Source organism: Barbus barbus (assembly GCF_936440315.1).
Source record: "Barbus barbus genome assembly, chromosome: 46".
NCBI classification, from domain to species: domain Eukaryota; kingdom Metazoa; phylum Chordata; class Actinopteri; order Cypriniformes; family Cyprinidae; genus Barbus; species Barbus barbus.
The window spans coordinates 24,648,089-24,787,814 of record NC_136724.1 but is presented as its reverse complement, the minus strand read 5'-3'; the positions used below and the strand labels follow the sequence as shown (position 1 = coordinate 24,787,814).

Below are 139,726 nucleotides of genomic sequence, written 5' to 3'. Positions count from 1 at the left end.
CATTACTCCAGTCTTCAGTGTCACATGATCTTCAGAAATCATAATAATATACTGATTTACTGATCAACAAACATTTCTCATTATTATCAATGTTGAACACAGTTGTGCTGCACAATATTTTGTGGAACCCATGAAAGATTTTATTTTTCAGGATTCACAGATGAAGAGAAAGTTCAAAGCATTTATTTGAAATAGAAAACTTTTATAACATTAGAAATGATTTTACTGGCACTTTTGATCAATTTAATGCATCCTTGATTAATAAAAGTGTTTATTTCTTTGAAAAGATATATCTGACGGACCCCGAGCTTCTGGTCATTAGTGTTGGTTGATATAACGAGCGGTAAGTGTGCTGCTGTGAGATCAGGGAAGAAACGAGGAAATAGTTTGATGGAGGCTTTTATTGTCCAGAATCAGCATAAAACACTGCTCCATTACAACAGAAGAGTGATGAGCCGACTGTGAGCGAGAGACACAGACTGACAGAGAGAGAGAGAGAGAGATTCATAGCCTCTACTAATGCACATTGAGAAACGAGCCATCACATTTAGGAAACACCTAAACATCAGATGTGATTTCAGTGGATTACTGACAGGCTGTAATCTGTGTCTCTAAGCGCTCGTGTCGTGTGTCCAGTGTAACACGGAGTGTATAGTGTGTGTGTGTGTGTGTGTGTGTGTGTTCACGTGTGGAGAGCAGACGTGTGTTTCTGATCAGAGGATGATTGAGATGAGCAGAAACAGCTCTGATAGTTCAGATTACAGCAGCTTCTTTCATTTGCTCTGATTCATTCACTGTAAACGTCCATTACCATCATGCACGCTGCATTAGTGTAGAGTCCTGATAGTCTGAATACAAACACACAGACGCACGGCATTCTGGGTACTGATGGGGTCACACACACACACACTCATTATTCTCTGTGAGAGCAGATGAGCTCAGCTGCACACACGTCTCTGGAGGAAAGCGGAGGTCTGGAGTTCACAGCAGGCTGTTTTATCCTCAATTATTCAGACGGGACGACACAAACCTGACCAAAAACACAGAGACACGAACAGAAGTCGCTCCTCTTTACCTCATTCTGCTCACACTCATGACCCAATCACTCGCTGAATATATTCAGATCATAAGAACTGCGCTTTCACTAATCTGTGCCAAAAAAAAGCATTAATAATAGCATTAATAGTCTAGCATTAATAATAATAATGACATCAATAAAGCTTGAAAATCAGAAACAAAACACTCTGTTGATGAAGGTTTATTGAAACATCAGCATGACCAAAACTTTTAAAAGTTAAACATTTTTTAAAGGATTTATTTCTAATTTCGGTAACACTTTTATACATTTATAAATTAGTGCTGGACAATGATGAATCACATCCAAAATAAAAACATTTTGTATACATAATATGTGTGTGTGTACAGTGTATATTTGTATGTATTTTGTATGTATATATAAATACACACACATGCATATATATAAGAAAAATGTTGTTTATATATTAAATGCATTTATATATAATATATATTATATGAATATATATACATTTAAATACATGTAAATATTTTCAAAATATATACTGTATGTGTGTGTCTTTATATATACAAATAATAAATATACACAGTACACACACATTTATTTTCTAAACAAAAACTTTTATTTTGGATGCGATTAATCCCTAATAATCGTTGCACAGCACTGATACAAATATATAAAAAATATAATAAAATCTGAAAAACTAAAATGAATACAAATATAAATCTTAATTGTTTTAAATCAATTTTATTTGTTTTAAATCATGTTTTATTCTTTGCTTTTATTGTTGTTTTTACATGCCTGGAGGACATCTCGGCATGGATGAAAGAACATCACCTACAGCTCAACCTGATAAAGACAGAGCTTCTTGTCTTCCCTGCCACTCCGACTCTACAGCATGACTTCACGATTCAGTTCGGCTCATCAATGATTACCCCATCAACTTCGGTCAGAAATCTTGGTGTAATCTTTGATGACCAGCTGACCTTCAAAGAGCCCATTGCAAAGACTGCTCGATCCTGCAGGTTTGCGCTACACAACATCAGAAAGATCAGGCCCTTTCTGACAGAGCATGCTGCGCAACTTCTTGTCCAGGCCCTTGTTGTTTCTAGGCTGGACTACTGCAATGCTCTTCTGGCTGGTCTGCCATCAAACACAATCAAACCTCTACAAATGATTCAGAATGCAGCGGCACGACTGATCTTCAACGAGCCCAAAAGAGCGCATGTTACACCTCTCTTCATCTCCTTGCACTGGCTACCAGTGGCAGCTCGCATCCAGTTCAAGACACTGATGCTTGCGTACAGAACTACCACAGGCTCAGCACCCTCCTACTTCCACTCACTATTACGAACCTACATCCCCTCCAGAAGTCTGAGATCTGCTAGTGAGCGACGCCTTGTGGTACCATCACAGAGAGGCTCAAAATCCCTCTCCAGAACATTCTCGTTCACCATTCCTGGCTGGTGGAATAATCTTCCCACCCCTATCCGGAACGCCGGATCCCTGGCAATCTTCAAGCAACAACTGAAAACTCATCTCTTTCGGCAGTACTTGACTTCATCCTAAACTCAAAAAAAAACAAAAACCTTTCCCTCTATCTTTCTCTCCCTCCCTTACTAGCTTGTACTTATTTGAACAATGACTGAGACTTGGTGTTACAGCACTTCCTCTGTCTGACTGCCTCTTCAAGATTAATCGCTTCTTGTATTCCCCAATTGTAAGTCTCTTTGGATAAAAGCATCTGCCAAATTACTAAATGTAAATGTAAATGATTTTATTTCTTCTGCATATATTGTGACCATTTTATGATTATTTATAAAAAAAAAATATGTAAAGCACTTTGAATTTCCATGTGTATGAAATGTGCTAAATAAATAAACATGCCTTGACTAATTTCTCATGTTTACAGTATTAATATTATTCAGCTCTGTGCATCACAATCTGTGTTGTTTGCACACAAGCAAATAGGAAAACAACAAAAAAGATATATCATTTGGTCCAGATGCATGATTGATGATTTTGACTGGATTCAGTATTTAATGATAATGAAACCAGAAAACTTCAAAGTATACCGGAGTGTTATTTTAGTAACACTTAGATACTGTTATAGTTTTGTAATCTTGTTTTGTGTTTTTGTGTTTAGTAGGTTTTTTTAAATTACACGTATGTCTATATAATTTCATTCATTTTTATTTCAGTTTTAGATATTTTAGTTCATCAAATTAAACTAAATTAAAATGAAAAGTGTTGCTTTGGTTAATGTTTATTTTATTTCAAGTAACACAACTGTTTTTAATTTTAGTTTTAGGTTTTTAACTATTACAGCCCTGTTACACGGGAGTCTCAAGATCAAATTCTCGAATATATTTATTAATTATGAGTTTAACTGACGTCAAAATGTGTGTCATAAATGTGTGCAGTTTCACAGTGATGATCGGAAACAAGAGTTTGTGTGTGTTTGACAGTAATGACTGTCGTTCTGCCCACAGAGACGCTTGATTACAAACGATCTGACACAGAGTAATCAGCAAACCACAGCGAGGAACCGCTAAACAACCCACACACTTCACCAACACTAACCTTCTCCTGGTGATATCTGTCAGACCCATGTCATTATACAAATTTGTGTCCTCATATGTCACAAAACACACACACACACACACACACACACACACACACACACACACACACACACACATGTTGGGTTTCCATGTTTTATGGGGACATCCCATAGGCGCAATGGTTTTTATACTGTACAATCTGTATGTGCTATTGCCCTACACCAACCCTACACCTAAACTTAGCCCTCACAGGAAACATGCTGCATTTTTAGATTTTCAAAAAACTTTATGCTGTATGATTTATAAGCTTGTTTCCTCATGGGGACCAAAAAATGTCCCCACAAGATTCAGATTTACTGGTATTACTATCCTTGTGGGGACATTTGGTCCCCAGGACGTGATGAATACCAGGTGCACACACATACACACACACACACACTCACACACACACACACACCACACACACACACCACACACAACACTCATGTTTGTTTTTGTGAAAAGTGGGTTCATCCCATAGGCGTAATGGTTTTTATACTGAACAAACTGTGTGTGCTATTGCCCTACACCAACCCTACACCTAAACTTAGCCCTCACAGGAGACTGCATTTCTACTTTCCCCCAAAAAACCTCACTCTGTATGATTTATAAGTGTTTTGAAAAGTGGGGACATGAGGCAATGTCCTGAAAAGTCACCTTCACCTTGAAATACCTGTCATACCCGTGTCATTATACACATTTATGTCCTCTTTGGCACAAAAATCCACACACACACACACACACACACACACAAAGACACACACACACACACACACACAGAATCACAAACACATACACACGCACACACACACGTCTGCCCTTGCGTAATGTAGTTGTGTAGAGTTTATGTTTAGCTTTACTCTCAGTGTCATTTAAAGAGCTTCTCCTCGTGTTCTCTTTTATGGAACCGACGAGACGAGAGGCGAGCGGATCCATTTGCAAGGCTTTTATTCAGGGACGTGGTCACAAAACAAGCAAGGTTCATGCAATGGCAAACAGGAACAACACAGGCAAGACAAAGAGTAATCCTAGGGCAAGCGTGGGTATAATCCAGGTACACGAGCAATAGTCCAAGAGAGGTGCAAACAGAGTCCGAACGGCAAGGCAAAGGGTTAATCCAGGAAACACGGGCAAGGCAAGACTATGACAACTAAGTGGGCTCCGTAGAGTAGCTATCGCTAGGAGAGTGATATACGCTATACAATACTCGGCGATCTGACTGAGGGAGTCCATGGTTTAGGTAAGGCGTGTGATGGGAATCAGCTGTGTGATTAGTGCAATCAGCTGTGTGTGTGTCGTCAGTGCAATGGATGATGGGAATTGTAGTCCGGGGGTGATGTGCAACAGTTAGTGTAGTACAAGAGTCAATGTGGTGAGCGAGTGACCTCTGATGGTGAGTGAACGGAAGTTCATAGACCGAATTTGTGACATTCAGTGTGTTATTAATGAGAGTCTCCTCACTGAGTGTGATGTGTGATGACAGGACACACACACACACACACACACACTTCATGGCTCTGACTGTAATTGAACACTCACAACCGAAGCGCTAAACACCAGCGTGAGACCATGAGAGCAATCAGACACAACCGAAACAAAGCTCAACATCACAGAGTCCTGATAATTCCTGCAAATTCCTACATAATTTGTTACAAATTAGGTAGGAACAGTAATAGATTAATTTATGACAAGAGTGCACCTCAAAAATCTATTTTTTGTTGCTTTTTTCCCTCTCATGCTTTAGAAATCATCAGAAATTATATATCAAATGAAATCTTAAAACCTCAGAATTCATCCTGTGAAAACCATTTTGAAAAATTGGACATTGCATTACCATGGAAATAGTATTTCAAAATCATATTACAAAATGTATTTGTTCATGAATTATAGCAAGTTAGAGCACTTTCACATCTGGGAGTGACGGGGTTAACTAAAGCTTGTCAGACCTAGCAACAGTAACCGAGGGGGGCGGAGCTTAGAGGAGAGTCAGTTCAGCTGTATTCAGTCTGACATCAATCAAGTTCACTGTGGCTTTACAGTGTTTCTTGATTGCTAAAACACTATAACCAGGCTTTTGAACTAACATTTCAAAACCATAACGCCATTTTTCAAAAAGCACACCCATTTCCCTGAACTATAAACACTATCCCCTGCTTTAACACATGAGTCAGACTTGGTGAACTGTTCCTGCAAAACTCTACACACAAATCCCTACATTTCTCAGCGCTTACACCATGTGCCCATTTAGAAACACTAGCATTCAATATTGTTCACTCAAGTCTGCACAGTTTGAGCTCAATTAGCACACAATTACCCAAGAGGAAACACTAGGAGTCTAAACTGATCACACACCAGTCAGAACCTTCGATGGAGATGAAAGGGCCAAAGTCAGCTCTCAGTGTTTCTCAGAGGCTTTGGAGCATTTCTCAGATCAGAAATGAACTTCTCTAAACTACTTGTTCGACCTCCACATCATCGAGTCACTTGAGCACATTATAAAACGTTTCTCATTCTTTTGAAGAAGTTGTGATTGCTCTGGTACATTCATGCAACTGATTATGTTCATTTCTCTGTGGTTTCTTATATTATCATTTACTATTATCATGTTGCTCAAAATGTATTATAGTTCTGTGTGCTATAGTCTTATCACTCAAAACATCTGGTCATTAGTTTATTGTACAAGTCATTACAGTAAATGCAAAATGGTTGATCTAGTTGTCATAAACTTTCAAGCATATTTTCTGCACATTTTATAAATTTGCCATGAATTGTAATTTTTACCTTTCTAATTTGTATTTTCGCCTTTGTGCACATATTTATTTTTCTTTTCTATTTCACAATGATGTTGTAATGTGTGTGTTTTTTGTTTTTTATATATATTTGTTATTCTTTGGTCAGACCACTAGTAAAAGTGTAACTGTGAATCATATCCAGTCTTTTTCAATCAATATCCCACATACAGTAATGTGTACATTTATACTTTTGAAAGGAAATATGACATACAGTACATAAGCATCTCAGTACAGTAACTGTCATCCACACTGTTCCCATAGTTTACATCAGGTAACACTAACAGAGAGCAGTGTTATACTGACAACATCACCAAGTATCTTGCTTGTGAACAATGACACAAGGACATCAGGCATGCGAGAGGATTTCACCCCCGCTGCCCGGCCAGGGTCAATATAGCCCGTGATGCTGAAGAGGTTCTTTGGCCTGTTCCAGACCAAAGACGGGATACTGGGGCAGAAAAAATATTTTTGTTGTTGTTTGCATAATTTCAAGAAATGTGTTTAAGCAATGGAGAAAAACTGTAATATTATGTGCTGAATCAGTTTAATCAGGAACAGACATAAATTCATAAGCACTGACTGTAGACTCTGAAATCACAAACCTGTCCTATAAACACTCACTCCTGCTGGAGGAAGCTCAGATTCCTGTATAATTTATGCAATAAAGGCATCCAGAAGCTTCCATTGATCAGCATAATGGAGCTCTGGATGGCCTGCAATATAACAGGAGATCAATACTGATTATCTTTGCAGAGCTCGTGTTCTTGGCGCCGGAGTGGAAACCCAAAGAAAACAAGAAGTCATGAGGTGACAGACGGACAGTGAGAGACGAGTGATTCTGTTGTAATCGCTCAAGCGTTCGAGGCCTTTAATCCACAGCAGATCAGCAGATTAACGCAGACAGACAGAGAGGTTCAGATCAGGACACACAGATGTTTACACCGCAGCTGTCTGCGCATGTCTTCTGAACCAGCTAACAGGGAACCTCCACTAATGTTTGCTAAACGTTATATAAAGGTTAAGACAGAACGTTCTCAAAGTAATGTTTATGGAACGTTCTTATGTTAGTAATAGTTGATGTAACGTTGAGAGAAAAAGTTCTGAGATCAGCATTCTCGGAATTCTCAGGAACATTCTAGGAAACGTGTTTGTAACGTTTAAATAACATTATAATCACAACGAGAAAACTGAATATTAAAAACAAACATTCAAATACTGCTATATTCTGGGTGAAAAAGATATTAGAACGTTCTAAGAAACATTTTTGTAAACGTAAAAGTTCTAATCACAACAAGAAAACCTGACATTAAAAATAAACATTCTAATAACGTTATATTTTGCGTGAAAACAAAGTTAGTTGAAGCTGTAAGAAAGCATGGACATTTCAACGTTTCAGAAACAATGTTTCCACAACGTTTTGATAACCTAGACTGGTTAATCCAGGGACTTACTATCAGAAGGCGACGCGACTGAGATTTCTGTAGAATTCGTGATCTATATTTGGATGCAAACACAAGCAGTGCATGACTTTAGGCAGAATAAACCCATACACTCACCAGATTGAGGTCCATCCAGGAGTCCGTCATGATCACGGTCAGCCGGATCAGATTCAGAGTTTCAGAGGCCACAGAAAACAGAAACATTATTTAAAGTGTGTGTGTGTGTGTGTGTGATATATATGTATATGTGTGTGTGTGTGTGTGAGAGAGAGTAAGTGTGTGTGTGTGTGTGTGTGTGTATCTGTGTTAACGTGTGTGTGTGTGTGTGTGTGTGTGTATCTGTCTTAACGTGTGTGTGTGTGTGTGTGTGTGTGTGTGTGTGTGTGTGTGTGAGAGAGAGTGAGTGTGTGTGTGTGTGTCTGTGTTAACGTGTGTGTGTGTGTGTGTGTGTGTGTGTGTGTGTGTGTGTGTGAGAGAGAGAGAGAGAGAGTGAGTGTGTGTGTGTGTGTGTGTGTGAGAGAGAGAGAGAGTGAGTGTGTGTGTGTGTGTGTGTGTGTGTGTGCGTGTGAGCTCCGGGCTGGAATACTGTGCGCGTTCTGGAGGCCATCTGTGGCGTCGGGAGCGCGCACAACATTCCTGTCTAGAAGGAATCTGTCATTCAATATTCTCATGCATTCAGTTACAGATATAAATAACCATAAACACGCGCAGTCTGCAGAAGAGAGAGAAACCCAATCTCCTGAAGATACAGTAGAGAATAAAACAAGTAAACCCATGCACTACCGCGTTACTGAATGAGCTTTACAGCAGTGCGCGTGCAGAAGAGAACTGTCTGAATGAAGTAAACGATCAGAAACACACACAACAGCAAACACACTGCTGTGAAGATGCGATATTATTATTATCTCTCTCACCTCTGCTTTATGCACTTTGAGTCGTTGAGCTCCGCAGCGCGTCCTGATGCACTAATCCACAATAGATGAGGATGAGGATGAAGATGAAGACCGGACCCGTGATGAAGATGTTCAGCAGCAGCTCTGGAGCTCCGAACGCAAACGTGACCACACCCGCTTATGCTAATGAGCATGGCCACAGCGCGTCGTGATTGGCTCACACTGCTGTCAGTCAGACTGATAATAACATCTGCTCTTCTGTCCTGATTAAGAGATCAAGCTGATGAAGAAACGATTAATATCACTGATGATTACACTATAAAAATAATTCGAAGTTGTAAATAAAGCACTGATTGTTTACAAGATTATTAAAGAAAATCATAATTCAGTCTTTCTATTAAAAAACAAAACAAAGACACGTTTAATTCAGTCTGGTATTTGATAATTATTTGTGAAATATTCTAGAGATTTCTTAGTAAAATGTTTTAAAGTAAATCCTTCACCATTTTTTTTTTCAGTGTAGAAATAATTACAATAAAATCGTTATAAATCTCTTGGAACAAACACCTACACACATATTATGCACTGTAAATATTAATGTATTTATTTGACATCACAAAACAAAGATTATTAGAGTACGTTTTACAAGAAAATACAATTTTAGCTTGCCATTTCAAAATGTTATTTTGTAATTATTTGTGACGTTTACTAGTCATTTCTGAGTGCATTTTTTTCGAGTGTATAAAATAATACACTAAAATTAATTGCGTTATTGAAATGACTGTTTCAGTCTTTCTGTTTCAAAATGTAACATTTAATTCAATGTGTTACTTGCTGTTTCTTTGTAAGTATTTGTGAGATTGAGAGAGAATTGTTTCTATAAACATCTATACTATGCATATTTCAGTGTAGAATTAATTAGATTAAAATCATAAATCTGTTGGACTCAAACATTCACACATTGTACTTTGTAAAACAATATTTTTAAATAAGATATTTACAGTAAGTTTAATCTTATCAGTGTGTTTCTTGCAGTTATTATGCAATTATTTGTGAAATTTACTAGCAATTTCTGAGTGAAAACAGCCATTTTGTCAGAGTATATTATGTAATATATGGAGTGTGTTGAGGTGTTTTGATGCTCTTCATCTAATCTGAGCAGACAGTGGAATCACTTCTCTCAGTCAGATCAATACATTCATGATGGGAAGCAGAGTCTGACTCTGATGCAACTCCTCTGAAAACCTTCCGCCTAAAGCCTTTAATTCCCGTCTGAGGCATCAGTGGATCTGACAGCGTGACGTCTGAGAGATGGCAAAGGTTTCCTCAGAGACTCATAAGATGCTTGAAGCACTCCCTCATTTATTAACACAGCACTTCTGCTGCTGCCATCACATACAGCAGGGGCCCTCAGCTCCGGCCCTTGAGGGCCACTGGCCTGCAGAGTTTAACTCCAACCTTGATCTGACTCTGCAGGCAAGCAGACCTCGTTACTCGTCACCTCATTACTGTAAGATATAAAATCATGACTGTGAGATATAAGCTTGTATTTGCCAGATATAAACTCATAATTGCAAGATATAAGCTCATTACTGTGAGATATAAAATAATAACTTTAAGATACAGTATAAAGTCAGAATTCTGAGTTTATGTCTCACACATGTGAATTTTATATAAAAAATTAATATTTCTGTTAATATCTCTGAATAAACGGCAAACTGTCTGAATTGTGAGATTAAAAAAACACAATCACCTTTTATTTTTTTATTTTTAATTCTGTGTAGGAAATGGGCCTCCATATGTGTGACATATGAGAGAAACAACACAACATGAGTCCAGATGGCATCATCTCACATCAGTCAGCGTTTGGCACAAATGAATTATTCAGCCTTCATTCATCTGTCTGATCAATCATCCATTCCAGACACAAACGCATTTACACAGGATCTGGTGCAGCTCAGACTCAATGCTAATCTGTTTCATAAAGCATGTAATCATATTCTCCAGCACAAATCAATAAAAATCACCTGCAGAAGTGGAGCGATGGCGCCCTCTAGCAGACAGAGACACACAGTACAGACAGGTGACAGTGTTTCAACGAGATCTTTCCTTTTCACACAGTTTCTGGAAGCTGACACCCAAACACACACCAAATCTGCAAAACCATTCATTAATTCTCAGCCTCAGCTTCAATTTCATAAAACACTTTTTGCAAAACAGTTCTCTATGTAACACACAGGAATTAATATTATGGCAAAGGTGTTAGAAATGTTTGCTTTTGACATGTGTTTGTGATATTTTGAATGCAAGAGATGTGAGGCGTTTTATATTTTGTGTGCAATTCTTGGATTTTTGTGTGAAGTTTGGAAAAAAAGAGACAAAGTTTTGAAAATGTGTGCAAGCAGCTGAAACAAACTGTGATATGACATGCATCTAATGCAACAACATTCAAACTAATACCTTTTCATTAAAGTTTCTCAAAGCAGTATAAGAGGATGATAATGACGTCATAAACAGAAAAGAAGTAGTTTCATTATCTAACACGCTGCATTAAACAGCGAGTTTTATTATGATTGTGCTGATGTAGAATATGAATTTATGAATTCTTCATATCACTTTGAAAGTCTCTGTGAATCCACAGCAAACACGTCACATTCTCCAGAGATCAGAATCATATGAATATTAGGCAAAATTAGGAAATATGTCAAAAAGATTTTTGCCCAGGCATATTTCAAATCAGTTATTATTGATTAAAAAGTAATATAAACAAATATAAATAATCAATATAAATACAATTTAATACAAATATTAAATATTAATGTAAATATAAATATTTTGCATTAAAAAAATAAGTTGTTTTTTTCTTTTAGAACCATGCATTGTTGCATTTTTGCATTGTGATATAATTTCATGACAATTAAACCAGGGTTACTACAGTTAAAACAAACTAAACCACCAAAACAACAACAACTATATAATAAACCTTTCTTTTCTTTCAGCTAGTTGCCAGCATTTGTCAAAAAAGCAAAATAAATTAAAACTAATAAATACGATTTATAAAAACTATATACACATAAAAAACAAAAACTAATAAAAACGAAAAAGAAAAAAAATTTACTAAAACTTTAACTAAAATTATAGTGAAAAAAGAAAAAATCTAATTCAAAACATGAACAAAAACTACAACAGTACATCAATGGATACTAAAATAACACTGCATTAAGCACATATTGTTTAAACTGTATTTAGCATTTCTACCTCGAGAGAGTATTTGCAGCGAATTTCATATTAAAAGGACAATTTTAATGTTTTTAGGATATGATTTTCAGCATTAAAGTCATTATTATTATTATTATTATTATTTATTATTTTTTTTTTACCTTAATGGTCCTATATAAAGCTTAGTTTCCTTTATGCAAATAAAATCTCATCTTTTTATAAATTAAATATTGAAATATGTGCTCATCAGTCTCTGGCTGTGTTTATAGCAGCAGCAGGCATTATTAAAGCCTGTGTGTTTCTGTGACCTCACTCATACATACCCATGATGCACTGCTCGTTCCAGATGTTACATTAAACACTAGATGCATAAAAGAACGCTGAGAATCTGTATTTTGCTGAACACAAGCTGCAGTGCATGCTGGGAGATTGAGGGTGTGTTTGGCAGGGTTATATAAACAGCATTGACTGTTACATAAAGCAGTTCAGATGTTTGAGAGCTATTTAAAACCATCTTTTCTCCAGAATCGAGGTGTTAACCCTTCGAAGGACAAATGTGTGTGTGTGTGTGTGTGTGTGTGTATGTGTGTGTGTGTGTGTGTGTGAAGAAGGTCACAGCTAGTAAATAAATCGATGTGAGATCTGTGGATGCTGACGGTGTTTCTGTGTTTTATTGCAGCAGACAGACTCAGACGAGATGATGAGATATTCATCATAATGTGTCTGCTTTTATCAGTAAACAAACACAGTGTAGCCATCAAACTCTCTTCATATTTTCCAGCACTTTCTGAAAGGTGGCAATTATTTCTCGGCCCTCCTGACATTATTCATTTCAACAGAGCAAAACAAACATCCCTCAGACTTACACAGAGAGACACATTAGCAGCACCCTAGAAACCACCCAAACCAGTCTAGACCAGTACATATAAAACCAGGACCCACTACAGGGCTTATTAAGGGGATGCAAGATTATTTAAATACATTACTAATATTATAATTACAATTCATAGTCCTAAATACATGTCACTTAAATATTTTATATATAAGAAAGAATATATTCATATTAATATATAACAAATAAAAATAAATAATTAAATGATTTCTATTAATAAATTAAGTACATTTAACTTATATGTTAAAATATGATTATTAATATAATTAATATTAATATTCCTTTTAATATGTTAGTTAAACGCTAAAACATATTAATATTTATATTCTTATTAATATATTAAATATATTTAATGTAAAAGCAAAATTAGTATTCATAATTATTATTACTATTGTTAATAATGTATTAAATAAACAAAACAAATTATTAGTATTAATATAATTAATATTATTATTCATATTAATAAATTGAATGTATGTAAATTAAATGCTTTAACAAATCTAAATGATACAGGAATGAAATCAAGCATCAGTAAACTGAAATCATATTTCTTTTTCCACCCTTGATCAGTGTTATTATGCATTACAATATTGCATTACTCCATGAAAAGTAACTAATTGTGTTTCTTTTTTGTGGAAAGTAATGCATTGTTACTTTTGGGCTACTTTTTGCCACCTGAGCTGGGCTTGCTTATTGTTTTTTAATAACAAAAAACACAAAAGTTCTATTTTTGGCAACCGTAAGGGCACTTTCACACCAAAAGGAAAACTGGCATTACTTCTTTTAAAAAGTAACTCATGTTCTTGCCAAAAAAACATGTAAGGGCCAAATGTAAAAGTTGCATTACATACAACTATATTAGATTAAAACGTGCATTTTTTTAAATCAACTTCACTTATATTCAATGCATAATTATATATCTACAAAATTATATACCTATATATCTACATTATAATGCAAAATTTAAATGTTAAAAATGAATAAATAAATAAATAATGCATGATATACAATTGGATAAAAAAAAGCGCATTTTTAAATTTGATATAGCCTATATAAATGAAGATATGCTTTAATGGCATGCTTTTCTTATGTGTGGTGTAAGGCATCAAAGGTTTGGACAGCTCTGCTTTTGACCAACAAAACATTCCAAAATCCATCAAATCCACTGATAATACTTACTAATGTTCTGGTGTTCTCCCTCCAAAATGATGTCACTTCCTGCAGGATGATGTCACTGAGGAAGTGGCTTTACAGAAGACTGGCATGGAAAGGATTTAAAACATAACATTTTTAAAAGGAAACCACCTGGAATATTTCGGTCAGTTTTTCACTGCGAACACAAATCAGCATCCTCTCCGAGAACGAGTGTTAGAAGGGTCATTCCACGAAATCCCTAAGAAATAATCAAACATAGATTTAATATAACAACCAATAAATGTGAAATTGAAAAACATAACGGTGCTATGTATTCTTTCATCAATATTACATAAAAAAAAGTCAATTAAATATTATTTTAAATAATTTAAATAGCATTTATGCTAATAAGGGTATGGTTTTTGGCCTGTCCCTCACTATGAATTTTCTTTTTCAGCAGGACTTTTAATTTGAACAATGAAGGCAAAATTATATAAAAATCACATTTGCATATTGTTTAAAATATAGTCTCATTGTTAAGCAATGTTTTTGGCACAAGTATGCATTTTTTATATCAAATATAAATCTTTTTACTGGTGTCCCCTGATTTCACGTCAGTCCTGTTACGCTCATCAAAATCATGCAGTGTCAATACTGTTACCATATTTTACATTTCATATAATCAATATCTACAGGTAAAATCCTTTCAAAGTGTACAACATGTGCTTTTGTGAACTTGACTAATAGCTAGAAATTAGGAGATCAGTTTGAAATGACCCAGTATTTCAGGACAGACCGTTGTATATCTGTACAGAGTCTGGTTAAAGTGGTTTGAGACGGTGCTCGCTGCTGTTTTCATGTTTATTAATTAATCAGCAGAATCCCATGGTTCGATTAAAGGCAAATGGAGATGAAGCATTAGAAGAGTTTACCGTTTCATTTCAACACTGTGACAAAGACAAACTCCAACATGATCACACTGCGTTCCATTCAACTCAGAAAGATGGGATTTTCATTCAATAGAAGTCAGACTTCCATTCAAAACCACACAAACATATTTCATAACTATAAACAGTCATAGTGTTTCCTTAGTTTTAGTGCATGTTCACCTGACGGGATTCAGAACATACGAACACCTAATCAGTTATTAAAAACCATCCACTGAACTCTACAAGCAGATTTCAAAAGGAATATTCATCCACCTTTCAAACTGTTATAATCGCTGTGATGCAAAAACTCAAGCGGGATAAAAAATATATCAAAAGTAATTGACTTTTTATCTCACAATTATGACTTTATCACAATTCTTTATATCTTGCAATATCTTCATTTCCCAATTCAGAGATAAAAGTCATTATTATGAGACAAACTCCAAATTTAGAGCAAAGTCAGAATTGCTAGATATTGCTAAAAAAAAACTATTAATTAGACTTGAAACATTATCTTCTGTCTCTCATGCAGTGGAGCAGCTTTATGGACGAAGATAACCCATTTAATCCCACCGTAAAGAAAGTTTTCATTTATAAAGCTCTAAAAATGTGACCGACTGGTGTTTTAGTGCATCTTCTGCAAATATGGAACAAATAAAGGGTCTCAATTAAATATGTGCAGTTTCACATGACCAGATCATGAGAAGATGATGACTGCAAAACTAAACAAAAGGCTAGTAAAGTGTGTTAACATGAAGATATGACAAAGATTTTTGGTACACATTATCTTTAAGGTGTCTAGTCTTAATATTTGAATTCTCAGATATTACATTTTGTTGAGTGTTGTCAGAACAAGTAAACATGTTGATGGTCACAATAGTGCACTGAAGTATACTCATATATTATTCAGCTGCAGCTATTAGTGAAGGTTGCACTAAAGTGTTGCAATGATAAAGATACAGTGAACATTGCACTAAATTCAAAGTTCAAATGTTACAAAATAAGTTACAATATTGATGTTGTAATACTGGTCGAACTAATATAGCAATTTGTTACATTAAAGTAACAATTTTAAAATACGTTGATGGTTGTCCTTTATCTCAGTATTCCTCTCAGTGTTGTATAAGGGGTTTAAGCATTATAGTAATGTGATGAAACAGTTTAAAAGAGTTGGGATGAGATATATAACAATATTGATGACTGCAGAAACATGATAATTTAGTATCTCAGTGGTCCCAATTGTGACCAACCATAAAACACAATGTTTCAAAACATTTTCAAAAAATAATTATTGATTATTGCAAAGGGTTACTAATGACACATCATTTGGATATTTTCATGTCTGGGAAAATGTGGGATTAAACAGGTCTTTCTCTCTGCTTTAAAGAGAAACTGTTGATTAATCGTTAATTAATCAACCCAAAACTCATCTGAGAAACTACACCTCAGCGTCTCATAATAGTTAGAATATATTGTAATGGACATTACATTTCAGACAGTACTGAACCACGTGAACCACTGTGCTAGCTAACGTCAGGATCAACTCATGGTTCGTTTCAGTTCATTTAAGTCAAACAAACAAACTATAAAGTAAGTAAAAACTGACAGCACACACGTGTAAGTTAACATCTCTGAGGCAAAATGCAAACAAAAACATTTCCCACACAAGCAGGGAACATTTCAAATGAGATATTGCTATCAAGTCAATTTCTAAAAATAACCGATAATTTGGTGGTTGAAAAAGTGCAAGTAGACGACAGTATAAAACATGCTGCTCAGACAGCCAAACTTCACCGATAAACCAAAACAGCCACAAATAATCTACTACTGGAAGTATAAAGTTGCTTTATAATCTAGTGGAGCATAACAGTGCTATCATGCTGAAAGTCTCTTCGTTCCCATCAGGGTTTGCTTGTAATTCCTTGAGGAAACAGTATTAAAGACAGAGAACCTTTGGATCTAACACACTGACAGTGTTTCAGTCAACGTCTCGATTAGGGATGCACGATATTATCGGAATGTTACCGGAATCGGCCGATAAAGGCAAAAAAATTAAACATCGACCGATTTGAAAAAATACCTGTCAAAATAATTTGAGCAGTAACAATTTTAATGTTTTAAAGAAGTCTTACTTTTTAAAATAACTGCTTTCCATTTGAATATATTTTAAAATGTAATTTATTCTGTGATTTCAAAGCTGAATTTTCAGCCTCAGTCACATGATCCTTCAGAAGTCATTCTAATATTCTGATTTGCTGCTCAAAAAACTTTATTACTATAATTATGTTGAAAAGAGCAGAGTAGAATTTTTTCAGGTTTCTTTGATGAATAAAAAGTTCAGAAGAACAGCATTTACCTGAAATAGAAATCATTATAGATTATAAATATTATAAATGATTATAAACATTATACATATCTGTATCATCACTTTTGATCAATTTAATGCATCCTTGCAAAATAAAAGTATTAATTTCTATAATTTATTCCTACCCCCCCCCCCCCCCCCCCCCAAGCTTTTTACAAGCTTTTGAATGTTATAGTGTATAATGTTACAAAAGCTTTTTATTTCAGATAAATGCTGATCTTTGGATCTTTCTATTCATCAAAGAATCCTGAAAAAAATTTACTCAACTCTTTTAAATATTGATAATAATAATAATAAATCAGCATCAGCATATTATTATGATTTCTGAAGATCATGTGACACTGAAGACTGGAGTAATGATGCTGAAAATACAGCTGCACATCACAGAAATAAATTACATTTTAAAATATATTAAAATACAAAGCAGTTATTTTAAATAGTAAAAATTGGTGAGTTAGGCTTGGTGAGTAAAAGACTTTACAAACATTACAGTGTAGTGTAGTGTACTTGTAATAAAATGAAAGTAAAATACACAAATATCTTTAAGATACTTGTGTTTCTGAATAAATAAAGCAATTTTGATGGCATAAAATCACGAGTCAGAAGCTATAGCTTACATGAATGAAAATCACAAACATGACACTTATAAATGAAATTATTTAATATAAACAGATTTATTCATTAATATGTAATATATTTTTTCAAATGGATTGTGAAAACTTAAATACAAGGAGCTCTCAAATATATTTTTATTTATTTCATTCAGCTCTTTAGACCATCGATTAATGTTAAATCCACAAATAAAATATTAAGGTTTCAACTGCATCTGAGAAAAAGAGAGAGAAAACAGCAGAGATTGATTTCATTACAGATATTTTCAAGGCTTTCAATGTACTCTCATAAAAAAATAAAAATAATTAAAAATAATTTGTTTATAATTTCCACACAGGAAAGACTTGGTGTTTCAAAACAAAGGGAAATATATATCGTATCAGGCAAAATGATTTGAAAATATCGGCATATCTGAAAAAACCTAATATTGTGCATCCCTAGTCTTGAGTGCTTTCTAAAGACCATCAGCCAGTTAAACTTCTACACTCTCCATTTCCACATCCTCTAAAGTGGTATCCGATTGGGAAACCATTATGAGTTTTTGTTTCTTTGAATACTGTCTGGTACACTCCTGCTGATGTGTCTGACCACAAAGCTCCCTTTCCTTTTCCAAAACCTCAACAGAGCTCTCTCGACTGAACATGGCATTGTCTGTGGACTCAAAGGATTCACCGCCAAGGCCTTCAAGTTTGGTGTAGCCTCCACTGCTGAGGCCTTCCAGCCGAGGACAGCTGAGACGTCTCGATCGCACCAAAGCAGGGGTGGATAGACAGATATCCAGATCCACAGACCTGGAGTAGTCAGACAGAGCGCTCAAGGACAGGTGAGATCCGGTGGCCTTGCGACTCGGAGAACCAGACGGCAACAGCTGAACTTGGGAACCCTGCAGAGAAACGCGAGGAGCTCCTTGCAAACTCCCACTGCTCCGATAAACCTCCACCGAATCCGGCGCAAGCTCGGGATGAGGTTCCACTTTGGCCTTCGTGATGGTCCGAGACGCTTCCAAATCCTCCAAACGCCTGCAAATGGCCTCGGCGTCCAGGAACTCTCGTTTGGCCTCTCCGGTTTTATCCGAACCCCTTCTTTCCGAAGCTCCTCTATGGTTGAGCTTCATCATTGGCAAAGTGAAAGCATTGACTGAAGTGGACACGATGCTCCTGGTTTCCCATTGCTTGCTAAATCGGTTCTGATCTTGATAGATGCTGTAGACTGTGTCCGCAAAGCTCTGTCTTTCCAAAGACGAGACTCGTGGGATGGTGGTAGACGGTCGTCGGGATGGGATCATGCTACCTTGAGACGATCCCTTATGAGGGGAACCGTATGATTTGGTGTCTTTCGATTGGCAGTAGTTCACAAAACCATTAAGCGGCGCGGATTCCTTGCTCCGCAAACTATGAATGTCAATCACCGTTGAGTAGATGTCTCTAAGGTTAATGACTTTGGTCTTTTTGTCTCTGTTTTCGTGAAGTACTGCATTGGCACAAATGAATAGGAAGATCCCAATGCCCATGATTAAAGGTCCGTACACTTTCAGTTTGTCCGAATATAAGTATTTGTTGATAAATGCAGAAAATGCTCCCAGTTTAGGCGGATCCTGCTCAGCAGTCCCATTGGAGCCATTATAGCTCCTGAAGTCTTTATCTAGGAGATCCCAATGCGGTTTGACGGTCACATTGACTAATTCTCGGCTGTCGTAAGTCCTCTGTGCTTTCATCATCAGTCCTGGGTAAAGCGGACTCTCTTTGGGCCAGTAGCCCAATACGGCCATGGACACTCCAACCAGAAGCACCAGAATCCCAATGGCAGCGATCAGTCCAGATACGGAGCACAATTTTAGCTTTCCTTTCACCACGACCACTTCGTTTTTCCTCTTTTTCTTCGCTTTCCTCTTGCGCTTGTTTTCAGCATGGTTCTTCGCACGAAGAGAGTCCTGTCTCCTGGCAGATATCCGCAGCAGACCCCCTGTGGCGATCATGATGGCGCTCAATTAATCATCCTGGAGAAGATAGAAAGAACATGAGAACATTAGTGTGGGCTGGGAACGCCATGAGATCTAGACATTTACATTTAGACGACGCTTTTATCCAATGCAACTTACAAACGAGAAGCAACGATAATAAGTGCTCGTTTAGCCAAACGCAGTAACATAGCAATACTTTTTTAAAATAATAAATAAAAAGAAAACAAGTAGATAGAATAGAAAAGAATAGCGGACATTAGTATTAATAATAATAATGAAACCATTAATAATTAAGCAGCGCATACAGATGTACTCACAAAATCTAACATATAGATTTAAAGGGATAGTTCACCTTCAGTTGGTCCCTATTACTTGCATAGTGTTTGAGGAAACCACAATACACTACCATTCAAAACATAGGTTTATAATGTGACAAAGATTTATATTTCAACTAAACACTGTTCTTGTGAACTTTCTATTCATCTGTGAATCCTGAAAAATAAAATGTATCAGTTTCCACAAAAATATTGTGCAGCACAACTGTGTTCAACATTGATAATAATCAGAAATGTTTGTTGAGCAGTAAATCAGTATATTATTATGATTTCTGAAGATCATGTGACACTAAAGACTGGAGTAATGATGCTGAAAATACAGCTGCAGATCACAGGAATACATTACAGTTTAACACATATTCACATAGAAAACAGCTGTTTGAAACTGTAATAATATTTTCACAATATTACTGTTTTTACTGTATTTTTGATCAAATAAATGTACCCTTGATGAACAGAAGATACATCTGGGCTGTTACCAGAACCATCCCACTGCTGATGTGAATACACACACACACACACACACACACGTATATGAATATATATGTATCTACCAGTATCACCATTTCCAATGAATGCCTCTCTCTCTCTCTCTCACACACACACACACACACGCACGCACACGCGCACACGCACACGCACACACACACACACACACACACGCCAGCATGTGTTGTGCTTCTATTAGTTCTTCATGAGATGGATGTAATGTCGATGAAAGCTCTAGAATCTGGAAGGCTGAGCATGAGAATATGAACCCAGGCAAAGCGGCGCTGGTTCTCAGGCATGTTCACTGGACTCTTGAGTGGGAGCGAGATGCTGCTCTCTGTGAACAGCATATGGATGGTGTGGGTTAATGCAGCACAAACACACGGCAGTGATCAGCCATCACGAAGAACAGAAGCCGTGTGAGACAGACACAGATGACATGATTCACACCAGACTCCAAACAGAAAGATGAAAAGCATCTGTTTGTTGATCTGACATAAAACATGATGAAACTGCAGGAACGTGTGTGACTGAATTTAAGGCTAGCAGGAAGAAAATAATCTTGTTTGCTTAGTACATATAGGATTACTAGGGTTGAGAGGCTGGAAAAATGCAAGGTTATGAGATGTGAGCTGAACTTCTTTTAACTTGATCGCTGCATTATTTGGAATGCTGTTTCACACGTGATATAACACAAAAGATGGTCAAACCATGTCCATTAAATGCATATTTACACAGAAAAACAATGGAAAGCAGTGCAGAACTACTACTGTATGTCTGATATCCCATGTTTGCATGATGCTGCTGCTGTTTTCTTTTATAGTTAATAATCATCTATTAATGCTGTTATTCTGTCATTTTGATTAACAATTGTCTTGATTATTTGAGTCGACTTCAAAAACTCAGTGTTTATATTTTTCTTATTTTTGCATATGTTTGGCTCAGTTTTTGTACAGTATTTGCCTTCATATTTCATGCACTTCTATGTTGAACTTTATGTGTGCTGCACTTGGAATAGAACTTACTTTAATCAATGTTGCTTGAATCATGGTATAGTTAGGTTTTTAAGATGAATAATTAAACACTAAAATAGATATCTTCGATCATCAAACGTTCTAAAAGAGAGATTTTATTCTTTGCCATATCACCCAGCCCTAAGAATTACTGCTGAAAATCTGAAAGACTTTTTGAAGTCGATCCAATAACAATGAATTAAAGCTTTAAAATCAAATGGGATCAAATAAATGAAGCTGTGCTTCTCTTAGTGGGATCTGAGCAGGTTTGATGAACCATGCCATCTTTGAATATACATGAATGAGATTTGAGAGCTGTGAACGTTTCATTAAATAAGAAACAATGTCGTTCTAAATAAACTCCCAAAGATTCAGATGCATTACAGTCTTTCTCAAGGGTCTGAACCACTAAACCACATCAACCAAACACAGCCTTATTAGAGTTAGAAACTATTCCGTTCAGTGGAACACAGATATATGCTGTTTATTTCATCCTCTAAATCAAAACAGACAGACCATATTTTGCAGTGGCCTTTGTGAACCTGTCTGCTTTTCTGCAGTGGAGTCTAATAATTTATGGCACCAATTAAATCTTTATGTTGTCTTCCAAAAGGGACTTCCAGAGGGAAAATACATATTTGAGTTTCCAGCACCAGGGTTCATTAGTTCTGAATCATCAGGGGAGAAAAGAAGACAAAAGTGAATTAGTTTCTGGCTGGATCTCGAGTGTCCATTTCTCTTGATGTGTAATGCGCCGCTGTGCTCATTAAGTGTGTTTGGAGTCTCTCGTCATGTTAGATGGACATTGATTTAACATGAATCAGCAGATACGACCTCTGATGATCAGTGATAACGACTCTCCAGGGCTTCATATATAGCGTGTCTGTCATGAATCAACTCACTTTCATACAGATATGATTGTAGAAAACGTGTGATTTAACTCTGAATGTAGAGACGATGGATCTCTTGAACATCGGGTGAATGACGGTGCAGTTTTATTGTCCTTGATTCAATCACAACACAGAAAAAGTATGAGAAAAATCTTTCTTTTCCCTGCTGTCAGCTGATAAGCATGTCCATTATGAGTGTTCGTGGACCTGCCCTATATTTACTCACTAGTGCACTACAGAGGATCACATGCTCTGTTTAAATAACTGCTGCTCAACCTGTGAAAATGCACTGCTTGTGTTAAAGGAATAGTTCAGCCAAAAATTAAAAATTGCTCACCCTCAGCTCATCTGAGATCAGGATGAGTTTGTTTCTTCATCAGGTTTGTAGAAATGTGTCTCTGCATCAGTGTCTCAGCAATGGATGCTCTGCAGTGAATGGGTGCCGTCAGAATGAGAGTCCAAACAGCTGATAAAAACATCACAATAATCCACACCACTCCAGTCCATCAGTTAACATCTGGAGATGATAAAAGCTGAAACACATCCATCATTAAGATGTTTTTAACACAAATGCGAGTCCATAATCCATAATAACTCTTCCTCCAGTGAAAAAGTGTTCTGGTCTGAATCAGGAGAGAAATCTGCACAGATCAAGCTAAAACAGCCCAAAACAGCTCTGAACAAATATGTGGCTGGATTTTGATGTGAGAGACAACAGGAGATGCACTTCTTCACTGGAGGAAGAGTTATTATGGATTATGGACATTAAAAATGTCTTAATAATGGATTTGTTTGATCTTTTGTGTTCTCCAGATGTTAACTGATGGACTGGAGTGGTGTGGATTATTGTGATTCTGACGGCACCCATTCACTGTTGCTGAGACACTGATGCAAAGACACATTTCTACAAACCTGATGAAGAAACAAACTCATCCTGATCTCAGATGGTCTGAGGGTAAGCATAGTTTCATTTTTGGCTGAACTATTCCTTCAAACCTACAGTTCAAACCAGCAAGTAGTGCTAAAAACCTCTTACAAAGGTGCGCTTGCAAATTGGTTTAAAAAGTCCCTGACATGCAGCTGTTCTTTTAAATGTGCTTGAACTTCATCACTAATGTCACGTCTCATTCTGCTTCACTACCAACAAACAGCTCTTTCATTTCTAACAATACAATCCACAGATGCTGCTACGGTGTTATAAAACACACTGCTTAGAAAAAACACAGCTCCCATATTTCTGCATTGGCTCTGCTTCTATATTTCCAACCACAAAGATTTACAGATTTGACCAATTCCTGTGAGCGTTTGGCAACGGAGGACTCCACGTTTAATGAAATAAAGCTGAAACCAGTCCAGACCAGCAGATGATCAGGAGTTCAAAGGTGTGCTCGGATCCATTCACATCAAAGCAAACAGCAGAGAATCTGAGCGAACAGAGAAACGCACGGCGGGATCCACAGACTTCAGAGACACACATATCAATTGACATCTCAAACACGGCCGAGAAGGATTTATGGATCACAATGACCTTTATGTTCATTTCTGGAGGGCAGTGGGTGACAATAAACACGTCATGAGGACAAAACACCGAATGACAGAGACTGCCAGAATGAATTTGGCTGTAAAACTAGCTGCAGTAAAAAGAAATATGATTTCCCGGCATCTCCATCCATCATCAGTGCAGAGAAACATAAAGGTAATGGAGCCAAAAATGATGGCCATTATTGTCTGATTCCACTGGCAAACGCAGGGCGCGAGAGTCAACAGATAATATTCCTCAAACAAATAAACAATATTCACCAAGCATATGCTGCTGACATTCATTCGTGGGCGGAAAATGAATGATATGCTGTTCGCACGGGCAAAAAATCCATCTGACGGATGAGCTGCTGGCAAAACTGCCTTCCACTGATCTGAATCCAGCTTCTCCTTCTCCAGATTCGGTTTATCCAGCGTGTGAGACTTGCTAGAAACAACACATCCATTATTGAACTCACTATTATAGACAGGTTTAATTAAAACCAGTTCAATAGGTGGAACAGTTGGGTTCTTCAAAACAAACTAATTCCAGAGGACAAAAAGCTCAAGACAATTAAGAAGGTTTCACCTATTGATCGATCAATCCCTCACAGCCTCGTTCTCATTTGCTTCAAATTAAATACTACGGATGGAACGATTTCCGGTTTGATGATAAATCAGGATAAAATTCCCCACGGTTAGTATTATCGTTTCATATTTGTATTATCATTAAAACTATTTGATAACAACTGAGGATAAATAAAGACTATCCAGCATAAAGCAGAGTTTTCAGTAACAGTCTCACACAGAGTAGTGTAGTTTTGTGTCAAAACATGGCGGAAAGGTTTTAAAATAGTGCTGAGAGAATTATTTAATTTAATATAGGAATGAATTAATTATATGAATGAACCTCTGAAGATTCGGACTGTCCTCAGAAAAGATTTGACAGCATTTTATTTTCATCTTCGCTCCATGTAATACCTAATAAAGCAGTGTTTTAATAAGGTGTTTCTGCTGCTCCATCAGCGCCACCTGCTGGCAGAGACTGGATTTACACAGACTTACATCCTCATTCAGTCTCTGTGCAGTTTCTGTCTGGACTCAAGTTCATTTGTTCGCCCTGCTGTAAATTTTGGCCGGTTGATGAAAAACAAGCTTATGTGGATTCTACACATTTAAACAATTCAGAGCAGATAAAAGATCATTTATTAATCATTTATCATTTTGACTTAACCCTTTTCTTTATTTAAAGGCTGAAATGTGAGGTTTACCATTTTATGAAACCTTTTAAAAGTTTTATTTGCACATTTTGTATGTAATTGGATAAAATGTTTTCAGTCATGTTTTAAAATCCAGATATCATTGGTAGTGTTATTGTTTTAGTGTTTGCACTGCAAAAAATGAGTTTCTTACTTAGTATTTTTGTCTTGTTTTCTATTATAAATATCTAAACATTCTTGAATCAAGTCATTTTACTTGTAAATGCATCTTAATATATTAAGTCTTGTTTTTTTGAAAACATTATCAATATTTTGTAAGCTTTTGCTTAAAACAAGCAAAAATATCTGCCAATGAGATAAAAAAAATAATAAACTTTTTAGCTGTTCTTGCCCCATTGGCAGATATTTTTGCTCGTTTTAAGCAAATATTAACAAAATTGGGATATTTTGTTGGATTTTGTATCATTTTACTTGTTAAATAAATGCATCCTGATTCAAGAATTAGATATTTATACTAGAAAACAAGACAAAAATATTAAGGAAGAAAATCATTTTTGCAGTGTATGCAAACAGCAGTCATTTTATTTGTTGTTGATTATAAATATAAAACTTGGTGAAACTATTTTTGTGTCAGTAGTTTTTAAACATTTCCAGCACATTCTGTGATAATTCTGATAACTGATAATTTAGATCACTATAATCATGCTATGAAATGTACTGACCCTGACTACAGTCAATATGATCTGGTCTCTAACAGGAAGTCTGGTCTCTAATGCAAGATCTGGATTCTAATACGGAATCTGCTTTAATGTGAGTCCAGTTGCTCAAAAGTGATAAAAACATAGGTTTTCTTTAGTAAAGGGTTTTTTCAACCATCTGCAGGTCTCTAATGTAAGTCAAAAACCACTAAGATGGTAGTTTTATGCATGCAATTTAATGCATGTCAATGAGTTGAGTTATTCCAGTTGTGAGAGATTGGTCAGCTTGAACAGATTCTCATGCGCTTTGCTGCATGCATTAATGAGCTCTGACATAAACAACATCTCATGAATTACTGCATTAATTATTGCACTGGCTCTAAACAAGATCTTGCACGACTAAGCACACTTTAACGCAGTGATGCAACAAACTCTGCAGAAAACACTATGTTCTCATCCAGCTGTCTGACTAATTATTCTCGTTCTCTGTACAGGACACTAGAAGATCTTCCAGGTTTTGTAAAACTCTACCTGGTGAAATGAATTGCTTCCCATTTACAGCTTTTGTATTTTAGAGAGATGCATGAGTTCTCAGCATCATGGTCCTGGAAGATCTCTAAAAGCGAGGTTTTAACACAACCTAACCTAACATGCATTGATCAGATCTGACCTGAGAGGCTTCTTCTAAACCTGAAACATGGCCAGGTTCACCTCAGTGTCAGTCTCCAGTCCTTCAGATCAATACAGGTCAATAATGAATAACCCAGCTACTCTTCTTCCATGGCTTCAAACAGGTCAGGTGTTATTCAATAATGAGGAGATTTACAGTCACTCTGTCTCAATTATAAACCCTAATGCTCATATTTGACAGTTCACATGAATTCAGACGTTTCTAATCTCACTACAGACATCAGGAGCATGAAAAGGGCGAATTTCAATAGAGTTTTTACATCAAATGTGCAGTGACTGTTAATAGAAATGGTGACTGTGAAAATGAGCTGCTCAGATGGAGAACACTGAATCTCTCTTTTGACGAAACAATTAAACAAAACAACGAATAAAGGTCATTTAAAACAACCTGCCTCTCCAAATAAACGTAAAACCGGAAAATCTGTGAGGTTTACGCGTGGAAAATAACGTGCGTAACAGACATTCGGTTCATTTAACGCTAACACAAATCACCGGAGACTAACAGGCATGCATGCATTCATATATCCATCGATTTATATACATATATATCCATCGATAAATCATATAATCCACTCCATCTACACAGTGAAGGCACGTCTGAGCAGAAAACGATCGCTTACCGTGAAATACGACTAACAGATTCGTATTCAGGCAACGAAACGCAAACTTTCTCTCGTCACAAGAGCGCATTTTGCGCGTTAAGTTCGTTATTCCCGGTATTTCCGGTCAGGAATCTTTCCGCGCTCCTCTCAAGCGTTTAATCGCGCGCCGGTTTCCCGTTCCAGAGTTCTGTTCCGCGCGCGTCGCGTCGCGTCGCTCCGGTTCGGGATCCGCCGTTACTGCGGCTGATGTTACGCCGCTTCTCCGGTGTTGTTGCTATGATACCGCAGACCGAATCCGGTGCAAGTGCTGCAGGATTTGAATAATTGCTTTCTAAAGTGTTTAACCCGCTGAGCGACGGCGCGCGTTTACCTGCGTTCACTGGACGCGTCGCGACTCTTCTGCTCAAATATAGGCAAGAAAACATATTCATGCGCATTCGGAACATATTCATAAGCAGAGGAACGGCATGCACTAGTCAATAAGTGCCATGATGCAACAATACTGGCGACGGTACAAATATAGCCTACTCGAAGAATATTACTAAACATTATTTCTCTGAACGATCCAGCTTTTCAAATTCGGTCAAAACGTTAGTTATGCGGACATTATGGAGATATTTCAGTACTGTATAGTCCCTAGTAAAAACAGTAAGATATTTAAATGCATTTATTTCATACTAAATATACTTTAAATCTATTAACATATTTACTGACATATCGCTCGAGACTTACTGATATAAATATTATAATTCAACTTTATTTGGAGTAGCTACTACTTGTGCACAATGGACACTTCTTAATATTAAGCCTAAAATGCGTTTTAATGTCTATTGATGAGGATTGTGTGATCTTGGAATAATATCGTCTTTAAATGTCACTTTAGCACAATCACATATATCTTTAGTGTGACTTCAGCACTACTTTAGTCGTTCTTAGCAGACTTATGAAGTATACCAGTACAACTGCAGGGTATTTTTTATTAAATACACAATATTCTATACTTAGCATAAAATACATGTATTTCAAATACATTTGAGTATATTTGTTTTTCACTAGGGGTGGCACCATGGTAATTTCATACATACAAAATACATATTGTACTCATATTTCCTGGCATTGACATGTTCCTGCTGCTTCAGAGAATACCACGGTAAACACCGAACAATGTTCAAAGCATCATTATAGAGTGATATTTCTTGTTATTCTCTTCCTGCACTTGAGGAAGAATAAATGACCTGCCAAAACAAATATTATAGTGCATGATAAAAATGACAGAACAATCGATCAACTCATTAAACTCGAGTGGTGATTGTGTGTAAGCATCTGCTGAAGAGAAGCGAAGGGTTAATCAATGCATTATAAGATCAATATGATTCCAGAGGCCAGAGATCAACCCTAAGATCAATAATCATCTTAACCGACTGAAACCAGCCAATGCTGATTAGGAAAAGCTACGAATTAAGAAACAATGTGACAAGCATTCGAGACTAAATCCAGAAACCAGCAGTCTTCAGTCCGTTTCTGTAGTTATAGACAGCAATGCATTACAAATAATGTGAGTTGCATAATCAGATGACATTTTCAAGTAACTAAAGTGACATTACTTTAAGATTGACAAGAAAATATGTAATATATAATATCAAATACCTCTGTTTTGACGTTTATTCACTGATAGCTGAGGTGCAGAGACCGAGGCTCTTCCTTCAGACTGAGGCTTATTCATTTCACTTCTGATGTGAAAGAGCAGTTTACAGTCGCCAGAAACACAACTTATGGGTTTTTCTGATTAAAAATAAATAAGCAAGCCCAGTCCAGGAGACCAAAAGTAACTAAAGTAATGCAATAGCTACTTTTTTATGAAGTAATGCAATATTGTAATCAAAAGTAACTTTCCCCAACACAGGTTACTAGTGCGTTACGTTACTTTTGTGTTACTTTTTAAATGTGGCCAGGGCTTGCTTGTTTGATTTTAATATAAAAAGTTATATTTTTGGCAAAGGTAAAAGTCCTTTCACACCAAAAGCCTCAGGCTGAAGGAAAAGTAAATTGACGTCTGTACAGAAGAACACAGAAGAAGAAAGTTCAGCACTCTTCGGCGAAAAAAAAGGAACAACAACAAATGTTAGTTTATCTTGAGTCATTTTTGTTTATTAATATGATTGAACTGGATCATCAAAGGTCACTGCTTAATATAAATACATGAAGGATATTTGTAATATTTAACATTTATTTACTGCATGTTTGTGTCACATTCTGTGTTGCATTTCCCAGTTTTTATTTATTTTGAGGAATACTGAATCTGTTATTTGTGAGTGAGATGAATGAATACATGTTCACATTTATTCTAGAACTAAAGTAACATGATTTCTCTCAACATGCGGACAGGAGAGCTTTCAATCAATAAACGGGAAAAAAGGTAACTGGCGTTACTTATTTGAAAAAGTAACTATTTTCTTGTAAATTAAAAAGTAATGCTTTACTTTACTGGTTACTTTAAAAAAGTAATCTGATTACGTAACTCACGTTACATGTAACGCGTTCCCCCAACACTGCTGGTTACAGGTGAGTGTGATTGTAATATCTGTAACTTATTTCACTATTAAAGACCTGCACTTGTAAACAGCAGCACGTTTAATTGTTAACACTCCACTTTATCCGCAATAATCGCACCCAAAGTGCTTCCTGCAGACGCTGAGCTCAGGATAAAGATGAAACGCTGCAAACAAACACGGTTCAGGCCGCTGAGATCCTGAGACGCTCATTAAGACAATCCTCCACTGCCTTTGAAGATCCTACATCTGGCCTCAAGACACAATCAAGTGCTGGAGAGGAGCAGTGTTTAGGCCGAGTGCGTTTAACAAGCCCTTCTGATTCCCACAGATCTGCATCAAACTCTCCCAGAATCCTCCAGAGTTCAGACGCCTCGTGACCCCAGAGGTTATTCTCAGCACATGGCCTTCGTTTAACCGCTCGCATGGAAAACAGAGGAATCTTTACAACATTCTGCAAGCTCTGAAGGCATCAGACCAGGGCTAGTTGTCACAGGCTCCAGTACTGCTTTTGTACTATGATTTGTGACCCTGGAGCACAACACCAGTCATAGGGGTCTTTTTTATTTTTTTTTAGATTTATGCATCATCTGAAAGCTGAATAAATAATCTTTCCATTGATGTATGGTTTGTTATGATTGGACAATATTTGTCTGAGATACAACTATTAGAAAATCTGGAATCTGAGGGAGCAACAAAATCTAAATATTGAGAAAATCTCCTTTAAAGTTGTTCAAATGAAGTTCTTAGCAATGCATATTACTAATCAGAAATGAAGTTTTGATATATTTACGGTAGGAAATGTACTAAATATCTAAACATGATCTTAATATCCTAATGATTTTTGTCATAAAAGAGAAATGTATAATTTTGACTTGGTTATTGCTACAGATATACCTGTGTTACTCATGACTGCTTTTGTGCTGCAGGGACACATTTATCTAATTCAAAAAGGTCTAAAAATCAGGATAATATTGTGAATTATGTCTCCAATTTCATCATAATTGTCCACACAATAAAACCAGACTGACATATATTACGATGACTGACTATAGAACTGAAGTGGTTGAATTTTCACACACATAACTTTAACCAAAAAACACTTTAAGCCAAAACTCATGAGTTAATTTGACAAATCTAAACAAATGAATAATAATAGTAATAGTGTAATGTTCACACATGTAAACATCACGTTAATGTATTTTCTATGGAAGTCATTATGAATATCAGCTATATTAAAGAAATAATTCACCTAAAATGCTATTCTGGCATCATATTGTTCCAAACATGCATGACTTGGTTCTTCTGTGAAACACAAAATAACATATTTTGGAGAGTGTGTCAAATGTTTTCAACCCTTTAATGAAAGTCAGTGACAACACTGGCCCCCAGTGACTTTGATTCTATGCAGTAAAACAGATCATTTTGTCTTGTTGTGTGTTGAACAGCATGACGTGAGTAAATGATGACAGAATGATTATTTCTGGATGTCTGTGTGTTACAGTAAATCCATTCTGAGTTTCCCACAGACAGTAAATGAAATGAAATGTGCATTATAATACAGTGCAGCTCTGGTTACACTGACTGAAAGCATTGAACCACAAACCAACCCAGTGTTTTCCTCAGATCTACTCACATCTGCATCTGTCGTCCAGCGGTTAATCATGAAGGACGAACACTTGAGGACACTGTCAAGCACAAAATGTCATTAGACTGCACCAAAACCTGTAAGAAGTAATGTATGTGTGATTTAGCTGCTGCACGAGTTATCAATGATATGCAGCTGTATCTGTTGATAAATTGTTTTGTCTGAGTTTCACACTAACCCTAATGATTCATTCATATTTCCAGACGCAAACAGCTCCATTATTCCCTCTTACTCAGCATCTGCTGCTTTTAAAGTGACCTCGGGTGTTTCCAATCACTGCGACCAGAAAACAAACATCAGTCACGCTGTTAACGATTACACAACATCATTAATGCCAACAGCCTTAAAGCTCATGCAGTAATCAAACACATTTTCTTTAAAACACACTGTTTAAAGAACAGTTCGGCCAAAAATGAAAATGTGTTGGAAATATATTGTGTATTGTTTATCTGAGATCAGGATGAGTTTGTTTCTTCATCAGGTTTGTAGAAATGTGTCTCTGCATCAGTGTCTCAGCAATGGATGCTCTGCAGTGAATGGGTGCCGTCAGAATGAGAGTCCAAACAGCTGATAAAAACATCACAATAATCCACACCACTCCAGTCCATCAGTTATCATCTGGAGAAGACTAAAGCTGGAACACAATCAGCATTAAGATGTTTTTAACTAAAATACATAGAGTCCATAATAACGCTTCCTCCAGTGAAAAAGTGTTCTGGTCTGAATCAGGAGAGAAATCTGCACAGATCAAGCAGCGTTTACAAGACAAAACAGTCAATTATTTTTATTTTTTTTCAGATTTTGTGTTCTCCAGATGTTAACTGATGGACTGGAGTGGTGTGGATTATTGTGATGTTTTTATCAGCTGTTTGGACTCATTCTGACGGCACCCATTCACTGTTGCTGAGACACTGATGCAGAGACACATTTCTCAGAATCTGAAACTCATCTACATCTCAGATGGTAATTTTTTGGTCAACTACTCCTTTATCAGCTTCACACAACATAAATGTAATAAGTTAAGGTTAACATGATTGATTTCCCCATGACTGCTCATCCAGATGGTTGAGGAACATCTGAAGGTCATGAAGCTGCAGGAACATCAAGACACTCACACAGAACAACATTTAATCATATTCAGATAAACATGCTATCAGGCTGCTTCAGGTTGAGATTCTCCTGCTTTGTTCTGGTTGAGATTAACTCTATTAATAAACGCAGATAAATCAATGTGTTCCCTCACTAATGCTGCTGCTGTCCTACAGAAAGGCAGGAGAGACGTGTATTTGCTGTGAAGAAAGACAGACAACATTTCTTGTGTCCTGATGCTTCACAGTGAATAAAATCAAGTGTTGCTCAAGAACATCCACCTATAATTTAATATAAACCCGACACATCAAATATGAACCATGAAGCTTGTAGCTGCATTTCTGTTGTGTTCAACTCAAATATGATTTAAGTCAGTAGCATCAGAGACGACAGCGTTCGGAGGAGATTTGCACGGTTTATTAGGGAGACTGAATGAAATCTGTTGTACAAAGTGTGAGTGAGTTTAAGAAAGAGGGTTTAGAAATATGTACAAAGCATCTGATCAATAAATCAATCATCATATCTGGATGAACGGACTGAACTAATACAGCAATGCAATGAAACGTCTTCATTCTGCGCTGCGAAACTGAAGGAACAACAACTAAACCGCACACAAGATGGATGTACATTCCTGATGTTTGGCTAAATTAAATAAACATGAGACGGATTCGGCATTGAAATCACACCAGTGTCAAAATTCATAGCAAATATATATATCGTTTGCTTTGTGCATTATAGCAAGTCTTTAAATAATGATCAGAAAATCCCCTGATTCAGATCACATTCTCACAGAGCCATTCACACTAATAAAGTAGATTTCATTAAACATAAACAGGGATTGGTCTAATTCTGGGGCTCTGCACGATACATCACAAAAATAAACACTCTTCAATTTAAAACAAATCCTTTTGGCATTTCAAATCCATCATTTACAATATATTATAATTATCCTTCCCTGTGCAAATGTACGGTGATTTTGCACAATAAATAAAAGGTGATTCAGCAGGTTCAGCAAAATCATACAGAACTGTACAAAACAGAATAAAATTAGAGGAAGTAACAGAACGGGCACAAATCTCTGAGTATTACTGAAGAGTTCAGACACAAATGATCATCCTCTCATCATTTACTCAAACACAAATGACTTTCTTTCAAAAGAACGTGTTCTTTTTCACAGAATAGCTCCAAAATGACACAAACAGCAGTTCTCTGAACTCATATGAATAGTGTAAAGTCATTATTGACTGATAATCGTCCTCCCCTCGGAAACAGACTACTAAAACTCAGTGTCACTGATATCAGCAGAACTTGAGTTGATTTAGTGCTGGGCAACGATTAATCACGATTATACGATACAGAGCTGTTTGTGTCATTCACTTCCATTACACTGAAAACAGCAGCTTGTGGTTTTGTGAAAGTCACAGGGGTTTGGTCACGTAAAGAGCGAATAAATGATGACAGAACGTTCATTAGTGGATGAACTGTTCATTTAGAGTCTCTCACACACACACACACACACACACACACACAGACAGACAGACAGACACACACACACACACACACAGACAGACAGACAGACACACACACACACACACACACACACACAGACAGACAGACAGACAGACACACACACACACACACACACACAGACAGACAGACAGACAGACACACACACACACACACACACACACACACAGACAGACAGACAGACAGACAGACACACACACACACACACACACACAGACACAAGAAAATCCTGTAGTTGCTGTTCGCCTGTTTGTGTTTGAGTTTAAGTAGCACCGTGACTGAGAGAAACCCCTGATAGACGCCGGCGACTGCGTTTGATTGTCGCGTGGTTGAGCTTGAGAAGGAAAGGGAGAGGGTTTAAAGGCAAGCAGGAACCTGACGGAGACTAGGCCGGAGGGTGATTAGCGCTAACGGAGGCGTTCGGGGCACAAAGGTGTAGGAATGCATCGATACAGTAGATTCATCTGTGCTTCATGTGTCTCCGGCCGGCGGCTGCTTCTTATCCTCGGCGTGTTTGAACATCAGGATGGAGTTGTAGATCTTGAGGGCCGGGCCGAGCTTCACGCTCATTATCTTAACGATGTCTCGCTGCGTCAACAGAAGAAAGGCCTTCCCATCGACTTGCTGGTGAGGGAACCGGTGGAAGACATTACAGAGTCAGTGTTAAACCATCATATACAGCCGCTCTAATGAACACTAACGACACTATGAAATCATAATGTGATCTTAAATATGACTAAATGAACTTAAACTGTATTTACAGTCTCTCTTCCTTGAAAACAGACTGATGCTTGCAGAATATTCTCTGAAAATGTACTCTTCAGTTTATAAAAATTCATACTTGTACTGATCAAGGATGCATTAAACTGATCAAAAGCACCAGTAAAGACATTTGTCTAAAAGATTTCTATTTCAAATAAATGATGTTCTTTTAGACTTTCTATTCATCTGTGAATCCTGAAAAATAAACTATCATGGTTTCCACAAAAATATTGTGCAGCACAACTGTGTTCAACATTGATAATAATCAGAAATGCTTCATATTATTATGATTTCTGAGGATCATGTGACACTGAAGACTGGAGTAATGATGCTGGAAATACAGCTGCAGATCACAGAAATAAATTACAGTTTAAAGGGGACCTATTATGCAAAAATCACTTTTATAAGGTGTTTGAACACAGTTGTGTGGCTGCAGTGTGTGAAAACAACCAGCCTATAATGTTAAAAATCCACCAACTCATTTTTTTAATAAAACCAATAAATCATGAACAGTCTCTCCAAACGAGCTGTTTCAGATTGTCCCTCTGTTCACGTCACCGAGGGGAAAAAGTCCCGCTCATTAGTGACGCTCTCTGCTCTATTAGCATAAACACAGCCCTGAGTGAGAAGCTGCGGTCCATTCCTGGAGATATATACAGAGTCAGCACCAAAGAGGCTTTACAAGTGTTGTGTTTTAGGATGCACTGATGAACACAGGAGTCTGCATAATCTCCCCTCATCTGAGCCGAGGACACTGTGGTTACAGTTCATTTTCAAAGAAAATATTACAGGAAAACAATCGGTAAAGTCCCCTAAATGTTTAGGAATCAATACCAACGCTTCGTGTGTGAATGTCAGCTCCAGACAAAGTAAGTATCACGTGTTTGTTTTCCAAATGGCCTTTCTGAAAGAGCTGCTTGGCACTCTGTAAGGCTCATTGCTAAAGCTATCATTGTCTCTTGTGTGTTTGCTATCAGAATGATCGTGAATATGAATGTGGTTGTTAAAAGCTGCGTATGAAAGCAATGTGAGTCGATCGCTTGAAGGTGTCGAGCTCATAATCACGAGTGGGACTTATAAAGTTTGTGATAGCATGAGACCAGCTATGTTGTTATTTTTATCCTGCCGTGCTTATTTTTTAATAAGAAAGATAAAATAATGACAAAGATTTTTTATCTTCGCCCACTTTGGCCTAAATATCTGCCATGCATCTTTGTCTTTCTAGTTTGGCTGTAATGCTCAGACAACTTGTAAAACCAAAATAGTAAAACCAACATGACAAAGAATCGTGATATGATATTTTTCCCATATCGCCCAGCCCTAGTTTGAATGAAAGCTTCTGTGGCTGTAAGTGGAGAAAGAATCACATTTGAAACTCATTGAATTTCTCCTCAACTCCACACGTACCTCCTCGCTGAACTGCTTGGCCTGTTCCTCACAGCCGGGTAAAGAATGGATGAAATCAGCCACCTGAGAGACAAACAAACACACAGTTTCATCTTCACTCTAGTTTTACAGCAGTGGTGCCCACCCTGTTCCTGGAGATCTACCTTCCTGCAGAGTTCAGCTCCAACCCTGATCAAACACATCTGAACCAACTAATCAGGATCTGAAGGAGCACCTGATAATTACAGACAGCCGTGTTTGATCAGGGTTGGAGCTGAACTCTGCAGGAAGGTAGATCTCCAGGAACAGGGTGGGCACCACTGTTTTAGAGGTCCTCAACAGGATAGAATCAAGGTTACATGCGTTACTTAGCAACGGTAAACAGCTGCAGTTACATTACACATCACTTTATTCTAATTATTAATACATGTAACTATTGTGAACACTACTGTATCATCATATTGATGTACTGGATAATTATAAATCAAAACTATTTTACCATGGTTAAACAGGTCTGTGCCTGAGAACAAAAATATAATGATAATACTAATAATAAAAATCTAATTGTGCAGTGAAACGATTAATTGCATCCAAAATAAAAGTTTTTATTTACATTTGTGTACGCTGTATATTTATTATGTATACAGTATATATAAATACACACATACAGTATATATTTTGAAAATATTCATGTATTTACATTACATGTTTATATTTATATTAATTTACATTACGATGTGAACAAAAACTTTTATTTTGGAAGCAATTAATCGCAATAATCGTTTGACAGCACTAAAAAAAAGCAACTAAATAACAATACAAAATATATTATACATAAAAGTACTTGTGTGTCATATACAGAAAATTGTTGTGTATCATATTGAAGTAGTGGGTAAATTATTATAATTAAAAGTAATTTTATCATGGTTTTAAAACTGATGAAACGCTGTTTTAAACGGAATCTGTCAAACCTTCATTGACTGATACAGTAGACTTGTCAAGTAAAAGCAGCATCTTAGAGACTGATTGTGTGTGAATCTGAAGTGTGATGCACATCTGATCTGAACGCAGGTAACGCCGATGAAGCAGAAGTGTGTTCTCGCCGCATGAGCAGGTCAGCTGAGGTTTGAGCGAGAGACTCAGAAACCTTCTGCAGCGTCAGCAGAGCTGAAATATCCTGCAGCATATTTCTCAGGGATCTCCAACAAACAACCGCGGCTAAGAATAACCCGTCTGAAGCATCGCCGCAGTCTCTGAAGAACTCCACTGATGTGCTTTTTGACCCTAGCTCTCACTCTGAAGCTCAGTACAATTACAGGAAGAGCGTCTCTGGAGCCGCGCCGGGCTTTAATTAAACCGGCCAACTCCAGAGAGCATCTTTGGAACAACATTTCCATTTATTACAAAACCGCCGACAAGATGCAGCAGATCGACCTTCTCCTCTCAGCTAATATCCAGAGCATATCTGATTGATTTCCCAGCAAAATCATCTATATCAGGATGCAGTGATTGCATTAGTGTGACTCAAACACATCTACAGCCGACTGACAGACAGCAGCATTAACCCACAGAACGCACCCATAATGCTTATTTCTTTGGGGACACCAAATAAGAATGTTCTAGAAACGCTTTCTGTAGATTAGACACACAAAACAAGCTTTTATAGCCAAAAACTAACTTTCAGAATGCTGCAGGGAGGTCTGGTTTTTGTGAGAGCAAAAGGGAATGTTTCCTACAGGTTATCTTAGGTGCTGAAGAAATGTGAAATCTGGATTATTACAGTAAATATACTAGGAATCAGCCTATATAAATGAACAAGTTAAATCTTACAAATTAATTCATTCCAGTGTATGATGGTTGATTATTTTACTAATTAAACAATGTTTATATAGTTCTGACAACTGATGTTCATTCATTCAAAGCATATCCTATAAAGGGTCACGAGAGCGCTGGATGATTACTGATGCACAGCAGGGTAAATAATATCAGAGTAAAGAGGTTCGGGGAACATTAGGAGAATATTAGCTGAAAGTTCATATTCTGCAAACCTAAAACTAAATTCTACTTCCATGAAGAGAATTATCCAAATATCCAACCTATAGCAACTATGGTGGTAGGTTCCACTGAACTCTATTGGTAATGAGGGAACATGTGACCATAGTTGCTTTTGGGAAACACACCCATGATTAACCAAAAACGTTCTGAGAACCAAAAACTAACATTCCGGAAACAAAAAAAACTAACATTCCCAGAACGTTCCAGGAATGTTGGTTAGTTTTGTTCACTGAACGTTCTGGGAATGTTAGTTTTTTTGTTTCCGAAAAAAAAAAAAAAAAAAAAAAAAACTAACATTCCTGGAACGTTCTGGCAACTAAAAACTAACATTGCCAGAACTTTCTCAGAACAGTGTGGGAACCAGATCTTAAGGCCTGTTTGTTTCCGCCAATGAAGATGCTACAGATGTGATTAGTATGGAGCTGGAGCTTTACTGTACGGCTGTAGAGATGAATGCTTGGGCTCTTTATTACCATCACACTCTTTTATCAAAGGCTTCAAACGAAACACTGGAGCGATCTATAATTCATCCGGGAATCGATCGGGTTTTCATCGAGCACAGGAATAGAACAGGAACTCTTGGCTGGATCATTAGATGCTCTGACCGCAGTGTTTAGGTCACATCATTTACAGTGCTCGTGTTTGTCTGAAACGCTAATGGGTTTCCACAGTTAAAAGACCTCAAACCACAACAGCCAATCAGACGACAGCAAAGCCACACCCTCCTCAGCAAACACATGCGGTTTACATTGGGCTGCTTGTACAGAATAAACCAGCATGATCTCAGGGCATCTGGGTCACCAGGGCATCAATGACGGTCAATAACATTCCGCTGGTTTCACTAAAACAAACATCATATGTTATAATCTTGAACTCTCCTCAGACTCTCGCCGGATCTGTAACCGCTCACCTAAACATGAACCATTCCCTCTGCACCTCATCGGTTAAATCACACTAATAATCTGGGAACCAAAAACTAACTTTCTGAGAACAAAAAAATTAACATTCTCAGAACTTTCTGGGAACCAGGGGCCGGATTCACGAAAATCTTAAGAAATAAGAAATTTCTTAAGATAAATTATACGAAGTTCGTAAGAATGTTCTTAAGTGCAATTCTTGAAGAATTCTTAAGTTCTCAAATATATTCTTCATCTTAATTTTTTTCTTAAGAAGAAAATGACAGTCTAAACTCTTTATTGTCTTTTTGTGCTTCCTGCAGATGACCCTAATAATCACAGTAAGCACACGCACTCTTTTTGCCGTGAGTTTGTCTGGCGCTCAGCTTTACATTTTTAATGCGGCATGTTTTTGAACAGCCTGTCTCAAGCCGCAGCGATCGGTTTGATTCAGTTTTGTAGTGCTGTGTTTGCTCTCATCCGAGTGAACGCTTCCGGTATGTGTGTCCGCGTTACACAGTCATATGCGCTGCATACTGCAAAGATTATGTCGTATTTATAAGCTAAAATAACAGCGTCCAATTAAAGCTCCCTATCTTACTCATTTTTGTAGAGTTGCTGCTGAGTTTTGAAGTCAGCAAACAGTAGTGTCACACACAGACTAATCATGAGCGATCATAGTTTACATTATCAGCCATCGCTGTCGCTTCAGAAAACTCACGCATCGCTATTAATAGTCATACTATATATTAGGCTATATGTAGCTAACGTTGTTGTAATGCTTAAATATAACAATTATTTTGAAATAACCCAATAAATTCATTAAATAATTCTTACCGTGTTGGATTTAAGACAAGTCTGGGGCTGTCCTAAAGAAGTTATTTACGATGATTTTTAAGAAGATTCTTTTGAAGAATTTGAATTCTTCTTCATTTTTGTCTTAAGAACAATCTTAAGAAAAAAGATAAGAATATTCTTAAGAAGAATGTTTGGGAATAAGTTAAAAAATAAGAAGAAATTTCTTCTTAAGAATGTTTGGTGAATCCGGCCCCAGATCTTGTCAGATGGTAAGACCTGTTTGTTCACTTCATCTGTTAAATCAGTAATAATCAGATTGCATTGAGAGTCGTTGAGTGTAAATCCTGGTCATTATTCAGCATTAAACACGCAGTCAGTCCCGACTCAATTCCTCAAGAACAAAGGAGCCCTTCAGTGCGAGTGTTTGCCAATAAATAACGACCCATAAATCCTGCTAACACACCACAGTACAGCACTGAACGCCGCTTCGCTCTGCTGCTGCATTTGCCACGGTAAAGCAGGGTAAAGCAGGGTAAAGCGCTTCCATCACACACACAGGAGCAGCCACACTAATGCCATATCAGCTCTGAACACACTGTACCGCGGTAAAACCTTCTCTCTGATGCAGTGTATTACTGTGTTCAGGACTGAAGGGGGTTTATAGACCATCACTGACACAAAACCAGCATTAATCAAACACTCCATTAACAGCAACACTAAACTAACATAATTAGACACTAGTTTAATAATCTGAGACTAACACATCAACCAAACATCTTGTCAATTAATCATAACCAAGTTGCATTGAATTGTAAGCTTGCTAATGTCATTTTGCTGTTATTAAATTGCATTAAGCCAATATAATCTCTATATAGCATATATACTACAAACTTCATAATAAACTGCACTACTGTTCAAAAGTTTGCAGTCAATAAGATGTTTTTAAGAAATTGGATGCATTAAAATTATCAAAATAGTCAGTAAAGACATATATAATGTTACAGTAGATTTCTATTTCAAATAAATGCTGTTCTTTTGAACTTTCTATTCATCTGTGAATCCTGAAAAATAAAATGCATCAGTTTGAACTGTGTTCAACATTGATAATAATCAGAAATGTTTGTTGAGCAGTAAATCAGTATATTATGATGATTTCTGAAGATCATGTGACACTGAAGACTGGAGTAATGATGCTGAAAATACAGCTGCAGATCACAGAAATACATTACAGTTTAACACATATTCACATAGAAAACAGCTGATTTACATTAGAATAATATTTCACTTTTTACACTGTATTTTTGATCAAATAAATGCAGCCCTGTTGAATAAAAGAGACTTCTTTAATAATCATTTTACTGACCCCAAACTTTTAAACATTAGTATATATAGAAAATAATCTCATTCAGATCATGTAGATAGTGATAAAACACTGCTTTAACGCGTGACATCATCAACAGTGTCAGACAGTGACCTGTTCACCGCTGGGTCCTTGAGGGCCCATGGCTGATATTTACTCAGCCTGTAGCTCAACGTGTGTTTATCTCTGCGCTCTGTTCACCTGGTTACCATGGCAACCAGCCCATCATGCGCCCGGCGGCGTGAAGATTTCGATTTCACCTCCACAACCCGACATTAGCATGATAAACAGCCCCAAACTACAGCACAGAGACAGCCACTCCACCGAGATACCAGAATGTGTTTATACTCGCAGATCACATGACCTCCAGCCTCTGCGCTCCCATTGGCAGATGTCACATCACATCATTTGCATAAAGTCTTGACTGTAACATTGTGAAAACTGCAGCTCGGAATGATTTCTGGCTACAGACTGCTGTCAGTATGGACATTTACTGATATTACAAAACTAAACGGTTTCAAAAAATATTTAGGCCTAAATTTAAGATTTATGCATTTAAATTGCATATCATATTTCCATGCATTTGGATTACACACTTTTAATAAACTAACATAATGTGATCATATTTGTCAGTCATACACCAATGAAACAGGTCAGATTTCTGAACTCAAAAATAAATACAGAAATAAAAACCATGGCATAGTTTATTAACTATTTGCATCCATTTGATTTAATTTAAATAACTCCATTTAAAAACGCATTTATTCAAATTGCTTTGAATCAGCATTAATGTGTTCATTATGAAAATGACTTTTCTTTTCCGTTATAAAGTATAAATGTGGTGAAATATGGCTAGCTGTGCAACAAGCAATATTCGGTTAATTAAAATGTATGAGATTGAAACAAACTGAGTTCTTTATAATAAATAAATAAAGTTGCTTACTGTGTATTTAAAACATTGAATTTATTAGCACTATTACAGACACGATTCATTGCCTCTGAACCGATTCACTGTAGTATGAATGACAAATATGCATCATATTAAGTTTATTAGTTTGTTTAAAGTAATCTAAACACATGCAAAGTTTATATGCAATTCAGATGCATACATCTCACATAACTGTTTTTGCGTGTATACAAAATGCAATATCCACACAATGCCACATTTCTGAAGTGAAATCAATCATTCTGAATGCCTTCTGGTGTCAGTATCAATATTTACTGTTGTGATGCCTGATATTATAAAGATACACCGTTTTAAAAAATATTTAGCATTTATGCATTTTATTGCATATAACATTTCCATCCATTTGAATTACAGTTTTTACTACTTGCATCTATTTGATTTAATTTAAAATAATTTCTTCAAATAGCTTTGAATCAACTTGAATCTGTTCATTATGAAAACAATGACATTAATTCAGTTAAAAAGCGGTTCAAATATGATATAAAATATATATGTATATATATATAATATTCAATCAGTTCAAATGTATGAGATTTATTGATGATAAATATATAAAGCTGGTTGTGTATTTAAAACGCTTTGAGTTTATTAACACAATTACAGACATCTGACCGGTTTCATTGATGCATGTCTGACAAATATGATCACATTCATTTTATTAGTTTATGTTAAAACTGTCTAATCAAAATGCATGGAAGTTTTACATGCAATTCAAATACTTGAATCTTACATTTAAGCCAGAATATGTTTTCGAGCGTATATAAAAATGCAATGTTCAGTGAAATCGAGCATATAAAAAGAGATGCATAGACAGATGAATTACTTCTGGGAAACTGATCATATGGTTTGAATATGAACAAATAAACCCCTGACCACAAAACCAGTCGTAAGTAGCATACTATAGTAATTTATAGTAAATACTATAGTGTTTCTGAACCATACTGTAATAAATTACTTGAATTAATGTGTTGTGGTAATTCTATAGTTTCTGTGGTAATATAACAACTATAGTAATATTAACAAATGACTTTACCCAATACTTTTCTACAACTTTACAGTACATTATACCGTAGTAAAACCTAAAGTATACTACAGTATTTATTACAGTTTATCAGCATTCGTTAACAAAGTGTTGATAATATATACAGTATAACTATAGTGTTTCCTATAAATTACTGGGAATGTGTGATATTTGTAGGAATAACCAACAATACATTGTATGGATCAAAATTATACATTTCTCTTTTATGACAAAAATCATTAGGATATTAAGATCATGTTCCATGAAGATATTTAGTACATTTCCTACCGTAAATATATCAAAACTTCATTTTTGATTAGTAATATGCATTGCTAAGAACTTCATTTGAACAACTTTAAAGGAGATTTTCTCAATATTTAGATTTTTTTGCACCCTCAGATTCCAGATTTTCTAATAGTTGTATCTCAGACAAATATTGTCCTATCATAACAAACCATACATCAATGGAAAGATGGTTTATTCTCACCTCCTGGACGGTCCAGTGGGCGACACGACTGGCCTGAACGCCGGCCACGCCGGGCAGGAGCTTACAGTGCTGCTCCCAGCACAGCGGCAGATCACGGCTCGGGTGAGCAGACATGGCCGAGAGGAAGACGGACTGATGCAGCGCCTGCTGGAGACCGTCCACGTTACGCTCTGAAACACACACACACCAGTCATTTACTGCGGGCAAACAACAAGAGCTTTCGGATCTACTCAACATAAGATCTAAAGCAAGAGTCCACCCAGAAAAGAAGATCTTCTGAAGATCCAACGTCTGCATTTGATTGTCACATTTCAGTGCAAAAATATGGGAAATTCTCGCTTCACGCTCATAGTTCTGATTAGAAAACGACAGATCCAGCCCAGCTGCAAAAGTTAAATATTTCAAAAGATCTGAAGCTCAAATTGGACAAAAAAAATGTGTACTGTAGGATTTACTTTGAAAAACACTGTAAATTTAAAAATTTCACAAATAAAGCAAAATTTTAAAGCAGAAAGACTGAAATAGTATTTTCTCATGAAACATGCTACAAAAATAATTCTCTTTATAGTGATTTTTTACTGAATGATTCTGGGTTGTTGTTTGTCGGAGAAAACAAGCCTTTTACTGTATTTATTAATTTAGTTCTTGTTTGGAAAAATGTATAGAAATTGAATGATGAATTTGAAAATATCTTACATGTTAAATGAACTGACATTTCCAAAGAAAAAAATAACAAAAAAAATATAAATGGTGTGGAATGATCATCTGTACAGCTTCTCTGGAAATATACTGTTGGATTATTATAAAGTGCTACATAAACATGAATAGACATGAATTCTGTTTCTGCTGAAACCCTGTGAAACTTCTCCCGTTTGCTTCCTTTCATTTGCCACACTTTGAAGAAGATATGAACTCTGAGAGAGCGTCGAAGTTCCTGGCATGAGACATGACAAAAAACACCAGCGAGTGTTTTCAGCGCAGTAACACACACAATCAATGTGCAATAACTATGTATTTTATTAGGTAATGCGCAAAAATGTTTGTTTTTTTAATAGTGTAAAATTCTTTTTTCGGTGTTTAGTTCTGTGTGCACGGATCCTGTGAAGGATTAATAAAGTATTTTAATAATAATAATAATAATAAACAGCTGCCACTCGTGTCTGGGCTCATTTGACTCTAAAGGGCATTTCTACCAAAATAAAGCATGTTCTGTCTGATCACGGGGTTCAGAAGCGTTTTTATGTGTCGACACAAGCGGCTCTGGGCTCTCACCGGCGTCTCGCTCAAATGTTCCTGGCAAGAGCGGCGTGTTTAAGATGCCGCGAGGGTTTGGCCCTTCACGCTCCGCTGAGGACGATCTGACCACACAAACGGCTCTAAAGGGACCAAAAGAGCTGCTAAATGAACGCTAGGGATCCTGCAAATCAACTCAAACCGGCACGAACGAGGAAACGGAGGTCAGTGCAAGAGAGATTAATATTCCAGTCTCAATCAGGCCTAATATTGTAAAGTAAGAAGGGTTTCTGTGAAGGTCCATACATTGTGCAGTTTTATAATATTTTTAGTAAGTTTTAATACATTCCATAGTAAAACAAAATGTACAAGATGAGCTTGTTTCTTCATCAGGTTTGTAGAATCAGTGTCTCAGCAATGGATGCTCTGCAGTGAATGGGTGCCGTCAGAATGAGAGTCCAAACAGCTGATAAAAACATCACAATAATCCACACCACTCCAGTCCATCAGTTAACATCTGGAGAAGATAAAAGATGAAACTAATCCAGCATTAAGATGTTATTAATGTCTAAGATACGAGTCCATAATAACTCTTCCTCCAGTGAAGAAGTGCATCTCCTGTCGTCTCTCACATCAAAATCCAGCCCCATATTTGTTTAGAGCTGTTTTGGACTGTTCACTGCAGAGCATCCATTGCTGAGACACTGATGCAGAGACACATTTCTACAAACCTGATGAAGAAACAAACTCATGGGGTGCCGGCGCACAGGACACAGACATCATGAGATCGATGCGAGACAGACACACACACACACACACACACACACACGCTGCTGTGTTTCTGCAGGCGGGTGTTTGATACGATGACATTCACTCCGATCCACGTTGCCACCTGTGTCCTGTTACACAAGCTGTTGCCATGGCGATTGTCACAGTGCATTGTCGTCTGAGCAACTGTTTGCAATCTGTTGTGTCACATGATCAGGTGAGATCAGGTCTGATGACGAGGACGCGAGCGGACGGCGCCACTAACGATTAGAGTCTCACAGCTCACACATCACCGCGGGACGCAAAAGAGCAGCACAGCAGAGAGAGAGAGAGAGAGAGAGAGAGAGAGAGAGAGAGAGAGAGAGAGAGAGAGAGAGAGAGAGAGAGAGAGAGAGAGAGAGAGAGAGAGAGAGAGAGAGAGAGAGAGAGAGAGAGAGAGTGTGTGTGTCAACTCATCACACGCACGCATGCACGCACACACACACAAAGATATATACACACCTGGACTCATCTCTCACTCTCACACTCACAAACCTGAACTCATCACACACACACATAATAGAGTTGCTCACACACACACACACACACACACACACAGATGTAACAGAGCAAAAGCAAACGTCTGATCCAACAGAAATGATGCTTTGATTTTATATTCTGTTAAAGCTCTAGAAAAACACGACAGAGAATCACAACAACATGATCAGGATACATTACATCACAACAGGAAGAAGAAAGAGAGGAGGAAGACAAGGAGAAGAGGAGGAGGAAGAGTAGTCTTTGCATTATTTAATAAATATTTTTCAAATTCTCATGCTAAATAAATCTCATTACTGTAAAGTTTGAGATCAATAATTATTGTTTTTGCTGCTTATCTGTTTAAAAAAAAAAATCTAGTTTTTAACTATAACTTTTTTGTTTTAATTGATAATTCATAGAGAATTATTACTATATTATTATCATAAATTATTCATTATTCTCAATGGGTGTTATTATAAATACTCTCTCTCTCTCTCTCTCTCTCTATATATATATATATAAATAAATACTCTTTCTTTTTAGAGTGAAATATTACTTTTTTGCTTTTATTAAATAATACTAATACTAATAATAATAATAAGTATTAATTAATAATTAGGGATGCACCGATATGAAAATTTTAGCCGATACCGATAACCGATAATTCTTTATAAATGAAAGACGATAACCGATATGTTGGCCGATAAATCAAAATCCAAATTTTTATATAATTTGAGAGCCTGATTACAAAAAACGTCTCACCATTAAAAGCCATTAAACACTTCAACATAAATCAAACATAAAGCAGCCTTACAAATAAATAAAACAATGCTTAAAAAATGCAAACAAGTCACTCGACAACTTTACTAACTTGACTATAAAAATGGATGGATGGGGATTTTGGGCAACAACCTCCTTCCCTCAGTAAGAGCATTGAAGATGGGTCGTGGCTGGGTCTTCCAGCATGACCAAGACCCCAAACACACAGCAAGGGCAACTAAGCAGTGGCTCCGTAAGAAGCATTTCAAGGTCCTGGAGTGGCCTAGCCAGTCTCCAGACCTGAACCCAATAGAAAATCTATGGAGGGAGCTGAAACTCCAGCGCCAAAACCTGACAGATCTGGAGAAGATCTGTATGGAGGAGTGGGCCAAAATCCCTGCTGCAGTGTGTGCAAACCTGCTCAAGAACTACAGGAAACCTCTGACCTCTGTCATTGTAAACAAAGGTTTCTGTACCAAATATTAAGTTCTATTTTTCTATTGTATCAAATACTTATTTCATGCAATAAAATGGAAATTAATTATTCAAAAATCATACAATGTGATTTTCTGGTTTGTTTTAAATATTCTGTCTCTCACAGTTGAGGTGTACCTACGATGAAAATGACAGATCTCTCCATTCTTTGTAAGAGGAAAACTTGAAGAATCAGCAGTGTATCAAATACTTATTTGCCCCACTGTATATGAATATAAATATACACATGTAAAAACTTTTATTTTGGATGCGATTAATTGCAATTAATCGTTTGACAGCACTAATTTATATATACATACATACATACATACATGATTTTAAAAATTAAACAAAAAAGGAAAAAAATAAAAGAAAAAATAATAAAGGCAAAGAAAAACAAAAAAAAAAAGGATGAAAAACTTTAAATTTGAAAAAATAAGTCACTTTTTGATAAAAGTGCTAAATGAATAAATGTAAATGTGAAGAGAAATAAAAAAAAGAAAAAAGAAAAGCACAAAATTAATAGAAAAGAAGTGAAAAAAGCAAAAGAAAAATTAGAAAGGAAAAAAAGTGAAAATGAAAAAATACAAAAAGGAATAAACTATAGAAGAGAAGGAAAAAAGAAAAGATAAAAAGAAAGAAAAAAAGCAAAAAGAAAAAAGAAAAAGAAGGAAGAAGCAAGCAAAAAGTAAAGGGAAATACAAGAAAAATTTAAGGAAAAAACAATGAAAAACTCTTTAAACACAATTGAACTATGTATTTAAAACAGAGTAAAAGCCAAACTCTGCTTGTCGCTGATGTACACAGTGTCCTCTATTTGAACCCTATAGATGATGAATAAACACCTGAGTGACAGATGACGTTATCCGTCAGATCTGATGTCTTCTGATCCATCACACAGAAGAACCGGATCCTGGAGACCTTCATCAAACTACTTCACTTTCACCAAATCAACCCCAGCCCACCGATCCAAGATCACAGACCCTCAAACGCTGCTTCTGCAGCTACTAAACACATCTCAGTTAAACTGACGCCGCTTTCATTTCCAGCAAATTACAACCTAAAACCTTCAAAACCCGTATCTCACAGGAATATGATGCTCAACTGGAAATATTTAGAGTCCGAGGAAGATCTGAGAGAGATCAGCCGTCCCTGGACACCATCAGATACTGACCATCTGCTCCTCGCTGAAGATCCAGCAGAACCAGGCCAAAACCAGCATCTCAGCGGGACAAAACCGGCCCAAAGAGAACATCTGAACTCATTATCTGTGCTTCTGTCACTCCAGACCACTTCAAACCATTTCAAATCTAAATTAATTCATTCTAGATATCAGCTGAGATGAACTAATAATAAAAAAAATCTTGAGTAATTTCAACATTTACTAATAAATTATTAAAATAACAATAAAGTCATTCTTTTCATTCAGCTCCTGAAGAACCAGGATTCTGTAAGGTCTTCGATAAATGAGGAAAAGCCATTTAAAACAGTCATTTCTGGACCTGGAAAAGTCTTAGAAACCTTAATAGGCATTTTACAATAAATGCACATTTTTTTCTAGGTATGCTAAACTCTAAAATATTTCATCTGGTAAAAATTGTGAGTTAAAATATATATTTTGAACAAATCGTTTCTGTAACTATAGAGCATTTAAACGCAGTCAAAAACACTGAGAAGCACTGCCAATGAGTTTCTGAACACCTGATCTCAGAAATGACCAAAACAAATTTACTAAAACTTAATTAAAATGAAAATTCAAAACATAAAAATAAATACTAACGCAGTAAAGCCAAAGCCCAGCGGCTTCTGAGAATTTGACTGTTTAAAAAAATTAATCAGTTGAATATTAAAATATAATATCAGATGATTTATCAAGCTATTATTATTTTTAAGTTTAGATATGTAAGGCAGAAGGCCATGTGCCAGAAAATATACTTTATGGGGGTTCAGAGTTCAAGTCTTTTTATATTGAACTGAATCAAAACGCTCTCATCATGAGCAGAACACTAAGTTAACTAGCACTTTCAATGTTTATGCTGGCTTTTCTTGTCATCTGCATATAATTCTCCCAATTCTAATAATTATATGTTTATTTTCAAATGCTCTGCATACTGATCAATAATGCTAAATGTAGATGAAAAAACATCTCGTCTCAAACCTGGTCAGAGTCATATGTAGCCCAGCCTATGTATGATAGGGAAAAATAACTATATTTGCAGCATTGTTGCTTCACGCAGTTTTTTAGCAAAAGTTTTGATTTATTTTGGTGCTCACTGTGTTTCTGCTTCTGTCTTTAGCGTCTTTATAGAGACGCCACACGGGAAGGGCTCTAGATAAATAAATAAATGTGAACTGAATAAAGTGACTCGTTCATGTGAGTCGTTTGCTGTGAATCGAGTCGTTGCGAGACGATAAAAGCACCAGATCATGAGCTGCTCGCGTGTAAATGAACTCTGAAACACGTGCAGATATTTATAGAATTAAATCACAGCCTTTGTCTTTTAATAATCGCACTAAGCCACATCTCTACTTGGGTTTTATTTTGACTAATTGTGCAGCTCTACTGGAAACAACGGCATTCGTCTCTCAAGTGTCAGTAAATGAAGGAGCGGATGCTCATTTCTTTATGAATCACATCCAGATGGGACGTTTAACAAGAGTAAAGTCGTCTTCACTCTCAGTACGGAGGAGGTTCATTATTACTGAAGCCAAATACTCGTGCTGGAGACGAGACGTGTGCTCACATCACATCACATCAAACAGAGAAACAACTGCTGGATTTACAAAAGCAGAGGTGTTTTCTGCTCGAGAGCGATTGTGAGCGTCAGTCACTGAAGAAAGAAACACTCAAGCAGGTTTAAACACTATAAACGCTCACCTGAAATAACGCTGCTCACATCAATGTCGTCCTCCTCATCCTTGATACGCAGATACTTCGTGGACTGAGAGAGTCTGAAAAGAAAGAAAAAATCTAAAAACAATTCCCCACACGCAGGTCCATATATATATGGCACAGGCACAATGTTTATTATTTTAGCTGTTGACCAAAACACATTCAAGTTGCAGTTATATAATGAATACAGGCTTTAATGCAGACTCTGAGCTTTAATTTGAGGGGATTCTCATCAAAGTTAAGGAATTACAGTTCTTTAATATCTACCTCAACCTTTTCAAGGAAACATAAGTAATTGGACAATTGACTCAAAAGCTGTTTCATGATCAGATGTGGGCTATTCCTTCGTTATTTCTACATCAATTAAGCAGCTAAAAGGTCTGGAGTTGATTCTGTGTGTGGCGTTTGTATTTGGAAGCTGTTGCTGTGAATCACATCATGCGGTCAAAGGATCTCTTCATACAAGAGAAACAGACCATTATTAGGCTTCAGAAACAAAACAGATCCATCAGAGAGAGAGCAGGAACATTAGGAGCCAAATCAACAGTTTGGTTCATTCTGAGAAAAGAAACATAGAAAGACCTGGACGTCCACGGAGGACAACAGTGCTGATGATCGGAGAATCCTCTCCACAACATCCAGCCAAGAGAAGAACACTCTCCAGGAGACAGACGTGTCTACAATCAAGAGAAGACTTCACCAGAGCAAATACAGAGGCTTCACCACAAGATAGATTAGACATCTAGAAAAGCACTTCTGGAAGAGCGTTCCTGACGAACCTGTTCCAGAATGACTAGAAATAGAAAGTCAGGAGAAGGCTTGGAGCAGCTGATGATCGAAGCACACAGCATCATCTGAGAAACACGGAGCAGTGTGATCATGAGCTGCATGGCTTCAGTGTCTCTGGGTTACTGCTGTTTAGTGAAGATGAGACCGAAGCAGCCGGATCAAGCGTGTAGAGATATACTCTCTGCTCAGATTCAGTCAAATACAGCAAAGCTGATTCAGCGGCGCTTCAGAGAACTAATGAACATTGACCCAAAACATACAGCACAAGCAACCCAGGAGTCTGTGAAGGTAAAACAGTGGAATATTCTGTAATATCCGAGTCAATCTCCTGATCTCAACCTGATTGAGCTGCATTTCACTCGCTGAAGACAAAACTAAAGACAGAAAGAGCCACAAACACACAACAACTGAAGTCAGCTGCAGTAAAGACCTGGAGAAGCATCAGAAAGAAGAAACCCAGTCTCTGCTGATGGCCAGGAGTTCAGACTTACAGCAGTCAAAGTTTTACTGCAAATCTGGCAAAACAGTCTCAAACGAAGTGAAGAAGACAAATCAAGCTGTAGGAAGTGTATTAAAAGAACAATGAAGCCTTTACATATTCCTGCTGTAGAAACACAGAGGATTGATCTGAAAATCCTCCTCTAGCAATGAACGCTCATCTCGCCTCGACATCTATTACAGCTTTAAATCAGACTGTTAATGATGCTTCTCAACACACACAGACCAGGGTTTCCGTTGTCCGGTAATTGCCGGACATTGGCCGGAAAAAAAATGAAATGTCCGACAAAATTAAATCTCTCCGGTCAAATTGTCCGATTAAAATGGCCTAATAATCCCGCCCCACTAACACAATCTGAATTTGAGAATAAGCCTAAAATGTATAAAGCAAAAATACACCGACCTTTGGCTATGTTATAAAGGAACAGGCTCTACCGTTTGAAAGTTATTAAACAACATCGCATGCTGCATTTAAAATAAAGCGCACGCCTAAGGGGCCGCTCACATATCGCGTCTTTTGCGCGCTCAAATTCGTTATTTCAAATGGAGACGCTCATAATGAAAGCGACGCGCTCGTTTTTTCCAGGCGCGTCCGCGCCGCATCGAGATAAAAACATCTCAACTTTTCAGAATGCCGCAAGCGCACCGCGGGTCATGTGACAAGAACCAACCAATCAGCTTCCTCACCTTTTCCGTTACTTTGAAACCTCAGCAGCGTTTTTGAAGTATGGGGTGCACCCAAACACTGCGGCGTTTTTTACTTTTCTTAGTAAATAAATCTTGTAACAGAGTTACAGCAAGTGTTTTTCGGTGTTGGAAATCCATTGCTGAAATTTCCTTGTTGTAAGAGAGCGCAGCTGATGGTTGTTTAGCAACGACAGACGCCTCCGGAGCGCAACCGCCCGAGCGCTTTGGAAAAAAAGAGAAAGCGGCGCGCCAAGCGTTTTCCATGCGTTTTTAGGCGCGATATGTGAATGGCCCCTGAGACGTCTATTTATAATAAGCGCAGCATTCTTTTGTAGGCCTATAATTCTAATATCGTTCTCACCTATATTATATTATCTTATGCTCTTCAATAATATGCAGAACCAGCGATCAGAAGGATTATTTGCCATTTTACAAGCATTGAGTCTGCGGACACCGCTCCTCTTATCGATGCCATAAGCCTGCGACCTGATGCCCTCGCTGTCATGACAGAGCTCCGTGGCTGTGGAGGATTGCATTTCTCCACAGCCTGCGAAGTCCTCATATGTGATTTCAACTAAATGTATCCAGAGTGGACCAAGCTCGCCAAGATAGCCTGTGTAATCCCTGTCTCGAGTGTTCCTGCAGAGAAGGGGTTCTCGCTGCAGAATCGGATCAAGACGAAGCAGCGAAGTCGCCTTGCGGAGAACAAGGTTACGCGCCTTATGCGCATTGCAAGTTGTGGAGAGACTCTGGGAAGTTTTGATTTTAAGTCGGCAGCTGCACAATTCAGCACTGCAAAACAGCGTAAAAAGTAGCCTAAAATGACAGTGTTATAGGCCTAGTCATTTGTTTGTTCCAGTTAATTTGACAAGGTGTCATTTCACGGTGGCCAATTTAAATGTTACCAGTTAAATGAGACATATTGAGAGTGTATAATTAAGTTCGCTTGAGTAAAAACAATAGGCTACTATTCAGATATTTTATGTGGGGAAGGGGGATTGGTTTGTTAAACTATGAATGTGAAACCATAGTAAAAACAATTGGCGTTGATTGATGCCAATCGGACGTTCATGTTTTTTTCCGTCTATTTGAAAGTTAGGCTAATAAACGTTGCATTCTATACGGACTGATTATATAATTTTTTAAGTTACATAGCCTGCCTCCAGTTTTGCTCAACTTGACTAATTAAGAGGCGATATTTGACCGGCATATCACCAAAATGTCCGGAAAACGAAACCTCTGCCGGTCACTTTGACCGGCACCATTTTTTTCTAGCGGAAACTCTGACACAGACACACACACACACACACAGTCTGAGTGCAAACGGCTCCGAGCGACTCTATTCTGTGGATGTTCAGAGGATGTTAAAAGCCTTTAAGAGTAAATGAAACATCAATGATTCACGGCTGCAAACGGATAAAGAAACAGCAAAACAGATGCATTAAAGTGACAGTTCATCCAAAAATGAAACAGTGTTACTCGTCAGCTGCAACGTAACATTTTTATGAATTTTTACAAGGCATGTGACAATGTGATACGTGCGACAAACATCTCAAATCGTAATGAGAATCATTTATAAATCTGCTGTTGTCAACAAAAGAAGCACTGAGGTCTTCCTGCGGGTTTCTGACTAAATAAAAGCTCCAGCAACATTCATAAATGTTAGTTTTGTAATTTTACTATTGTTCTGTAAAATAAAATTGACAATGATAATCCTAATAATTTCAATAGCTCTATTAATACATTTGTTATAACATTCACACAGTGTTCAAATTGGGATCTGTAATATATTCTCATGTTTTAAAAGAAGTCTCTTTTTCTCAGCAAGGCTGCATTTATTAGTACAGTAAAAATACATGCCTGATTCAAAAATGGCCAAAACATATGATTTTTACTTATTAATTTTGAAGTTAAATTGTGCTTTGTTGGTATATTGTCTGCTACAATGTTAAAAAATGTTCAGTGTTTTGTAATTGATTTTTTCTTTAAAAAGCAAGACAAAACTGTAAAAACACATTTTGGCTATTTAATAAAAAAAAAAAAAAAAAAAGGCAAAATACATAAAAAGAAAAAAAAAACGCCTTCAGCCAAGAATTTTCATTTCGGTGCATCCCTAGCTCATTCTGAAATCATTTACTCTCCTTCACATCTTTCCAAACCTGTATGAGTTTCTTTCTTCTGTTGAACACACACAAAAAGACACTTTTAAGAATGTTGGGAACCAAAAAGTTGACGGCAGCCATTGACTTCCATTGCTTTTTTCCCCCATACTATGGAAGTGAATGGCTACAAATACTTCAAAATCTCTTTTTTTGTGTTCAACAGAAGAAACTCGTACAGTTTTAAAACAACATGAGAGTGAGTAAATGATTCCAGAATTGTCATTTTTAGGTGAACTGTCCCTTTAAAATTCATTTCACCGTTATGATAATATGCAACACCTTGTAAACCTTGCATGTATCTGCCAAATGCATAAATCTAATGTACATATATCAGGTTTCTGTCCAAATGAACCTTCAATCTAAGACAGAAAATATCCACCCTTTTGTGTTTGTGGTCCTGCAGTGAATAATGAGTGTCAGTGCTGCATTATAATGCATGAGTCAGATGCACCATAGAGCCTGTCACACCGTGTGTGTGTGTGTGTGTGTGTGAGACGTGACACCGCTAATGAGACACACATCACATCTCATCAGACCTGAGCTTCAGATACGAGCCTGATTCTGAGCCATTAAAGCTGCTGTTAAACACTGACTTCAGCTCATAATCAACATTCTGTCAGCATTTATGCTGCTTTATGTACCAGTGTTTCTGCACCGCTTTTAAAGTCCAATTTAAGAGCTTTAAGACACTGTATTAACACTGTACGTCTATTTAGAACAAACCCATATAATATTAAAATACATCTTGTATATCAGATTAATTTATGAAATTAGATTAGTTTAAATGGGTAAGTTTGAAGGTTTAATGTTTTAATACATGTGAATTAGAGATCTATACTATATATTTTACTTTGAAGCATGCAGCACTCCAGTGTTATTTTACCTCTTACAATCACACCTTTTAGAATATTTAATATTTAAGACTTTTTATAACTTAAAAAAAACAATACAAATTTTATAAAATTGAATTCTAAGAGCTTTTAAGCTAAACAGGGACCCTGTGTACTTTTTGAGGCTTGAAAAAGCTGATTATGCAAACTATTAATATTCTCTACCTTTGCATTATCTGCAAAAAGGGAGAAGTCACACCAAGGCAAAAGGCAGTAACTTCCACATTATCAATATTTGATTGCTGATCACCATTTACAAAATCGTTATAGTAACTCCTGTATAAAATCTACTGATCATCTCATATTGGCTATGGCATATAGTAATGTGACTGTATGAATTGTAACAAGCAGACTAAAAGTTAAAAGTTAAAAGTGAGTGGATACCGTTTTGCAACCAATTTATTTGCTATGCTCAGTAACGTAAAATAATTCTAGACATAGCATAATTGCTTATATTGACTTGAATGAAATAGCCTAACCTAAAAGAATGACTTGTGGATTTATGTGAACGCCAGCAAGCATGCATGCTCAGAAATGGGTGTGGCACCGTAACTTCATTTTGACGCACGGCTAAACAAAGGCAGAACGCCGTAACTCAATTTGAGCGCTCCAAACAAAGCGAAAGAGCCGTTACTGGTGTTATACGGTGTTCTGCCTTGGTTTCTCCGGGGCTTTTCGAAGTTACGGTTGCGAATTATCGAATGCGATTTATCAGCGATTATGAACGTGATTTTGCGTGGCTTGTCAGCGAACTACGGCCCTGTGTATTAAATGCCGCTCCATCTGAAAGCAGGTGATGGAGATTTACCGCTAATCAAAGAACCGGCTTCACTGACGAGATGCGCGTGACAATAGCATGCGGTTAATCATGCAGCCCTAGTTGAGACCACCCATTCTTTTCTCGGAAAAACAACGAAATTGACTCAAGATACTTAAGTACATGATAAAGGATGTCTTGAATGTCCCAAAAATATCAATAACTCATTTTCGACAAAAATCGAAATTATGGTCTTTTGCCTTTGTACGGCAGAATATTTGTAGCAATAGCCAACAATACACTGTATGGCTCAAAATTATACATTTTTCTTTTATGCCAAAAATCATTAGGATACTAAGTAAAGATCATGTTCCATGAAGATATTTTGTAAATTTCCTACCATAAATATATCAAAACTTCATTTTTGATTAGTAATATGCATTGCTAAGAACTTCATTTGAACAACTTTAAAGGAGATTTTCTCAATATTTAGATTTTTTTGCTCCCTCAGATTCCAGATTTTCTAATAGTTGTATCTCAGCAAATATTGTCCTATCATAACAAACCATACATCAATGGAAAGCTAAGTACCTGCTGGTTAAGTGAGCTCTCTTCCCGAGGAGCGACGGCGTCAGCGGCTCATCTTTGAGCTCTTTCTTCAGCGTCGCAGGCCGGCCGCGCAGACGAGGAGCTCCGTCACACGCCGCCATCATCACCCTGAGACAGACAGACTTCATCAATGAGTCACAGTTATCCTCCTCCACTAGAACTCAGACTATTACAACTGTGCTGCTTATTGAACAATTGCTCAAAATAAAATGGAAATATATATAAAAAAAAAAAACCCTAAATAAACATGACAAAAGCATACAACAAAAATAATATAAACTATAAATATTAGAATTAAAAATCTTATTAGTAAATTAGAAACTGAAATAAGTTAAAAATAAGTACGAAAAGGTGTCTTCATAAAAATAATGCTGACATAAAATAAAATATAAATATTAGATTAAAAAAAAATTCTAAACTTACATTTAAGGTGAAGTACTAGTATTACTAACTAAATAAATAAATAACTAAAATGAAACTAAACTAAAACTGAAATAAATTAAACCTAAATAGTAATATTACAAAAACCCCAAACTAACAAAAATGACAAAAGCATAAAAAATTTATTTAATTTATGAAAAATTAATTTATCTAAAAATAAATTAAATTAAAACGATCAAAACCATTTTTGTCCATTTAAAAAAATACTAACAAATTAAAATGAAAATATGTAATACTTAAAATAAACAAAACTAGAAACTGAAAAAAATATTAAGTTGAAGATCTGAAATTGCTAACTAAAACTAAAAACTAAAAATAAATAATAAGAAATTGAACTTGTGATTATTGTAAGGCTATGCGATGACTGAATAAACTTATTTGACAAAAAAAAGTAAATATTATTATTTAAAAAACTAAAACTAGTAAAAAATACAAAAGTGCATAAACTAAACTAAAAATTCAATTAAAATGAAAGCTGAAAATATAAAAATAAAGCTCAAATTATGAATAAAAGCTATAATAGCACATCCTGAGCATGTCAGTCGTTTGTGTGCAGAATTAAACAGCACACGTCTGTCTGCAGAATTAAACAGCACATGTCTGTCTGCAGAATTAAACAGCACATGTCTGTCTGCAGAATTAAACGGCACACGTCTGTCTGCAGTCGCTGGATTCGGTTCTTGGCAGAGACGTGGTTTGTCCCGACTCCAAGCCTCTGAGCAGATCAGCTCTGTGATGCTCGCCTCGCTCAAACCTCTATATAACATTAGCAGTGTATCACGTCTGTTTATCGACTGAACTCCATACGCAGAATTAAACGCAGAGACAGCGAAATCCAACGTTTGAAAATTAAATCATGTTCCATGTGCTCCGAAAACTCAGCGATGCTGCAGAAGAAGAAATGGATCGTGAAGGTTTCACATAAGGTTTGTTGATCTGAATTAAGCCAAATTAATTTTTTAGATTTTGAAATATATATTTTATATAAACCCTAATCATTAAAATCTGACTCACATATTTAAATATGTATTATTCAGAACAAAACTTTAATGCATTCATAGCGCATTAGTCGACGCATTCAGAACTGATCTCCATCACTGAGTATAATTAACTAAACCAACACAAATAAGCTTAAGATAAGACTGGAAATAAATAACTAAAACTAAAACTGAGAGTAAAATTTATTAAACCTAAATAGTAAAATAAACCCCCCCCAAAAAACCCATAAATTTACTAAATATTAAACTAAAACCATTAGTTTCAAAATAATACCATTTCATCAAAATAATGCAGAAATAAAACAAAATATAAATAAATGAAAAACTTAAACAAAATGAAAATGAGAAGCACTAAAATGTCTAACTGCAAATAACTAAAATGCAACTAAAACTGAAATAAAATTAATTAAACCTAAATAGTAATATTCAAATGTAATAAATAAAATAAATACTAATAACATTAATAAACATTAAACTAAATCTACTTCAAGACTAATGAAGAAAAAAAATTAAGTAAATAAAACGAGTAAAAACTTTTTTTTTTAAATAAAAACTGAAACAAAAATACATTAAACCTGAAGAGAAATAAAAAAAACAAATAAAATGACAAAAGCATATAAAAAAGAAAAAATAAACTAAATTAAAATGAAAAATAAACATTTTAATTCAAAATATTAATAAAAATGATAACGGTATAATATAAATAATTAACTAAAATAAATAACTAAAATAAAACAGCACGTGTGCGACATTGATTCAGCTTCTAAAATGCTTCTACATGCTTAATTGTGTTGATGAGATTATTTCAGGTCTACACCAAAACCAGTGCATCCAGTGTTTGTATTTATATATAAACGTCTTAATGAGTCAGATTCCAGCTGATATTATTGCCTGTGTTAGGGAGCACTGAAGTGCATTGTGGGATACGGTCTCTCAGTCTCAATCACAGACCTGTTGTCCACATGGCTGATGTCCTCCTTCCCATCTTCCTCCTCCTCCTCCTCCTCGTCTGGACACAGGCGTTTGGTCTTCTGCACAAAGTTGACAGGGATGAAGGTGATCTGCTTCTCTCCTCCGAGCCGGTCGGGAAGCACCACCTCCTTCTTCATGTTCATGTCAGAATACGGGCAGCCGAAGGCACTGAGGGACACACAGAGAGATGACCACGAGTCTGTCTGATCCAGCTTTACAGTACCACTCCGATCATGTCTTCAGCACTGGACGCTTTTCACTTCCTGCCAACTTAGCAATTTTGTTGCCAAATCTAGCAACTTTTCAGACTACCCTAGCAACAAGTTTAGCCATTTTTACAAATTATTTGGCAACTTTTGATAAGTGATTCAGACAATAAAAAGGCACACATTTTCCATCCAAATTACACAAAAAGAGGAAACCAAAGACACCTGGCAGTACACACATCACGTGAATCAACTTAGCTGCTGTTTGCAATTGTTCAAGTTAAATAATTGTTCATTTCTGAAACACTTTGTTAGTAGCTTGTACCTGCGATCGTTGATCAGTTAATACACTGTGAGAAAAATGGAAAAGATTATATATTTATATTATTTTACAAACAAATCTACATTAACATATATAAAATATATTTTTTGCTGAGATTTGATGTTGTGACACAATTTTGCGCTGTGATTGCGCAATAACGTCTTTTAGTAACAACTCGACCTTCCTTTAGCAACTTTCTCTGAAAACCGTTTAATGTCTGAATATAATGTGTTTACATGCAGTGAGAAAATGCCAATGATCAATATTATAGTTAACTAAGACCAAAACCATTAAACATTTGTATTATTTAGAAAAAAAACTTTCACTAAAATATAAAAAACATTAAATATAAATATATATTCTAAATATAAAAAAATTCTAAAATATAAAAACAGCGAAAGCAACATTTCTCATTTTTGTTTTTTTTTATTTTTCATTTAACTATGTGCTAAAAATAACTAAAACTGAAATAAAAAGGAATATTAAATTAATATTAAAAATTATACAGGCACATTAAAAAAAACACTAATGACAAATACACAAAAGAAAAGAAAAGAAAAAGAACTAAAACATTTAACAAATTAAAATGAAAAAGAACATACAAGTGTATCTCAATAAATTAGAATGTCGTGGAAAAGGTCATTTATTTCAGTAATTCAACTCAAATTGTGAAACTCGTGTATTAAAAAAATTAAATGCACACAGACTGAAGTAGTTTAAGTCTTTGGTTCTTTTAATTGTGATGATTTAGGCTCACATTTAACAAAAACCCACCAATTCACTCAACAAATTAGAATATTTCATAAGACCAATAAAAAAACATTTTTTAGTGAATTGTTGGCCTTCATTTACTGTATATGTACTCAATACTTGGTAGGGGCTCCTTTTGCATGAATTACTGCATCAATGCGGCGTGGCGTGGAGGTGATCAGCCTGTGGCACTGCTCAGGTGTAATGGAAGCCCAGGATGCTTTGATAGCGGCCTTCAGGTCATCTGCATTGTTGGGTCTGGTGTCTCTCATCTTGCTCTTGACAAGAGATTCTCTATGGGGTTCAGGTCAGGTGAGTTTGCTGGCCAATCAAGCACAGTAACACCATGGTCATTGAACCAGCTTTTGGTACCTTTGGCAGTGTGGGCAGGTGCCAAGTCCTGCTGGAAAATGAAATCAGCATCTCCATAAAGCTTGTCAGCAGAAGGAAGCATGAAGTGCTCTAAAATCTCCTGGTAGACGGCTGCGTTGACTGTGGACTTCAGAAAACACAGTGGACCAACACCAGCAGATGACATGCAGCCCAAATCATCTCTGACTGTGGAAACTTCACACTGGACTTCAAGCAACATGGATTCTGTGCCTCTCCACTCTTCCTCCAGACTCTGGGACCTTGATTTCCAAATGAAATGCAAAATTTACTTTTATCTGAAAAGAGGGCTTTGGAGCACTGAGCAACAGTCCAGTTCTTTTTCTCCACAGCCCAGGTAAGATGCTTCTGATGTTGTCTCTGGTTCAGAAGTGGCTTGGTAGCTCTTTTCCTGAAGACGTCTGAGCGTGGAGACTCTTGATGCACTGACTCCAGCTTCAGTCCACTCCTTGTGAAGCTCTCACAAGTGTTTGAATCAGCTTTGCTTGACAGTATTCTCAAGCTTGCGGTCATCCCTGTTGCATCCTCCTTTTCCTACCCAAATTCTTCCTTCCAGTCAACTTTGCATTTAATATGCTTTGATACAGCACTCTGTAAACAGCCACAGCTTTCAGTAATGACCCTCTGTGACTTACTCTCTTTGTGGAGGGCGTCAATGTTCGTCTTCTGGATCATTGGCAGGTCAGCAGTCTTCTCCATTATTGTGGTTTCAAAGAACAAGAGAGACGCTGAATTTATACTGTAGAGATGGTCATTAATTGAAACTCAAATGTAAATATTCTAATATTTTGAGCTACTGATTTTTACTTTCATGAGCTGTAAGCTCTAATCATCAAAATTAAAACAAAAAAACTTTTGAAATGTTTTACTTTACATGCAATAAATCTAAAATATATGAAAGTTTCAGTTTTTGAAATGACTTGAACTTTTCACGACATTCTAATTTATTGAGATGCACCTGCATATTTTATCAAATAAAAATAATAATAGTACATCTAGTATAAATAACAGTATCTCAATGATACAAAAACAACACTGATCAGAGTTAAATTTGTTTACTGCAATCTAGTGTTTTTTTTAGTATTGAGATAATATTTTCATTTTTATTCATATTCATATTTTGAATTTGTTTTGATTACATTTTCCTTTTTCATTTTAAGTCATTTTCCTGTGTTTTTGTTATTTTTTTAAATAAATGTCAATAGTTATTATATTTTATTTCAGTTTTAGTTATTTTAGTAAACAGTTTATTTATGAGAAGTTTATTACTTTATTTCAGTCAACATTTTTTCATGTCACAATACATCATTTTTTTTTAAAAATCGTATTAATTTTAGTTTCAGTTTTACTTTAGTTAACTACAATAACCCTGCTGCAATAATACGAAAAAAAAATCATGCAAGTAACTGAAAATCTGATCATATTAAAAGTTCAGTTCTCATCCAAATATATGTACAGTAGTTACTAGAAGAGGAACATGCTTGAGGCAGATATGTTTATGTAAAACAGATTTCAGATTCCTGCTGCTTCTACAGTAATTCTCATCTCGTTCAAGTCAGCAAAATGAGGAGGAGTTTTTTTTTGGCATATTTTCTGATATTTTAGTAAGGCAAAAATGCCAATTCCACACTGGTGTGTCAAGATGAGCTGATTTCAACACTGCAACCAAACTGAGTTTATGCAGATCTGTGCAAACAGATCTTCGGTGTGAATACAAGCAGTTTCTGCCACGTCTTACAGCTGATGAAGCAGATGCATTTAATTCAACACATTTCACATATGTTAACGAGAGTATTAAAGTCATTTCCCACATCTGAACCCTCGGAGGTCTACAGCCAGAGATAACGTTTTAACACATGTACTTCTGTATAAGAGAGCTCCACACATCCACACAAATACAGAATCCTGAACTCCAGATTCATCCTCACAATGCAGAGGTCACCATTCTGATTTAATGCAAGGACTGAGAAAAATGTTTATTACTTTAAATGCAATGTAAAGCGCTTTGGATAAAATTGCATTGAAAAGAGTGACATTTGGCAAATGCATGAACGTAAAATGTGCTGGTTACTCTTTTCAAAGCAATTACAACAAATAACAGCAAACACAGCATAAAATAATAGTAGTACGTATGATTTGTGTACTATATTACAAATATTTTGAAGTATTTGAGTGAGAAATAGAAATCTTATATTATATTTAGTACTGTCGAACGATTAATCGCATCCAAAATAAGTTTTTGCTTACATAATATATGTGTGTATTGTTATATTTATGAGCAATATCACACGAGTAGAAGAGAGATATGACTGTGATTCGGCAGTATGTAATCACAGCCGTGCCGATATACAGCCATATCTCACGTCTACGAGTGTGATATTGCGTTTATACAACACTTCAACGGCACGAGTGTGCAAATAATTTAGAAACAACAACGGAGTATCTTTAAAAGCCCTCTTTTGTGCAGAACTACTTTCTTCCGCCACGGATTTAAATCTAAAGTTGACTGTTTAACAGCTGAGCCCAAGCCTCCGTTACTAATTACAAAACGTCACTTTAGAAATAATAACGAAGGAACTAAGTTGCTGCATTGAAAACGTATTGTATTACTTTAGTAAAAGCTTGCTGTATTATGTAAAATAAGCATTATGAGAGAGATGGACTGAGCGACTGTGATTACCTGCATTTGATACAGGCATCTGTGTGGGGTGGTGATGGCGCAGTGGATAAGACATATGCCTGTGGTGTGAGAGACCCGGGTTCGAATCCACTGTGAGACACCAATGTGTCCCTGAGCAAGACACTTAACCCCTAGTTGCTCCAGAGGCGTGCGACCTCTGACATATATAGCAATTGTAAGTCGCTTTGGATAAAAGCGTCAGCTAAATGAATAAATGTAAATGTAAATGTAAATCTCATTCTCCTAACGTTACTTACAATTAAGTTTAAAAGTCCACTGAGGAAAGCGCTATCTTTGTCTTAACATCCTTTCATTGATTTCTGATGACAGTGCTCCTCAGCGCATGTGTTAAGCTGTTGTTGCGAGTAAAAATAACTCCTGTTTAGAAAAGCGTTTATTTCTTACGCATTATATTTATAAGTAAAAGTCTTTACTGCAGTGCTGACTCATAAACAAAGTCTGTTGTCGCCATCTAAAGGCGGAACAATGTAACTAAAATCACAAACACACGCACCATGTCTCCGTACTAAACATTATTTAATATTATTATTAATTATATAAAATACTAATAATTGAATAATCATATTTAATAAACAACAACAACAGCCATCATAAAAGTTGCTAGGCAATTCAGTCAACCGTAAGCAAAGGCACCGTGATATACAACACTGAATTTACATAAACATGATCAACTTTTGCCAAAACTAATTGCTCCGGAACAAATAATAGTTTAATGAGACCAAAGACTGGCCGTTAGATTTACCCAACACTAATTATATCTCGTGTTTAAACCAGTATAGAGATATTAGAGGCATGGGTAAATTCCAGAAGATCTGGCCGCGGTGAGGTTTCAAAATATATACTGTATGTGTATTTATATATGCATAATAAATATACAGTACACATAGATATTATGTAAATAAAAACTTTTAATTTGGATGCGATTAATCGTTTGGCAGCACTAATTATAATATATTACTTTAGACTGCAATTATAATTGCTTAATGCTATGAGATTAACAGGTTTTTAAAAAGAAACTGAAAATATGAAATGATAACTTTATATGTTTCTCATCCTACACTATAACACATAATAAGCTCATTTATAATGAAGCATAAATGATGAAGCTCCAGCAGACGAGGCAGTAGAAGATTATGAAGTCGCTTTGATTGCTCATTTTAATGTATTAATTATGCATCCATTACATTATGCTTCAGTTGCTGTAGTTCACTGTAATAATGGTTTCAGGCGTCTCATATAAACAGATTCTGAGCGTCAAACTCATTTAACTCTGGAGGACGTTCATTAAAATCCACAAACACAGAAACACTCGGGTATTGTTCACCTGTCCACCGGATCGCAACGTGACGCTACGCTTCTGCTTAAATAGCTAGTTTTCGTATGCAAATGCATGCAAATGAGCTTTTAATGAAAGCCAGTCCAGTCGATTCTAAGCAGAGAGGATTTCGCTGAAGCGCAGCTTTTCTTCTTCTGTCTTGCTCTGTGTAATCACAAGCGGCTTTCTAAAAAAAGCTGTATCCTTTCACTAAAGGATGGGTGAAATACGTGCTCAATTGATTCTCCGGTGATTATACGGCAGGGAAAGGTGAGCTATAGGAATAGCAGCGCCGCTGATTGCATGCCCATATGAAGGAGAACACGTAGCACAAAAACTAACCCTCATACTGTGTGGGTCGCTGGGGTCACGGTCGAGTCTGAGCTCGTTTACGAGCAGATGCTACTGAGAGAAACACTACTGCAGCAAACTCTCTCAAACTCTGAACTACAGCTGCCAAGCCACTCACATTTGAATCAAATTAATTAAATCATTGGTCAATTATGACTGAGAAATTACCGTTTAAAAGAAAAAGTCATTATTGTGTTAAATAAGAAAAGCATTGAATAGACATTACAAGAAGTACCTTTTGAAAAAACTTAATACGCATAAACATTTAATACTACAATTTAGCCATAAGATTATTTTCAGAAGCTGAATCTGCCATTTAGGAATATTTACACTGTTCAGACAAGGCATGAATGTATTTATACCTCAATTAGAATTACATAATCCAATGAGATAAATGGGTTTTTAAAAAGCAATCAAAATTTGTCATATAAAAAATTAAATGAAACTTTAAATATGAACCTAAACTGCCAGTAGTGGGTGAGTCATTGAATCATTCATTCAACCAATTTGTTCAAACGGCTGATGCATGCATAAATGAATCATTGAATCATTTGATTCGTTCAGTAATGAATCACTGCTGTGTGTCGATCAGAGGCGCTCAACAGTTCTGCCGTGGCTTTGATTGGAACTATTTTTTTTTATTTGTGAACCTGACCAAAAACAGACAAACTGTCTCTGAAATGTAACACTAAATGAACATCTTGTTGATTGAACTGCTGTATGAATCAATATCACATTTTCAATGGTGCAGATACTGGGGAAGCACAGCATTCATATGATGTAAATATTTATATTTTGCACTCATATCTTGAATTTTAGGCTCATATAACTGCATTTTACTAGACTTCGCAGTCAGTCGTTCTGCGTCATGATCATCAGACACTACATCAGTGCAAGATCTGTTACGGGGCGCTGCATGAAATGTGTGTAAATCAAGTTATTATTTCACTATTATTAACACCAAATTAACGCATTAAAGAAACCCCGATCAGACGTGGAGCTTTGGAGGATTTCATGGGGCTCTAAAACCAGACACACTAGTTATAGGTATATTTATCTACCATATTCTACTACTCCTCTTATTCACGCTCTCCTGCATAAATTCCCAGGGAAAGCAAGAGCTGATAAAATGTAGAAACTGTAACTTGAATGCAATGTAAGTCGCTTTGGATAAAAGCGTCTGCTAAATGCATAAATATATAAATGTAAATGTAAATAAATGTGTCCCTGCAGCACAAAAGCAGTCATGAGTAGCACAGGTATATTTGTAAATATACCGTAAATATATCAAAACTTCATTTTTGATTAGTAATATGCATTGCTAAGAACTTCATTTGAACAACTTTAAAGGAGATTTTCTCAATATTTAGATTTTTTTGCTCCCTCAGATTCCAGATTTTCTAATAGTTGTATCTCAGACAAATATTGTCCTATCATAACAAACCATACATCAATGGAAATATTATTTATTCAGCTTTCAGTGTCAGTTTAAAAAAACTGACCCTTATGACTGGTTTTGTGGTCCAGGGTCACAATTATATATTCCATTTTGTACATACATTGTCTATTTAGCCTGTTGTGTATTTTTAGATATTTCTTTTTCACTTCTGTATCTGTACTTTTTACAGATATTATGTATGGCTTATTGTTATTTTGTCTGTGCATTACAAGCTTCTGTTACCAAGGCAAACTCATTGTGTGCGTTTAAGCATACTTGGCAAAGAATATCGTTCTCATTCTCAGATTTTCACAGTATGCAAAAGTGTGATGTGAAGACTGTTCTGTATCCTACTGAATAAAGAGTAAATGATGACAGAATGAAGGTTGAGGTGTGTGTGAGCGTCTCACCTGTGGTGTCCGGTGTATTTTGCTCCTTTGATGTGGCCAATGCCCCTGCAGCCCGGGGTTGGACACACACCCTGCGTCACGGAGCTCTTCATGTCTGACTGCCCTGCGTGAGCTTCAGAAAAACACAACACACACACACACACACACACACACTGAATGAGTGCGGGACCGCAGCCTGCAGTAGAAAGGTGTTTATACAGCGTTACTCATCCTCTAGTGAACAGCAGCTACTTCAGTTCATCACACACACACACACACAGATGATAATAGCAATTCATACATCACACTAAACACAGTAAAACTTCACATCTCTCAGGTCAGGCCAGTAATTCATCATGTGATCTATAAGTGTGGCATAATGGGAACACGCGCACACACACACACACACACACACACACACACAGTCACGCACGCACACACACACTCGAGCAGGCACACATGCACACACACACACTCAAACACACACACACACTTCACGTGGATACAGCTATGGTACTGCATTTAAAATTCTGCATAAAAGCGGAACATTTTACTTCACTTGCTGAAGAGAAATATATTATATGGAGAGAAATCCTGAAATGTTTTCCCCAAAAAACTATTTCTTTACGACTGAAGAAAGAAAGACTTGAACATTTTGAATGACAAGGGGTGAGTACATTATCTGTAAAGTTTTGTTCTGGAAGTGAATGAACTCATTTTTCACTTCTTTTGCCAGTAGCTCAAAATTAGCCCGTGCACATTCACACTCATTCTGCCAGCACGGGTCACAGATGCATTAGCTGCGGCTCAAGCGTCTGTGGTGTGATTGTGAGAGTAAGCAGAGACTCACTGAGCGGGGGTTCGAGCGGGTGACCCGTTCTGGAGCACCAGCCCATGGGATGAAGGTCTGGCAGATCTGAATCCACCCAGAAATCAAACTTCTCATGCCAGCCGTCAAAATGCACCTGAGCAACAATAAATCAAACCACAATAACAGATCGGCATTCATTCGGATCATTCAGATCCAGTTTGTCTTGGTCTAAACATTTATAAATAAATGAATAATGGAGTCATATTTTTTTAAGGTGTCCTTGTTACATGTACTTACTATTATAATAACAATAAATTATGTATAATTACATGCAAGTAACACTAACCATATAGTAAGTACATGTAGTTAATTAATATTACTCAGTACTTAAATGTATAATTACACTGTAACAAGGACACCTTAAAATAAAGTGTAACCAATAATTTTGAATGAATGAATGAAGCATTTATGTAGCGCTTTATTGTGTATTTCTTACTGTATTGCTTTTCTTCACAGATAGATATTTAAATATACTGTCATTAAAAAGTTTTAGGTTCAGGAAGATTTACATTTTGAAAGAGGTGAATACTTTTATTCCTCAAAAACACATTAAATTGAGCAAAAGTGTCAGTAAAGACATTTATAACGTCACAAATGTTTTCTATTTCAAATAAATGCTGCTCTTTTAGACTTTCTATTCATCTGTGAATCCTGAAAAATAAAATGCATCACGGTTTCCACAAAAATATTGAGCAGCACAACTGTGTTCAACATTGATAATAATCAGAAATGTTTCATATTATTATGATTTCTGAAGATCATGTGACACTGAAGACTGGAGTAATGATGCTGAAAATACAGCTCTGATCACAGAAATAAATTATATATTTCAAATTTTTACTGTATTTTTGATCAAATAAATTGAGCTTTGGTTAGCAAAAACATTTTAAAAATCTTAATTATTCCAAACCTTTGAAAAGTACTGTAAGTGTACAGCTCTGCTCATGGATATCTAGTCAAAACTCAAAAACATCATGAGCTCATGTGACTGATATATCAGACTAGAAATGTATAAAATCAGTCCATTTGCTCTTACATTAAAAGCATCCAGTCTAATGTTGTTTATCGCCAGTGTTCACATGACTAAATGAAAGACTGCAGATGATTTGATCAGTCAAGCTGTGACTAGAAGCCAAACTCTTCCTCACTTTGACTCTGTGGTCTTCGGTGTCGGTGATGGTGGCCACGCGGATCAGCATGGGGTTTCGTCTGTCCACCGCCTCCAGCTTCATGTGCGTCTGGAAGCCGTGTGGAGATCTCTGCAGGAACACAGAGCACTCAGAACACAGCCACACTCATCTACATCACGTTTTTTATATATGTGACCCTGGACCACAAAAACAGTATCAAATGATAACACTAATATAGGCCTACTGATACTTTGAGCTGCCTTCAATATATTAAATCTTACAATTGCAATTCTCTTTTAAAGACGATTGCTGTGAGAAGAGGCATATGAGAAACGATACATGTGACTTTGGACAACAAAACCAGTCATAAGGGTCAGTTTTTTTAAATTGAGATTTATACATTTATACACTGTAAGCTGAATAAATAATCTCTCCATTGATGTATGGTTTGTTATGATCGGACAATATTTGTCTGAGATACAACTATTAGAAAATCTGGAATCTGAGGAAGCAAAAAAATCTAAATATTGAGAAAATCTCCTTTAAAGTTGTTCAAATGAAGTTCTTAGCAATGCATATTACTAATCAAAAATGAAGTTTTGATATATTTACAGTAGGAAATGTACTAAATATCTTCATGGAACATGATCTTAATATCCTAATGATTTTTGTCATAAAAGAGAAATGTAGAAACGCTGGCCTGTATCATTTCATATCAAAGCCTGAAATAAACTACGAGCATGCAATGTCGTGATCAGTTAAGTCATGATGTTACCAAAAAGGCAACTAAAGCTGCCTTAAACTGTGCATGTAATATATATAATATGAGTAACATGTCTCTGAAATGGTTTTCCAAACTGTCCCGGAACAGCCCAGTCTCCCTCATCTAACACACCCGATTCAACTCGTCAGCTCATTAATAGAGACTTTATGACCTGAAGTGGGTCAGAAATCATAAAAAGAGTTGAGAGAAAATATGATGCGTGTCAGATCCGCGTCACGTTCAGCAGCGGCAGCTCTTAAAGAAATAGCAGCCAAAACAGCCTTAAAACCAGCTGCTGTGATGTCTATTAATCAAATGACAAAGAAAAAAAAAAAAAAGAGGCAAAAAGAACTTTTATAGCTTTAAGGATTCATCTATATTTCATTTAGTATTTAGTGTTTGATAATTTCAATTTCTGTATATCTCTGCTGAAGGGCACAGGTAAATATGACATTTATTCACTTAAAATAATAATAAGTTCACTTAAATTAGAAGTTATTTTTTAAAAGTAAATAAGTTAATAAATGTTAAAATTGATATCTGTCAATTATACTGTAGGTAAATATTTATTAAATATGTAAATAAATATGTTAGGTGGGATTTGTCGCAATTAATTTCAGAAAAATTCAATGTTTTTTAAATCGATTGACAGCACTAATATATATATATATTTAAACCTTGCTACATGTTCTGCACTAAAGTAACTGAGCACTAGCACTTGTATATTATAGCTGTTTTGTTGGCTTTGATTGCTTCTGTTGTCCTCATTTGGATAAAAGCGTCTGCTAAGTATGTAAATGTATAATGAACTATGAAATGCGTCTCACCACACTGAAGGCTTCACTGGGAGCCGCAGACGCGCTCGTGTCCTCCATATATTCCTCCCAGACGAAGTGCTCTGGATTCGGGTGTCCTACAACAATCACAACACACACAAACTAACCTGTGTTCAGCTCACAGACACAAACACAGCTCCACTTACACTGAGATCCAAGTTCTACACACGTTTTTACTGCCATTCACAATTTTGTTACCCAAAATGACATTATATAATATATTAGAGCTCTAAAAGCAGCGGTATGTTTATATTGAATGTTTTTTAATGTGTGCAGTTTATCAATTCTAGTCACATTTACTTCTACAGTGCTTTAAACACAGATTATTTAAAAACAGCTTCATAATAATAAACCGGAAAACAACAGAATCAATCCTGTTATTAAATTCTACATCTGTGCAGGACTGTAAGACGGCTTCATTCATCAATGTGCATTTAATTACAACCCCACTGGGTAATTAGTGTTTGACAGTTAGTCTGTGGCGGGTTATAGCCGCAGATATTTGAGTCTGAATATAAAGAGCCAATACAAGATGTTGACATGGAATCTGAGCGTGAATATAAAGTCATTTCATGTGGAACCGCAAGAGTTTGTCCTCCAGATGAGCAGCTTTTTACTGTTTGCTGCTGTAAGTAACACAAAGAGGGTTTAGTGTCCAGCGTTTGACGAGCGTCTGTAATGAAATCTATCACCTAATCTATTGCTTAAGGAGCAAATTCAGAAATTCTCTTCTCTCCTTCCTCTCTATATTTTAGGATTGGATGGACCCAATATTTCCTTTCTTTTTCTTTTTTTTAAGAATCGAGAGGACAACAAAATAATCCTCAATGCTTGAAGACTGTCATTTTTCCGCAACATTAATTAATACGCATCGGACTCAGTGTGCAGAGACCTTAATCCTGAACACATGAGGAACATGATCTCACCCTGAGGAGCTGTGAGCGGCCGGCCGTGATCCTGACACCAGCCCACCGGGTGAATATACGGGCTGCTGGCGTCACACCTGAGGAGACACAAAACACACCGTCAACCTGCTGGATGCACCTCAGAACATTACTTTATTTCAATTGGAGTCATTTTCTTATGTGCATTTGTCATTTTCATTAATTTTGTTTAAATTTTAGTGATTTTCTTATGTGCCTTTGTTGTTTTCATTTATTTTTATTTAATTTAAGGTTTTGTAATTTTCTTATGTGCATTTGCCATTTTCATTTATTTTTTTATTATTTGTATTTGTCTACTTATAGTTATCTGTTATGTGCTTTTGTCATTTTTTCTCAGTTTTTAGTATTTTAGTACTTTATGTTCCTATTAAGATTTTATTTGACTTTTAGTTAAGGTTTATTTTTATTTATTTCCAGTTATTAATTTCAGTGAATTAAAATTATGACATTATAACTTTTACTTATAAACTACTATACATTTTATTCAGATTTTTAATTAGCTTTTATTTTTATATTTTTAAGGTCTCGTTTTAATTAATTTTGATATTTGCTTTTGTAATTTTTATTAAATTTTTATATTTCAACAAACATTTTATCAAGTTTTTCATCTAAAGTTTATATTTTATTTCAGCTTGTTTAATAGTTTGTTAATATCAAACTGCTGTATTAACTTTAGCCCACATCCCATGTTACTGTAGTATTATTAATATAACATTACATTATTATTCATATACTGAATTCGCTTTTATTTTTATATTTTTTTATTTTCAGTTTTCATTTTTAATTTGAGTTACTGTTTTGTTTTTTTAATTTTTACTGATTTATTAAAATACTTCTAAATATGAAATCTTAATTTTTATTTAAGTTTTAGTTTTAATAATTCATATACCGAGGAAAAAAATAAGGTTTTGCAGTGCAACCAATGACACAAGGCTTGTTTATCTAACCAATAAACAATTATAGATGGAATAATAATTATTGCTGATTGCACTTCACTGGTCTGACAGAGGATGTGCGAGGGCTTCTGGACGTATATCTACTGTGGGACTGTTCTTACACACACAGCTTCTCCTGCTGGACGCACACAGTAATAACACGCTCTCAGACTCCATGCTGTTTCTGCTCGAATCCATTTATAGATGCTGTGTGAACGGACGGACGTGTCTCTCTGTGTGGGCCGGACTCTAATTTTACCTCGTCTTCCTCTCCAGGGCTATTCATGAGCAAATCCCAGCAGTGATGCGATGCAGTGCGTTATGTAAAACACACATCACCGAAACAAATGCGAATCAATCAGGCATCATAAACACAGGAGAGGATATTAATGCGATATTATTAATGTGCTGGAGAGATGATGATGATGAAGATGATCAGAGAACACACTAGTACTGTCACAGCCTTCACAGAATATCACACACACTTCCATCAAACCTCCTATAAATAATCATCCTTATGCTACTGTGATCTTTCTTCTTTCATCGGCCCTCATCATTGTTTGATTTTGTTATGTGCTTTAGTCATTTTTAGCCATTTGTATTAAATAGTTCAATTTATCTGTCATTTAATTTCAGTTTTAGTCATTTTGTTATGTGCTTTAGTCATTTTTATTAAATATTTAAACTTATCTTGAATTTATTTTAAGTTTTAGTCATTTTGTTATGTACTTTTTACTTATGTACTTAAATATTTCAATTTATCTTTATTTTATTTCAGCTTTTATTTTTATTTAAGGTTTACTTTTTATTTATTTCCAGTTATTAATTTATAATTATTTATATACTATTAACTCAAATTTTAGAGTTTATTTTTTATATCTTCAGCTTAATTTTAATTGCATTTTTAGTAATTTTGTTGTTTGCTTTTGTCATTTTAAATTCATATTTATCTTTATTTTATTTCAGTTTTTATAAAAATATAGATACTTGGTAACAGTGCTTCAAATATTATTACAGTGGCATTTTCCTGTATAACCTATACAATCTATAATCTATACACACAAATACACACAAATGCATGTATATATTTAAGAAAAATGTTATGTTTATATATTAAATATTTGTATATATAATATAAAATATAAATGTATATATGTAAATATTTTCAAAATATACAATGCATGTGTGTGTCTTTATATACATAAATATACACAGTGCAAACTTATTAGGATGCGATTAATCGTTGCCCAGCGCTACACACCACATGAAGTAGGCATGTTATGCAGCAGTGCGTCCTGCATGTTTAACTAGCATTACTCTGACGGGTTAGTTAGTGTTGCTAACCAGTAGTCGTAGGTGTCGTCCCAGTTGTCGAAGTGCACTAGGAAGCGCTGGTCCACGATGTCGGCCACGCTGGCCACACACACCAGACACGGGTTCTTACGGTCCACCGCCTCCAGCTTCATGCCCACCGCAAACACGGAGCCGCTCGACGCCTGTGACGAGAAACCGCTCGTTAGTGACACTCACAGCACCTCTAATCTGTGTTCAGAGCAGTCCTGAGTAATGATGACGGACTTACGCTGCTCTGGGATCTGAAGAGGCTCTTTGGTGCCGCTTGAGCATTACAGGCCTCCAGATATTTCTCCCAGTTAAACTCGTTCGGCTTGTAACCTGACAAAAATGAGGCAAAATACAGAATAATTATCAGAAACATGACGACACTAAACACATCCGGGTCACATTTCACCTTACAATCTAAAGAAAAATGTAAGGAATAATATTTCACATTCATACAAAGCATGAAGTTTGATATTTTTTAAAATAATAAACACATTTCTCAAACCAGATGGTCTGCTTGCTTCAGCGATTCCCATTACTGCAATGTGTTTTATTTACAGTATTAAATAAATAATAAAATGAACATAAATAAAACAGGTATTTATTAAATCAGAATAAGCTGAAGAGTATACAACAAACACTACAATGATTTGTTTTCCAGAAAAAAATATTTAAACCCTTTAAACAAGACAAATTTACCTAAAGGAGGCAAAATTATTGAATTAACTTTCAGTTTAATTACAGTTTTAGTAATTTTGTCACATGCTTTATTTTTACCCTTTAATATTTCTATTTATCCTTATTTCAGCATTTCAGTAATTTTAGTAGTTCAACCAAGTTTTAGTCAACAACAACAATAAATATTAAAAAAGCTAATGAATAATAATAATGTTTTATTATTATAAAAATTAAGAAAAATGAATTCCCCAAATTCCATCAGCATGTCTCCTGCCACACTAGAGGAGAAAAAACTTTGGATCATGTTTACACAAACATCGCAGGAGCTTACATCGCGACTCCCCTCCCCCACCTGGGACAGTCTGATCACCTTTCTTTGTTTCTCACCCCCAAGTATTCACCCCTCATCAACCGTGTGAAGCCATCAGTGAAGACCATCAAAGTGTGGCCAATGGGAGCAGAGTCTGTACTTCAGGACAAATTTCAACAAACGGACTGGAGTATGTTTGCTTCCCAGGCTGCCAGTGGCTCTCACACGGACATTGACATCTATACCACCTCTGTACTGGATTACATCAATACCTCCATTGACAGTGTTACAACAGAGAAACAGATCACAACGTACCCTAATCAGAAGCCATGGATGAACAAGGAAGTGCGGCTCCTGCTGAAAGCCCGCAACACTGCTTTCAGATCAGATGACGCTCAGGCCTACAGCATATCCAGGGCTAACCTGAAGAGGGGCATCAAGAAGGCCAAGCACTGCTACAAGCTAAAGGTAGAGGAGCATTTTTCCAACTCTGACCCCCGGCGCATGTGGCAGGGCATCCAGGTCATCAGTGACTACAAGCCATGCAACTCCACTCCAACGGTCACAGACGTCTCCTTCCTTGATGAGCTAAATGACTTTTATGCTCGCTTTGAGAATAACAACAAGGAGACAGCCACCAAGATCACACTCTCAGGAGACCATCAGGCCCTCAAACTCACCTCCACAGATGTCTGCACAGCATTGAGCCGGATCAATGCATGCAAGGCCGCTGGCCCTGACGGCATTCCTGGACGTGTGCTCAGGATATGTGCAGAGCAGCTCGCAGAGGTCTTCACAGACATTTTCAACCTGTCCCTCACCCAAGCAACTGTGCCAACATGCCTTAAGGCCACATCCATTGTGCCAGTGCCGAAACACTCCTCCCCGACGTGCCTGAATGACTACCGCCCCGTAGCACTCACACCCATTGTTATGAAGTGCTTTGAGCGACTGGTCCTGGCACTCCTCAAGAACTGCCTCCCACCCACACTGGACCCACACCAATTTGCCTACCGTAGCAATAGGAGCACTGAGGATGCAGTATGCACAGTACTGCACTCGGTACTCACACACCTGGATAATAACAACACTTATGCACGGATTTTGTTTGTTGATTTCAGCTCAGCATTCAACACCGTCATTCCCTCCAAGCTGATCACTAAACTTGGAGACTTGGGTGTTAACACCTCCCTCTGTAGCTGGATTATGGACTTTCTGACCAACAGACCTCAGCATGTTAGGTCAGGCCACACCTGCTCCACCACCATCACACTCAACACCGGCGTACCACAGGGCTGTGTGCTGAGCCCATTCCTCTACTCCCTCTACACCCATGACTGCAGGCCTGTGCATGGATCCAACTCCATCATCAAGTTTGCTGACGACACCACAGTGATTGGCCTCATCAGAGACAACGATGAGACTGCCTACAGGGAGGAGGTACAGCACCTGGCTGCATGGTGCGCTGACAATAACCTGCTCCTCAACACCAGCAAGACAAAGGAACTTATTGTGGACTTCAGGAAGAAGAAAAGTGGAACGCGTGACCCCATCCACATTAACGGGATGGTTGTTGAACGTGTCTCCAGCTTCAAGTTCCTGGGAACCCACATCTCGGAGGACCTGACCTGGACCACCAACACATCCAGCCTAGTCAAGAAGGCTCACCAACGCCTCTTCTTCCTTAGGACACTGAAGAAGAACCACCTGTCTCCAATCATCCAGCGGAACTTCTACCGGTGTGCAATTGAAAGCATCCTGACCAACTGCATCACAGTCTGGTATGGGAACTGCTCAGCTGCTGACCGCAAGGCACTACAGAGGGTGGTGAAAACCGCCCAACGCATCACAGGGACACCACTCCCTGCCATTGAGGACGTCCAGAGAAAACGCTGTTTACGTCGAGCTCGCGGCATTCTTAAGAACTCCTCTCACCCTGACCATAGACTGTTTAACTTACTGCCCTCTGGGAGGCGCTTCAGGAGCCTCCGATCAAGAACAAGCAGACTCAGGAACAGCTTTTTCCCTACAGCTGTTTCCCTACTAAACTCTGCCCAATGATACCCCCCTCACACACCACCACAAACTCTTCACCCCTCCCCATCATTAAAATCGGTTAAAAAACAAAAACAAAAAAAAAAACATCCACACACTGAGTACTATGCACTGGAAATTTTTATTTCTATGCACTTTCAATGTTCATTGCACTAGTGTTTATATATCTCAATGTATAGCTTATTCATATCCATTTGTAATTATATTCATAGTTTTTGCTCATAGTGTACATACATTTACTGTACAATCCATCTGTATAGTATGTTCATATCACCCATCTGTATATCATACTGATAGTATTTAAAAATTTGTAAATTATGTCCATAGTACTACTGCCTTATCTGTATATTCTGTACATATGTAACATATTGTAGGCACTGTATATCCTGTACCTCTGCTTATTGCACTTCTGGTTAGATGCTAACTGCATTTCGTTGCCCTGTACCTTACATGTGCAATGACAATAAAGTTGAATCTAATCTAATCTAATCTAATTTAAATCAGAATAAACTGAAAAATTGTACAACAAATGGTGCAATTATTTTTTCCAGAAAAACATCAAAACTAAAGTTACCTAAAATGACCAGATGTTTCAGAGGAAATACATTAACTGTTCTTCTTATTATTATGAATATTATATAACTCAAAATAATGTTCAAAAATCATGTTTTTTCATTGTGCTTTCCAATTAATCTCAAATCAAACTACAGTTGAGTTATTTTGATTAGATAAAAAAAAAAATACAGTTAACTAACACAATAAAAACATGATAACATAATAATAAAAAAAAAACTGAGTTATCCGTTTTTGCAAACAAACTCTTCATATATTATATATATATTTTTTTTTTTTTTGTGGTGAATCCAGACATCTTCTGGACTGCTTTCATGAGATTCACTCATTAGCTCATTTAATCTATTATTCTCGTTATCACCGCTCATATCTAGATGATGTTTATTATCTTATAAAAGACAAAACAGCAGACACAGGATATAATGGAGCCGAACGCACCTTTGGGCGGATGGAGTTTGTGTCCCGTCGACTCGCACCATCCCACCGGTTTGGTGTCAGGAGAGTCTGCGTTTACCCAGAAGTCATAGCACTCGGAGTACCCATCGATATGGAGCCGCAGACGGAAGCCAATCACCTTCAACAACCACAAGAATCTCAATCTCAAGCAGACACGTTAACATGACGCTAAACTCACCGGAAATACTCGAAACAAGCACAAAAACACACAGATCTGAAAACATTATCCATTTACATACAAAGCAATTCATTTTTATATATTTCTGCATTGTTTTATGCACTGCAGCAATGCATTCTGGGACATCCTCCTCTCTGAGGAATGCATGTGACACCACCTCAAAATTGTTTATAATTTAAAGCAATGACAACGACTACAGCTACATTCATCATAAGAAACATTAAATAAATCAAAAGTATATACAAACATCAAAAACAAAAAAGGGTTTAGTTTAATATACATAAAAATTTATATTTAATTAAAAAACATTTAAAAATAATAAAAATAAATCACCTTTCACTTTATGGAGAATCTTGACACTTTGCTCGAAGCTGTTATGCATAAAGCATTATAAAGGTATGTATAATGTAAAGCATTGTTTTTATATAAGTTATGCATTATAATACATTAGCATATTCCTTGTTGCACCTAAAATTAGTTTATCGTGTGTTTTAATGCATTATACTTTCTCAAGATGTAACAAAGAATAGATAAGAATTATACCTGTGGTTACAATTATTCATTCGATCAGATGCAGACAATGCAAGGTGTGATTAATGCATCAAAAATATTATATAAATATATATGCTTTATATAAAGTGTTACCAAGGTAATGCTTTTAATTATGCATGCAGGTTAAGTGTCAATACCTTGGTAGCACATTAAAGCCTTTTTATATACAATGCATTTTAAAATTATTTCACGCATTAATTATGTTTTGTCATGAAGGTTTGTTTGATCCCTGAATCATTGTTATAATACATTATAATGCTTATAATATATAATATTCATAGTTAAATCCTTGGAAAGGATAATGCATTAAACCACAACAAACAAACCAATGCATATGAACTTTGGTTGTAATTATTTATGCAATGCTATAGTGCATTACAATGTACATTATGAATACCTTTATAATGCTTTACACACACAGGCGTCAAGTGAAGTCTTTGAGTGCTTAATGACAGTAAGAGAGAGTTTCTGACCTCGGCCACAGACAGCACACAGAACATGGACGGATGCAGCGGGTCGATGCCTTCCAGCCTCATCCCCGCCTTAAAACCATTCCTGCTGTCAGGAAACGCCTGGAACTAGAAGAGAAAACACAAGCGCTCAGAGGCACGAAGAACCATCGAACGTCTTCAAGGAGTTGCCATGGCAACCGCCTCCCGTGTTTCCGAGGGGAGCAGATGTCCAGTCGCATCCCTTCAGGAACAATCAGAGCATCAGCGCATCTGTACACTATTACATTACATTCTAGTCGCTCTAAAAACTGTCGTGATATTTATGCATCTGGCAGACGCTTCTAATCAAAGCCACTTGCATTGCATTCAAGAAATAAATTTGATGAGTTCATGCATTCACTGGAAATCAAACCATCATAATATCATAAACACTCATTTTACACATCAATGCAACCAAAGTGAATTTGAAGGAATAGGCCATTTCTTCATCAGGTTTGTAGAAATGTGTCTCTGCATCAGTGTCTCAGCAATGGATGCTCTGCAGTGAATGGGTGCCGTCAGAATGAGAGTCCAAACAGCTGATAAAAACATCACAATAATCCACACCACTCCAGTCCATCAGTTAACATCTGGAGAAGACTAAAGCTGAAACACATCCAGCATTAAGATGTTTTTAACTAAAATACCATAGAGTTCATAATCCATAATAACTCTTCCTCCAGTGAAAAAGTGTTCTGGTCTGAATCAGGAGAGAAATCTGCAGATCAAGCAGCGTTTACAAGCCAAAACAGCTCTAAACAAATACAGAATCTCGATATCACATCAGATATCTTCACAATACATTCACTACAGTTCATCAGAGCAAAGCTGCTGCTGCCGTTCCTCAGTATTTGTGCTTGTTTTCCAGTACAAATATCTAAACATTTTTAACTCAAGAAAGCCAAATGACAAAAGAATTCTTATTTCCCAATAAATTTATCAAATTTAAGTGAGTTTGTGATAAAAAAAAAAGAAAAAAAAAGGCAAAAACGCAGTGAGAAAAATAAACTTGTTTTGCCTTTGAATGAATTTGATTTCTATAAACCCACTGGAAAATATTTTTTCCTTGTTTTAATCATACACTCACTTCATTTTGATCAATTTCCCAGGAAATAAGACTTCTTGTTTTATGTCTTTTTGCATCTCCAGTAGATGTATATTGATTTAAGGATGTTTGGATATTTGTCCTGGAAGCAAAAGTCTGTTTCCACCGCAGGAACTTTCCCCAGGATCTCGGAGTGCTTCCACCGCAGGAACCAGGATCTAAATAAAGTTCTGGGTAAAAACGTGCTCCTCAGAAAGTCCCCGCTCACGAGGCAGTACTTTTCAAAGGTCAGGAACTTTCAGTGTGGGACTTCACTGCAAAAACATTATTTTCTTCCATAGTATTCTTGTTTTCTAGTATAAATATCTACAAATTCTTGAATCAAGATGCATTTACTTGACCAGTAAAATTACTTAAGATATTATGTCTTTTCTCAAAATATTATCCAAATTTTGTTCGTTTTTGCTTATAACAAGTAAAAATATCTGCCAATGGGGTAAGAAAAAAATATCTTATTTTGATTTTGTTTTCAATTTTCTGGATTCTGTTATAAAGGTTAAATTAAGTTATGTTATGTCTAATTAATTGAAATAATGAAACTTACACAATTTAACAAAAAAAAAAGTAATTACTAATTTCATTTTTAGAGCTCTATAAAAATTAATATAATTTTAAAAGAAAATGTTATAATTTATTAATTAGTTTTTTCAGAAATTGTCTTTTCATTTTTCTAAATTTAAGTTTATTTATTAAGAAAAACAGTGGTATTTAAATGAAAGCATGAACAATTAGCAACTGAATTACTTTTAAAATGCAACTTAAAATGCATGATTCATTCAGGTTCAGAAATCATACAGCCGTGCATCTCAGAGTAATGTATCTCTGTGTTGAGAGTGACTCAGAGCTGATCCTGGAGTAGTAGTAATAGTATATATTTATTTAATGCCATGTCAGCATCTTAGGCTATTTTCATGGCAAAAACAATTAAATACAAGTATGCTGATCCTGGATCAGTACCTCAGTGAAGAGCTGCAGAGGAGCGGCTTGAGATCGCTCGTCCTCCAGATACTGATCCCAGGACCACGGCTTCTTCTTACTGCTCACTGCTGCGGAGAACACATGCAAATCAGACCCTGGACCACAAAACCAGTCATAAAGCTGAATAAATCATCTTTCCATTGATGTATGGTTTGTTATGATAGGACAATATTAGGCTGAGATACAACTATTAGAAAATCTGGAATCTGAGGGAGCAAAAAAATCTAAATATTGAGAAAATCTCCTTTAAAGTTGTTCAAATGAAGTTCTTAGCAATGCATATTACTAATCAAAAATGAAGTTTTGATATATTTACAGTAGGAAATGTACTAAATATCTTGATGGAACATGATCTTAATATCCTAATGATTTTTGTCATAAAAGAGAAATGTATAATTTTGATCCATACAATGTATTGTTGTCTATTGCTACAGATACACCTGTGCTACTGATGACTGCTTTTGTGCTGCAGGGACACATATAACAAACTTTCTGACTGATCAAAATATACACTAGAAGAAACATAATGAAATACAGACCGACATTAAAAACACTAGATAATATGAAGTCAAACTCCGCACAGTGTGTGTTTGTATGAAGCATGTAAGAAGATTCTGGTTCCTGCCTTGTGATGTAGAAACTTTATTCTTCATCTTTGTGGTTTCTTCTTTCGGTCTCTCCTGAGAAGCAGAAGAAAGTCTCATCAGTCTGTTCTGAGAGTCACTGAAGGTCAGAGGTCAGGGGTCAGGGGTCAGAGGTCACGGTACTCACACGCAGACTGTACTCGTCTGACACGTTTCTGGGGTTCAAACTGTGTTTCTTTCTCTTGCGGTCCTCACTCTGCATCATTAGAGATCGGCTCTGCAAAAATACAGGAAAAATGTGAAATATTATTCTAATGTAAAACAGCTGTTTTCTATGTGAATATCTATTAAACTGTAATGTATTTCTGTGATCTGCAGCTGTATTTTCAGCATCATTACTGCAGTCTTCAGTGTCACATGATCTTCAGAAATCATAATAATATACTGATTTACTGCTCAACAAACATTTCTGATTATTATCAATGTTGAAAATAACAATATTTTTGTGGAAACTGTGATGCATTTTATTTTTCACGCTTCACAGATGAATAGAAAGTTCAAAAAAACAGCTTTTATTTGAAATAGAAAATCTTTTGGTACATTATAAATGTCTTTACTGGCACTTTTGGTCAATTTAATGCATCCTTGATGAGTAAAAATATTAAGATCATAAAAAGCACCCTTTAAACAGTAAGGACACCAGGACAGGATGTAGATGTTTGGCTCCTTGTAAAGACAGTAAAATAATAAGCAGGATTTAACTCTGCTAGTTAACTGAACGCTGACGGTTTTAGAGTCTCAGACTCCAGCAGACCTCGTTAAGGCCGGTTTGCAGTGAGCTGATTTCCCAGAAGGCCGTTCAAAGCGACTGCGATGGATTACAGAGTTTAGAGAGTCACTACAGTGAAAAACTGCTGCAAACGATCTCACTTCAGCTCACATAAACCACACATTACAGCCCGCTGCTCATCTGGACGACTAGTTCGTTACTCTTACAGAAGCTTTGCTGCAATTAGCCCGGGGCCAGACGCCAACTACATGGTTGCTGTTGGGCAACTAGTAAAGAACAACAATTCTGGTTATTAAAAAACAACAACAACACACGGAATTGTGATTTTTCAAACAAAAATTGTTTTGATTGTGACGTTAAATCCTAAAAGAGCTCCAGGTTTGCTGCACAATTTCACTCAAAAATTATATATAACATAAAAATATATATAAATCAATATGGCTACAATAAATTTTAACAACTTAATTATTTTAACTATATATGTATATTATTTCAATGATTAAAATTAAACACAATAAGAAATATTACCATTGTAATATAAAATGTATAATTTATGTTTTTTAAAGTTAAATTTTTAAAAAATAATTTATTATTATTTTATTTGATATTAAAAATATTAAACAAAATAAGCAACACTGCTATTGTAATGTACAATTAAAGTTTTTCAATTTAAATTTAGTATTTGAAAATAATAATTTAATTTTAAAGTACACCTACTAATATTTGTTGTCTTTTTTAATTTCCAAAAGAGATTATAATGTGACCTAACTTGTTGACAAATTTACATAGATACGTGTAAATATTTATATGCATGTTTTTAGTAATCAATGTTATTAACAGATGCTTGACTCTGAAAAGTTTGTGCATAGAATTACTTTAATCACAGGCTTTGCGGTTTGATAATTACACAAAGCCATTTTGTAAATTCAGTTTGACTTTAATGAATCTTTCAGTAACTGGTCAAGCAGTTTAACCGCTCTCCTGACTAAATGAACATGATCTCTGGCACGTTCTGACGGCTGTTCATATTTGATAACGTGAGCTAGAACAGCATCATCACAGCATCTGAATCTTCAGAGAGAATTAAAACAAGCATCAGATCCAATCAGAAAGAGCGTCATATGAATGAACTGACCGGTCAGGGGTTCAGCCCGAACACATCCCGCTCAAACACAGGCTTCATCTGTCCCGGATCACACTGAACACCTACAGGACCTGAGAGAGACCAGACACATCCCATTAGAAGCCGCATCACAAACCAAAACCATTAAAAACAGGCTAACAGTTTTATTACTAGAAATAAAATACAGGTTAATATAAAATATAAAAAAAAATTAAACTCATTTATCAAGTTATCAAGGCAACATTTTCATTTAGTTTATCTTGAAGTACTAACAAACTAAAACTGAAATAAAAATGAATAAAAACCACATAGGCATTAAAAAAAATACAAGCAAAAATTCTAAAATAAAAAAACTAATCAAAATTAATAAAAACTAAAATGAAAACAAACAAAAAATAATAAAAACAATAGAGAAATTAAAAACTACAAAAAATTTGAAATCTTTAAAGTTAAAATTAAAATAAACAAAAACTAATTTTACAAATGACTAAAAACTACAAATTTAAAAAATCTACTAAAAATTTCTACATAGATAAGCTACAAAAACTACATAGATAAATGTAAAACCAAAAAATCTACTTAAAAATCAAACTTTAAAATTACAATAGAAAATCTAAACATAAAAATAACAACAGTATGTCAATGATACTCAAATAACACTGGCATGTAAATGAGCAAGACTTCTGGGGAAATAAACAGCAAGACGTTTCAAACGGCAAAACCTGATAGAGACATCTGTGGAGATAAAAACTGAATGAAGCATAAACATGAAGGTCTAATCTTCAATCACTCCAGCAGCCGGAGGAGCTGATGAAAGTCCCTGACGCTGATGCATGGGAGACTCTGATGAGGATTACGAACAGATCCAGTGAGTTATGACTGAACACATGAAACACTCTTCAGCCAAACATCTCACGCCAACATCAGCCTGATCTCTGCCACAGAGACCGCTTCGCAAAATGGGTTTTAAATGGACAAAAAAAATAGGTCTCCACATTTTGAAATATGTAACCAAATATGCTACAATTATAACAAATGTTACATTTCAGTTTCAAGAGCGGAATGTTCGTCGGGGTTTCTGAACATTTAAAATAAAAAAAGTTACATGACTTCTAGTTGTTCATCATTTATTGGACAAGGATTTTTTTTTTTACTCAATTTCTATGCTATAAAATATATATTCATAACAAAAATACCCAAGCTGTTTTAATATTTTATTATGGTGCTGTCAAACGATTAATCGTGATTAATTGCATCCAAAATAAAAGTTTTTGTTTACATAATATATGTGTGTGTACTGTGTATATTTATTATTTATATATAAACACACACACATACATTATATATTTAAGAAATGTATGTTGTGTTTATATATTAAATATTTATCTGTAATAAAAAAGCTGAATCACCATCTGAAGCTGAATAAATAATCTCTCCATTGATGTATGGTTTGTTATGATCGGACAATATTTGTCTGAGATACAACTATTAGAAAATCTGGAATCTGAGGGAGCAAAAAAATCTAAATATTGAGAAAATCTCCTTTAAAGTTGTTCAAATGAAGTTCTTAGCAATGCATATTACTAATCAAAAATGAAGTTTTGATATATTTACGGTAGGAAATTTACTAAATATCTTCATGCAACATGATCTTAATATCCTAATGATATTGCGGTACATAATAATTAAGCCCTCCAAATATCATATTCTACCTGTTCTGTCTGTGATTTTAGATAGCTCTAACAAGGAAACTCCCTGTTTCCACAGACCAGTTTCAATTCAGATTAATAGTCCACTGCCCCTGGGTCAGACCACATTCAGTTCAGATTGATAGAAGACTCTCTCAGTGAACATTTAGCCTAGATATCACTCACCCAAAGTCAAGACCTGATATTACATTACAAAATTTAAGCTGTTCAAAAGCACATATAGTTCTTGTTTTCAAAGACCCCTTTCAGTGCAGACTGATATTACAGTACACAGTATCACTCAGCCAATGGCTAATGATGAATTATACAATAAAAATGATTATAAAACACCCATAAAATGTCATATAAACAAAATTGTGTTTCCTTTTTCCTTCTGAATTTAAAGACAAAACTGGTCGTATATGAGTTTTTGGAGGGCTTTTATTTTGTAATGCAACATCAGATCGTCTTGAAACTGGTTGAGAGACACCCAGGGGCAGTGGACTATTAATCTGAATTGAAACTGGTCTGTGGAAACAGGGAGTTTCCTTTTTAGAGCCATCCAAAATCACAGACAGAACAGGTAGAATATGAGATTTGGAGGGCTTTTATTATGTACCGCAACATCAGATACTCTTGAAACTGGTTGAGAGACACCCTGGGGTAGTGGACTATTAATCTGAATTAAAAGTGGGGTGTGGAAACAGAGTTTTTTTGTGGAGACGGGGGGTTTTATTTTTATAACTGTGTATTTACAGATAAAAATGGTTAAATGCAAGTTGTAAAAGGCTTTTATTTAGTTATTTCTCATCAGAATTTTTTTTCATATTAATTGGTCTATTTATTTATATCAAACCGTTTTAAATGTATTATTTTTATTTATTGATTGACAGAGAAACTGGCTGAATGAATGCCAGAGATCGCTTGAGTTTTTACTCTGTATCACCGGAACGCTAGTATATGTGCACACCACAAACTAACGTGGCGGCTAGAATGACCGTGTTTTTCAAAATTATAGACAGGAATAATTATAACTCTATTACAGAGATTTGTGAAATAAAATTCCATTATTTTTTAGTAGCCTACCCCCCCTCCCCGGTCTGGAAATTGCGGTTTCCTCATAAAAGCAACTAATGCACGCTGTTAATCACTTAAACTTGTCCACTAACGTGATCGGCTGAATGCTCCGCTACCTCTCCTCCTCTAATCACATGCCGGATCATCACCCCGCTTTGTTCCGGGACCTCCACATTTACAAATTAAGCACTGCCAAGAGCTAACCCTAAATAACACATTCAGGTCGTTTTGACTTTGCAACTTTGCAAATGCTTTAAAACCCTCAAAATAAGCATCATTTATTTAAATATAAATTCAAATTTAAATACAATTATACTTAAGGCAATATTTCTGATTTTTGTTTAGTTTAAGCTGATGTACTAAAACCTAAAACTGAAATAAAAATGAATAAAAACTATACAGACATATTTAAAAATAATAAAAATGACAACAGCAGACAACAAAATTACTAAAACATTAAGTAAAATTAAAATAAAATCTAATTCAAAATAAAAACTGTAATAGCACATCAAAGTGTGTTCGAGCGGCGCATCGATGAGAAAAGTGAATTATTCAGTGTCTCTCCATGTTTCTCCACAAACACACAAAGAGCATTAAAAAATGAAGAGATAAATAAATGAAGCCAGAGCTGGCAATAACATACAACTAAAAATGCTGTTTTCCATAAAACATTTGCTGATATTTAATGTTCGTTTGACAGAACGAGCTCATTTTAAATATCAAAATAATTCACAGCCCTGCATCTTAAATAAACCTGATGATCTCCAAAAACTATCACATACTGTACAGTTATTTCACAAAATACAAATGAAGATTTTTCAGTTTATACACACATATATCAGCTTTAATGCACTCAACACAACAACAGCAGCCTAAGATCAAGTTTCAGAATGACACAGATCAGGGTTTGTGGGGTTTTCTGATGGTTAAGAGGAAGAACACAATAAAAACTGCTGTACTACAAAATATCTGGTGAGCAAGTGTGACGTGAAAGAGCAAAACAGAAACTATTTATGGAATCACAAAATGAGTAAGAAATTAGCATTAGATTTCATTTGAAATGTATCATTTAACTTACAATCTGGAGTGGAAAAATATGTTCAAATACTCCATTTAATGTAAAAATACTCTTTAACCTGTTACCCTGCGCCCCTATTTTTGAGCATTTTGTAAAAAACGATATAACCAAATAAAAATGTCTGTAGCTCTTGAACCCTAAGGTCTATATTTAAAAATCTGGTGTTGTTTGAAACTAGACACTTGATCCTTTGTTACTCTAGAGTCATAATAACTCAAAATTAGTATAGCAATAGAGTAAAACAAGGTAAAATATACATGAAATTGACTCGCGATATGTTTTAATGAAGCTCACTAAGGGAAAAATGGATGAGACTTTCATGCCAAAGGCCTGAAAACACCATAAAGATAAAGCTGAACATCTGACCATGTTTTGATTCAAATTTGAGGATGATACTCCCAAAAATGTAGTTTCTGTAAGCTTTTATTTAAAAAAAATCTAGGCGTCCTTTCAAAAAAGCCATTTGGAGACCCCAAATAGACACTTTGTAAACAAATGTCCAAATGAGTCAAAACTACATAATACATATATGTATATCAATTCAGAACTGCTCTGCCCACCAAAACACACAATAAAAAACTATTTCTGAACAGCATTTGTAGTGCTGACTCATTTAGTCATTTGGTTAGTCTACAAATGGCATTTTTGAAAAAAAACGCCTAAATATTTCCTGAAATAAAATATGAAATAATAAATTTTTTATAGGTAAAGACTTACAGAAAGTACATCTTTATGGTATTTCATTTCAAGAAAAGCTTTGGAAAAGTCATTTGGATATTTTATTTCAAGAAAAGTCTAGGAATCCTTTCAAAAATGCTATTTAGAGACTCCATAAGACACTGCATACTACATATGTATATCAATTCAGAACTGCTCTACCAATGAAACCACAAAAAAACACAAAACTATTTCAGAATTTGAACATAACTAAACAGTCTTTATTCTGAACAATTCCAATAATGAAAACAGTGAACCAAAACAGATTTGATCATTTTTGAACTAGTGAAAACACAAAACATGCAAAATACATTGTTTTTACAACATTTGTATTTTTTATTTATTTTATATGGTGAATATTATGAATATTACTATTTTACTAATATAGTAATAGATTACTATTACTAATATTACTAAATAATAATAAAAAAAAACTATTTACAGTATTTACAGTGGAGGAAGACGCTCTAGCAGCCACTAAAATATATTTTTTTCTGACCATCTGGATTCACCAGACCTCTGAAAAGACAGGGAAGAGTGAGAGAAAAAGAGTGAGAAAGTGTGTAAGCAAAACAAATCAAACTTGCAACACTGTTTACATTTTGTACACACACACACACACGCGCGCACGCACACACACACAATAACCGGGACATACCCACAAACAAACACACCCACCCACCCACACGAACAAAACTCATGTAATCCCCTCATATTATCCCTCTCCGTTGTCATTTTTAGAATCTAAAACAGCTAACATGAAACAAAAGCTGCAAATACATGATAAAGACACATAAACATTCAAGAGGAGGGTGGAGACACTTACGTGCTAATGCTATCCACGCTTCCCAGCGATCTCAGCGCGTATTCGGCTACTAAATTAGCCATTTTTCTCCCCACGTCCTCCAAAACACCACCAAACGCCACAGAAACACTTCTCAAGTCGAAGATCCACGATGGAGAGATTCAGATGTGAGCTTTGGACAACATCTGTTCGCTGATAGCCAGTCTGTGTAGCGCTGCGACGCCATTATGTGTACGCTTCATGCGTAACCCGAGAGCGCACGAAAACACACGGACAATACGCCGAGCTATTCTCTAAACAATCTTACGTAAACTATTCAAACTGTCAATCACTTTAAACGTCCTTGTGGTTGGCTAACACTTCCATCCATCAAAACTGTGCTGGCGAGGCATTGGCTGGGTTCAAACACCCCTATTGTGATGTGTCCGGATTGACACCTCGCTGACCCATTCACGGACGCGCTTACTGTCCCGGGTTATAACAGCTCCTGCGATTGAAGGAGAGAGACGAGGGAGGGCTATTCTTACTCGGAAGAGACGATTCTGCTGGAAATAGATGGCGTTTCAAAGCTGGAATACGAATTATAATCGATATTTATTGGAAAATGGACGCTATCGATAACTATAACTCGAATCGCTTATGTAAACAAAGGAGGATCTATCGTGTTTTCCCCTATTTTTTCGTTGTTTTGGATTAAAAAGTGGATGCATTTTGAAGAGTGGACCCTTCTCTTGAAATGTATGCTGGTGTGTCTTGGAATAGTCTGAGCTGACCAGCGCTATTGGCGATCAAACGTGAGTACTGCGGTTCGCTTTGTTCATTTTAAATGGCCGGTCTTTCAGCATTTCTGTTAACCCTTTCCTCTCTGGTGTATTGATTTCAAAAACAAGCTCACATCGTTAATCTTGAGTGTTTTAGCTTTCAAATGATATATAGTTAATGATAATTGATTGAATATTGTTCTAAAACAAAGGTAATAAAAAGTCCGACCACGCCCGACCACGCCCTTCCGGCCCGCCCGCGGGCCGATGCGGGTTAACAGGTTAATTTGTAATCTGGCTCAGATTCAGACAGGAATCATGTGTTTGTGGTGTTTTTCTGCTGATTAATAGAGAATACAAGACACTTTCACTGCACAAACGATTCTCAAAAACAAAAATGCTACAAAATGCATCTTCTTTAGTGAGAAAAAAAGAGCAAAACAGATGCTTTTTGGAATCGGCTCGTAAAATGAGCATGAAAGAGTGTTGGATTTCATAGGGCAGATTTAATGCATCATTAAAATAAAGTCAAACAACTCACAAGTCATTGTGTTTCTGTCACACGCTTTCCTCCCATTCAAATCTCAAACAACAGAACCGCTGTGACTCTCTGCAGTTTCCTCCTTCAGACGCACGACTCAAATAAAACCTTCAGAACTACACAGCTCACCCACAAATCATCATTCTGTCATCATGGCATTCAAAACCGGTTTGATTTTTTCTCTTCTGTGGAAAGGAGAAGCTCTAAAGAATGTGCTCATCATTCAGCTACAACAAACACAGACTGAAACTCCAAAAATGACAAGCAAGCAGCATAAAGAATCATAACAGCAGTCCAAATGACTCGTATGATGCTTTATATCTGAAACAGACGGATGAGAGGAATAGTGATGTTTGATTGATGAACAAATTGACAAGCTCATTTTGAATCGGTTGATTAACTTCACAAAACCTGCTTAAATGATTCACTCATAAACCAGACTATTTCAGTTCTTGAGTTCAACTCACTGATTCAATGAATGAATGAGGCATTTATATAGCGCTTTTATTGGGTATTTCTGTACACCCAAAGCGCTTTACAATCATATGGGATCTTATAATCAATCAATGAATCTTTTGAATCAGATGATTCACCTGACAAAATCCACCTAAATGATTCACTCACAAATCTGAATGATTTAGTTCTTAAGTTCAACTCAAATGCTTTGAACACTTCACATGAGTCATATGGACTGCCGTGAATCTTTCATGTCTTGTTTTGCAGCTTTGTCTCACACGCACGCATGCATTCATCATCTGAGCATTTATGAAGCCAAAACCGATCCCAAGAAACAACAAAACACGAAAATAAAATCCAAACCAAATCACACAATAAAAAATGATTTTTCAAAGCTGTAAATAAAACAAAGATTACTGTAGTACATTTTTCAAGCAAATGCATTTCTTTCTACTTCAAAATTCAAGATGACTCCCTGTTTCTGTCTAATTATGTGTGAGATCTACTGATTGAAAACGGTTTCTACACTGATTTCTTGCACAATAACTGAATCTCCAAAACTGAAAAAACATCCCAAACAGCAAGAGCTGAGTCTGATGATTCTGCAGTATTTACATGACTGTTCCTGATAAACACACATAACAGAACAGCTGAGAGAGAGACCTTACAATAAACAGAGAAAAGTGTTCAAGTCAAACACATCAAACTCAAACCTCACTGACAGCAAGTCTTTGTGCAGTAAATACAGTGTTAAAAAAATACTTGATGACCAGAGGAACATAATTAGTGAATGCAGAACGAGTGACTCTTTACGTCTGAATGAACTCATGCATGACAGCTGATGATCACCTTCATCTCGCTCTTTTTTAATTTAATCACACAATCATTATGAACAGTTTCATTAAGTTTTAATGGAAACCAAAAATCCTGAAAATCCTCATTTGGCCAAAAATGACCTGCTTGTAAATCTCTCATTATAGTAAATCTTGGATTCAATCTTTTTATCAGCTGCTTTTCTTTGGATGAGCACAGGTTTGTGTTTCCTTCTGGAGCTGATTGATTGTAGGTCTCATTGATCTGAACTCATGCGCCTCAGTTTCTGAGTGAAAAAGCATTATTTGTGGATCGCATAGTTGAGCTGCACAAGATCAGATCAAGAAAACTATTGGATGAAAATCATTGGATTATATCATAATAAGAAATTCATAACAATTATGAATCTTAGGCTGATATTTTTTGACAGGGAACAGCACAAGTGGAAAAAAATCCCCTAAAAAGTACAAAAATTATAAAAAGTTTTTGGGGGATATTATTATAACCCGTGTCAGTAAGTTTTAGTCCAATTCAACAACATAAACGAGCACTTTCTGGAAAAAGAAACCTCCTCTCTGACCAGAACACAACATCAGAGTTAAACAGTAAAAGATTACCACCTAAAAACAGGGTTAACTTAAAATAAAACCAAAACCATTTAACATTTACTTTGTTTTTTATTTCAGTTCATATTTATTTTAATTCAAGTAACAATTTATAAACTTCAATGTTGCCAAGGCAACATTTATCATTTTAAATTAGTAACATGATGTAATAAAATTAAAACTGAAATTGAATGAATAAAAACTATATAACTAAATATGTAAAAAAAAAAAAAACTACTAAAAATAACGAGGGGGACAAAACTGAAAACTAAATTAATAAAATTAGAATTAAAAAAATTTAAATACAGCAAAAAAACCTGATTAAAAATGTTAATGAAAACTATAAAAGTATCTCAATGATACTAAAATAACTGCCTAATAACAACAACAACAACAAATAATAATGATAATAAAACTTCACAAACTATGGAAAACACAGAACATGCACTTCCCCACGGGCCCGTTTCATAAAACTAGTTTAGTCTGGTTTAGGGTGTATTCACACCTGTCTTGTTTAGTTCGATTAAAATGAACTCTGGTTCGTTTCCCGTTTTGGTGTGGATCTTTCACACTCCGGTCGCACCAATCAACCGCACCCAGACCCATCTGAAGAGGTGGTCTCAGCTCGGTTCCAAACGAACTCTGGTACGGGCCGTTTAAGGTGTGAATATGAACCGGCCTCGATCCGACCCAATTGCTGAAAGCACACTCAGAAACACATATAGTGCTGTTGTTTGCATCTCAATCGCTTAAATCCCTTGTTTTTAAACCGCAATGCCTAAAAACACGTGCAAATTATGCGTTTTCGTGACCATAGCGCCCACAGCAACGAGTGCACTAAATAGGCTAAAGATTGCCGCATGAATGTGTCTGGGGGAAACAGTAAGGATATATTTGAATTATTTATTAATAAACTAGTGTTTTCTGAGTCAGATGACTCGCCATCTCCTCATTGGACTCTTCTTTAGAAAGAAATGCATCTTTACGGATTATAATGCAAGAGTTTTACTACGTTTTGTAGTAATTCAAAGCTTTCTATAGATATATTCATCATGTCTGTAAGGAAAATATTCAAGGAAGAGTTTCGGTTCATGTTTGTGAAGCGCTCCTGTTCAAGACTGGGACGGCAAGCGATCTATTAGTTCTCTTTATTTTAGAAAAGCACTATGTTTTCTTGATATTGTGAGTGCACACAAATAAAAACAGACCCGTTACAGTTCCGAACGATGTGTTATTCTTACCTTTATGAGCAACAATTACGGAGTATTTCATTAGTTTCCACTGATGTCCTGAAGCGTCCACTCTCCGCACAAACGACTGGAGATGCGCCTAGCGCACATTTATCTAGGTTAAGTGCTTAAACTAACATTTTGATATGCTTTAAGTATTTTATATCTATAGATTTTATTTTCGGCAAGTCGTAATTACATTAAGTAATTACACATTGTCTCATTTGATGCTCATAAGTTTCTTTATATTGCGTTAGTATCTCATAACAGCAAATCAGTAAAAGAATAAAAATTGCACTACGAAAGATCTCCATGATTAGCCTGTTTTTGCACTTCCTGTTTTCCCTGCTTGAGAATTCCTGTCCAATGAATGGATGACCTTGGCACATGTCTGGTTTTGTTTACAGTTTCTGGTTCACTTGCAAAAAGGGCCGTGTGAAAGCGAACCGCACCAAACAAACAAACAAACAAACATTCTATTTGGTCCGGACCAAAGCAAGTGAATTATCGGATCTTCCTGGTGTGAATACAGCCTTATTGTCACTTGATTTGGTTTCCGAAAGCAAAATTAGCATAGCTCAAGCTCACTGTGATAACTTATGCTGAGAAAGTAAGCTGGTCTGGAGCAGGCTAAGCTGAGCTCCTCTAACTCTGACCAATAGGAATGCATTGATATGACTCTCTCAAATACAATTAGTTGACTTTATTAGTCCAAAAATAAAAGTATACAGAAAATGCAACTTAAATAATCAACTAAATACAACTATAGGCTACAACCAACTGTATTTAATGTTTTTTTTGAAGATATGAATCATTTGAACACAGTTGCTGCTTGAGCGTTCAGTTTCCAGCCATGCAGCCTTTCTCTGGGGTTTTAGGACAGATGTACCTTTTATGGTTATTAGTAGAACATTAAACATTACAATCTAAAATTGCTCTTTAAAGCATTAAAAGCACTAAATTAAAAGTTAAAATCACTGAATTAAAAACGAAAATAATAGAAATCGGACTAGATTTGAACTGATAAGAGGAACACATGTAACTCATTTGAGCTAGTAGAGCGGTATTAAGCTTACATTTAATTTACAGCTACTGCTATCATAAAAATACACTTATATGTACGATTAAAATTCTACATGTGTCACATTTAATGTCCAACAACAAATATTTTAGCAGAATGTATATTTTATTCAGAATTATTGTGCTATTACTCTATTCTGCTCTGTCTGTGTAGCACAGCAGTGTTCGCCCGCTCCTGACAGATATATGGATATATTTGCATGACTTTCTAACATTTACAGATGAAGAATATACCTGTGACGTGTCAGTTATGCACTGAGGAAAACACACCGTCTCAAATGCATTAAACAGCACAGATATTCTCTGTTTGCCATGGTGCATCGATCTGATCCATGATCAAGCGTGCACATCACATTATCCTGACTCACTGAACCTGGATCCAATTAGTGAGATTGTGTGAACTTAAATTGTCGTTTATGAAACCGCTTTAGTCCCGATTGATTTGTTAGGTTATTTCAAGTCAGGTTTTGGACTTTAATCCCCGCTTTTCTTAGCCTCTTTTATGAAACCAGCTAATAGTAGTATATTTTTATTTAATGCCATGTCAGCATCTTAGGCTTATTTTAATGGCAAAAACTATTTAAAAAATACAATTATAACAAATACAATAAAAACCAGAAAACAAACAAACACAAGTTATATTACACAAGATTTTTGACATTAATATATGACAAAAATTCTGTGTGACACACTCACACACACACATGCACACTCACTCACTCACACGTGTACACACTCACAACTGAGCAGGAAGTGATGTGTGGCAGCCATTCAGCAGGAAACATTTCAACAACTTCCTGGCACAGAAGTCCAAACAAACAAGAGAGGAGCAGCATTATCTGCCGTTACGAGCCGATCGCATGTGAAAATCCAACAAGACACTTCTGATATCCATAAACAACCATTACACGCCAGTTAACTAAAGCACCCCGTTCACACAGACGCAGCGCTTCCTCTGAGCTGCTAACACTGCTGTTTTAATGCACTTACACTAGCTCTCTATTCCTGGAACTATAACATCCGCTTTAAAAGAATCCCTCTAAACTGATGCTTGATGATAGAGGCGAACATGAAGCACTTCATCTGAAACTACTGCATAAAGCATTCATCATTATTCTTTATTATCATACACTCAACTCTTAGAGCGCATATGAACAGAGCAAATATTATGAATTAGTTTGCCACTCTGTAGAATATGAAGCACAAAGGGGTTTCAAATATTAAAAAGCGTTGTTATAAAAAACACACAATTTAACTTTTACATTCATAAACATTTAACCTTAAATCTTTTTTAAAGCACTGCGTTGGCTGCAAAGTCAATCAGGGTTATTATAATTAACTAAAACTGAAACTATAACTAAAAAAAGAAAAAAGTAGTTACTTGAAATAAAATAAACATTAAATATAAAGTATAAGAAAATAAAAACCTTTCATTTAATCTATTCAACATCTCATTTTCATTTAGTTTAACTTGATAAAATATCTAAAACTAAACTAAAATTAATGAAAACTATATAGAAATTAAAAAAACTGAGAAAAATGACAAACAACAAATAACTAAAATAAAAAATATAAAAACTGCTTCAAAGTATGAATAAAAACTATAATAGTATCTCAATTATACAAAAATAAGGTCACTTCTGTTTACATAATTCTTATATAATCATATTTATATATATAATAGTTATACTTAGCAGTAATTATATAATTGTTTCTAGTAGGGGTGTGCGATATTGACAAAAAATAATATCTCAATATTTTCTGGGATTTTATCACTAATAATAATCAGATGATATTTAGCTGAGTGTGTTATTGTGCTGGTATCTTAAGGCAGCTGACTCCTGAAGTTTCTGATAATCTTCATATATCACTTCACACTGATAGAAATTCATCTTTTCCAAAGAAGCTTAAATATTTTTACATTTTATGGCCATTTTTCCCTTCACAAAGCCATTTTTTCTAAAAGTGTGCATCATCTTATGAGTCAATTTCTTACTTTTAATCAGTCGGTTAGAATAATAAAGACATTTTTGGGCTGCTTCCAGGCAAATTAAATCAGTATCAATAAAAAGAATCTTTGAAATGAAGTGTTTAGATGTGTTTACACACTGTTTAAAGGGGTCATATGATGCTAAAAACAACATTATTCTGTGTATTTGATGGAATGCAATGTGTTTACGTGGTTTAAGCTTAAAAAACACATTGTTGCTCCTCTCTGCCCTGACTTTCTGAAACACGTCAATCTTTACAAAGCTCATCGTTCTGAAAAGCGTGCTGTGCTCTGATTGGCCAGCTATCCAGTGCGTTGTGATTGGTCGAATACCTCAAGCATATGACGGAAATGTTACCATATTTGGAATCACACAGCGTCTCCATGACAACAATACTACAGCAAGAATAAAAGTACGCCTTCTTTCTTTGTGTAAACATTTGGGCGGAGTTATGCAAATCTTCCCACACAGATATGTGGGGGCGTGTTTAAATGAGGTGTTTCATATATTAAACTTTGATAAAGAATATCTCTTTGGGTTTGAGACTTCAGTCCTTGCTATTTTACGGATCTTATCGATGCACAAACAGCTTGTAACACTCCAGAGACAAAGCAAAACTTGAAATAGCATCATATCACCCTCTTAATGCAGCTCAGGGGGACAAGAATGCTTTTAACCTGCAGTTACAAATATTTTAAACAAAATGTTGAAAACTGATATTTGAAATTATTTAAAAAATGAAAAGATACTTTAAAGTGAAATTAAAACCACCAGTATGTGGCAGTAAGTCACTGTTAATAAGTGATTCATTCCGATTGAACCGAATCATTTAAACATGATTCATTCAGGAACGAATCACCGTCATGTTGCTCAGAGACACAGAACAGTGCTGTAGCTGTGTTTGGAATTATTTCTGTTGGTGAAATACAGAAAACAGGCAATGTGGTGTCTAAAACTGAATTCTCTTAATATTAACTGCTTTATGAAATTAATATAACATTTGTAATCATGCAGTTATTAGGAGGTGAAAAACTGGCATTAAATGATATAAATATATAATTTTCTGCCCCATATCTTGAATTTAGTGATTTAGTGATCATTTTAAGTGCATTTATTAGACTGAATCATGCAATGAAAGAACTCTAAATGCACACGCACTAATCTAACCTACTAGACTCTGTAGGGGTGTTTTCTTTGGTTTTTGCAATATACTCGATAATGTTAAAACAACAATTATGATATTGTCACAGACTATATATTGCACACCCCTAGTTTGTAGTAATGATGGCAAAATTCATAATTTCTCCATTTCTGAATGGAATCCATTCCAGCATAAATTCATCACTCGTATCATATCAAATGAGTTGACATGAAACATGAAGAGGTTTTAATGCCCTCATTATTAAAAACATGATGATTAACTCGTTTAATCCCACCGCTCACAATAGTGACCATAAAAAAGGGTTTCATTTATAAAGCTCTAAAAACCTTACTGATGGATGTTTTAGTGCACTTCCTGCAAATATGGAAAAGATAAATGATCTCAATTAAATGTGCAATCAGTTTAATTCCTGTTTGAAGATGAGGACTGCATCAGACGCCAAAACAAGAGACTAGTAAAGTGTGTGTGTGTGTGTTCACTGCTGTGTGTATGTGTGTTCACTGCTGTGTGTGTGTGTGTGTGTGTGTGTTCACTGCTGTGTGTGTGTGTGTGTGTGTTCACTGCTGTGTGTGTGTGTGTTCACTGCTGTGTGTGTGTGTGTGTGTGTGTTCACTGCTGTGTGTGTGCACGTTGGATGGGTTAAATGTAGAGCACAAATTCCAAGTATGGGTCACCATACTTGGCTGAATGTCACTTCACTTTTTTTTTTTTTTTTTTTTTTTACAAAAAAGTAACAGTTTTGAAATATGTTGATGGTTGTATTTGTGTCTTTTATTGCAGTATTTCTATTAGTGTTGTATAAGGGTTATTAATGCATTATAGTAACCCTAGAATATGATCAAACTATTCAGTACACATTATCCCACCGACCATAAAACGGTTTTTCTACACACTTTTACAAAAAAATTATTATTATTTCAAAGGGTCACTAACAACACATTTGGATATTTTCAGGTCTGGGAATCATCTGGGATTCAACGGGTTAACTAAACAACACAACTTTAGTCAGGATCAGCATCATCTGACCAGAAGCCTTCCTGAGGATTGCTTCTGAAAGCATCAAAAGCAGAGTCCTAAACTGAAAACTGAAAGTAAACACGGCATTTCTCTACAATAAACCATTTTAACGCTGTCCACACAGAACTGATTGAGGGAACTAGCTGAGGTCCATGAAATCTGAAGTAAAGGTGCAATTCAACAGGTGCAGCAGCTCCGAGAAGACTGAAGAAGAAAGAGAAACACACACAACATCCAGGACGAGAGCAGGAAAATGGCGACTTCAGCACAAACACACACATGTGATGACAGACAGACAGAGAATGAGATGAGAAGAACACGACAGATCTCGCTCTGGAGAAACTGCAGGAGTGGAACAATGTAACATTCGCGGCGCGTCAGCGGCTGACGGAGAAACATTGTAACGCGTCACACTTCAAACACACACGAGCTACATCTTCATCTCCACTGGCTTTAAACGACAGAAACACACACATTAGCCGAGCAGCGTTAACACACACACACAACTGCGGCTGTAGGGAACTCACACACACATCCCACTCCTCGCGACACAATCTCACACCTGTGGAGCAGATTAAACACAAAAGCGCAGATTGTGGCTCATATGATGAATTCTTACCCGCACTCAGAGCCTGAGAGATCCGCCAGACAGACAGCACTGAGCAGTGCGCATGCGCAGCACACAAGCCCTCTACTGGAGGAGCGAGATCACATGACCAGAGCAAACAACAACACATCAGCATCTCTAGAATATTCTCAACTCATCTAATCACCTCACACTAGCAAATCTTTGACACAAACTACGTTTTCCCTCGATGATAATGATTATAATAACAAAATAAAGAAACATTTTGGACAATTGAAGTGTGATACATTAACATGAAATATATTATTTTTATCATAAATGTCAGTGTGTTTAGCTAAACAAAAACACACCTGAATTGCATATTTTTGCATATATTATTATATTATATATTTTTACATATATTGTTTGCATATATAGCATATTTCACATCTGATTTGCATATCTTCGCTCATCTGAATTGCATTTCCATTCATTTGGTTTACACAGTTTTAACATTAACAACATAATAAACTTAATGTGATTCATATTTTTCAATCAAACATAAATTAAACAGATCAGATTTCTGCACTCAAACAATGAATTATTATTAATTAACTATTTGCATCTGTTTGATTTTTATTTAAATACAAATATTTTCAGGGCATGCCTAAATCCAGCATAAATTATGACAACAATTAAATTTAAGTAAAAACAAAAATATGGTTTAACAGTTAAAATTTATGAGATTGAAACAAACTGCACTTATTGATGATAAATATATAAAGTTGGTTATAGTTTTTCATATTTGATCTTTTTTATTTCTATTATTTCTGAGAGTTCTAACTGGATTTATGTCTCTCCAAAACCTTTAAGAAAACGTTGTTTTGTTTATTTTTGGACTTTATGTTTATTTTATTTGTTCCATTTATGATCTGCCAGAATGAGTGTAGTATTGTAACATAAAATAAAAAAATGTAGAGACAACTTGTATTCTATTGTATTAAATCTATTATAATTGTATTCTATTATTTTTGGAGTGTCTCAGAACTGAAGCTCCTGGTGTTCTCCAGCAGAGGTCAGTAGAGTCACTGTGTTATGAACACATTAATCTAAGAGCAGCTCATTGATTTATTTATTGTGTTTGTCTGTTAGAACATTATCTGACTTCATTCCATCAGTATCTTCATCTCTCAGTCTCTGGCCGTAATGAATCTTATTCAGCTCATCAATCATTCATCTGAATGTAATCTATCATAAATCATGTAGCAGTCTGATATTACAGCGCAGCTCCGTTCCCCAAAACACACAGTTAAACACAGCAAAATCACTCTGATGATGATGACGAAGACTTATAGTCTTATAGAGTGACTGATTACAGACTTCAATCCAGGACAAAGATTCAAACATTTCCTGGGTCAACATGTCAATAATCAGGGTCATGCTGTCAGAGGTCAGAGGTCAGCTCAAGCCCGAGACGCTTCAGAGCTAGTGCTGCGCTGGTCAAAGATTGTGTGTGTGTTTATAACGCTCATAAACATTCCTTCACAGAGGAACATGCGTCTCGTGCTTCACATTTCTTTGGCTACAAGGCTGTTAAACTCTAATTCAAGGGACAAAACTGTGTGATCGTTATTATTGATGTTGGTGTTTTTTGTTATGCAGTTTTTACCCGTATTGCTCAAAACAAATTTCCCTGATGGGGACAAATAAAGTAAAGATTGACATTCACGCTGACGGGAACTTCTTTCAGCTGGGAATTTCAGTGATGTTTTTGTGACATTTGAGGACACAAATGTGTATAGTGACACAGGTATGACAGGTATTACAAGGAGAAGGTGACTTATGAGGACATTGCCCCATGTCCCCATATTTCAAAATGCTTATGAGTCATACAGAGTTAGTTTTTTTGAGAAAGTAAAAATGCACAAAGTCTCCTGTGAGGGCTAAGTTTAGGTGTAGGGTTGGTGTAGGGCAATAGCACACACAGTTTGTTCAGTATCCATTACGCCTATGGAGAGTCCCCATAAACCACAAAAACCAACATGTGTGTGTGTGTGTGTGTGTGTGTGTGTGTGTGTGTGTGTGTGTCATAAATGAGAACAGACATCAATTACAGCAGCTGTTTAGTGTTTATACATTTTTTAAACACACACACACACACACACACACACAGAGACACACACAGAGACACACACACACACACACAGAGACACACACAGAGACACACACACACACACACACAATCATTTGTACGGAGTGAGTTAAAGATTGGAGAGGAAGAGCTCTGTGTGGATGAGGGTCGTTTATCTCCGGCAGGAATCAGGGGTCAGAACATCTCAGAACATTCCAGAATCCTGTTGATTTCTGCCGTCTTACAGTCCTGCACTGACAGCACATGCAGCAAACACAGTCTCCTTATAGCTCCAGCAATACAGCATGGCGCTTGCAACACCAAGATCATGGGATCAAACCCCAGGGAATGCATGAACTGATCAAATGTGTGGTTTGAATGCAATGTAAGTCACTTTGCACTGACAGACAAACCCAAACTTGGTCTTTGAAACAAGGTTATTATCATTAACAAAAACTAAAATATATATATGTGTGTGTGTGTGTGTGTGTATATATATATATTTTTTTTTTAATATATATATATTTTTAATTAATTGAAATAAAGTAAACATGAACTGAAATAATATAAAATATTTGACAAATCTTTAGTTAGTTGCCTAGTCAACATTTCTAATTATTGTTTAGTTAAAATTGAAGAACTAAACTAACTTAAACTAAAATGTAATAAAAACTACATGGACATATTACAGTTTTTGCCTATTGCTTACACACTTTTTGCAGAATTTGGCTCATTATGTCAAAACTCTACACTCAAGCCAATCAGACAAAGCACTTGGAGATGAACAACTCACATCTACTGCAATCAAAACAGAACACTCCTTTCTAAAAAAATTCTTGCAACAAAACCATACACACAAGCACCATATGAATTACTCTTTCATATCACCAGCAACACACTGATGGGCTTTATATAAAACACTGCAGTCTTAGTGTTTCTATTTTTATTGTCATTTTCTCAGACTCCTTCTTCTGTAAAACTCAAAAGTAGAATTTCTGCAGTAATCAGAGTTTTTACAAAAAACAAACATTCTTACAGAAATAAAGAAAAATAGAAAATCACAAATCATCAAATTTAGCAACAAAACAAAAGTAAAAAAACAAAAACAATTACTGGATAAATTGGTATTGGGGGAAAAAACATATACTTGTTGTGTGTGTGTGTGCGTGTGCGTGCGTGCGTGTGTGTGTGTGCGTGTGTGTGTGCGCGTGCGTGTGTGCGTGCGTGTGTGCGTGTGTGTGTGTGTGTGTGGTGGGGGGCTTATGGATCCCGCCTTCTGTTTGGATCTGGCCACAAGACTTCGTCAGCATCACAGGTAATGTCCTCACAGGCTAGGCCTTGTGTGCCGAATCCACCCTTGGATTGATCCCCCCTCAGTGTCTCCGCATGCCTCTTCCATTGCTTGCAGAAGAGTCATGCAGGCGTGTGGTTGCCGATCATATACCTTCCACCGCCACGCAGAAAAGAATTCCTCGATTGCATTTAGAAAGGGGTTGTAAGGGGGTACAGATTTGAGGTACAGATTTTTTTATTGTAATACCTTGTTTACCATAGTTACATGCGACTGGAATAATTTGCTTTATGAATTTGCTCTTTTTCTTAGAGAATAATGGAGTTTGAAGCTGAAGGGGCAGATCACAAATTCATTTTTGTGGATGAAGCTGGCTTCAACCTCTGTACCGTGAGGAGACGCGGGAGGAACATCATTGGGCAGAGGGCCAGGTCAGAGGGATGCCCATATCACCATGTGTGCTGCCATCTCCAATGATTCTTTGCCACATACCAACTATTGGCCCATACAATACAGAACACCTCATCACATTTCTTGATGCGTTGAAAGAAAGACTGATTCCACCCGAAGAGAGAGGGCTGTTGAGGCCTGGCATGACTCTGTATGTCATAATTTGGGACAATGTGGCTTGCCACCACTCTCGCCTTGTGAATGAATGGTTTGCAGAACAGCCTCGTATTATGATGCAATTCCTCCCTGCATACTTGCCTTTTCTGAACCCAATCGAGGAGTTCTTCTCTGCTTGGAGCTGGAAGGTGTATGATCACCAGCCATATGAGCAGATGCCCCTCCTGGAGGCAATGAATGCTGGTTGCCTGTCAATAGGTGCAGAGGACTGCCAGGGATGGATGCGCCATGCAAGGAGGTATTTCCCTCGGTGCATTGCAAGGGAAAACATTCAATGTGATGTAGATGAGAACCTGTGGCATAATCGTCAAGAACGAATGGACTAAATGTGAAAGATAAAATATATATATATCTTTTTTTTTTTTTTTTTAAAGGTATTTCCACCCATAAGTTTCCTTTGGAGGCTTTTTTTTTCCAGTATCCATTTGAGTTTGTAAAGTATCATATTTCATATTGATGGCTGTTTTTTGTATTTTGTTGTCCATTGTGCAATGATTGATTGAAAGAATAAAATTTGACTAAGTTGTGTTGTTTGATGGAAATATTTGCTTATGTTGCATGTTTTTCATGTTTTGTGAGCGTTCGAGCCTTTTGCTAACACAATGAGTCATCTTGGCCATTGAGCTTCAGTTTTATCCTGTGTTAACTGTTTTGAAAATGTGATGTCAGAGTGGGCAAATGTGTTTAAGCAATCGAGAAAAACTGTAATGATTGTACTAACAACTAAACAGTGCAGCTATGAGTATCTTGTGTGTGGGTGATCTAAAGTAATGGTCCTGTGATATTTCATAATAAATGAGTATTTTGAACCAATGCTTCTGCAAATGCAAGGTTTCTTTAAAAGATATGAACACAATATGCAAAGTTTTGAACATTGGACAGCCTGTGACACAAATAATGACTGTTCTGAGTTTTGTGTCTAGAGTTTTGAAAAATGACATGAAGGTTCTGTTATTAGTGCAAAAATGATTGTAAAAACCTGTATTAGTGCAAAAATGATTGTAAAAAACCTGTATTAATGCAAAAATTATTGTAAAAAACCTGTATTAGTGCAAAAATGATTGTAAAAAACTGTATCACATGGTCCACCAGAGTAGTCCTGATGTCATCTGATACACGTCTCCGCACTGGTCCTCGTCCTCTTCCACGTCTGACTCCTCTCTCTCTTTGTCCTCCTCTTACTCTGACTCTCATTGCCTCCATGCTTGCAAAGTTCTCAAAATGGCTTACCTGAGGCCTATTTATAGTGCTAAGGCTCAGACCGATTGGTGATCTGTTTTCTGTGCAAGTGTTTTCAGGTGTGTATGTAAGTGCCTACAATTGCCAGATGAGTTTTGCATTTTGAACAGAGTGTTTTCCCAATGATAACAGGTGATTTCGTTTTTGAACAAAGTGTCTAATGTAAGAAAACCTGTGTAGTGTTTCGCAATAAGTGTGTTATAGAATTGCAAACAAAGTGCAAAGCTGACACTGTGCTTAAGCTATGGTTACACTGTGTTTAAGGTATGCTACAAGACGTTTAGGTATTGAGGCTTTGGTCTAAGCATTCGGTTTTAGTGTGTAAGCAATAGGCAAAAACTGTAAAAGAACTAACAAAAATGACTAAAACTTTAACTAAAATTAAAACAAAACAAAATCTAAAAATCAAATTCAAAATAACACTGCTTTGAGACTTTATAAACCATTTTTATGCAACGTTTTTTCTCACAATTCTGAGTTTATTTCACTCAGTTCTTAGAAAAAAAGTTGAGTTGTGAGATACAGTGTGAATCGCTGTGAATAAAAACATCTTCCAAATGTAAACACATTTCTCCAAGAAGACATTTCACTTCTGTCTTTCTGTGCCAACAGATGCCATCCACAGCTTACATCATCTCATTAATAATGCATACCATGCTGCTAATGGCTGCACACGCACACACACACACACACACACACACACACACACACACACACACACACACGCACACACACACACACACACACACACACACACACACACACACACACACACGCACACACACACACACACACACACACACACACTGTGCTGTATTATATTTCATCACTCAGTCATGTTCAGTGTCTTCAGATCATGTGTTATTGTGAGATGGTGGTAACCTCAGGTTATTGTGTGTTTTCTCAGGACTGCTCCAAGAGGAAAGGGAGAGGTCAGAGGTCACAGGAAGTGTCAGACAGCGAGATCCTCCAGAGATCCATGACACTGTTTCCACCGCGGTATCCAAAACATTAGCACTGACCACTCACTTCACCCAAAACATCTCAATCTGTCAATCAGTTCATAATCAGCAGGTCTAGTCACTCACATAACACACAATACTGTACACAAGAATTCACGTATAAACCCTCTTTGACACTTGTCCCACACATAAGCCAGCAGCCATATCACCCTGCAGCCCAAGACCGGTTGCCCACTGAAGCTAAGCAGGGTTGAGCTGGTCAGTATCTGGATGGGAGACCTCCTGGGAAAACTAGGTTGCTGCTGGAAGAGGTGTTAGTGAGGCCAGCAGGGGGTGCTCACCCTGTGCTCTGTGTGGGTCCAAACACCCCAGTATGATAGTGATGGGGACACTATACTGTAAAAAGCACCGTCCATCGGATGAGACGTTAAACTGAGGTCCTGACTCTCTGTGGCCATTAAAAATCCCAGGATGTCCTTCGAAAAAGAGTAGGGGTGTAAACCCGGCATCCTGGCCAAATTTCCCCATTGGCCTTTGACCATCATGGCCTCCTAATCATCCCCGTACACTGATTGGCTTCATCACTCTGTCTGCTCTCCACCTGTAGCTGGTGTGTGCTGGTGTTCTGGAGCACTATGGCTGCCGTCGCATCATCAGGTGGATGCTACACACTGGTGGTGGTTGAGGAGATTCCCCCCCTTCTATGTAAAGCACTTTGAGTGCCTAGAAAAGCACTATATAAATGTAATGAATTATTATTATTATATTATTATATTTCTTTGCTTTAACAATGAAGGACAAGCCATAATCCGTGTTATTTTAGCATCAGAGGTACTATTATACCTTTTTTTAATATTGTGAATTTTATTGTATATTTTGTGTTTTAATTTTCATTTTAAAGTTTTAGTAATGGTGTTATTTGTATTTTAAAAATGTTTTAATTATTTTTTAAATTTCAGTTTTAATTTTAGTTATTTAATTTTTCAATGAAAATGAGAATCATTGCCTTGGCAACTAGTTAAAATAAAATAAATTTACATTTTTTAATTATTATTTTATTTCAGTTAACATGTATTTTATTGCAAGCAGGGTTATTATAGTTAACTAAAACTAAAATCATAAAAAAAACATGAATATTTTCAGTACTTGAAAGAAAATAAACTTGACTGTAACTGAACAAAAAACCCACTGATTTCATTCTGGAGTTTGTCTGCTGATTCTCTCCATTTCTTCAGTCGTTTCATTATTGTTATTTCCTCATATCGAGCTGATAGCATATAAAAGGTTTCTTAATAATTTCAGAAGAATTTCTACTCGGTTCATTGTAAGTAATCTCTGAGGAATCGTGTAATAAATTCAGCATGGAAATTTGGCAGCAGGTGAGTTCCGGAAATCTGATAGTGGGAGCAAAACACAGCCAAACTCTTCCTGAGGAACACACCTGAAGAAGCTGTGCTTTTACACCTCTAGAAATGAGTATTGGTAGAGCTGAACTTTCTCCTGCTCTCTCCAGAATCGCTCCAGATGGACAGAACAGGGTTTCTAGAAGGATCTATAATGTGTTGAGCTGCGCTGAAGCCCCATCGCTCATCTTTTATTCAGTATATGAAGCAACCCTGAAACAGGAAGTGACTCTGATAGAAATCAATCCTCATGTGCTGAATAAATCATACGCAGAGCACATCTATGAGCTCCTGCTCCTGCTGTCAAACAGACTTTGTGTTTTTAATTTCACATTTATTAGAGACCTTCATTCAAAGGATAAAGAGATTAAAGGCAGAGCATCAATGATAACTGAGCATAACTGAGCAGTAAATCAGTATATTATTATGATTTCTGAAGATCATGTGACACTGAAGACTGGCGTAATGATGCTGAAAATACAGCTGCAGATCACAGAAATAAATTACTGTTTAACACATATTCACATAGAAAACAGCTGTTTTACATTAGAATAATATTTCACATTTTTACTGCTTTTTAAATTTTTTAAATAAAATAAATGCAGGTGAGCAGAAGAGATATAAACTTTATATATATAAACCTTATGCTAGGTGGTTGCTAAGGTGTTCTGTGTGGTTGTTAGGGTATTATTTGGTTGCTAGGGTGTCCTGTGTGGTTGCTAGGGTGTTGTTTTGTTGCTAGGTGGTTGCTAGGGTGTTCTTTGTGGTTGTTAGGTTATTATTTGGTTGCTAGGGTGTTCTGTGTGGTTGCTAGGGTGCTGTTTGGTTGCTAGGTGGTCACTAGGGTGTTCTGTGTTGTTGCTTACAGAAAAAGTGGTGCTTGTCTTAGTACACACTTCTCTTCTTTAGTTGGATAGAGTTGTAAAACTGTCATAAGGCTTTAGATTTGTCGGTTCGGGGAAAATAAATGAAGAACAGCAGCAGGTTATCAGGCGGACAGATGAACAGAAAGCTCGATAACAGTTCATCTGTCAGCAGCATTAAACCCGTAAATCACAGAGTCTGACCGAAATGGATCGATGTGACCACAGAGGAACAGAATCTGTGAATTTATCACGACGAAGAGGAAGAGCGGATGTTTGAAGAAGTTACATAACCAGGTGCTTCATTAACACCTCGTTTGTCTCTTACAGATGGAATCCGATCAAAAAGAAGTTTTCATTTGTGCCACATGTTTCCATCTCTCAACATCACTTTCATTTGTGTCATTTCACAGTTTTCATCACTGCAGTGTTATTGTACATTATTAGACATGTGGGCACGCCCCCCGTGCACTGATTGGACACTGGCGGCTGTAGCCCCGCCCCCGCGAGTCCAAGTTTCATGGCAGTCGGATATCACACACACACACACACACACACACTCTCGCGTAAATTACAGCAGAAACACACACGCGTGCGGTGATCTCTGAGTGTGTTCGGGATCTGATGGATGATGGAGGTGAAGGACTGTGGCGGAGTGATTCTGACTGCGTTTCATTCATTCAGTATTCACGGAGATGAGCAGAAACACACAGCAGACAACAGGTCAGACACACACACACACACACACACACTCTCATAAACTTTACTTTTCTTTGATCTCTGATGTTTTATTTTGGATTGTATGTTGTGTTTAGATTTTAGGTGTTTGTAAAGTTAGTCTTATTGTATTATTTGTGCTTTAGATCTTTAGTATGTTTTTATATGCTCATACCAGCCCTATATTTATTTTGCTTGGTCGTCTCAGAGTTTATGATCTGAACCTAATTTCTGTTCATATGCATTCTGAATATTAATAGTTTGTTTTGTTCAGTGATCAGTCACTGTCAAATGAAATGATTTTTAGTCTATATGACGCACATACGTTTCTCTGTAATTCTGTTGTTCTCTGATCCTGAACATCTTCAAATCTTCAAATATTTGCTGAGTAAATACAGTATATTGAGCACATGATCATATTCCACCCTCCCCCATATTCCTCACGCATGTCACTGTGGATAAAGTGTTGCTAAATGAACAAATGCACAGCTCTTTAATTAATTATTAATTCTGTCATTTATCTGAACAACTACAGTACCATTCTGACCTCTATGATAGCCTGTTTTTGCCACGGAATAAAAAAAGTGAATTGCCACTTTATATTTAGTTGCCACTGAGATATAAACTCTCATGAGATCAGTATAGAGAGATTTAAACTCAGAATCGCGAGAAACTCAGAGTTTGTTAACCCCAGAAAAGGGAAACTCAGGGTTTTTGGTTCCAATAAAAGACAAAACTAAATCTCTTGGTAAGTTACCATAGTAACTGCCAGTGGGGTATAAAAATGAATCTTAATGCACATGGAAACAAGATTATTTTTTCTCACCGCATCACTATCATTTTCATCATGGATGTAAGCTTATAATTAGAATTTCCTTTAGGTTTTCCAGTGTGGTTGATGACATATTCTCAGCATAGCACCTTCTGAAAATGAAACTGATTACTGTATGGAATGGAAGGATGCCAGATGGAGGGGTAGTGTGAGATATATTAAATAAACACATTATTCACAATTATACTGGTCATCTTTATTTCCTACAAATTCAAAAGCAACACTTATTCTTTTCCCTTTTGGATTTTAATATTGGTATTGTGGCCGAGTCTCTGCCTTCTTGCTGTTGGCTGTATAGAAGTGAAATGTTTATTTCATTACCCTAATTAAGAAATGTATGTTGGATTAGAGAACATTTAACTATGTGAAAAGAGCATTAGACTGTGGAAAAAGCTACTGCACATTGAAACAGACACTGATACTTATTGAATATGCCAAATGTTTGTAGAGTCATGTAGCCTACACCCATGAACCTTTAACACTTAAAGCTTTACCTGATTGAATTATGTTTTTAAGTTAAAATTTTTCTTCTTTTTTTTTGCCTGTGGCCTTGGGGTACCATACAAATGAAGATTACTTCAATAACTCACCATTATGCCAGTTTTCACCTCTGATATTATAACAGTGATTAAGACTTATAGTTATGTATTGCGTGGTATGCGGAAGTCTTTGTCGGGTGCTGTTGCCATGGTGAATTGTAATTTCGGAGCTCCATTGATGATGGCTTTAAACTCAGAGTCAGGATACTCAGAGTGGATAGAACCAACTCTGTTCAGCTGTTCTAAACCCGAAAACTCCATTTCCCATCTCAGGTTAAGTCAACTCAGAGTTTGTTGAACCTCCTTTCTGGAATACACCCCAGAATTGCAAGATATAAATTCAGAATTGCGAGATGTTAATTTATGCAAGATGTAAATTGTGAGGAAAAAAATTCAGAATTCTGAAATAAAAAGATGCAATGACTTTTTCTATCTATTTATTTATTTATTTATTTATTTGTGTGGCATAAACACGCTTCCATAGAAATCACGTTGTGTGTGTATGTGGTGTATCAATCATGTTTTATCAGAGTTACTATTAAAAAGTAGCAAACTCAGTAAAAGTGGTTGTAAAGCCGTTCTGTAGTTAGTTTAGTTTTCTGATGTTCCCAGCATGCATCACTTGAGTTTGTCCTCTGGTGTCTCATCAGATGATGTAATGATCAGGACGTATCAGAGTCAGGCAGCGATGGGACGCTCTCCGCTCTTCTGTCTTAAAATATTTACATTAGATGGGAGCCAGAGAGCGCTTCACTCCTCCTGCAGATCAGCCGTGATGTTCGTGATTTATGTGCTGCAGGAAAACATAAACACAGAGCGAGTCTGATAGAGCAGGAATTACAGTTAATGACAGCGTGAGGAGCAGCTGTAATATCAGTGTGTGTCTCTAACGTCTGCTGTAATCAGACCCCAGCTTTATAGTGCAGCACAAACACGTCTACGGGATTCAAGACTCTAGTGTTCGTTAAAGCTGTCATGTAAATGTTTTCAGGTAAAATGCATGATTTGCTTGAAAAATGCCTTTTTGGCCCCCCTGGAAGTGCAAGAATAGGCACATGCCTAGAATGCCTGTGCATAAATCCAGCCCTGTCTGGGGAGAGTTTTGAAGAGTTTAGATGCGAGTTCTGGAAACACGCGCGCACACACACACACACACTCAATCACTAAATCACTCACACACACACACACACACACACACCCACTCACACTCACTCACTCACACTCACACACACCCACTCAATCACTAACTCACACAGACACACTCACTCACACACACACACACACACACACTCACTCACTCACTCACTCTCTCTCTCTCACACTCACACTCACTCTCTCTCTCTCTCTCACTCACACACACACACACTCAATCACTAACTCACTCACACTCACACACACACACCCACTCAATCACTAACTCACACAGACACACTCACTCACACACACACACACACACACACACACACACACACACACACACACACACTCACTCACTCACACACACACACACACACACACACACACACACACACTCACTCACTCACTCACTCTCTCTCTCACACTCACTCTCTCTCTCTCTCTCACTCACACACACACACACACACACACACTCAATCACTAACTCACTCACACACACACCCTACTAAATGACATAATTCACACAGGCTGAAAGCGCCGTTGTGTGTGTGTGTGTGTGTTTGAGCGGTTCTTGCTGAAAGCTCGTTTCTGTCAGCGTTTTGTCTCGTACAAAGGCAAGTCCTGTACTCCTGCGAGTCTCTGTGTCTCTGGATGACTCGTGTGCTGCTGTCGCTGATGCTGGACGTTTGTTTCCACACACACACACACACACACACACACACACATACTGACTAGTTTATCATCCTGAAACTGAAATGACTTTGAGATGCCACATCAAAATCAAAAGAGAAAATATATTTTGCATAAAGAGAGTGAAGCCTGTATTCAGGAGCATTAAAATACGTTGCATTTTCACAATATTTTCTCGATTGTAAAACACGTCTCATGACTGAAACATTTCTGTACATTTAACTTTAGGGTTTTTGTAATTGTCATTATTCTTAATGGGATAATGCACCCACAAATCATCAATTGTATTTTTTGTTTGGCTTTCTTTCTTTTGTGGGACATGAAAAAAGATATTTTGAAGAATGTTTGGAAGCCAACCCTTTCGGTTCCCATTAAATCCATTAAACGGACAAAAAATACAATGGAAGTCAATTGGAACCAAAATAGTTTGGTTCTAAATTGATTCTCATTACTAGAATAAAGTATTTTTATTTACTGCATTACAGTACAAATACAACAGGATGATAATTTCCCCCAAATAACGGTAATGATGTTTTTTTTTTTTTTTTGACAAAATGAGATGAAAAAATTTTTTGGAATAAACCCCCCCCAAAAAAGGATTTAAAATCATAATAATATTAATATTCCTAAAATAGGCCTAATTTAATTGAATAAATTTTGGAGTGATCTACGCGCTGGATGTGTTCATGGTTTGATTAGATTGCACACAAACATCTGTTGATTCTAGAACAGACAGAGGAAGTTATTGGTTTGTTCAGTGACCGTAAACTGGATTGTATGTAAATCTCTTTTTGCTCACCTCTAATCCAGATAGTTTGACGTTTGTCTTGCACAGACTGTAGTTTCACATGAAAACAGATGCTGATGATGATGATGATGATGATGATGATCTAATGAGGGTTCATGATTCTAGAGACATATTTAATCTGGAAAATGAAGTCGACTTAAATAGAGCTGCTGTGGGTTTTGGTTGTTGTAGGACATGAATAACTTTCTTGTATATTATGAATATTGATGGCTCTCTGACTAATTGTTTTTCTTCCTCTTTTGTAAGTAAATTGTCGTAAATGTAAACGAGTACAATAACGCACAATAACGTGTTACCAACCTGTAAATGAAAATGTAAATCTAGATTTTTTAAAAATGTATTTGTATTATTATATAGTATTTATTTAAAGCCAGATAATTTTTTAGTTTTCATATTTTGGAAAAAGACAAAACTATTGATAAATCTCTCAGGTTGTGCCATATTTCTGTTTGTTGATCAGTAAATCAGTATATTATTATGATTTCTGAAGATCATGTGACTGAAGACTGCAGTAATGATGCTGAAAATACAGCTGCAGATCACAGAAATACATTACAGTTTAACACATATTCACACAGAAAACAGCTGTTTTACATTAAAATAATATTTCACATTTTTACTCTATTTGTTTTTATTTTTTATTAAATAAATGCAGCCTTGGTGAGCAGAAGAGACTTTTTTTCATAAAAAAACCTTACCGACCCATATACAGATATTAACTGATGCTAACAAATAATAATAAATACTGTAACAAATGTAATGCACGCTGTTAGTTAATTTTAGTTAATGCATTAACGGGACCTTAGTGCAAACTTTTACCTGTAAATGTAAATTAATTTTTTTTTCCCCCATTCAGTTTTCACAAAAAGTATTCAGACATGAAACGATTGATACATCTCTAAGGTTATGTGAGTAATCAGATAAATGAGTGTCACTGATCATGTGACTTTTGCACTGAAGATCAAGATGTATGGAATGCCTCAGATATTCCTTAGAATTCCATTCTCTGTGGAATCTCTGAGAAGACACACGTGAACTCTATAAAAAGTCCTAAAGCAGCTGAGACTGATCTGAGATCAGAAGGAGCGAGGGACATCAATGCTGCCGGACCACATTCCACTTGACTGGAAGAACAGCAGAATTCCTGCCAGAAACGCTTCATTCGCATCCGGACGGCCACGAGAGCACACACGCCAACATGCACAGGTAAACAGAGCAGCTTTACTACGGTAAACCAGCCTCGAATGCTGTAAATGATGCTGTTTGTGGGTCAGATGAGGAAGAGGAGGTTAATGAGGGTTCGAGTGATAAGCGATTGCAGATAATACTAAAGCAGGGACACTGTCATCATCATAAAGTTTGTTTGTTTGAAGAAAAGCTGGTTAATATTTCATCTCAAAGCTCAGATCAAACTCTGAACTGGTTTCATTTGTTGGTTTATATTTCTTGGCTTTAATTTGAATATTTACATTTATTACTTTATCCAAATCCAAAACACAAGCATGTGTTCATGCATTACGAACAATAATAGAAGAGTGAATTTAAGAGTAATACACAGAAATGAGGAAGATGCTGTTTATTTATTTTTATCCAGTGGTCGTTTGTCAAAGCTAAACATTTCTCATATTGAGATTAATTATACTCTAAAAAAGGAACAGTAAACTGTCAAATTAGCTGATTCAACTGAAAAAAGTACTCTGCTGTCTTAAATTGTTGAATTAAAGGTGTGTTTATGAATTCCACATTTGCTGTTTTTATGTTTTTGAATTATTTGGCATTATGATAAGGTTTATTATACTTTCTCAGTTTGGATGAACTATGAAAATAAGCCAAATTAAGTTAAATGAACATGAACTTTGGTACTGAAAACTTAAAGATATAGACATATTCCAGCTAAAAGTTGAAAATATTCCAAGTAAATGCATCTTAACAAATCCATAACTTTAAGTAGAGTGAAGAAAATACATTTTTACAGTGAACTTAAAAAGTATTAAAAACAACTTAAAGTTCCCCGTTGCTTTCATAAAGTTATTCCTACGAAACTTTATAAATTCAAACCTAATATTCTAAGTGAATGCAACTTACAGTTAAAATGAGTGTTTGTTTTACAGTGTAGTGTAGGTGAAAATTTATATTGCATTATTTGCACACCATATATACAGTAATTGTATGATTTTTTGGACATGTACCACAGTAATACCATGGTATTCTTTGAAGTACAGTGTAAATTGCAAGGTAAACCTCAAATACTGCATGAGAGTCAGTGATATTTGAGTCAGATGGACCAAAACAATCAACAAACCAGTTTTGGCGGATTAGAGGAAGTGTTTATGCATTAGAGATTGTGTGTGTGTGTGTGTGTGTGTGTGTGTGTGTGTGTTAGTTACTCACACACACATGATGTTTGTGTGACTTTACCACAGTCACACGCTGCTTTGCATGAACGTGAGGAGCCACATTTGACTGGTAAATCATACCGTTGGCGTGAGGTGTTTTTGTTTCGTGACTGAATCTAAATCATGTGTTTTGCGTCTGGATCAGTGTTTCCTCTCCTGAATGAGTGTTTGAGCTTCATTAGACATGCGACTGAATCTAGACCTGGCTTATAAACGATAGAAACGTTCTCAAGAATACAGCATGTCTCTGCACTCCTGTAATCTGATCCTCCGGCTCCGTGTGACGCATTATTATTCTAGTTTTTCTCTGACTGTAAGTGCTGTGTGACCTTGATTAATGACAGCAGATGCTGCTTTGGTTTGGTTCAGTGTGTGACAGCTCGTCATGGCCTCTCTGTTCTTCCGTTCTGTCTGAGAGCATCGTCACTGAGGCTAATAGGAAGTTAATGTTGTGTTATTGATTTCTGAGGGTAATATAGAGCATTATATAGCACATGTTTGACATTCAACAGGCTTTCCAATCATTTGAGCCAAACAGGAAGTTTCAGTGGCAGTGGACTTCCTTTTCTGTAAAAGCACACTCAGTCTGTAGTGAACACTCATACAATGCCATACATAAGAATATTTTGTACATTTACTACTGTAAATATATCAAAACTTGCATTGCTAAGGACGTTTGGACAACTTATATCAATATTTAGATTTTATTTTATTTTCTTGTCCTGTCATAAAAAACCATACATCAATGGAAAGATTATTTATCCAGCCTTCAGATGATGTAGAAATCTAAATAAAAAAGAATTGACCCTTATGACTGGTATTGTGCTCCAGGGTCACATATTGATCTGAATTTGGCTGGAGCATAAGGAATGGGTTTAAAACCCTCTTCTGTCACTCTTGATAATAAAGGAGTGTTTGTGGTTAGTGCTGGTTTAGTGTGCGAGTCAAACATGCCGTTAGTCATCAGTGGACACTAACCCTCTTCATCTGACGCTCTGAGTCATTACTGCTCCATTAGCTCATCAATCCGGCTGATATGAATCTTTAAAGTCCAGAGCCGCTCTATTGATCTGTTGTCTGCAGCTAATGCTCCGGCTTTTACCCGCTGGAGTGCTGCGATCTGCTGACGGCGCTGAAGTGCTCGGGATACACCGGGCCGAACTGATTAAATATAGTGTGTGTGGGGTGTTTAGGGCAGCTTTGGGGTCAGATTCCAGCTGTGCACTGCGTTTTAATCAACATTCCCTTTCTAGTCTGCACCGAAATGCTTGTGCATTTGAGTATGTAAACTGATGGCTAAGTCAAGCATCACTAATGTTTAGTAAGGAAGCACCTGTAGGGCCATTTCTCAGGCTCTTCCTCGTGAGATTTGGTTTAGGGTTTTTAATGATTCATTCCAATGTAATATTTTGCCACCATTGTAATTTGTGACCCTGCACCACAAAACCAGTCATAAGGGTCAATTTTTCCATTGATGTATGGTTTGTTATGATAGGACAATATTTGTCTGAGATACAACTATTAGAAAATCTGAAATCTGAGGGAGCAAAAAAATCTAAATATTGAGAAAATCTCCTTTAAAGTTGTTCAAATGAAGTTCTTAGCAATGCATATTACTAATCAGAAATGAAGTTTTGATATTTATGGTAGGAAATGTACTAAATATCTTCATGGAACATGATCTTAATATCCTAATGATTTTTGTCATAAAAGAGAAATGTATAATTTTGATCCATACAATGTATTGTTGTCTATTGCTACAAATATACCTGTGTTACTCATGACTGCTTTTGTGCTCCAGGGTCAGATATGGGTCACACAGAATGCACTTGTGCATTAAAAACACCAGACATGGCAATGGAATGGAAAAAAGGCAAGGTTATGAGACATGAGCTGAGCTTCTTTTAGCTTGAGAGCTGAGTTTTTAGAACACTGTTTCATGAGCGAGATGCTGCAAAAGTGCATCTTTACATAGAAAAGCAATGGAAACTACTGTATGTCTGATATTTGCATGAGACTGAAAGCTCATTTACTGCTAATAATCATTGCTGATGCTGTTATAATGAGTCATTTTGAGTTTGAATTGTCTCGACTTTATGAGTCAACCTCAAAAACTGAATGTTTTGGCTAAGACATATTCAAATTTTTCTCATTTGATATTTCTGAACATATAGGTTTGACAATATTTGCCTTCATATTTCATGCATCGTTTCTGCAAATATATTTAATGTTAATTTGTTTTACGTTTATACCATGTTGAACTTCATCACTGTAAAAAATCAAAAGTTGAGAAAACGTAAAAGTTTAAGGCAACCAGCTTTAGGAGATTTTTGAGTTTTGTCAACTTGTATTCAGTTTATATAACAAAAAGTTGAGAACTCAAACATCTCCTGAAGCTGGTTGCCTTAAACGTTTACGTCTTCTCAACTTTAGATTTTTTTACAGTGTGTGCTGCGCTTGGAATAGAACTTTCTTTAACCAGTTGGTTAGTAAAGAGAATGTTACTCGAGTCATGTTGTAGTTACATTTTTATGTAAAAAATTCAAAATCAAAACTTTTAGATGTTAGTTTTTGCTTTATCACCCACACTCTTAAAAATAAAGGCGCTTAAAATGTTCTTCACAGCGATGCCACAGAAGAACCATTCAGTCAAAGGTTCTTTAATTAAAGAACCGTCTCTTTCTTGCTTTTTTATAATCTGAAGAAACCCTTAAAAAGCCTGTAGTGAAGCAGAAAGGTTCTTCAGATGTTAAAGGTTCTTTATTGAACCATTTAGACAAAAACAAGCTCTTCTATGGCATCGTGAAGCACCTTATTTTTAAGAGTTAGTTTGGTTCCATTGGAATCCGACTCTAAAATGCTGGAAAGGTATTTTTAGGCTCCAGATGTTTCTTTTTAAGACTTTGGGAGGAAAGCTGCTCACGTTCCTGATGGATTCATGCTCGTTTATGCCGCCCGGAGAGTGAAAATAAACCTGTGAGCCAATATTTCACCAGGAGACGCTTGGCACGGTCATTCTGATGAAATGGATGCCTGTTTTCATCAACATCAGAGCTGGAGATGCTTTGATTTGATTAAATGCATGCACTCTATAGCACCTTCAAGAGTTAGGAAAGTCGTATTTCATGCAAGTTCTGTCAAATGTACCTTTCTGAAATACAAAAAGTTAAATTGCTTTGCTCCAGCTGTTTACGTTCCTGGAGGAATGAGCTCATGATTTCTGCATCTTTCAAGCAGCTTCTCAGGTTTCAGCGACCGCACAGGACCGTGACCAGCAGCACATGTTTTGAGTTTAGTTTCTCTCAAGGCTGACCTACATTCATCACGGGGGGCCGCGGGACGTCCAGAACTAAAGACTGTGTGCTTATGACAGTACCTGATCAGATGGTGATCTGCTTCCAGTGGGAACCAGTTTGTTTAATTTGGGACTTTAATACTGCACTGCCAAAATATCCTGTTCTTCATCAGCGCATTTGTTTTCTTTTCTAAACATGATTATTTTTAGTTGATTTAACAGTGAAACTAGTCTATATGTGACCACATTCACAATCCATGACTTCAGTAATGTATTTCTGAGTGAGATCAGTTGTTTGATGGTGGAACATGTAGGGCAGGACTTGATTTTATTTAATATAATATATATATTATAAAACAGGCTTTTTTCCCCTGATATTTAATTTTTCATGCACGTTATTGTTTCTTGTCTTGTGATTGTTTTTAAATAGTATTTCTATATTTGTTAACAGTACAAAGACTTATGACTAATGGCAGAACTTTATAGAATAGAAAAAAACAAACACATATACAACCCATTTTACATCAATAATGCATTTTTGAGTGAATCCGGATATTCCATGACTGAATATGGAGCAGGACTTGATTTTTATTTTTTTTTCCGTTCTGTGTTTTCATTGAACTTTTAGCTATTTTTATTTTTTAGCTTCAGTTATTTTAGTAAATCAAAATATATTTTTTACATTGTATTTTATTACAGTTACATTTGATTTAATTTCATACAATGAAAATGTTATTTTTCAGTTTTAGTCAACTATAATAACCTTGAATATAAATAGTCTGTTGTGATTTCATGTCGACTTTAAAAACAAAACAAAAAGGTGAAAATTCTGCCAATGGAAAGGCAAAAAAGTCACTTATTAACAGATGGTTTTGTGCCTGTTACAATCAAAATCTGTGTTTTTTAGACGATTAAAGCGATTGGGGTCATTTATTTAGAGTGAGATGTTTGTTTAAACTAAAGCAGTGGTGTTGGGAATGCTGTTGTGGTCATTAGCAACATCTGGAAGCACTTTTCCTAAATTACACACATTTCTGTGTCTCAAAGTCTGAATGGGCAGAGATGAGCTTTAGAGCTGTAAGCCGAGAACACAATGGACATTAATGACATGAGGAGGAGAGAGAGAGAGGTCAGGACGAGCGGCCGGTGGGTGGAGACACACACACACACACACACTCGTCTCGTTCTCCTCCTGATGTCTTTCTAAGCACTGAGAGGTATGCATGTTGTATCCATTCAGAACAGGACCTAAAGGAGAACAGCCACACGCTCCTCAAGCTCTCAGATTCAGTTCTCTGGAGATCCTCTGTGCTTTTATGTTTGCCTTTGTGACTTATGGATTTATGGAGTTTGTACAGGACCTGATTGACGCCGTCAGCTGGATTAGTTTGTGTTTGGCTCTGGTTTCATTCGGACATCTCGTGTCTTTTGGAGGTTCATAGTTTCGTGTCCAGTGTTCATCTGAACACACACAGTGAGTCTGAAGATGCTTTAGATCAGAATAAGTGATGTTTGGAACATGCCTCAGTATTTGGTGTCTAGAGGTTTCTGAATCATTTGTATTGTGTTCTCATGTGTATGAATGGCTGAATATGGTGCTGTTTCAGTGTGGCTGAACTGGAAATGTCTCTGGTTCGTATCAGAATCGAGTGTCCTCCAGATATTGTTGTCACTTCATGTGTTTTGTCTGGTTCAGAGTGACAGAACGAGCAGGTTTCCCATCAGGCCGTGTGGTTTCCTGTTTGAAGGAATATCCCAGGTTAAACTCAGCTTGTGTTTATAGTGTTTAGACCTGAGATTTGGTTATTTTCTGTGCAAATGAAAGCAAATTAAGTGAACTTCAGTTGTATTTCGTCTTTTCAATAACACAAAAGCAAAAGGAGGAATTCTGATTTACGTTTTAAAGTCTTTAAGGCTTAATTTCTTCTGTTCATTGAGTCTTTTAAGTGTATAAAAAATAAAAAAAAATTATTTGCTGAAGAGTTAAAGATATTTGAAAAGTAAAAAAGTGCTTATTTTTTTTACTATATATATTTATATTATTTTTTATATATATATATTAGTGCTGTCAAACGATTAATCGCATCCAAAATAAGTTTTTGATGACATAATGTGTGTGTACTGTGTCTATTTATTATGTGTGTATATATAAATACACACACATACAGTATATTTTTAAGAAAAATGTTACGTTTATATATTAAATATATATGACCTTAGGTTTTGGAAAGGTGCTATTAAAATAAAATAATTTTATTATTATTATTAAGTAAATTGTTTGTGTTTTTCCAAGCATTTAATAAATAAAGAGTTGCATTTCACCTGGAATATTCTTTTGTCAGGACTGGTTTTATTAATATCAGCAATGATCAGATAATAAATGTTTTTGCATGAAAGTGTCCTGGAGATTTGTGTTCATATGGAGTCTAATGAAAGAGAAACTACGCTGAAACACAAACGCAGAGACTGTGTGAGTGTTCTGCTGTGATCCCGGCGTTCCTCTGGCTGAAGGAATGCATGAAGAAGTTGTTTTCTCTTACGTGACTCTGGTTTCCTGCTGAAATTGTGTTTCCATCGAAGGCTTGATGTGTGTAAACTGAGGCAGGGACGTTTGGAGGCAATTAAGTTCTTCGTGTAACACAATTCTGGTTCCATCATGCACGGCTCTGATCGATAACTTCCTCTAAATGACGCAGGTCCACTTCCTGGCCCATCATCTTCATCTTCATCATCAGCTCCTGTAGCTTATCAATATTTGATAGAAAGCCAGAGAGATGAAGCTCATTTGAGCATCCTGTCTGTTTCAGATTGTAGATGTTCTTCTAGTTAAGATTGAATGGTTTCTTTCTGGAAGATGTTGAGATGATGGCTGCTGATTCTTCTGTACTGCAGGTAGTGAACTTGTTCAGCTCTATTCTCTTCCAGCTGTTTCTCTAATCCTGAACACGCAGGTGTGTTATAATAATGTCTTTAATAGAGTTTAATATGTTGTAAGACTTCACAGATGAAGAAATGAAGCTGAATTTGAATTATGACTCACATTAGTGTAATAAAGGCAGTTTATTGAGATGAGGCTGATGGTTGAGATCATGTGAGCGCTGAATAACCCTGTTTACTCTCAGTATCTGTATATTATCAGACGCTTTGTGTTGAATTAGTCGTGTGTCTGAAACGGGACGCGTGTAGAGTGACCACAGTAACGAGAAACTTTTCTTCTTTTCTTCTTTATTCCCTTCTTTTTCCTTGTCTTTTCTTCTTTTTTTAATTTTTCTTTTTTCCTTTATATATTTAAAAAAAAATTCTGTCCTTTCCCTTTTTTTCCTTTTCATGTTTGTCCCTTTTCCCTTTTTTTCTTTTGTTCTTTCCTTATTTTTCTTTTCCATCACTTGCTTTTCTTCTTTTTCCATTTTTCCTTCTTGGTTTTCCTCTTTTCATTTTTATCTTTCTTTTCTTTCTTTTCCTTTTTCTTTTCGTCTTCTTTTCTCTTGTTGCTTCTTTTCAACCTTTTTCCTTGTCTTTTCTTCTTTTCCTCCTCTTTTTTTAATTTTTCTTTTTTCCTTTATATATTTAAAAAACAATTCTGTCCTTTCCCTTTTTTTCCTTTTCATGTTTGTCCCTTTTCCTTTTTTTTCTTTTGTTCTTTCCTTATTTTTCTTTTCCATCACTTGCTTTTCTTCTTTTTCCATTTTTCCTTCTTGGTTTTCCTCTTTTCATTTTTATCTTTCTTTTCTTTCTTTTCCTTTTTCTTTTCGCCTTCTTTTCTCTTGTTGCTTCTTTTCAACCTTTTTTCTTTCTTTTCTTCTTTTTCCTCTTCTTTCTTTTTCCTCCTCTTTTCTTGTTTTTACCTTTTTTATTTTCATTTTTTATTTTCCTCTTTTTCCTCTTCTTTCTTTTCCCTCCTTTTCCTCTTCTTCTTGTAGTTGTGTTTTTCCGTTGGCTTCATTGTAAATCTGTAAGCTTGAGTCTGATGTTTCTCTGTTGAGTGAATGAGATGATGAATGGTGTGTTCTCCAGTATTGTTTGTGTGCAGATGATCTCAGATGCACTCATGGGTTCAGTTTCTCTGTGTTTGTGCAGGAAAGCTCAGTATCAGCGGAGAGGCAGCATGAGTTTGTCTCCGTCCGCTCCGGAGCGCTGCGTGTCCCGGGACTCCATGGAGGACTACTGGAGCGAGGTGAAGACCATCGAGGAGGAGCGTCAGGGAGGACCGGAGGAGATGGAGCGGGCCAGCGCGGACGGTGCGTATGGATCATCACTCAAACCCGTGTTCTTACAGTTAAAACGCTATAGTCAGTATTATAGTGCATGTCTCTGGTGAGAACGGGCCTAAAGGTCCATGCACACAGAGTCCGAAATTTTTTTATGCATCATCCTTTCCTATCAAAATACTTGCTATGGATGCAAAAACGCAGAAAATCGAACCTGATCCGGTTTTTTTTATGGTGGACGAAAGTTTCAGAGGCAGTGTGTTAACGTGATTGACACAACATGAGGTCGTATTTATTTGTACTTACTTTAGGCAAGCAGATGAGCGCGGAATATGAACGCAATGCACTAAATGTTCAATGTGAAACTTTCATTTAATGTGAAACTTTGCGCGTTGTGTTTATATTCTGGGTTCATCCGCTTGCATGTACAAAATATGCATCAAGGTGTTTACCTAATTTCGCCTTTCACAGTTTGTTTCAACTGCTTACACATATTTTTCCAAACTTTACACACAAACCCAAGAATTGCACACAAAATGCAAAACGCCTCACATCTCTTGCAAAATGAAGCACTACATTCAAAATCATCTCAAAAGCAAACATTTCTAACACCTTTGCTGTAATATTAATTCCAGTTAGATTTGTGTTACATGGAGAATTGTATGTTGTGTTTTCTGAAATTGAAAACTGAGTCAAAGGCTGAGAATCAATGTCTGGTTTTGCAGATTTGGTGTGTTTCTGCTGTTTGAGTGACAGCTTTCAGAAACTGAGTGACAAGGAAAGATTTTGTGTGGAAGCAGCTGAAAAAAACTGTAATATCAGCGTTTTACTACATTAGTACTTAATGCAAATCGCATAAAAATAACTGGCGGTCAGTGGAGCAAGCTTTGTTTTGCCCTCCAGGTGGGTGCTTCTATAAGTGTGTGACGTCACGTGAGTACTATCAGTCGGTGTGTGTTTGATTGTTTCAGAGGCGGAGCTTGAGGAGGCGTGGCTGCAGGAGGCGGGGCTCTCCACGCTGGTAATGGGAACACAGAGCGACGGCCCGGCGGAGGCTCTTCTCTCCACGCTCACGCGCTCACAGGCCGCCATGGTGAAGAAACGTCTGGATAACTACACACAAACGCTTCGCAAGAGGAACAGACAGCCCATGAGACACGTGCGAGACGTCTTCTCCATGCCCGACGCCTCGGTGAGCGCAAAACCAGTGGTTGATGCCTGTTTCAAATCAGGGGCCAGTTGTTCAAAAAGTTTAATCTGGATCAGAATGATCTGGATTTGGAAATCCCATGTTTTGCTGTCCAGGATCAGGTAACCCACCTTACTTTTGTGCTGGTTTTTCAAAGCAAAATAGGATTGGATCATCCTGATCCAGATACACACTTTTTTAGATTTCCAAATCTGGATTACTAGTGCTCTACGGAGCCCCTAAAGGGACATGATGATGGAAAAAAATTAAAAATGAGATGTTATATATTACATGTTATGAATGTTGCATTTTTTGGACCAGTTTTATTAAATTTTTGTTCCTGAAATCCACCCTTCTGCTGGGATCAGAATAATCCAGTTTATTTTGGATCAAAAGTATCCAGATTTTACTAAAACGTTTTGAACAACACAAACTGAGGATTTAATCCAGATCAAAACCAAGATTAGATTTTGTGATCTAATCTGAATTTAGAATCCTTTTTTTTTAAATTTTAGAATTTAAGATTTGATCCGTTGGCCAAAATCCGACCAGATTACTTTTGAACAACTGGCCCCAGATGATCAGGAGACAGGGTTGCCAGGTTTTCACAACAAAACCTGCACAATTGCTACTCAAAACTAGCCCGCTTCGAGAGGATTCCCCCAGTAAAAACCATTCCGAGGGGTAAAATAAGTTTTTTCGGTAGGGTTCCCCTGGTAAAATTCACATTTTATGGGCTAAATATCACGTTACTGGGGTTGCTTTAACCCGCAGACATGAAAAACAACTTGCAGCACAGTGTTAAAGGGGTCATCAGATGCTCATTTTCCACAAGTTGATATGATTATTTAGGGTCTTAATGAAAAGTCTATAACATACTTTGGTTAAAATTTCTCAATGGTAGTGTAAAAAACACCCTTTTTACCCTGTCAAACAGCTCTGTTCACAGCAACCCGTTTTGTTGCATGTCTCTTTAAATGCTAATGAGCTCTGTTGACCCCGCCCCTCTCTTCTGTGGGGTGACGAGCCGTTCTCTGAGAGACTGTAAACTTTAGCTGCGAAACTTGCTAACTAGCACATTATTAGGAAAGGCGATTTGCAAAGATTCATAAAAGAACCTTATACTCACTTCTGTAGGTGAAGCTGGATCACAAATGATTCGTGTGAACATAGATGCATTTAGGCAGATTGAGGGAGCATTCCCTTCAAAAACAAACATAATCCGTCTTCAGCGGCTCAGATGTCGGGAGTAAATTACGACTGCTATGTTCATTATTACATCCAACAACAAAACAGCTCAATCGCTCAGGAGACATTCTTGTCTAAACCTGCTCTGGCATCCAAACAATGGCAGACTGCCAACACACATTTATGTTCAAACAACATGTAAAAGTGAATTCAGCATCTGATGACCTCTCTAAAGCAGCCCAGTTCTGTGAGGAAACAGCGGACTTAGCAACACTGACTGGCGAGTCGACTGGCTGTCATGCAGCTGCTGCGGCCGTTTGTTCAGCGTCTGAAAATAACGTCCCACTGACCGAGACCGACACATGAGGAAACACCAGACGCGGTTAATATTAGCCTCGTGACAGCAGATGAGACCGCAAAAACCTGATTTCATTCCTGCTGAGTTGACACATATCTGAGTTTGAATTCTTCCCTCGTAAACATCAAGATGATGTGATTTATATGTATTAGGAATGTCAATGATTAATTGATTAAAGCGATCGATGGTTGATTAAGCAGTTTAATTTTGGGCTGCATGCGGCACATTCGCAAAAAAACACGTGCAAGCGGCTGTGAGTGACGGAGCTGGATCTTTGGCAAAAATAATTCTCTAACGTACAAATTACGCTTCTAATGTGATCCAAACTTTAAAAGTACATTAAAACAGAAACAACACAAAGTTCTTTTGTATTGAATTGTTGTAACTAAGTCATGTTTAATTATAATTTCTCCAGATAATTGTTTCATAACAGGCTCTGCGCTTTGACAGGGCTGCGGACATGAGCAGGACAGATTGTGTGTATATATATATATATATATATATATATATATATATGTGTATGTGAATATATATGTATATACAATGTTATATACATCTGAATTTAATGATTTATCATAAAAAAAAATGTAGGACAGGGCTTGGTTCTGTGCATCAGTTGTTGATTGGATGTTGAGATGTGGGCGTGGCTCTCAAAAGTGTATGCAGATGGTGGTGAGCTTGCAGGGGCGGAGTTTAAGAGCACTAAATGATTGACATACATCACCAGAGAAAATGACACACCACAAACTATTGAAACATCAGTGGCGTGAAATAAAAATTCTGTTTTCTAATTGCATGCAATTACTTTGTGCATGTTTCATTCATGTTTTGAGCTTGTAATGTTTAATCAAAAACACCGGAAGATCCAGTTATGACACTTTGATTTAACAAATTTGAGGTTAAAAACATTTGCATGCTCTTAGAAAATAGATTTTAATTTCATACAGACTTTAAAGCTGCTGTTCAAGTAGTGTGTCATTTTGTAGCTCAGATACTAAATCAATGAAGCTAGCAACAACAAGGTCATGGGTTCGATTCCCAGGGAATGCATGAACTGATAACATGTATCTTGAATGCAATGTAAATCACATGCATAAATCTAACCAATGATGTGAGCTGGGACTATCTGTTAGACTGAGCAGAGAGTATATGGTGCTGTTTTAAATGCTGTGGAGTCTGGACATGGTTAGAGGAGTGTGGTCAGTAACTGGTCAGACAGACCGAGACTGAATCAGTCGTGACTCACGCTCAGCTGCTCCAACAGCTGAAATATCTGATACTCTGATTGGATATGAAGCACAGATTCATTGGACTGAAATAGTTCAACAAATGTCCAGTGTTCAGCAGGACATCGTCTATACAGACATTAATACACACATGCTGAAATGATTTATATCTGACATGTGGGACGTGATGAGCTTATCGATCTAACCACAATTATTCGAGATAACAATAATCATGCAGTTTAAATTTCAATCTCATTTTGCCATTTAAATAAGGCAATTTAAGCATTTAAAAAAATGCCATCAAAGAATAAAACCGTTATAAAGTACACAAAGATATTTAAAGAAGACTGTATTATATTGTTACTAGTGATGTCAAACGATTAATTGCATCCAAAATAAAAGTTTTTGTTTATATATGCGTGTGTACTGTGTATATTTATTATGTATGTATATATATATATATATATAAATACAAACACATGCATGTATATATTTAAGAAAAATATATGTTTATATATTAAATATATTTATGTATAATATAAAATATAATATAAATATATAAATGTATACACATGTAAATATAAAAAAAAATACTGTCTATTTATATATACATAGTAAATATACACAGCACACAAACATATCATGCAAACAAAAACTTTTATTTTGGTATGCGATTAATCGTTTGACAGCACTAATTGTTATTGTAATTGTACATTATATTATTCTACATTTTATATAATTATATAAACAATTATTTAAAAAAAATGAGTCTTGCACTGCAAGTGCTGAACAGAATGAAATGGTTAATTAGAGTGATTTGCAGTGCTGCAGGTTGATTTTAGTGTTGAATGGAACGTGTTTATCTCATGAATCCGTGTGATGATGATGATGTGATTTTGCTCTCTTACAGTCTGAACTGACGCCTCCTATTTCTCCAAACGGACAGATCGCTCCCAAACTGCCGCAGTGGAATCCACCTAAAGGTTGGACCCTTTTTAGATCATATATTTACATTAACATGCATTCATTTAGCAGAAGCATCATCATAAGAGACGCAATGTTTACAGTACATGGCAAATATAAGCTAGATTAGTACAAAAAGAAGAAACGCATAAAAGAGAAGAACAAGATTAGTGTTTAAATAGGAGTTATTATAGAAAGTGGTTGTGTTTATGTTTTTGGTTTACAGTCAAAGCTAAATGTATTCAGACAGCTTCAACATTTCTCACATTATATCAGTTTATTCACTATAGTTTAGAAAATGGTAATAAAACATGAGAAGAGCTCAGAGTGTGTCAGAACAAATGGATCTTGATAAAGTCAGATAACTTTGATAGAAAGGTATGAAATGAATTTGGTTGAATAGCGGTCAGATGTTAAATTTAAGACACAATTAGATAATACCAGTTTAGCTCAACCAATCACCAAGCAGTGCTTCATTTAGTTCAGTCTGTGGTGGAAAAACATCACATTAGCAATTAAAGAAAAACACTTCAGCAAAACATGATCAGCTCAAAGTGTCTGAATCATTTTTGATCCTGTAGTTCACTGTATGAAGGATTTTTGGGTATAATGTGTCACAGTTTACTTTATTTTTCTATCCTCACTTACATAAATTAACTATAGTGTCCTGCACCCACAATATCAAAAATGATATCTGGTGTCTGAATACTCTTTGGTTTGACTGTATCTAAGAGCTCATGTAAATATCATTATCGTTGGCGATTAAGGTCATAGTGCAGCCTTCACTCCAGCGGCCACTAACGGCTCCAGCAGCGTCTCAGAGACCACCGTTTTATCGTTTGACGTGGCGTATTCAGAAGGGGCTCGAGCTCATCGGAAAGGCCGCGAATGCCAAGACTGCCGCAGGATCCGTAAAGACGACAGGGATTTACCGGTGCGTTTCATCTGGCATAATGTCTCTCATTTGAGTTTTTAAATGGCTATTTTTCAAACTGATTCCATAAGTTACTTCCCATTAAATGTAAAGACTTCACATGTTCCATTGTCACATGATCCCTCAGAAATCATTCTAATATGCTTATTTACTGCTCAAGAAATGATCAAATGTCTTGAATGCCTATGCAAATGTCTAATCTTGCTGAATAGAAGTATTAAAAACAATCTTGTGAACAGTAGTTTAGATCTGGTCCAAATAGAACAAACAAAACCCTGTCCTTCTTGTCAACACAGGAAAGAAAATTGTCCAGCAATCTCATGGGGTCTACATAATGCACCTTTTACTGGCAGTGTTTGTTCTGTTGCTTGAAACAAACAAGCAGCGTTTACTGAAAGCATGTTCCCTGGATAGTGAGCTCAGATCAGATGCTGCTGTCTAATGCGGTTTGTGGTCTGTTCTTCAGAGTTTTCAGATAGTGAAGCCCAGACAGGGCGTGACGCGAGTGAGCGATCTATCGTCTGAGGACATCAGGAAGATCGGCTACATCTCCCTGATCGAGCTGACCACCTTCTACGACTTCCTGGGCATCGAGATGAAGAGGAACCGTGTGGTGCGCAGTAAAGCACGAGGTCGGTCATATCCAGACGCAGAAACAGTACCACAGTAAAAGTCCAGAAAGCATGGTGTTGCTATCCTAAATGTGCAAAAAACATGTTACCCATTGTAAATGTCAGTCATATGGAGTCAGAAACAATGTAAAATTGTCTGTAAATGCTGTCGTTTTGTTCCCACAGACAGCGGCATATTCGGCGTTCCTCTCACTACGTTGCTGGAAAACGACCAGAAGAAATACCCCGGTTCCAGAGTTCCTCTGGTTTTTAAGAAGGTACGCTCATCTTTCCTTCTTTGGTTGTTAGAAACGAGGCTGGAATGTTGTGATCGAGATTGCAAGCGCTGGCTTTTCTGGAAAGTTCCCAGTCAGCACTTCTCAGGGCTCAGATACTCGTCCCTCCCGCATCCTTGGACGGAGCCACGGCACGCTATCTCACATTATCCTGACCCCACGGCCCACGCTCGTCTCCGTTACAGAGGATTTCCAAAAAAACAAAGGCGGTGGCCAGAAGTGCTCTGGTTTGTTTTACGTGCCTGCGTTGACCTCGATGCCTGTTTTTAAGTGGAATGATGGAGGCCGTTTATTGTTTCACTGGAGAGAGATTTACTGAGGAAACACTTAGAAATACAGAGATGGAGGATTAAAATAGACGCTTCAGCAGTGAATCCACTCAGCCTGAGATTCTTCCAGCATTGCAACAGCTTCAGTATTTGTGTTGGGTAACTCGAGAGCTGACGGGAAGATACAGAGACCCCCGGCTGGTAGAAATCCCCCACATGCAGCTGCGTGTGTGACAGCTGATGAGTCTGACGCTCTTATCAAAGACTGATAAAGACTCTGGAATCTCAATCATCTCTGTCAGAAAACAACAGCAAACAGACGGTGTTCTGCTGGGGTTTACATGCCGCTACAAGCTAAACAATACTGTGGAATTACCATGGTACATGTTCAAAGCATAGTGAATGTCCAGAAAGCGATGCTAATACCCAGTGTGTCTGTTTGTGTATCTCATGTGTTAATGATGTTGGTTGTGTTCCTGCTTTCAGTTGTTGTCTAAACTGGAGCAGACGGGGTTACAGACGGAGGGGATTCTCAGGGTTCCGGGATCAGCTTCCAGAGTGAAGGTAAATGATCCATCATCACTCCAGAACTACAGCTTCATTCCCTGCAGTGTGATGAGCACGGCCTGCTCCAGGATTTGTGCTGTTGGTGTGTTTTGCCTCATGCGGCTCAGCGACACATCAGTAAAGCATCTGACCTGGATTTCTCCCACTGATTCCAGCTTTAAGTCCTCAGTGTTATTCATCCATGAGTGAAGAACAGCTCAGGATGAGAGAAATGAAGTTAGAAAGTCAAGTCATACTCGTATTGTGCAAGAGAGTAAGAGAGTTAACGTGATGTCGAGAGCGTCCGATTATGCTACATTTGCTCCTGATACGAGTCTGAATGTTGATGTCTGATCCAGGAAAGCTGTTGTATAATATCTGAAAAAGTGCTTTATTGTTATTGAGGAGAAGATCTTTTGTTTGTTGTTTTGTAGGGCTGGGCGATATAGCAAAAAATTAAAATTAAATATTTTTCAGAAAGTTTAACTAGTCAACTTGAAAATGTAACTACAACATGATTCTAGTAACTTGTTCTTTATTAACCCTCGAGTTAAAGAGGATTCTATTCCGAGTGCAGCACATGAAGCTGTCAACATGATGTAAATATTAAAGAAATCATCTCTGCAGAAAAGATGAACTACAACTACATCTCTACAAACTTGTCTTGTACATATTATATGTTCAGAAATAATACAAGGAAAATGCTTTAAAAAAAACTCAAAATTCAAGGTAATTGAAATTCAGAATGACTGAAGATATAACAGCAGTAGACTATTATAAACTATAGATGTTCTGTAAAAACAATGAACAGCAGCTTTCAGCCGGTCACGTGATGCAAACACCAGATATCAGACACACAGCAGCAGTTCTTTACAGGTGTTATATTGCGCTGCTTCCATTGTTTGTTCTGTGTAAACATGGACGTGTTTGACTCATGCAGCGTCATGAAACGCTTTCTAAAAACACAGCGCTCAAGTTAAAACAAGTTCACTTCCATCTTCTTGCATGTTTTCCTCTTCCTCTGCCCGCATCGCATCTTTCTCAACATAAAGCATATATTCATATATACATATATTCCCAGAGCGGTTAATCACGTGTGGCTGGATCCTTCTTTTCTCTTTACTGTTATCACCGGCATGTTGTCAAAGTGTCTAATTCTAACGCTTGGTAATATTTCTATTCAAAATCGTGATTCCTCCATTTCTAAAAATTAGAACAAAACAGTTTGAATTAATCGATAAAATCGCCCAGCCCTGTTGTTTTGGTGCTCATGAGGTTGGTTTGTCCTCCTCAGCATCTGCGTCAGGAGCTGGAGCTGAAGTTCTACGAGGATGGGTTCGACTGGGATCAGGTGCGTCAGAACGACGCGGCGGGTTTGTTGAAGATGTTCATCCGCGAGCTGCCTTATCCTCTGCTGACCCAACAGCACCTGCCGGCGTTCACAGCCGCTCAGAGTGAGTCTGAACATCATATCCACATCTCTTCACCGGCCGTTCAGTGTCTCGTCTCTCATCTCTCTGTCTGTGCATCTGTCAGGTATCTCATCACCCAAACATCAGATCCAGGCGCTTCATCTTCTCATCATGCTGCTTCCTGAAGCCAACAGAGACACACTGAAGGTCTGTTCATCTCATCACGCTCTCAAACGCTTCCTGAAGATGATGTGATGCACAAAACTATACTTTAAGACAGCAGTTCTCAAGCTTTTTGACTTCAAGGCCCCTCATTGTCAAAGACGATATTTGAATACCCTAAAAGATATTTCCAGATTTGTATTTAAAGAAGCTAGGAGTGGCGATTATATTAAAATAAATACATAAAATTATTATAAATAATTAGAACAATTAAATTCCATAATTCCAGCAACTGAATATTGTTCACAGAAAGGGTTATTATAGTTAACTAAAACTCAAACCATAAAACAATTCTGTTACTGTTCTGTAATGTTTCTTTTACTGAAATAAAATATAATAAAATGGCACTTATTTTGCACTAGTTGCCACAGCAACAATTTTAATGTTCACTTAGTTACTTGATGTACTAAAATAACTAAAAATTAATAAAAATTATATTGACATATTAAAAAAACTAATATAAATGAAAAAAAAAACAACAACAAAATGAATAACATTTTAAATGGGTTGAATTAGAATTAAAACAGAAAATGCAAAAATAAAACTAATTTAACATTAATAAACTATGACAGTATCTCAATGATACTAAAACACTGGTTCACCATTTTTACTTTTTATTTTGAATTAATTAACTTTTTGTAATTTACAACTTCTTAAGTTTGTGATTAGAGGGTTTTTAAAATTAATTTTTGCTCACAAATAGAAATTTTGACTCAATAAAATATTATAGAACTTGACAAATGTGTGTATAATTTATATTTTGCATAGTTTATCTACATTCTGGTTCTTAAATGAAGATGAATTAATAATAAATAACATGTATGATTTCAGTTCATCTTTTTAGCTGCTCTAATCTATTTAAGCCTTGTTTTGTCTTATTTTAAGTAATTTTAACCCATCTTTTGGCCCCTTAGAAGTGTGCTGAGGGCCCCTAGTGGGTCCCAGACCCCTGCTTGAGAACTGCTGCTTTAAGGCTAACTTTGTCCTCAGAGATGAGCTACACTGCCTTAACACATTTGAGATTAGTAAGATTTTGAATACTTTTTAAATAAGTCTCTTCTGCTCATCAAAGCTGCAGTTATTTGATCAAAAATACAGAAAAAAACAGTAATACTGTAAAATATTATTACAATATTTGAGAAATAAGTGTTCTATTTCTGTTTTATATTTTAAACTGTAATATATTTCTGTGATCTGCAGCTGTATTTTCAGCATTACTCCAGTCTTCAGTGTCACATGATCTTCAGAAATCATAATAATATACTGATTTATTATCAATGTTAGAAACAGATTTTGCTGCTTAATATTTTTTTGGAAACTGATACATTTTTTTTCAGTTAAAAAGAACAGAATTTATTCAAAATAGAAACCTTTTGTAACAATATAAGTCTTTACTGTCACTTAAAAGAAAAAAAATGTCCTGACCCCAAACTTTTCAACGGTAGTGTAATAATAATATGCAATAATAATGATAAATTCAGCTTTGATCACTGGAATAAATAGTTTTACAATATATTCACATAGTAAACGCTTATTTTTAATTAAATGAACTGTTTTTACTGCATTTTTGATAAATAAATGCAGCCTTGAGCAGAAGAAACATTAAAAATCTTACTGATCCCAAACCTTTGAACAGCAGTGTAAATCTGGCAAAACCTCTAGGAATGTCCTCTAAAATGCAGGTGGTTTTCTGTGTGTTAGTGTTAGCTAATGAATGGAATGTCCCTATTTAGATAGTTGAGTAAACGTGCGTGTGTGTGGGTAAAGTATTCAAATGAGCGTGTTCTCAGGTGAAGCTGATGAACCGGTCGCACAGGCCGCATTAATCTGATGACACACACAGTCTCAGAGAGGATCAGGCCGCTTTGACGTCATGCGTTTAGTGCCCATATTCTCATGTGGAGATTCAGCGCTGATTCAGTTTAATCTGTGCTGAAATCAGCTGAAAATGCAGTGCAGATGCACTAGAGACGCGTTTACCCTGGAGCTCAAACGGCAGCAACGCCAAGGTCACGGGTTCGACTCCCAGGGAACAAATAAACTTGCGAGTCAAACGAACGCCAGTAAATGTGACCGTTTCCAGTGAAGTCGCATGGAAGTTCCTGTTTGGAGTCAGAATTTTCTCTAGTAATGTAAACCCCCAGGTTAAAAGAAAGTACACTTCAAGTGCTCTATTGTTGAGCACTAATGTTGTACTTAATATACTAAAAATGATTCTTCAGATAAACTAAGTGCATTCAGCTGTGCTATTTTGGGACACCATGAATATAAACTAAAATGAGCTTTTAATATACTATCTCTGTATTTAGTCAGCACTTGAGTGTGTTAGTGTATGAAAGATGGGTGTGCACTAGTGTGCACATTTTAGTTCATATTCTTGGTGTCCCAAAATAGCACAGCTGAATGCACTTAGTTTATCTGAAGAATCATTTTTAGTATATTAAGTACAACATTAGTGTGTGAAAATAGAGCACATTATGGAAGTGTATTTTGTTTTACCTGGGCCAGCCCTTGGGTCGTCGTCAGGTGATGTTTGCTGTTTGTTCACTGTACGATATTTGTTCTCAGGCTCTTCTGGAGTTCCTCAGAAAGGTGGTGGTGTACGAGGAGATGAACCGCATGAGTCTGTGGAACGTCTCCATGATCATCGCACCGAACCTCTTCACGTTTCGTGGGAAGAACGTCAAACAAGAGGAGATGCAGGGCGCGGTCGCTGCCGCCCAGCTCGTGCGTCTCCTCATTACCCATCAGGACCTGCTGTGGACGGTGAGCAACATGCGCTCATGAATATTAATGAGGTGTCTTCGCTTATTGGCTGAGATTGGTAAACAGGTGATGTTCAGATTGTTTTCTGCGTCGTTGTATGGCAAGCCGTTTTGACTTTTATTCATTCTCAGGATATGAATTCTTAAGATCAACAATTAAATTGTATTTTCACTAGTTAAGTCACCATAGGCTTCCATTCAAAATCAATTGTTGATATCAAGAATTCATATCCTGAGAATGAATAAAAGTCAAAACGGCTTGCCATATTCGTTGTGGCTGATGTCTGCTCTTCATATCCGCAGGTCCCATGTTTTCTGATCTCCCATGTCAGGAAAATGAACGAAGCCGCCGTGGGCAAAAAAACACCGACTTCAGAGAAGAGCAAGCGCAGACTACTGAAGAGATGGAACATGGAGAAGGAGCGCGAGCGCAGTGAAGTGAGTGCTCATGGGATTGAAGCCGTTCAGATAACTTCAGGGTACTTCATACATCATAAAAATGTCAAATTAAAATAAAACATTAAATGGATTGCTTACATTTCATGTGACCATTAACCCATCAAAGTGTATTGAAATATTAACTTAAATTCAAGTAAATATTTGAGCTCAAATGAGTAACAATATTACACATCATATCTTTTAGTCATTTTTAAGGCTTGAATTTGTAATGGGATCTACCTGATAAGAGAAAGGAGTTTGGATTTATCTGGATTTAAAAGGTGTATTTTTATCATTATAGGGTGGATGTGTACACACACTGCAAAAACATATTTTAGTTCAAACACCATGTAAAAGTGAATTTAGCATCCGATGATTCCTTTGTTTAAACTGCATCAGGTTCTTTTTGAGGCTTTGAGGGGAAAAAACGCATAGATTGATTCTTTTGTAGTGTGCCGTTTACTAAAAACAGACAGAAAAGCAATGGAAAAGCAGCGCAGTGAGTGAAAAACAACAAATTGATAGTGTCTTTAGAAGGCTTCTTGAGGTCAGTTATTCCAGTATTAAGAGTGCTATTGAGAGAGAGAGAGAGCGGTCACCTGAGTCTCAAGACAGAAATTATCTGTGAAAATCACTTCACGATGTTCGCGGAGGAAATATCGGTGTTTCAGTCTGTCAACGGTTAAAAAGTGGCACGTAATTCGAATCCGCGTTTCCATGGCGATGCGTTGCTCGAGGTGGAATTCAAATTCTTTAGTTCCTAGTTTCTCTGTTGATTGAGTTGTAACAAACGCACACCGTCAGCGGAGTGATACAAACGGTGATTACTGGAACTAATTAACGGTATAAAATAAAACCTCTCTGTCTGTTTTCTTCAGGTCACCGATCTTCGTGAAGACGTCATCAGAGTTCACGCGCCGCTCCAAGCCAAGGTTTCCATGGCGATTCAGCTGAACCACGAGATGAAGGCCAGAGACATAATGGCGCGCTTCGACATCGAGAACGGGTGAGTTAACGAACTAACACCTCGATCACGTGACTGAACCGATATTAACCGATAAATGCCGATTACAGGCGCGGGTCACGGAGACAGAGACAGTATCTGTTCGAGCTCGGAGGAAACATCGGTCAGTTCAACATTCACTTTTAATGAGATGCACATACTAACGCATAATTATGACTTTAAAAGTTGAAGTTATGACAAAAATGTTGAAATTGACATACGAAGTCAAAATAATTGTCAAGTAGAAACTGACACATTAAGTCATAATTGACAAAAAATAGAAATTGATGTCAAAATGATCACTTTAAAAGTCAAAATTATAAAAAAAAATCTACGATTTGTCATAAAATTGTATATGTATATAATTTACACTTTTAAAGTCATAGTTTCACATTTGACTTCTCATAATTTTGACATTTAAATTTCAATTATGAAACAAATGTGATTTCAGATGAATATTAATTGTATTTTAAACAGACCGTATCTGAAGTATTTAGTTTGTTTTGTGTAGGCGAGCGCTGCCTGGATCCAGACGCACATTTACTAGATATCTGAAGTATTTAGTTTGTTTTGTGTAGGCGAGCGCTGCCTGGATCCAGACGCACATTTACTAGATGTTTACCGTGTTAACCCTCACTGTGAATGGGTGTTGAAGCCACGGGCGACCTGAAGCAGTCCGGACACCATCAGCTGCTCGAGGGGTCAGGGGTCAAACATCCGCCGCTGCGGCTCAATGCTGGTCATTGAGTTTGTTTGGTGACCCTCATCAGGACGCATGTTTCATCGCTTTATACCACTAGCCAGTGTAAACAAAGAGCATGTACATAATATTTATACACTAATTTATCCCGCTGTATGATAATGATTTTGTATTGTTTATATATGCTGCATGTTTGTGATGAAGCCATGTGAAGTTAAACACTACAGACCTGTGAAGAACTCGAGCGGCACGTATTTCACCCAGAAATCACAAATGAAGATTATACAGTCGTTTTTGACATTTGTGACATTATTTTCATGAAAAAAAAACATTTTGCCCCAAAATCTCATTATTGGGATGAATTACTGAGGATTTGTTTTTTGTTGTTAAATGTATTAAGTTTCTTTTTATTGTAAAAATGACTATTACAGAATTAAGAATCTAATGAGAATCATCATTGAGAATATTGAACATAAAACGTTAAAGGCCCTGATGTATTATATGAATATTAATTATATATATACTGTATAGTATATACATGCGTACACATATTTCTATATTACAGGAATGTGTTTGAATGGGTCTAATCCTCATTAAAATAATGTCACTATATATACACATGTCCTAAAAAAAGGCTTTATTTACTAAAAGCAAAGCTAAATTAATTTTTGCCGCTGGGTTTCGGTGTGAAATATGAGCTGGATGTGTTCTTGTGAGATTCATCAATATTACCTCTAATTAAACCAGATAAATATCAAACACTAACCGGATTAATGAAGGACTCGAATGAGAATCCAGAAACATTGAAGTTCACAAACTACAGAAATGAAGCCAAATGACCTTTGAACTTTCACTGGATGATGTTTTAGCTTATATCATGTTCTCAATGTCTGCCAATAACACATCATCCTCCTCCTCCTCGTTCTCTTTGATGCTCTGAATTAGTTCTTTTTTTACTCTAAAAGCTATTTTTATGTATGATGTACTAGAATGTTCACCTGTTAATTGTGATTTTTTTTATTTGTTTTTTTATATAACATGTTTGTGTTGAAGATCATTTATTTTCCTCATGATTAATGTGTTGGTGTTTTATCATATTGAGCGTTACATTGAAGCATTTTAGTTATTTGAAGCCATCAGAACATTACTTTGTAGCCTTGTTTCATCAAAACCAAAACGAGTCGGCCAAACCTCTTCATAACATGAAGTCTCTGAGTATTATGAAGAACATGTAGCCATATCATAGACTTCATATCATGAGAATGTATTGCTAAACTATGACTAGTCATGTTGTAATAGTGGGTGAAACGACAGGTCATTATGAAACTAACCCGATTAAAACACATGAAACCACCTGCTGTGTGTGTGTGTGTGTGTGTGTGTGTGTGTGTGTGTGTCTCGGGATCAGCGCTCTGGAATGTTCTGCAATCTTTCTGATAGTGAAGGAATGTCGACGGGTCGGAAATTTCATCACCAGTAAAACAAGCAAAATGCTCAACTAAGAAACAACCAGTGTTTTATTAACAAGCAGGGTTTCTGCAGGCTGTATGGAGGCACATTTAAGAACAAATTAATTACAAATAAATTGAAGTCAGTATGATCTCTATGTCTGGGAGCACAGTGAGTTTTATTAGCAACACTGAAATTAAAAACTTCCAACAGATCTACATTGCTTTTTAATTCATTTTTACAACAAAAACAAACAAAAAAAAGCTCTGCTTTCAAAATGACTTTTACACTCCGTTCTAATTCACTATTTTTGGCATTTTTCAAGAGCAAATGTCTGAAGGATTCTTAAATCAAGACCGGTTTACTTGAGAAGCAAAATGACAAGATAAGTCTTTTCTAAAACTTTACTGATTTAATATATTGAGTTTATTTTTGCTCTAAAAATGACAAATGAGACTAATGAGAATCATAATTGAGCATAAATATTGTTCATTAATATATTGAACATAAGTAAATGCCCTGATTTATTACAATAATAATACATATTTATTTTTACAGGAATTTGAATGTTTAAATCTCATTAAAATAATGTCACATTACAAAAAACAGTTGTAAAAAGTTTTACTAAAATTTACTTTGCCGTTGATCTAAAAAAAAGATCTTATGATTAAAACAAGAACAAAAACCTGCTATTAGGCTCCACAAAATTAATATCATTCAAAAGTAAAACATTTTCCACACAGTATTGACATTTGTTTGTTGATTTAAGCATAAACTCACTTAATTTAAATTTCTCAGATTTCATGTCTTCATTTCGCATCTGTTGATTTAAAGATGTTTAGATATTTGTACTGGAAAATAAGACAGGAATACTGATTTTTTTTCTTTTTCAGTGCATGCAACAGTTAAGACTTTCTGCTCTGAATGAACTTTAAGGCCTTAATTTGTGGAAGGGTGAATTAAGACCTTTTTAAAACCTGCAGAAACCCTGAAATCTAAATATGTTGAAAGTAAAAATTCACAAGCATTATTAAAGACCCTCTCAGTACAAATGGATTGAGCTGTGTTTGCATGAACCGGAGGCGTTTATGCAGCATTATCCGGGCAGGAGTGAGGGACGACGTGTGGATGAGCGAAGGCGGCGCTGAAGTCCAGCACATCAGTGACGTGTCCCTTAAAGACCCGCAGGTTCCTCATGCAGCCGCGGAACGGTTCTCTGGAGCTCAGACAGTTCTGCTTCACATCCGCTGCGAGAGAACAGAGAAACACTGATCAGATCCACTATAACACCATAAACTGACAGTGCTCAGACTCAGAAACTCCATACCTGGGTATCCGCCCACATAGATGGGGTTTTTGGTCTCGGCTGAGGTGGAGGATGAGTACGGGTTCTCTGCGGTCACCGTCACGCCGTCTACGGTCAGACTCAAGCTGTGCTTCTGCTTCTTGGCCACCAGGGTCCGCCAGCGGCCGTCACACATGGACACAGCGCTCCTGCTGCTCGCCGTGATCCGACCTGCGCCGTTATTCACGTTAAACACCACCTGTGATGGGAC

The 139,726-nt window shown here is 36.5% G+C and overlaps 5 protein-coding genes across 8 annotated transcripts in view; 1 reads left to right on the top strand and 4 right to left on the bottom strand.

The window, feature by feature from the left end:
* epb41l3a (erythrocyte membrane protein band 4.1-like 3a) overlaps positions 1-8,923 on the bottom strand; it is a gene marked incomplete at its 5' end in the record, with an annotated part of 59,248 nt that extends 50,325 nt beyond the window's left edge. The window contains one exon of the mRNA XM_079409604.1: positions 8,785-8,923. The remainder of the gene's footprint in view (positions 1-8,784) is intronic.
* A 9,463-nt stretch (positions 8,924-18,386) lies between these two features.
* Positions 18,387-19,889, bottom strand: LOC306864696 (transmembrane protein 200A-like; the record flags this gene model as incomplete). Its single annotated transcript, XM_079408858.1, has 1 exon — positions 18,387-19,889. One exon carries the CDS (start codon positions 19,887-19,889, stop codon positions 18,387-18,389), a length of 1,503 nt encoding a protein of 500 aa, XP_079264984.1.
* Positions 19,890-34,091: 14,202 nt separating this feature from the next.
* l3mbtl4 (L3MBTL histone methyl-lysine binding protein 4) lies at positions 34,092-99,573 on the bottom strand. 2 transcript variants are annotated; one of them, XM_079408750.1, is made up of 20 exons: positions 99,518-99,573; positions 83,891-83,970; positions 82,153-82,242; positions 82,007-82,061; positions 81,361-81,446; positions 79,281-79,385; positions 78,060-78,195; positions 74,247-74,338; positions 74,009-74,160; positions 71,712-71,788; positions 70,777-70,862; positions 69,205-69,315; positions 68,036-68,150; positions 67,207-67,318; positions 59,303-59,491; positions 56,895-57,020; positions 50,506-50,579; positions 43,875-44,044; positions 36,312-36,374; positions 34,092-34,766 (listed from the first exon to the last, which is right to left on the bottom strand). In XM_079408750.1, the coding sequence occupies exons 3-20, from the start codon at positions 82,228-82,230 to the stop codon at positions 34,614-34,616; spliced, it is 1,980 nt and encodes a 659-aa protein (XP_079264876.1). In that variant the 5' UTR covers positions 82,231-82,242; positions 83,891-83,970; positions 99,518-99,573; the 3' UTR covers positions 34,092-34,613. The 2 variants fall into 2 exon arrangements, with proteins under 2 accessions (XP_079264876.1, XP_079264875.1); XM_079408749.1 differs by having other exon boundaries at positions 81,361-81,449; positions 99,518-99,567.
* An 8,958-nt stretch (positions 99,574-108,531) lies between these two features.
* On the top strand, positions 108,532-137,037 carry arhgap28 (Rho GTPase activating protein 28). 3 transcript variants are annotated; one of them, XM_079408745.1, is made up of 15 exons: positions 108,532-108,702; positions 122,471-122,631; positions 123,573-123,793; positions 127,473-127,545; positions 128,293-128,459; positions 128,926-129,091; positions 129,257-129,348; positions 130,122-130,199; positions 131,476-131,635; positions 131,718-131,800; positions 134,384-134,581; positions 134,884-135,018; positions 135,897-136,024; positions 136,093-136,145; positions 136,600-137,037. In XM_079408745.1, exons 1-15 carry the CDS (start codon positions 108,608-108,610, stop codon positions 136,689-136,691), a joined length of 1,902 nt encoding a protein of 633 aa, XP_079264871.1. In that variant the 5' UTR covers positions 108,532-108,607; the 3' UTR covers positions 136,692-137,037. The 3 variants fall into 3 exon arrangements, with proteins under 3 accessions (XP_079264871.1, XP_079264873.1, XP_079264872.1); XM_079408747.1 differs by lacking the exon at positions 108,532-108,702 and adding an exon at positions 119,566-119,610; XM_079408746.1 differs by lacking the exon at positions 108,532-108,702 and adding an exon at positions 119,591-119,867.
* A 715-nt stretch (positions 137,038-137,752) lies between these two features.
* Positions 137,753-139,726, bottom strand: part of LOC306864627 (laminin subunit alpha-1-like) — a 74,870-nt gene continuing 72,896 nt past the window's right edge. The window contains exons 62-63 of the mRNA XM_079408748.1: positions 139,498-139,714; positions 137,753-139,417 (exon numbers count right to left, since the gene is read on the bottom strand). Coding sequence (XP_079264874.1) covers positions 139,257-139,417; positions 139,498-139,714 — 378 coding nt within the window. The 3' untranslated portion in view covers positions 137,753-139,256. The remainder of the gene's footprint in view (positions 139,418-139,497; positions 139,715-139,726) is intronic.

Excerpts from the sequence above, each read along its gene's own strand:
- l3mbtl4 (XM_079408749.1), bottom strand. The coding sequence starts at position 82,230 with ATGATGCAGAGTGAGGACCGCAAGAGAAAGAAACACAGTTTGAACCCC. Across the intron at positions 81,450-82,006 it reads TAAAGTTTCTACATCACAAG|CAGTGAGCAGTAAGAAGAAG; the intron begins GCAGGAACCAGA and ends TGTTCTCCGCAG. Across the intron at positions 79,386-81,360 it reads CTCTGCAGCTCTTCACTGAG|TTCCAGGCGTTTCCTGACAG; the intron begins GTACTGATCCAG and ends TTTCTCTTCTAG.
- arhgap28 (XM_079408745.1), top strand. The coding sequence starts at position 108,608 with ATGATGGAGGTGAAGGACTGTGGCGGAGTGATTCTGACTGCGTTTCAT. Across the intron at positions 108,703-122,470 it reads AAACACACAGCAGACAACAG|GAAAGCTCAGTATCAGCGGA; the intron begins GTCAGACACACA and ends GTGTTTGTGCAG. Across the intron at positions 129,349-130,121 it reads TTCCTCTGGTTTTTAAGAAG|TTGTTGTCTAAACTGGAGCA; the intron begins GTACGCTCATCT and ends TCCTGCTTTCAG.